The following is a 144,179-nucleotide window of genomic DNA, read 5'->3' as shown; positions in this document are numbered from 1 at the left end:
TTTCCCTCGAAAATGGAAAAAACACTAAGCCTATATACCAGGAAAATATCGTTTTTGAGACGAAAAGTAAAGTGCCTCGAAAGCGCCGGCACTCGACATATATCAGTCCCTGGGCATGCCTACAAGCCGTTTAACGCGATTATTAAACGATCAGGCAAAGAATAATTTTCCCTCGAAAATGGAAAAAACACTAAGCCTATATACCAGGAAAATATCGTTTTTGAGACGAAAAATAAAGTGCCTTAAAAGCGCCGGCACTCGGCATATATCAGTCCCTGCGCATGCCTAGAAGCCGTTTAACGCGATTAGTAAAGGATAAGGCAAAGAATAATTTTCCCCCCAAAATGGAAAAAACACTAAGCCTATAGCCCAGGAAAATATCGGTTTTGAGAGGAAAAATAAAGTGCCTCAAAAGCGCCGGCACTCGACATATATCAGTCCCTGGGCATGCCTAGAAGCCGTTTAACGCGATTAGTAAACGATCAGGCAAAGAATAATTTTCCCTCGAAAATGGAAAAAACACTAAGCCTATAGCCCAGGAAAATATCGTTTTTGAGACGAAAAGTAAAGTGCCTCGAAAGCGCCGGCACTCGACATATATCAGTCCCTGGGCATGCCTACAAGCCGTTTAACGCGATTAGTAAACGATCAGGCAAAGAATAATTTTCCCTCGAAAATGGAAAAAACACTAAGCCTATATACCAGGAAAATATCGTTTTTGAGACGAAAAATAAAGTGCCTTAAAAGCGCCGGCACCCGGCATATATCAGTCCCTGCGCATGCCTAGAAGCCGTTTAACGCGATTAGTAAAGGATAAGGCAAAGAATAATTTTCCCCCCAAAATGGAAAAAACACTAAGCCTATAGCCCAGGAAAATATCGGTTTTGAGACGAAAAATAAAGTGCCCTAAAAGCGCCGGCACTCGGCATATATCAGTCCCTGCGCATGCCTAGAAGCCGTTTAACGCGATTAGTAAACGATCAGGCAAAGAATAATTTTCCCTCGAAAATGGAAAAAACACTAAGCCTATAGCCCAGGAAAATATCGTTTTTGAGACGAAAAATAAAGTGCCTTAAAAGCGCCGGCACTCGGCATATATCAGTCCCTGGGCATGCCTACAAGCCGTTTAACGCGATTAGTAAAGGATAAGGCAAAGAATAATTTTCCCCCGAAAATGGAAAAAACACTAAGCCTATAGCCCAGGAAAATATCGGTTTTGAGACGAAAAATAAAGTGCCCTAAAAGCGCCGGCACTCGGCATATATCAGTCCCTGCGCATGCCTAGAAGCCGTTTAACGCGATTAGTAAACGATCAGGCAAAGAATAATTTTCCCCCGAAAATGGAAAAAACACTAAGCCTATAGCCCAGGAAAATATCGGTTTTGAGACGAAAAATAAAGTGCCCTAAAAGCGCCGGCACTCGGCATATATCAGTCCCTGCGCATGCCTAGAAGCCGTTTAACGCGATTAGTAAACGATCAGGCAAAGAATAATTTTCCCTCGAAAATGGAAAAAACACTAAGCCTATATACCAGGAAAATATCGTTTTTGAGACGAAAAATAAAGTGCCTTAAAAGCGCCGGCACTCGGCATATATCAGTCCCTGCGCATGCCTAGAAGCCGTTTAACGCGATTAGTAAAGGATAAGGCAAAGAATAATTTTCCCCCCAAAATGGAAAAAACACTAAGCCTATAGCCCAGGAAAATATCGGTTTTGAGACGAAAAATAAAGTGCCTTAAAAGCGCCGGCACTCGGCATATATCAGTCCCTGCGCATGCCTACAAGCCGTTTAACGCGATTAGTAAACGATCAGGCAAAGAATAATTTTCCCCCGAAAATGGAAAAAACACTAAGCCTATAGCCCAGGAAAATATCGGTTTTGAGACGAAAAATAAAGTGCCCTAAAAGCGCCGGCACTCGGCATATATCAGTCCCTGCGCATGCCTAGAAGCCGTTTAACGCGATTAGTAAACGATCAGGCAAAGAATAATTTTCCCTCGAAAATGGAAAAAACACTAAGCCTATAGCCCAGGAAAATATCGTTTTTGAGACGAAAAATAAAGTGCCTCGAAAGCGCCGGCACTCGACACATATCAGTCCCTGGGCATGCCTACAAGCCGTTTAACGCGATTAGTAAAGGATAAGGCAAAGAATAATTTTCCCCCGAAAATGGAAAAAACACTAAGCCTATAGCCCAGGAAAATATCGTTTTTGAGACGAAAAATAAAGTGCCTTAAAAGCGCCGGCACTCGGCATATATCAGTCCCTGCGCATGCCTACAAGCCGTTTAACGCGATTAGTAAAGGATAAGGCAAAGAATAATTTTCCCTCGAAAATGGAAAAAACACTAAGCCTATATACCAGGAAAATATCGGTTTTGAGACGAAAAATAAAGTGCCCTAAAAGCGCCGGCACTCGGCATATATCAGTCCCTGCGCATGCCTAGAAGCCGTTTAACGCGATTAGTAAACGATCAGGCAAAGAATAATTTTCCCCCGAAAATGGAAAAAACACTAAGCCTATAGCCCAGGAAAATATAGTTTTTGAGACGAAAAATAAAGTGCCTTAAAAGCGCCGGCACTCGGCATATATCAGTCCCTGCGCATGCCTAGAAGCCGTTTAACGCGATTAGTAAAGGATAAGGCAAAGAATAATTTTCCCCCCAAAATGGAAAAAACACTAAGCCTATAGCCCAGGAAAATATAGTTTTTGAGACGAAAAATAAAGTGCCTTAAAAGCGCCGGCACTCGGCATATATCAGTCCCTGCGCATGCCTAGAAGCCGTTTAACGCGATTAGTAAAGGATAAGGCAAAGAATAATTTTCCCTCGAAAATGGAAAAAAACACTAAGCCTATATACCAGGAAAATATCGGTTTTGAGACGAAAAATAAAGTGCCCTAAAAGCGCCGGCACTCGGCATATATCAGTCCCTGCGCATGCCTACAAGCCGTTTAACGCGATTAGTAAACGATCAGGCAAAGAATAATTTTCCCCCGAAAATGGAAAAAACACTAAGCCTATAGCCCAGGAAAATATAGTTTTTGAGACGAAAAATAAAGTGCCTTAAAAGCGCCGGCACTCGGCATATATCAGTCCCTGCGCATGCCTAGAAGCCGTTTAACGCGATTAGTAAAGGATAAGGCAAAGAATAATTTTCCCCCCAAAATGGAAAAAACACTAAGCCTATAGCCCAGGAAAATATCGGTTTTGAGACGAAAAATAAAGTGCCTTAAAAGCGCCGGCACTCGGCATATATCAGTCCCTGCGCATGCCTAGAAGCCGTTTAACGCGATTAGTAAAGGATAAGGCAAAGAATAATTTTCCCTCGAAAATGGAAAAAACACTAAGCCTATAGCCCAGGAAAATATCGTTTTTGAGACGAAAAATAAAGTGCCTTAAAAGCGCCGGCACTCGGCATATATCAGTCCCTGCGCATGCCTAGAAGCCGTTTAACGCGATTAGTAAAGGATAAGGCAAAGAATAATTTTCCCCCCAAAATGGAAAAAACACTAAGCCTATAGCCCAGGAAAATATCGGTTTTGAGACGAAAAATAAAGTGCCTTAAAAGCGCCGGCACTCGGCATATATCAGTCCCTGCGCATGCCTAGAAGCCGTTTAACGCGATTAGTAAAGGATAAGGCAAAGAATAATTTTCCCTCGAAAATGGAAAAAACACTAAGCCTATAGCCCAGGAAAATATAGTTTTTGAGACGAAAAATAAAGTGCCTTAAAAGCGCCGGCACTCGGCATATATCAGTCCCTGCGCATGCCTAGAAGCCGTTTAACGCGATTAGTAAAGGATAAGGCAAAGAATAATTTTCCCCCCAAAATGGAAAAAACACTAAGCCTATAGCCCAGGAAAATATCGGTTTTGAGACGAAAAATAAAGTGCCTTAAAAGCGCCGGCACTCGGCATATATCAGTCCCTGCGCATGCCTAGAAGCCGTTTAACGCGATTAGTAAACGATCAGGCAAAGAATAATTTTCCCTCGAAAATGGAAAAAACACTAAGCCTATAGCCCAGGAAAATATCGTTTTGGAGACGAAAAAAAAAGTGCCTCGAAAGCGCCGGCACTCGACACATATCAGTCCCTGCGCATGCCTAGAAGCCGTTTAACGCGATTAGTAAACGATCAGGCAAACAATAATTTTCCCCCGAAAATGGAAAAAACACTAAGCCTATAGCCCAGGAAAATATCGTTTTTGAGACGAAAAATAAAGTGCCTTAAAAGCGCCGGCACTCGGCATATATCAGTCCCTGCGCATGCCTAGAAGCCGTTTAACGCGATTAGTAAAGGATAAGGCAAAGAATAATTTTCCCCCCAAAATGGAAAAAACACTAAGCCTATAGCCCAGGAAAATATCGGTTTTGAGACGAAAAATAAAGTGCCTCAAAAGCGCCGGCACTCGACATATATCAGTCCCTGGGCATGCCTAGAAGCCGTTTAACGCGATTAGTAAACGATCAGGCAAACAATAATTTTCCCCCGAAAATGGAAAAAAACACTAAGCCTATAGCCCAGGAAAATATCGTTTTTGAGACGAAAAATAAAGTGCCTTAAAAGCGCCGGCACTCGGCATATATCAGTCCCTGCGCATGCCTAGAAGCCGTTTAACGCGATTAGTAAAGGATAAGGCAAAGAATAATTTTCCCCCCAAAATGGAAAAAACACTAAGCCTATATACCAGGAAAATATCGGTTTTGAGACGAAAAATAAAGTGCCTCAAAAGCGCCGGCACTCGACATATATCAGTCCCTGGGCATGCCTAGAAGCCGTTTAACGCGATTAGTAAACGATCAGGCAAACAATAATTTTCCCCCGAAAATGGAAAAAACACTAAGCCTATAGCCCAGGAAAATATCGTTTTTGAGACGAAAAGTAAAGTGCCTCGAAAGCGCCGGCACTCGACATATATCAGTCCCTGGGCATGCCTAGAAGCCGTTTAACGCGATTAGTAAACGATCAGGCAAACAATAATTTTCCCCCGAAAATGGAAAAAACACTAAGCCTATAGCCCAGGAAAATATCGTTTTTGAGACGAAAAATAAAGTGCCTTAAAAGCGCCGGCACTCGGCATATATCAGTCCCTGCGCATGCCTAGAAGCCGTTTAACGCGATTAGTAAAGGATAAGGCAAAGAATAATTTTCCCCCGAAAATGGAAAAAACACTAAGCCTATAGCCCAGGAAAATATCGTTTTTGAGACGAAAAATAAAGTGCCTCAAAAGCGCCGGCACTCGACATATATCAGTCCCTGGGCATGCCTAGAAGCCGTTTAACGCGATTAGTAAACGATCAGGCAAAGAATAATTTTCCCCCGAAAATGGAAAAAACACCAAGCCTATAGCCCAGGAAAATATCGTTTTTGAGACGAAAAATAAAGTGCCTCAAAAGCGCCGGCACTCGACATATATCAGTCACTGGGCATGCCTAGAAGCCGTTTAACGCCATTAGTAAACGCTCAGGCAAACAATAATTTTCCCCCGAAAATGGAAAAAACACTAAGCCTATAGCCCAGGAAAATATCGTTTTTGAGACGAAAAATAAAGTGCCTCAAAAGCGCCGGCACTCGACATATATCAGTCCCTGGGCATGCCTAGAAGCCGTTTAACGCGATTAGTAAACGATCAGGCAAAGAATAATTTTCCCCCGAAAATGAAAAAAACACTAAGCCTATAGCCCAGGAAAATATCGTTTTTGAGACGAAAAATAAAGTGCCTCGAAAGCGCCGGCACTCGACATATATCAGTCCCTGGGCATGCCTAGAAGCCGTTTAACGCGATTAGGAAACGATCAGGCAAACAATAATTTTCCCCCGAAAATGAAAAAAAACACTAAGCCTATAGCCCAGGAAAATATCGTTTTTGAGACGAAAAATAAAGTGCCTCGAAAGCGCCGGAGCTCGACATATATCAGTCCCTGGGCATGCCTAGAAGCCGTTTAACGCGATTAGTAAACGATCAGGCAAAGAATAATTTTCCCCCGAAAATGGAAAAAACACCAAGCCTATAGCCCAGGAAAATATCGTTTTTGAGACGAAAAATAAAGTGCCTCAAAAGCGCCGGCACTCGACATATATCAGTCCCTGGGCATGCCTAGAAGCCGTTTAACGCGATTAGTAAACGATCAGGCAAACAATAATTTCCCCCCGAAAATGGAAAAAACACTAAGCCTATAGCCCAGGAAAATATCGTTTTTGAGACGAAAAATAAAGTCCCTCGAAAGCGCCGGCACTCGACATATATCAGTCCCTGGGCATGTCTAGAAGCCGTTTAACGCGATTAGTAAACGATAAGGCAAAGAATAATTTTCCCCCCAAAACTGAAAAAACACTAAGCCTATATACCAGGAAAATATCGTTTTTGAGACGAAAAATAAAGTGCCTCAAAAGCGCCGGCACTCGACATTTATCAGTCCCTGGGCATGCCTAGAAGCCGTTTAACGCGATTAGTAAACGATCAGGCAAACAATAATTTTCCCCCGAAAATGGAAAAAAACACTAAGCCTATAGCCCAGGAAAATATCGTTTTTGAGACGAAAAATAAAGTGCCTCGAAAGCGCCGGCACTCGACATATATCAGTCCCTGGGCATGCCTAGAAGACGTTTAACGCGATTAGTAAACGATCAGGCAAAGAATAGTTTTCCCCCGAAAATGGAAAAAACACCAAGCCTATAGCCCAGGAAAATATCGTTTTTGAGACGAAAAATAAAGTGCCTCAAAAGCGCCGGCACTCGACATATATCAGTCCCTGGGCATGCCTAGAAGCCGTTTAACCCGATTAGTAAACGATCAGGCAAACAATAATTTTCCCCCGAAAATGGAAAAACACTAAGCCAGGAAAATATCGGTTTTGAGACGAAAAATAAAGTGCCTCAAAAGCGCCGGCACTCGACATATATCAGTCCCTGGGCATGCCTAGAAGCCGTTTAACGCCATTAGTAAACGATCAGGCAAACAATAATTTTCCCCCGAAAATGGAAAAAACACTAAGCCTATAGCCCAGGAAAATATCGTTTTTGAGACGAAAAATAAAGTGCCTCAAAAGCGCCGGCACTCGACATATATCAGTCCCTGGGCATGCCTAGAAGCCGTTTAACGCGATTAGTAAACGATCAGGCAAAGAATAATTTTCCCCCGAAAATGAAAAAAACACTAAGCCTATAGCCCAGGAAAATATCGTTTTTGAGACGAAAAATAAAGTGCCTCAAAAGCGCCGGCACTCGACATATATCAGTCCCTGGGCATGCCTAGAAGCCGTTTAACGCGATTAGTAAACGATCAGGCAAAGAATAATTTTCCCCCGAAAATGGAAAAAAACACTGAGCCTATAGCCCAGGAAAATATCGTTTTTGAGACGAAAAATAAAGTGCCTCGAAAGCGCCGGCACTCGACATATATCAGTCCCTGGGCATGCCTAGAAGCCGTTTAACGCGATTAGTAAACGATCAGGCAAAGAATAGTTTTCCCCCGAAAATGGAAAAAACACCAAGCCTATAGCTTAGGAAAATATCGTTTTTGAGACGAAAAATAAAGTGCCTCAAAAGCGCCGGCACTCGACATATATCAGTCCCTGGGCATGCCTAGAAGCCGTTTAACGCGATTAGTAAACGATCAGGCAAACAATAATTTTCCCCCGAAAATGGAAAAAACACTAAGCCTATAGCCCAGGAAAATATCGTTTTTGAGACGAAAAATAAAGTGCCTCGAAAGCGCCGGCACTCGACATATATCAGTCCCTGGGCATGCCTAGAAGCCGTTTAACGCGATTAGTAAACGATCAGGCAAAGAATAGTTTACCCCCGAAAATGGAAAAAACACCAAGCCTATAGCCCAGGAAAATATCGTTTTTGAGACGAATAATAAAGTGCCTCAAAAGCGCCGGCACTCGACATATATCAGTCCCTGGGCATGCCTAGAAGCCGTTTAACGCGATTAGTAAAGGACCAGGCAAAGAATAATTTTCCCCCGAAAATGGAAAAAAACACCAAGCCTATAGCCCAGGAAAATATCGTTTTTGAGACGAAAAATAAAGTGCCTCGAAAGCGCCGGCACTCGACATATATCAGTCCCTGGGCATGCCTAGAAGCCGTTTAACGCGATTAGTAAAGGACCAGGCAAAGAATAATTTTCCCCCGAAAATGGAAAAAAACACCAAGCCTATAGCCCAGGAAAATATCGTTTTTGAGACGAAAAATAAAGTGCCTCAAAAGCGCCGGCACTCGACATATATCAGTCCCTGGGCATGCCTAGAAGCCGTTTAACGCGATTAGTAAAGGACCAGGCAAAGAATAATTTTCCCCCGAAAATGGAAAAAAACACCAAGCCTATAGCCCAGGAAAATATCGTTTTTGAGACGAAAAATAAAGTGCCTCGAAAGCGCCGGCACTCGACATATATCAGTCCCTGGGCATGCCTAGAAGCCGTTTAACGCGATTAGTAAACGATCAGGCAAAGAATAATTTTCCCCCGAAAATGAAAAAAACACTAAGCCTATAGCCCAGGAAAATATCGTTTTTGAGACGAAAAATAAAGTGCCTCGAAAGCGCCGGCACTCGACATATATCAGTCCCTGGGCATGCCTAGAAGCCGTTTAACGCGATTAGTAAAGGACCAGGCAAAGAATAATTTTCCCCCGAAAATGGAAAAAACACCAAGCCTATAGCCCAGGAAAATATCGTTTTTGAGACGAAAAATAAAGTGCCTCAAAAGCGCCGGCACTCGACATATATCAGTCCCTGGGCATGCCTAGAAGCCGTTTAACGCGATTAGTAAAGGACCAGGCAAAGAATAATTTTCCCCCGAAAATGGAAAAAACACCAAGCCTATAGCCCAGGAAAATATCGTTTTTGAGACGAAAAATAAAGTGCCTCAAAAGCGCCGGCACTCGACATATATCAGTCCCTGGGCATGCCTAGAAGCCGTTTAACGCGATTAGTAAAGGACCAGGCAAAGAATAATTTTCCCCCGAAAATGGAAAAAACACTAAGCCTATAGCCCAGGGAAATATCGTTTTTGAGACGAAAAATAAAGTGCCTCGAAAGCGCCGGCACTCGACATATATCAGTCCCTGGGCATGCCTAGAAGCCGTTTAACGCGATTAGTAAAGGACCAGGCAAAGAATAATTTTCCCCCGAAAATGGAAAAAACACCAAGCCTATAGCCCAGGAAAATATCGTTTTTGAGACGAAAAATAAAGTGCCTCAAAAGCGCCGGCACTCGACATATATCAGTCCCTGGGCATGCCTAGAAGCCGTTTAACGCGATTAGTAAAGGACCAGGCAAAGAATAATTTTCCCCCGAAAATGGAAAAAACACCAAGCCTATAGCCCAGGAAAATATCGTTTTTGAGACGAAAAATAAAGTGCCTCAAAAGCGCCGGCACTCGACATATATCAGTCCCTGGGCATGCCTAGAAGCCGTTTAACGCGATTAGTAAAGGACCAGGCAAAGAATAATTTTCCCCCGAAAATGGAAAAAACACTAAGCCTATAGCCCAGGGAAATATCGTTTTTGAGACGAAAAATAAAGTGCCTCAAAAGCGCCGGCACTCGACATATATCAGTCCCTGGGCATGCCTAGAAGCCGTTTAACGCGATTAGTAAAGGACCAGGCAAAGAATAATTTTCCCCCGAAAATGGAAAAAACACCAAGCCTATAGCCCAGGAAAATATCGTTTTTGAGACGAAAAATAAAGTGCCTCAAAAGCGCCGGCACTCGACATATATCAGTCCCTGGGCATGCCTAGAAGCCGTTTAACGCGATTAGTAAACGATCAGGCAAACAATAATTTTCCCCCGAAAATGGAAAAAACACTAAGCCTATAGCCCAGGGAAATATCGTTTTTGAGACGAAAAATAAAGTGCCTAGAAAGCGCCGGAACTCGACATATATCAGTCCCTGGGCATGCCTAGAAGCCGTTTAACGCGATTAGTAAACGATCAGGCAAAGAATAGTTTTCCCCCGAAAATGGAAAAAACCCCAAGCCTATAGCCCAGGAAAATATCGTTTTTGAGACGAAAAATAAAGTGCCTCAAAAGAGCCGGCACTCGACATATATCAGTCCCTGGGCATGCCTAGAAGCCGTTTAACGCGATTAGTAAACGATCAGGCAAACAATAATTTTCCCCCGAAAATGGAAAAAACACTAAGCCTATAGCCCAGGAAAATATCGTTTTGGAGACGAAAAATAAAGTGCCTCGAAAGCGCCGGCACTCGACATATATAGGTCCCTGGGCATGCCTAGAAGCCGTTTAACGCGATTAGTAAACGATCAGGCAAAGAATAATTTTCCCCCGAAAATGGAAAAAACACTAAGCCTATAGCCCAGGGAAATATCGTTTTTGAGACGAAAAATAAAGTGCCTCGAAAGCGCCGGCACTCGACATATATCAGTCCCTGGGCATGTCTAGAAGCCGTTTAACGCGATTAGTAAACGATCAGGCAAAGAATAATTTTCCCCCGAAAATGGAAAAAACACTAAGCCTATAGCCCAGGAAAATATCGTTTTTGAGACGAAAAATAAAGTGCCTCGAAAGCGCCGGCACTCGACATATATCAGTCCCTGGGCATGTCTAGAAGCCGTTTAACGCGATTAGTAAACGATCAGGCAAAGAATAATTTTCCCCCGAAAATGGAAAAAACACTAAGCCTATAGCCCAGGGAAATATCGTTTTTGAGACGAAAAATAAAGTGCCTCGAAAGCGCCGGCACTCGACATATATAGGTCCCTGGGCATGCCTAGAAGCCGTTTAACGCGATTAGTAAACGATCAGGCAAAGAATAATTTTCCCCCGAAAATGGAAAAAACACTAAGCCTATAGCCCAGGAAAATATCGTTTTTGAGACGAAAAATAAAGTGCCTCAAAAGAGCCGGCACTCGACATATATCAGTCCCTGGGCATGCCTAGAAGCCGTTTAACGCGATTAGTAAACGATCAGGCAAACAATAATTTTCCCCCGAAAATGGAAAAAACACTAAGCCTATAGCCCAGGAAAATATCGTTTTTGAGACGAAAAATAAAGTGCCTCGAAAGCGCCGGCACTCGACATATATCAGTCCCTGGGCATGTCTAGAAGCCGTTTAACGCGATTAGTAAACGATCAGGCAAAGAATAATTTTCCCCCGAAAATGGAAAAAACACTAAGCCTATAGCCCAGGGAAATATCGTTTTTGAGACGAAAAATAAAGTGCCTCGAAAGCGCCGGCACTCGACATATATCAGTCCCTGGGCATGCCTAGAAGCCGTTTAACGCGATTAGTAAACGATCAGGCAAAGAATAATTTTCCCCCGAAAATGGAAAAAACACCAAGCCTTATAGCCCAGGGAAATATCGTTTTTGAGACGAAAAATAAAGTGCCTCGAAAGCGCCGGAACTCGACATATATCAGTCCCTGGGCATGTCTAGAAGCCGTTTAACGCGATTAGTAAACGATCAGGCAAAGAATAATTTTCCCCCGAAAATGGAAAAAACACCAAGCCTATAGCCCAGGGAAATATCGTTTTTGAGACGAAAAATAAAGTGCCTCGAAAGCGCCGGCACTCGACATATATCAGTCCCTGGGCATGCCTAGAAGCCGTTTAACGCGATTAGTAAACGATCAGGCAAAGAATAATTTTCCCCCGAAAATGGAAAAAACACTAAGCCTATAGCCCAGGAAAATATCGTTTTTGAGACGAAAAATAAAGTGCCTCAAAAGAGCCGGCACTCGACATATATCAGTCCCTGGGCATGCCTAGAAGCCGTTTAACGCGATTAGTAAACGATCAGGCAAACAATAATTTTCCCCCGAAAATGGAAAAAACACTAAGCCTATAGCCCAGGAAAATATCGTTTTTGAGACGAAAAATAAAGTGCCTCGAAAGCGCCGGCACTCGACATATATCAGTCCCTGGGCATGTCTAGAAGCCGTTTAACGCGATTAGTAAACGATCAGGCAAAGAATAATTTTCCCCCGAAAATGGAAAAAACACTAAGCCTATAGCCCAGGGAAATATCGTTTTTGAGACGAAAAATAAAGTGCCTCGAAAGCGCCGGCACTCGACATATATCAGTCCCTGGGCATGCCTAGAAGCCGTTTAACGCGATTAGTAAACGATCAGGCAAAGAATAATTTTCCCCCGAAAATGGAAAAAACACCAAGCCTTATAGCCCAGGGAAATATCGTTTTTGAGACGAAAAATAAAGTGCCTCGAAAGCGCCGGAACTCGACATATATCAGTCCCTGGGCATGTCTAGAAGCCGTTTAACGCGATTAGTAAACGATCAGGCAAAGAATAATTTTCCCCCGAAAATGGAAAAAACACCAAGCCTATAGCCCAGGGAAATATCGTTTTTGAGACGAAAAATAAAGTGCCTCGAAAGCGCCGGCACTCGACATATATCAGTCCCTGGGCATGCCTAGAAGCCGTTTAACGCGATTAGTAAACGATCAGGCAAAGAATAATTTTCCCCCGAAAATGGAAAAAACACCAAGCCTATAGCCCAGGGAAATATCGTTTTTGAGACGAAAAATAAAGTGCCTCGAAAGCGCCGGAACTCGACATATATCAGTCCCTGGGCATGCCTACAAGCCGTTTAACGCGATTAGTAAACGATCAGGCAAAGAATAATTTTCCCCCGAAAATGGAAAAAACACCAAGCCTATAGCCCAGGGAAATATCGTTTTTGAGACGAAAAATAAAGTGCCTCGAAAGCGCCGGCACTCGACATATATCAGTCCCTGGGCATGCCTAGAAGCCGTTTAACGCGATTAGTAAACGATCAGGCAAAGAATAATTTTCCCCCGAAAATGGAAAAAACACCAAGCCTATAGCCCAGGGAAATATCGTTTTTGAGACGAAAAATAAAGTGCCTCGAAAGCGCCGGAACTCGACATATATCAGTCCCTGGGCATGCCTACAAGCCGTTTAACGCGATTAGTAAACGATCAGGCAAAGAATAATTTTCCCCCGAAAATGGAAAAAAACACCAAGCCTTTAGCCCAGGGAAATATCGTTTTTGAGACGAACAATAAAGTGCCTCGAAAGCGCCGGCACTCGACATATATCAGTCCCTGGGCATGCCTAGAAGCCGTTTAACGCGATTAGTAAACGATCAGGCAAAGAATAATTTTCCCCCGAAAATGGAAAAAACACTAAGCCTATAGCCCAGGGAAATATCGTTTTTGAGACGAAAAATAAAGTGCCTCGAAAGCGCCGGAACTCGACATATATCAGTCCCTGGGCATGCCTAGAAGCCGTTTAACGCGATTAGTAAACGATCAGGCAAAGAATAATTTTTCCCCGAAAATGGAAAAAAACACCAAGCCTATAGCCCAGGGAAATATCGTTTTTGAGACGAAAAATAAAGTGCCTCGAAAGCGCCGGAACTCGACATATATCAGTCCCTGGGCATGCCTAGAAGCCGTTTAACGCGATTAGTAAACGATCAGGCAAAGAATAATTTTTCCCCGAAAATGGAAAAAAACACCAAGCCTATAGCCCAGGGAAATATCGTTTTTGAGACGAAAAATATAGTGCCTCGAAAGCGCCGGAACTCGACATATATCAGTCCCTGGGCATGCGTAGAAGCCGTTTAACGCGATTAGTAAACGATCAGGCAAAGAATAATTTTCCCCCGAAAATGGAAAAAACACCAAGCCTATAGCCCAGGGAAATAAAGTTTTTGAGACCAAAAATAAAGTGCCTCGAAAGCGCCGGAACTCGACATATATCAGTCCCTGGGTATATCTAGAAGCCGTTTAACGCGATTAGTAAACGATCAGGCAAAGAATAATTTTCCCCCTAAAATGGAAAAAACACCAAGCCTATAGCCCAGGGAAATATCGTTTTTGAGACGAAAAATAAAGTGCCTCGAAAGCGCCGGAACTCGACATATATCAGTCCCTGGGCATGCCTAGAAGCCGTTTAACGCGATTAGTAAACGACCAGGCAAAGAATAATTTTCCCCCAAAAATAGAAAAAACATAAAGCTATAGCCCAGGGAAATATCGTTTTTGAGACGAACAATAAAGTGCCTCGAAAGCGCCGGCACTCGACATATATCAGTCCCTGGGCATGCCTAGAAGCCGTTTAACGCGATTAGTAAACGATCAGGCAAAGAATAATTTTCCCCCGAAAATGGAAAAAACACTAAGCCTATAGCCCAGGGAAATATCGTTTTTGAGACGAAAAATAAAGTGCCTCGAAAGCGCCGGAACTCGACATATATCCGTCCCTGGGCATGCCTAGAAGCCGTTTAACGCGATTAGTAAACGATCAGGCAAAGAATAATTTTTCCCCGAAAATGGAAAAAACACTAAGCCTATAGCCCAGGAAAATATCGTTTTTGAGACGAAAAATAAAGTGCCTCAAAAGAGCCGGCACTCGACATATATCAGTCCCTGGGCATGCCTAGAAGCCGTTTAACGCGATTAGTAAACGATCAGGCAAACAATAATTTTCCCCCGAAAATGGAAAAAACACTAAGCCTATAGCCCAGGAAAATATCGTTTTTGAGACGAAAAATAAAGTGCCTCGAAAGCGCCGGCACTCGACATATATCAGTCCCTGGGCATGTCTAGAAGCCGTTTAACGCGATTAGTAAACGATCAGGCAAAGAATAATTTTCCCCCGAAAATGGAAAAAACACTAAGCCTATAATAGCCCAGGGAAATATCGTTTTTGAGACGAAAAATAAAGTGCCTCGAAAGCGCCGGCACTCGACATATATCAGTCCCTGGGCATGCCTAGAAGCCGTTTAACGCGATTAGTAAACGATCAGGCAAAGAATAATTTTCCCCCGAAAATGGAAAAAACACCAAGCCTTATAGCCCAGGGAAATATCGTTTTTGAGACGAAAAATAAAGTGCCTCGAAAGCGCCGGAACTCGACATATATCAGTCCCTGGGCATGTCTAGAAGCCGTTTAACGCGATTAGTAAACGATCAGGCAAAGAATAATTTTCCCCCGAAAATGGAAAAAACACCAAGCCTATAGCCCAGGGAAATATCGTTTTTGAGACGAAAAATAAAGTGCCTCGAAAGCGCCGGCACTCGACATATATCAGTCCCTGGGCATGCCTAGAAGCCGTTTAACGCGATTAGTAAACGATCAGGCAAAGAATAATTTTCCCCCGAAAATGGAAAAAACACCAAGCCTATAGCCCAGGGAAATATCGTTTTTGAGACGAAAAATAAAGTGCCTCGAAAGCGCCGGAACTCGACATATATCAGTCCCTGGGCATGCCTACAAGCCGTTTAACGCGATTAGTAAACGATCAGGCAAAGAATAATTTTCCCCCGAAAATGGAAAAAACACCAAGCCTATAGCCCAGGGAAATATCGTTTTTGAGACGAAAAATAAAGTGCCTCGAAAGCGCCGGCACTCGACATATATCAGTCCCTGGGCATGCCTAGAAGCCGTTTAACGCGATTAGTAAACGATCAGGCAAAGAATAATTTTCCCCCGAAAATGGAAAAAACACCAAGCCTATAGCCCAGGGAAATATCGTTTTTGAGACGAAAAATAAAGTGCCTCGAAAGCGCCGGAACTCGACATATATCAGTCCCTGGGCATGCCTACAAGCCGTTTAACGCGATTAGTAAACGATCAGGCAAAGAATAATTTTCCCCCGAAAATGGAAAAAAACACCAAGCCTTTAGCCCAGGGAAATATCGTTTTTGAGACGAACAATAAAGTGCCTCGAAAGCGCCGGCACTCGACATATATCAGTCCCTGGGCATGCCTAGAAGCCGTTTAACGCGATTAGTAAACGATCAGGCAAAGAATAATTTTCCCCCGAAAATGGAAAAAACACTAAGCCTATAGCCCAGGGAAATATCGTTTTTGAGACGAAAAATAAAGTGCCTCGAAAGCGCCGGAACTCGACATATATCAGTCCCTGGGCATGCCTAGAAGCCGTTTAACGCGATTAGTAAACGATCAGGCAAAGAATAATTTTTCCCCGAAAATGGAAAAAAACACCAAGCCTATAGCCCAGGGAAATATCGTTTTTGAGACGAAAAATAAAGTGCCTCGAAAGCGCCGGAACTCGACATATATCAGTCCCTGGGCATGCCTAGAAGCCGTTTAACGCGATTAGTAAACGATCAGGCAAAGAATAATTTTTCCCCGAAAATGGAAAAAAACACCAAGCCTATAGCCCAGGGAAATATCGTTTTTGAGACGAAAAATATAGTGCCTCGAAAGCGCCGGAACTCGACATATATCAGTCCCTGGGCATGCGTAGAAGCCGTTTAACGCGATTAGTAAACGATCAGGCAAAGAATAATTTTCCCCCGAAAATGGAAAAAACACCAAGCCTATAGCCCAGGGAAATAAAGTTTTTGAGACCAAAAATAAAGTGCCTCGAAAGCGCCGGAACTCGACATATATCAGTCCCTGGGTATATCTAGAAGCCGTTTAACGCGATTAGTAAACGATCAGGCAAAGAATAATTTTCCCCCGAAAATGGAAAAAACACCAAGCCTATAGCCCAGGGAAATATCGTTTTTGAGACGAAAAATAAAGTGCCTCGAAAGCGCCGGAACTCGACATATATCAGTCCCTGGGCATGCCTAGAAGCCGTTTAACGCGATTAGTAAACGACCAGGCAAAGAATAATTTTCCCCCAAAAATAGAAAAAACATAAAGCTATAGCCCAGGGAAATATCGTTTTTGAGACGAACAATAAAGTGCCTCGAAAGCGCCGGCACTCGACATATATCAGTCCCTGGGCATGCCTAGAAGCCGTTTAACGCGATTAGTAAACGATCAGGCAAAGAATAATTTTCCCCCGAAAATGGAAAAAACACTAAGCCTATAGCCCAGGGAAATATCGTTTTTGAGACGAAAAATAAAGTGCCTCGAAAGCGCCGGAACTCGACATATATCCGTCCCTGGGCATGCCTAGAAGCCGTTTAACGCGATTAGTAAACGATCAGGCAAAGAATAATTTTTCCCCGAAAATGGAAAAAAACACCAAGCCTATAGCCCAGGGAAATATCGTTTTTGAGACGAAAAATATAGTGCCTCGAAAGCGCCGGAACTCGACATATATCAGTCCCTGGGCATGCGTAGAAGCCGTTTAACGCGATTAGTAAACGATCAGGCAAAGAATAATTTTCCCCCGAAAATGGAAAAAACACCAAGCCTATAGCCCAGGGAAATAAAGTTTTTGAGACGAAAAATAAAGTGCCTCGAAAGCGCCGGAACTCGACATATATCAGTCCCTGGGCATGCCTAGAAGCCGTTTAACGCGATTAGTAAACGATCAGGCAAAGAATAATTTTCCCCCGAAAATGGAAAAAACACCAAGCCTATAGCCCAGGGAAATATCGTTTTTGAGACGAAAAATAAAGTGCCTCGAAAGCGCCGGCACTCGACATATATCAGTCCCTGGGCATGCCTAGAAGCCGTTTAACGCGATTAGTAAACGATCAGGCAAAGAATAATTTTCCCCCGAAAATGGAAAAAACACCAAGCCTATAGCCCAGGGAAATAAAGTTTTTGAGACGAAAAATAAAGTGCCTCGAAAGCGCCGGAACTCGACATATATCAGTCCCTGGGCATGCCTAGAAGCCGTTTAACGCGATTAGTAAACGATCAGGCAAAGAATAATTTTCCCCCGAAAATGGAAAAAACACCAAGCCTATAGCCCAGGGAAATATCGTTTTTGAGACGAAAAATAAAGTGCCTCGAAAGCGCCGGCACTCGACATATATCAGTCCCTGGGCATGCCTAGAAGCCGTTTAACGCGATTAGTAAACGATCAGGCAAAGAATAATTTTCCCCCCAAAATGGAAAAAACACTAAGCCTATAGCCCAGGAAAATATCGTTTTTGAGACGAAAAATAAAGTGCCTTAAAAGCGCCGGCACTCGGCATATATCAGTCCCTGCGCATGCCTAGAAGCCGTTTAACGCGATTAGTAAAGGATAAGGCAAAGAATAATTTTCCCCCCAAAATGGAAAAAACACTAAGCCTATAGCCCAGGAAAATATCGGTTTTGAGACGAAAAATAAAGTGCCTCAAAAGCGCCGGCACTCGACATTTATCAGTCCCTCGGCATGCCTAGAAGCCGTTTAACGCGATTAGTAAACGATCAGGCAAAGAATAATTTTCCCCCGAAAATGGAAAAAACACTAAGCCTATAGCCCAGGAAAATATCGTTTTTGAGACGAAAAATAAAGTGCCTCAAAAGCGCCGGCACTCGACATATATCAGTCCCTGGGCATGCCTAGAAGCCGTTTAACGCGATTAGTAAAGGATAAGGCAAAGAATAATTTTCCCCCCAAAATGGAAAAAACACTAAGCCTATATACCAGGAAAATATCGGTTTTGAGACGAAAAATAAAGTGCCTTAAAAGCGCCGGCACTCGGCATATATCAGTCCCTGCGCATGCCTAGAAGCCGTTTAACGCGATTAGTAAAGGATAAGGCAAAGAATAATTTTCCCCCCAAAATGGAAAAAACACTAAGCCTATATACCAGGAAAATATCGGTTTTGAGACGAAAAATAAAGTGCCTCAAAAGCGCCGGCACTCGACATATATCAGTCCCTGGGCATGCCTAGAAGCCGTTTAACGCGATTAGTAAACGATCAGGCAAACAATAATTTTCCCCCGAAAATGGAAAAAACACTAAGCCTATAGCCCAGGAAAATATCGTTTTTGAGACGAAAAATAAAGTGCCTTAAAAGCGCCGGCACTCGGCATATATCAGTCCCTGCGCATGCCTAGAAGCCGTTTAACGCGATTAGTAAAGGATAAGGCAAAGAATAATTTTCCCCCCAAAATGGAAAAAACACTAAGCCTATATACCAGGAAAATATCGTTTTTGAGACGAAAAATAAAGTGCCTTAAAAGCGCCGGCACTCGGCATATATCAGTCCCTGCGCATGCCTAGAAGCCGTTTAACGCGATTAGTAAAGGATAAGGCAAAGAATAATTTTCCCCCCAAAATGGAAAAAACACTAAGCCTATATACCAGGAAAATATCGTTTTTGAGACGAAAAATAAAGTGCCTCAAAAGCGCCGGCACTCGACATATATCAGTCCCTGGGCATGCCTAGAAGCCGTTTAACGCGATTAGTAAACGATCAGGCAAAGAATAATTTCCCCCGAAAATGGAAAAAACACTAAGCCTATAGCCCAGGAAAATATCGTTTTTGAGACGAAAAATAAAGTGCCTCGAAAGCGCCGGCACTCGACATATATCAGTCCCTGGGCATGCGTAGAAGCCGTTTAACGCGATTAGTAAACGATCAGGCAAAGAATAATTTTCCCCCAAAAATGGAAAAAACACTAAGCCTATAGCCCAGGGAAATATCGTTTTTGAGACGAAAAATAAAGTGCCTCAAAAGCGCCGGCACTCGACATATATCAGTCCCTGGGCATGCGTAGAAGCCGTTTAACGCGATTAGTAAACGATCAGGCAAAGAATAATTTTCCCCCGAAAATGGAACAAACACTAAGCCTATAGCCCAGGGAAATATCGTTTTTGAGACGAAAAATAAAGTGCCTCAAAAGCGCCGGCACTCGACATATATCAGTCCCTGGGCATGCGTAGAAGCCGTTTAACGCGATTAGTAAACGATCAGGCAAAGAATAATTTTCCCCCGAAAATGGAAAAAACACTAAGCCTATAGCCCAGGGAAATATCGTTTTTGAGACGAAAAATAAAGTGCCTCAAAAGCACCGGCACTCGACATATATCAGTCCCTGGGCATGCGTAGAAGCCGTTTAACGCGATTAGTAAACGATCAGGCAAAGAATAATTTTCCCCCGAAAATGGAAAAAACCCTAAGCCTATAGCCCAGGAAAAGGTCGTTTTTGAGACGAAAAATAAAGTGCCTCAAAAGCGCCGGCACTCGACATATATCAGTCCCTGGGCCTGCGTAGAAGCCGTTTAACGCGATTAGTAAACGATCAGGCAAAGAATAATTTTCCCCCGAAAATGGAAAAAACACTAAGCCTATAGCCCAGGGAAATATCGTTTTTGAGACGAAAAATAAAGTGCCTCAAAAGCGCCGGCACTCGACATATATCAGTCCCTGGACATGCCTAGAAGCCGTTTAACGTGATTAGTAAACGATCAGGCAAAGAATAATTTTCCCCCGAAAATGGAAAAAACACCAAGCCTATAGCCCAGGAAAATATCGTTTTTGAGACGAAAAATAAAGTGCCTCAAAAGCGCCGGCACTCGACATATATCAGTCCCTGGGCATGCCTAGAAGCCGTTTAACGCGATTAGTAAACGATCAGGCAAACAATAATTTTCCCCCGAAAATGGAAAAAACCCTAAGCCTATAGCCCAGGGAAATATCGTTTTTGAGACGAAAAATAAAGTGCCTCGTAAGCACCGGCACTGGACATATATCAGTCCCTGGGCATGCCTAGAAACCGTTTAACGCGATTAGTAAACGATCAGGCAAAGAATAATTTTCCCCCCAAAATGGAAAAAACACCAAGCCTATAGCCCAGGGAAATATCGTTTTTGAGACGAAAAATAAAGTGCCTCGAAAGCGCCGGCACTCGACATATATCAGTCCCTGGGCATGCCTAGAAGCCGTTTAACGCGATTAGTAAACGATCAGGCAAAGAATAATTTTCCCCCGAAAATGGAAAAAACACCAAGCCTATAGCCCAGGGAAATATCGTTTTTGAGACGAAAAATAAAGTGCCTCGAAAGCGCCGGAACTCGACATATATCAGTCCCTGGGCATGCCTACAAGCCGTTTAACGCGATTAGTAAACGATCAGGCAAAGAATAATTTTCCCCCGAAAATGGAAAAAACACCAAGCCTATAGCCCAGGGAAATATCGTTTTTGAGACGAAAAATAAAGTGCCTCGAAAGCGCCGGCACTCGACATATATCAGTCCCTGGGCATGCCTAGAAGCCGTTTAACGCGATTAGTAAACGATCAGGCAAAGAATAATTTTCCCCCGAAAATGGAAAAAACACCAAGCCTATAGCCCAGGGAAATATCGTTTTTGAGACGAAAAATAAAGTGCCTCGAAAGCGCCGGAACTCGACATATATCAGTCCCTGGGCATGCCTACAAGCCGTTTAACGCGATTAGTAAACGATCAGGCAAAGAATAATTTTCCCCCGAAAATGGAAAAAAACACCAAGCCTTTAGCCCAGGGAAATATCGTTTTTGAGACGAACAATAAAGTGCCTCGAAAGCGCCGGCACTCGACATATATCAGTCCCTGGGCATGCCTAGAAGCCGTTTAACGCGATTAGTAAACGATCAGGCAAAGAATAATTTTCCCCCGAAAATGGAAAAAACACTAAGCCTATAGCCCAGGGAAATATCGTTTTTGAGACGAAAAATAAAGTGCCTCGAAAGCGCCGGAACTCGACATATATCAGTCCCTGGGCATGCCTAGAAGCCGTTTAACGCGATTAGTAAACGATCAGGCAAAGAATAATTTTTCCCCGAAAATGGAAAAAAACACCAAGCCTATAGCCCAGGGAAATATCGTTTTTGAGACGAAAAATAAAGTGCCTCGAAAGCGCCGGAACTCGACATATATCAGTCCCTGGGCATGCCTAGAAGCCGTTTAACGCGATTAGTAAACGATCAGGCAAAGAATAATTTTTCCCCGAAAATGGAAAAAAACACCAAGCCTATAGCCCAGGGAAATATCGTTTTTGAGACGAAAAATATAGTGCCTCGAAAGCGCCGGAACTCGACATATATCAGTCCCTGGGCATGCGTAGAAGCCGTTTAACGCGATTAGTAAACGATCAGGCAAAGAATAATTTTCCCCCGAAAATGGAAAAAACACCAAGCCTATAGCCCAGGGAAATAAAGTTTTTGAGACCAAAAATAAAGTGCCTCGAAAGCGCCGGAACTCGACATATATCAGTCCCTGGGTATATCTAGAAGCCGTTTAACGCGATTAGTAAACGATCAGGCAAAGAATAATTTTCCCCCGAAAATGGAAAAAACACCAAGCCTATAGCCCAGGGAAATATCGTTTTTGAGACGAAAAATAAAGTGCCTCGAAAGCGCCGGAACTCGACATATATCAGTCCCTGGGCATGCCTAGAAGCCGTTTAACGCGATTAGTAAACGACCAGGCAAAGAATAATTTTCCCCCAAAAATAGAAAAAACATAAAGCTATAGCCCAGGGAAATATCGTTTTTGAGACGAACAATAAAGTGCCTCGAAAGCGCCGGCACTCGACATATATCAGTCCCTGGGCATGCCTAGAAGCCGTTTAACGCGATTAGTAAACGATCAGGCAAAGAATAATTTTCCCCCGAAAATGGAAAAAACACTAAGCCTATAGCCCAGGGAAATATCGTTTTTGAGACGAAAAATAAAGTGCCTCGAAAGCGCCGGAACTCGACATATATCCGTCCCTGGGCATGCCTAGAAGCCGTTTAACGCGATTAGTAAACGATCAGGCAAAGAATAATTTTTCCCCGAAAATGGAAAAAAACACCAAGCCTATAGCCCAGGGAAATATCGTTTTTGAGACGAAAAATATAGTGCCTCGAAAGCGCCGGAACTCGACATATATCAGTCCCTGGGCATGCGTAGAAGCCGTTTAACGCGATTAGTAAACGATCAGGCAAAGAATAATTTTCCCCCGAAAATGGAAAAAACACCAAGCCTATAGCCCAGGGAAATAAAGTTTTTGAGACGAAAAATAAAGTGCCTCGAAAGCGCCGGAACTCGACATATATCAGTCCCTGGGCATGCCTAGAAGCCGTTTAACGCGATTAGTAAACGATCAGGCAAAGAATAATTTTCCCCCGAAAATGGAAAAAACACCAAGCCTATAGCCCAGGGAAATATCGTTTTTGAGACGAAAAATAAAGTGCCTCGAAAGCGCCGGCACTCGACATATATCAGTCCCTGGGCATGCCTAGAAGCCGTTTAACGCGATTAGTAAACGATCAGGCAAAGAATAATTTTCCCCCGAAAATGGAAAAAACACCAAGCCTATAGCCCAGGGAAATAAAGTTTTTGAGACGAAAAATAAAGTGCCTCGAAAGCGCCGGAACTCGACATATATCAGTCCCTGGGCATGCCTAGAAGCCGTTTAACGCGATTAGTAAACGATCAGGCAAAGAATAATTTTCCCCCGAAAATGGAAAAAACACCAAGCCTATAGCCCAGGGAAATATCGTTTTTGAGACGAAAAATAAAGTGCCTCGAAAGCGCCGGCACTCGACATATATCAGTCCCTGGGCATGCCTAGAAGCCGTTTAACGCGATTAGTAAACGATCAGGCAAAGAATAATTTTCCCCCCAAAATGGAAAAAACACTAAGCCTATAGCCCAGGAAAATATCGTTTTTGAGACGAAAAATAAAGTGCCTTAAAAGCGCCGGCACTCGGCATATATCAGTCCCTGCGCATGCCTAGAAGCCGTTTAACGCGATTAGTAAAGGATAAGGCAAAGAATAATTTTCCCCCCAAAATGGAAAAAACACTAAGCCTATAGCCCAGGAAAATATCGGTTTTGAGACGAAAAATAAAGTGCCTCAAAAGCGCCGGCACTCGACATTTATCAGTCCCTCGGCATGCCTAGAAGCCGTTTAACGCGATTAGTAAACGATCAGGCAAAGAATAATTTTCCCCCGAAAATGGAAAAAACACTAAGCCTATAGCCCAGGAAAATATCGTTTTTGAGACGAAAAATAAAGTGCCTCAAAAGCGCCGGCACTCGACATATATCAGTCCCTGGGCATGCCTAGAAGCCGTTTAACGCGATTAGTAAAGGATAAGGCAAAGAATAATTTTCCCCCCAAAATGGAAAAAACACTAAGCCTATATACCAGGAAAATATCGGTTTTGAGACGAAAAATAAAGTGCCTTAAAAGCGCCGGCACTCGGCATATATCAGTCCCTGCGCATGCCTAGAAGCCGTTTAACGCGATTAGTAAAGGATAAGGCAAAGAATAATTTTCCCCCCAAAATGGAAAAAACACTAAGCCTATATACCAGGAAAATATCGGTTTTGAGACGAAAAATAAAGTGCCTCAAAAGCGCCGGCACTCGACATATATCAGTCCCTGGGCATGCCTAGAAGCCGTTTAACGCGATTAGTAAACGATCAGGCAAACAATAATTTTCCCCCGAAAATGGAAAAAACACTAAGCCTATAGCCCAGGAAAATATCGTTTTTGAGACGAAAAATAAAGTGCCTTAAAAGCGCCGGCACTCGGCATATATCAGTCCCTGCGCATGCCTAGAAGCCGTTTAACGCGATTAGTAAAGGATAAGGCAAAGAATAATTTTCCCCCCAAAATGGAAAAAACACTAAGCCTATATACCAGGAAAATATCGTTTTTGAGACGAAAAATAAAGTGCCTTAAAAGCGCCGGCACTCGGCATATATCAGTCCCTGCGCATGCCTAGAAGCCGTTTAACGCGATTAGTAAAGGATAAGGCAAAGAATAATTTTCCCCCCAAAATGGAAAAAACACTAAGCCTATATACCAGGAAAATATCGTTTTTGAGACGAAAAATAAAGTGCCTCAAAAGCGCCGGCACTCGACATATATCAGTCCCTGGGCATGCCTAGAAGCCGTTTAACGCGATTAGTAAACGATCAGGCAAAGAATAATTTCCCCCGAAAATGGAAAAAACACTAAGCCTATAGCCCAGGAAAATATCGTTTTTGAGACGAAAAATAAAGTGCCTCGAAAGCGCCGGCACTCGACATATATCAGTCCCTGGGCATGCGTAGAAGCCGTTTAACGCGATTAGTAAACGATCAGGCAAAGAATAATTTTCCCCCAAAAATGGAAAAAACACTAAGCCTATAGCCCAGGGAAATATCGTTTTTGAGACGAAAAATAAAGTGCCTCAAATGCGCCGGCACTCGACATATATCAGTCCCTGGGCATGCGTAGAAGCCGTTTAACGCGATTAGTAAACGATCAGGCAAAGAATAATTTTCCCCCGAAAATGGAACAAACACTAAGCCTATAGCCCAGGGAAATATCGTTTTTGAGACGAAAAATAAAGTGCCTCAAAAGCGCCGGCACTCGACATATATCAGTCCCTGGGCATGCGTAGAAGCCGTTTAACGCGATTAGTAAACGATCAGGCAAAGAATAATTTTCCCCCGAAAATGGAAAAAACACTAAGCCTATAGCCCAGGGAAATATCGTTTTTGAGACGAAAAATAAAGTGCCTCAAAAGCGCCGGCACTCGACATATATCAGTCCCTGGGCATGCGTAGAAGCCGTTTAACGCGATTAGTAAACGATCAGGCAAAGAATAATTTTCCCCCGAAAATGGAAAAAACCCTAAGCCTATAGCCCAGGAAAAGGTCGTTTTTGAGACGAAAAATAAAGTGCCTCAAAAGCGCCGGCACTCGACATATATCAGTCCCTGGGCCTGCGTAGAAGCCGTTTAACGCGATTAGTAAACGATCAGGCAAAGAATAATTTTCCCCCGAAAATGGAAAAAACACTAAGCCTATAGCCCAGGGAAATATCGTTTTTGAGACGAAAAATAAAGTGCCTCAAAAGCGCCGGCACTCGACATATATCAGTCCCTGGACATGCCTAGAAGCCGTTTAACGTGATTAGTAAACGATCAGGCAAAGAATAATTTTCCCCCGAAAATGGAAAAAACACCAAGCCTATAGCCCAGGAAAATATCGTTTTTGAGACGAAAAATAAAGTGCCTCAAAAGCGCCGGCACTCGACATATATCAGTCCCTGGGCATGCCTAGAAGCCGTTTAACGCGATTAGTAAACGATCAGGCAAACAATAATTTTCCCCCGAAAATGGAAAAAACCCTAAGCCTATAGCCCAGGGAAATATCGTTTTTGAGACGAAAAATAAAGTGCCTCGTAAGCACCGGCACTGGACATATATCAGTCCCTGGGCATGCCTAGAAACCGTTTAACGCGATTAGTAAACGATCAGGCAAAGAATAATTTTCCCCCCAAAATGTAAAAAACACTAAGCCTATAGCCCAGGGAAATATCGTTTTTGAGACGAAAAATAAAGTGCCTCAAAAGCGCCGGCACTCGACATATATCAGTCCCTGGGCATGCCTAGAAGCCGTTTAACGCCATTAGTAAACGATCAGGCAAAGAATAATTTTCCCCCGAAAATGAAAAAAACACTAAGCCTATAGCCCAGGAAAATATCGTTTTTGAGACGAAAAATAAAGTGCCTCGAAAGCGCCGGCACTCGACATATATCAGTCCCTGGGCATGCGTAGAAGCCGTTTAACGCGATTAGTAAACGATCAGGCAAAGAATAATTTTCCCCCAATAATGGAAAAAACACTAAGCCTATAGCCCAGGGAAATATCATTTTTGCGACGAAAAATAAATTTGCTCGGAAATGTGAATTATTCGTAGAGACGACTCCCCGCGCACGCGCTGACTACTATTTAGGCGGTAAATAAGTGAATAGGCCAACAATAATTTTCTCGAAAAAATTGAAAAAACAGTGAGCCTATAGCCCAGTAAAATATCGTTTCGGAGAGGCAATATAAATGTACTCGCAAGTGCCAATTATTCGCACAGAGGACACCCCGCACGGGCTGGCTACTATTGAGGCTGTAAATAAAAGAATAGGCAGGGAATAAGTTTCTCGAAAAACACTGAATTATGTGTTAAGGTTTTGTTAAAAAATAATTTTAAACAGTGGCGGCGGCGGCATGCAAAGCGTTGTATGTCCATATGTGTTCATGCACCGTACATTTTGTGGATGTACCACTATACGATCACGGCTGTCACCGGGGACGATGAACGAGCAGAAGTAGTGTGTTGACAACAAATTTTTGAACCCCACACGCCCCAAAAAACTATAAAAAAACTTGCCGTGACCAGGATTCGAACCTGGGTTACTGCGGCCACAATGCAAGGTACTAACCGCTATACGATCACGGCTGTCACCGGGGACGATGAACGATCGGAAGTAGTCTGTTGACAACAAATTTTTGATCCCCACACGCCAAAAGAAACACAAAAAAACCTGCCGTGGCCAGGATTCGAACCTGGGTTATTGCGGCCACAACGCAAGGTACTAACCACTATACGATCACGGCTGTCACCGGGGACGATGAACGATCGGAAGTAGTGTGTTGACAACAAATTTTTGGTCCCCACACGCCAAAAGAAACACAAAAAAACCTGCCGTGACCAGGATTCGAACCTGGGTTATTGCGGCCACAACGCAAGGTACTAACCACAATACGATCACGGCTGTCCCCGGGGACGTTGAACGATCGGAAGTAGTGTGTTGACAACAAATTTTTGATCCCCACACGCCAAAAGAAACACAAAAAGAAACTTGCCGTGACCAGGATTCGAACCTGGATTATTGCGGCCACAACGCAAGGTACTAACCACTATACGATCACGGCTGTCACCGGGGACGATGAACGATCGGAAGTAGTGTGTTGACAACAAATTTTTGATCCGCACACGCCAAAAGAAACACAAAAAGAAACTTGCCGTGACCAGGATTCGAACCTGGGTTATTGCGGCCACAACGCAAGGTACTAACACTCGATGCAGTTTTTGTACATTCACTCGCGACATGAATAGCACTTGTAGTATGTACCATATTTTTGCAACCAGAAAAATGTTGCACACAGTGGAGCGCGCGAACATTGAGAGATTGCGCCCTTGCCATGCCAGCGCTTGTTCCTTCGCCGTCTGTGTTTCCTGTTCCCAGAACTGCTTACTGTCTTTGTAATGCTCAAGCGGCACGCCAAGATATCTCACAGGCGTGGTCACCCACTGTATCTTTGAGAAACTGCGTGGTTTGCTTTGCCACGCGCCATGCCAAAACCCGATGCACTTATCCCAGTTTATGGCACTACCTGTTTTTTCACAATAAGTTTTCGCCAGAGTTACCACTTCGCTGACACTGTCATAGTCATCGCAAAACACTGCTAGATCGTCTGCATAGGAAAGCACTTTCACTTCACTTTGCTGTAATTTGAAACCTCTTATTTTCTCGTTCTCTTTAATGGCTAAGCAAAAAGGCTCCAGGTATATTGCGAAAAGCAATGACGAAATTGGGCACCCCTGTTTCAGAGATGAGCAGACATTGACGCTTCTCGTGAGACTCTTGTTAATAATTAGCCGTGTGCTGCAATCTGTGTACATCATTTTTAAGCCATCAATAATCACTGATCCTATGTTCGTGTATTCTAAAATCTCGAAGAGAATATCATGAGCCACACGGTCAAATGCCTTCTCCAGGTCTAGCTGCAACATTGCAACTTTACCCTCGAAAGCATCGACGCATTCTAGAATGCTCCTGGCGACGTGTACATTGGTAGTTATTGTGCGCCCTTTAATCCCACACGTTTGGTGGGTTCCAACTAAAATTTTTATTACGCTCTGTAACCTTTTCGCCAGTATTTTCATAAAAATTTTATAGTCAGTGTTCGCAAGGCTAATGGGGCGGTACGATGCAACAGACAAGCGCTTTACAGGATCGTCAGATTTTGGTATCAGGACCATCTGAGCTGTTCGGAATGACGCGGGTATTCGGTTGTTTTTGTAGGACTGCACTAAAAATTCCTTCATAATTGGTGCTATTTCTGCTTTAAATGTTTTGTACAAAGCTGCACTTAATCCATCCGGCCCAGGTGCCTTTCCTGAGCCTAGTTCTTCTATAGCAGCCTCAACTTCACGCACAGTTATAGACGCTTCGAGGCCTTGTTTAACGCTTTCTTCCAATCGTGGCATAAAGTGCAGGAAGTGGCTTATGAAGCCACCCAGATCAGTTTTTCTTTCGCCAAATAGGTCTCTATAGTGTTCAACAAAGGCGCGTTCAATGGTCCTGCGGTCACTCGTTACTTCGTCATTGTAGCTTATCTGTTTTATATCACTGCGGCGAGCGTAAGCTTTCTCGTCACTTAGCGCACGTTTATTCGGTGTTTCCCCTTGCCACAATCTTTCTGCACGGGATCTTATCATGGCACCACGGTACTTCTCTGTATCGATGATTTCTAACTGGCTTTTAACTTTCTTGATTTCCTTCATGACTTGGCCAGGTTCTGTGCTTTCTACATTAAGTAGAAATTCGAGTTTACTCCTCAGGGCTTTTTCTTTCCGTTTCCGTTTCCGTTTTTCTTTTCCTGTGAAACCATCGGTAAAATCATTCTTCTTCAAACTCCACACAAATACCTTGCCTGTAAAGACTTGGCTGGCCGACAAGGGAATATATGTGCCGTGGACCACCGATTGTATAAAGTGTAAAAAACCAGAGACTGTCGATCACGTCTTCATTGATTGTTGGGATCCCTTTTTTCATTGGGACATCTTACAACGAACATTAAAGAAAGCATTACCAATAACCCCACGTGGTATCAGATACTTAGACACAGGCAATAACGATATTCCATATGACCTTATTATGCTGCTGAGCCTCCATAGTATATGGTCCACAAGAATGTCGGTATGTCATGCTGATGTGAATGCCCATTCTGTACGAGAAAACTTTATTGAAAGTGTCGTCTACATGCGTGAAGTGTACAAAGCCCAGAAAGAACCGCCCGATTGGTTGCCGCTGTTCGATGAGTTGGCGAAATTCAAGCGATATTAATTTCAGAGAGTCAGCATAAGCTAAGCTGATTCTCTTTTAACAATGTATTCGCATGGCATTTCTGTGACAAGGAAATAAAGAAAAAAAAAAACGCAAGGTACTAACCACTATACGATCACGGCTGTCACCGGGGACGATGAACGATCGGAAGTAGTGTGTTGACATCAAATTTTTGATCCCCACACGCCAAAACAAACACAAAAAAACCTGCCGTGGCCAGGATTCGAACCTGGGTTATTGCGGCCACAACGCAAGGTACTAACCACTATACGATCACGGCTGTCACCGGGGGCGGTGAACGACCGGAAGTAGTGTGTTGACAACAAATTTTTGATTCCCACACGCCCAAAAAAACAAAAAAAAACTTGCCGTGACCAGGATTCGAACCTGGGTTATTGCGGCCACAACGCAAGGTACTAACCACTATACGATCACGGCTGCCCCTGGGACGAGACGAGGTGAAGTAATGTGTTGATAACAAAATGATCAAACAGTTTTTTTTAATGTTTGTACACAGGAAATGTTGGCGCTCAAATGCGGCTTCAAAAACAGTTCCGCGTTCAAGGGCAGGAACGGGCAGAACCGTGACAACGTACAGTTTAGAGCGGTGGCATGAGGGACGAAGAGACAGCACTGGTGGCGCCATCTCATGCTACCGACATCAACTAGAGCACTGCAAATCATATTGACCGCAAAAAAGACGGGGACATAGGAAGAAAACACATAAACAGCACATGTCCTATGTCCCCGTCTTTTTTGCGGTCAATATGATTTGCAGTAAATACCAACTAGGCCAAACTGAAGTTCTTCTCAACTAGAGCACGTATAACTCTACACAAACAACGTTGTAACCTCTGGCGGTGCCAGAAGGGGAGGGGCGGTTTGGGAGCCTGCCTTCCCCCTCCCCCAGTGGCATAGCAAAGGGGGGGGGGGGGGGGGGAGGCCGATGGCCCTAGGTGCAAGGGGCCATGGGAGGGGGTTGTCGTATACGTCTGAGGACACCCGGAAATTGTCGATATCCTCGCCTTCCTCGACTACAACCGGGGGCGCGGGGCAGGTGTGACAGAAGACCTATGGGCCCCGGGAGCCAGACGACCTAGCTACGCCGCTGCCCTCCCCCTCTAAAATACGGGCATTTAGCAGTCACAGTACAAAGTATGCAGAGTTCGCCTCCGCTTCCGCCTATTTTGATGAGCTCCCCTCCCCCACTCATTGAGGCTGCCATCAATTCTCCTTGCTTGTAACGAAACAAGTTATAAAGAACTAATCGAGATAACGAAATAATCATAATTCCCCTTGATTAAGTATACACATGCATCGAGTGTTTAAAGTCAGGGGGAGACCGGGGGGCCCCCCTCGCCAGGTAAACAGTAGCACTGCGGCATATACATATATATATTTATTATTACGATATCGCGCGATACGCAAAGTGACCGATGTCACCTATGAAATCGCTCTAGCCACGACCACCACGTCCTCCGCTGTAACCGCCAGTGACGTTGTTCACGTTGCCCGACTCAAGCCCTACAACTCTCCATGCACCTTGGATATTTAACAGCACCGTGACTGTGCTATTGCCGCCGGGGAGTAATATTACGATATCATGGAGCGATGCTCAAGAGACGAGCCGCCACGAGAACGACAAAGAAGTTGGCCGGTGCCCTTGGCACGAGCGAGTGTCAGCCTGGCTGCCTGGCTCCAGTGTAAATAGCGTATAAATAGCATCTTTCGTCTGTGTCTTTCCACACGTAACAATATATATATATATATATATATATATATATATATATATATATATATATATATATATATATATATATATATATATATATATATATATATATATATATATATATATATATATATATACATACATACATATGAGCTTGTGTGTGTGCACTCGTGCTACACTGGTCGCCGCCCCACCACCGTCACCCGAAGGCAGACTTATAAGAGGAAGCTTTAGGGGGCTCGGGCCCAACTCCGATGCGACCTATTGAAATAGATGTAAAACGCAAAAACATTTTTCTGAGTTGACCCCTGGGCCGATTTTAATGAAATTTATTGCATTCCAGACAGAAAGTTAAATTCTAGTGACCGTTGGAAGCGGAATTTCGATTTAGGTCCTGTACTTTGTTAAAAAAGTTTTCAAAAATTCGAAAGTTCGAAAAAAATAGAAGTGCGAAGTTTACAAATTCATAGCTCTACATCAAGAACAGATATCGCGGTTCTGTAAACGGCATCCATTAGAACATTGAAAGCGGACAAATTCGGTATATCATTTTATATCTTACGTGAATTGGTTACGTTGTGTACAAGGGTTCTGCAAAAGCTGTATTTACCTAGTACTGAATATTTTTAGATTCGTGTGTAACATAACAATTTTGTCCGCTTTAGATGTACTATTACATGCAATTCACAGAATTGTATTATCGTTTTTCGTTGCTGAGTTACAGAGTTGTAAACTTGATAGTTGTGTTTTTTGAACATTTTCGATATTGCCAATTTTTAATAAGGAATTGACGATTTAAATCGAAAATTCAATACCAGAAGCCGCTAGATTTTAAGTTTTCTTTTAAATGCAGCAAACTTCGTCAAATTTGGTGCACTGGTTGCCGAGAAAAACGAATTCTCCTTTTACATGTATTTAGATATGAGCGCAAGAGCTAAAGCTTCCCTGCATGCATCCCATATGCTCCAGAGTTTTCGACGTCGCGACAATATGGTTTTAACGAAGTGGAAACCTGTAAAACAATATAATGGACCTTTTTTGTTTGTTTGCTTGCTTGCCTCAGAATGATGACTTAAATGATCATTTCGCAGCACAAAGCCATCACGGACTTCTTTGTTGCTAAGATGGCGCTCCGATGAATACTGCCGCCGGCGTCTCTGGCGTTCTGGTATTCCGTAATCTGTATTATTCTCTCTCCACGTTTGCGAACTATGGCCTAAGAATTGGAGCATCCGACTTATGCGCAGAGCATTAGAGTCGAGGGGCCCATGGCTCTAATCTCATCACCGGACACATTTTGTTGGAGAGGTCTCAAATGCGAGGAAGGACATGCCTTACCTAGCGCAAAATGCGCCACAGGCAGAAAAAAGTCTCATTAAGAAACTGCGTGACCGTTTAATGCTTCCTGGGATCATTGCGTTTGAAGAATCACTTCACAACGCGCTCATAGATCATCTACAAGGTGCTCACCACGCGTTGACACCACATTACGGTGTGTAGGCCGAGACACGCTCTTTCAGTGGCAATCCCCCTGACGATATACTTTTTTTTTTCATATATCGCAAATCGGACGAGGAATGTCCCTGGAGAGGTCGCCGTCACGCATATCGCCTGGTGGCCGTCTGGCTTTCCCGAGGAGCCCACGAACTAGGTCGCCACTTTCGCGAATAAACTTCTCTCTCTCTCAAAAATAACGTACAGCGCGAAAGACAAAGGCAGCGACAGACGACATACGTATGCCGTCTACCGCTGTCCTTGTCCTTCGCGCTGTACGTTATTTTTGATCATGAATTACCAACTAGCCCAAGCAACCACCATAGTTCTCTCTCTCTTCCTAATGTAAGACTTTTTCACTGAAACGCCAGGCTCCAGCTCTCTTGAAAGCACGCGCAAGGAGTCGTAGCGTGCTAATCGGCTAATTGAGCTAGCTTGCGCAATGATCGTCGTTACATTGATATCTGGCGGGCCGTCACGCACCAGTATCTCACGAAATGTAATCAATTCAGCATACTCAGTAATAGTTTGCGAGAGAGCATTCCTAACGCAGCTTATGAGCCAACGGTCCATCATCAATTCACTTTGAAAGGCAGGGGTATAGCCACGATAATGATGGCCTGCAGACTTCCGTTTCCCGAATTTCGCGCCAAAAACAGCGCCGTTGGTGAGCCAGGGTGACGTTACGGATTGCAGTGCATTTATTTTGGGCGCATTATGCAGTGTGTGCCAATTATCGTGCGCCAAGATTTTAAAATGTGCAACTGCCACGTAGCTGGAGAGAATAAAGCAAGGTGTTTGCCGTCGCTTGGAGATACTCAAATTATATTTTGCATTCCGCGTAATTAAATCATTAGTATTAATTCATCAATAAACTTCTCAAAGATTAAAATGAGATCAAAAGTGTCAATGATAAAATAGTCAGAGCAACATGAAGAACTGCCGACATAGCTTTCCGTTGCTGAATACATGTTCCATAAAAGTGTTTTTCCGAGCGTGAAAAAAGCCCGCGAATATATACACACAAGGTGCCTAGATCGGCCAGTTGCGTGTCAATAGCCCATGTGTTCACACAGATAGGCTTATCCAATTTTGGTTAGCCTCCTATTTTAGCATGTCCTCACCGATCGCTTGAGAATCGACACACAATCACATTCACACTACGACGATATCGTGGGTGTTATCGTTCCTTAATTCAGACGAATGTGCAGACAATGCAGACAACGCATATAACATTTGATTCAGGGATAATTAGGTTAATTCGCACACTCGCACAAACTCTCACTGTGGCCCCATCAGACTCGAGTCCTCATGTCCGCTGTAACCTGACACTCAGTGAAGCTCGGATTCACCTTGATATCTTTCGATGTTATTCTGCCGACCGACGAACATGCCACGTAGGCGACTTATATTGAGAATGGTTTGTATTATATCTTTCTCGAGTTGCTTTATAAGATACGATAAACAAAACTGTTTAAGAACCGTAGTGAGCAACGAAAAGAGGCGTGAGGGAATTCCGATTTGTACAGAGCCCTCATACAGATTAGCGTTAGCAGCGGTCGCTCGGTAGGCCTAGAAACAACGACGATGCTTAACAAATGCACCAATATACAACATAAACGTGAAAATAGCTACAATGGCGAAAATAAAAAAAAAAGGAAAAAGAAAGCACGCCCCCGGGAGGGCTCGAACCTCCAACCTTTCGGTTAACAGCCGAACGCGCTAGCCGATTGCGCCACGGAGGCGGGACAAGCGTTGCCGTGCTAAAGGTCTGTGTGTATTGTGGTTGCTACTCTGAAGTCGAACTACGTGTTTTTTTTTGCAGATTGCAAAATGCTTTTGCTAAAACTATTTTCTTTATTTTAGACATCATTTTCTACAAATTTAGCATAAAAGGCTGATGCGAGGAACGCTTACAGCTTTCTTTCTTTAATTAATTTGGAAATTATCTTGATCATAGGTAAGAAATCTGTAATAAGTTTTCCAACCAACTTGTACTTTTGATAGGGCCACTATAACTTGGGTGCAATCCTTCCAGTGTGTCGAGTTAAGATCGTGCTTCATAGGATCATTTCTATAGTGCGATCGCCGAGACGCATCCGCGAACTCGGAACACACTCGACCACGATGAGGAGTCGAGGGTCACCGCCTGAGCGTGAAGCCGGCATCGGAACTCAGGGTTCCGACCCGGGTTCCTGCCATTGATGACCGTTCCCTCAGCCTTGATTGGCTGCTGGGAGGGCGGTGACTCAGTCTGAGTGGCCGGGTGTACTTTTTTAAGCAATTTAAAATCAGAACTTGGTAAGTGTTGGGCACGTAAGGTTAGGCGGTACACGTCAGCCGAATGTATGAGGGCCGGTTCACCGGTATTGCTGGATCATGTGTAGCGAGTCATGTTGGGTTGAGCTAGTCGGTACCTATGTGACAACGGCATCGGCATGGTACGTACGATAGGCGATTTGCTGTGTCGATGGTTTCGGTAGCCGAAACCAGGGTAGTGAGGCTGTATTTAAACGGTTCGTGCAAGTCGTTGGTGGGAAGCTTTTCAGGGGTGAAACGCTGTGCACTTCATTCTGTAGCCACACTTTCCGGAACGATCGGCGATTTGCTTGCGGTGGTGTTGGTTGCCAAAACCGGGGGGCTGTATTCTAACGATGAATTTAGTTCTTACGTACTTTCGCCCTTCGTTAACGACTTCAACTTGCCACTTAGATTAAGCCGCCGCGATCCGAGCTAGGCCACATTTTCACGTGAGCAAACTTTTTGCAAATGCGATCGTGTACCGTGCACTGGGGCGGGACGTTAAAGAACCCCTGGAAGCCAAAATAATACAGAGCCCCCCACAACGGCATGACTCATAATCGTATCGTGATTTTCGGCACGTAAAACCCCCACGATTTGATCACTAGAAATGAGCTCATCGTCGTTTTTTGTTTTTTATTGTTTAACGTTTTATTTCAAGACGGATGGTAATCGTAATGAGCACCGCGGTACATAAAATTATAGCCTGATCCCAGCGATGTTTTGAATGGATGTATATCAGTAATAATTACTCATAAATTTTTTGAGAACCCCGGAGGAACCCGAATGAAAGTAATAATTAGCTACATATATAGGCTAAACGAATGGTATATACAAAATATGCACCTGGCTCCTAGTTTGTAACGTTTGTAAGTCAGATTAAAATATTATTATGATTTGTGGGCATCGGTACTAGCCACCGTGATGATGCTCATGCTAAGCGGGAAAGCAGTAATTCACAAATGTGAAAACAGGCAAGTTCCTATTACACAGGAGCATTTGTTTTTACTCACTGCAGCAGGCACCTGGTTCGTTATTTTACTGCATTCTTTAAGGTCAAGAAGCAATGGTTGTCAGGTCAGGGAGCATGCAGAATTTTCTTATTTGATTATTGTGTTCAATCAGCTTTTCTGTGAAAGCAATTAGGCATTGCATGTTCAACTGGTGCTGGAACCTCCATGTGCTTTGTTCAGTTCCTGTACAGGGCTGTACAGCAGTGTGGATTGCTGTGCAATAGTGTATAGTAATGAATTAAGGCACTAGCTGTGTAGAGATTAGACTGCTGCGACAGTCAAGCTTCGGTCAAAGCTCAGTCTGAAATTGACTGCGTGCTTTTTTTGTGTAAGTGAAAACTGCACACGATGGGAAGGATTGCTCATAAGAATTTTTACATACACTGTTGAAATACTGATGGATAAAAGCAACCCACAGTAAAAAAAAATAAGTTGCAATTTATATTAACCGAACATAATTATCAAAATAACACATACTCATGAGCACCTCCTGTTGTTTGAGACATCGTTAAAACAGCCTGGACATCAGATCAGGAAATTACACAGCCCAACACAAGTTTCCGTGCCTTCACTGCTGCTGTGATTAAAAAATTATGTTGCCGAGTCAATCAAAGCACAAATTTATATTGCTTTATTGAGGAAGTGTTAGTAGCCCTGGAGGCTAGTTTCGATGATACCTCCAAATGCAGTTCTGTTCTTTCAGACTCCAATCTGCCAAAAATTGTCAAACCTGATAGTTAAAGTTCAGTCAACATTTCAGACGGTGCAAATAGCATTGTTGGTAGAATCATAAGCCAACAAACACTGACACCAAGGACAACATCGGGGAAATTACATATGCTTAATAACAGAAATAAAGAAACGATGAATGAATGGAAATGAAAGTGTATGAAAAATCAACTTGCCACAGGTAGGGAATGATCCCACAACCAAATAGGGCCCCTCGGTTTATCCCTTTTCTTCTCGTCGTTGTTAGAAGAATTTCAAGGGAAATGTTTAATAATACGAAGAAAAAAATAGATCAAATCAATTTATTTCTGCAGGCACGATAACGAAATAGTTCATTTCCTCCCTAGATCGGCCACTCAAAGCGATGCCTGCATAGTAAGAGTGAAGGAAAATGATATGCAACCTTCTTCAAAGGTGTGAACGCAGGTTGTCTGTTGGGGGATGCATGCTTCAGTATGGCTGTGTTGTGTCATTAGAAGTGGTCAATTATATGGTCCCAAAATAAGCATTGTTCAATCATGGTGCACTCGATTGTGAATGCACGAATAGAGCAGTCATTAACTGAAGTCTTGAAGGCAAGTGGTGTCATCGTATGGCTCTTCAGGTGACCTTCAGGTGACCTGAACTTCAGGTGACCCATGACAACACATGTTGCAGTCTGGCATGCCTTGAATAAGTAGCGAAATTTTCTACTAATGCAGGTTGATTAATCACTGCGAGAAGGTTTATATTATCCTCGAACGAAGATGTAAGTGTCCTGAGCTACAGTTAAAATGAGTCGCTATATGTGTGCTTTGTCGTCCCCTAGTGGATCACGAGTATTGATATTTGAATCTTCGTAAGTTGGGCAGTTCGATCCTTAGCGAATTTAAATGCCACCTTATGCCAGTGTCGCAGCAGGATGCAGTTCACTTTATATCACTCTATATATTCTGCGTTTAGGGCATTTTATAAATGACAGGTGATGCAATTCAGTGCACTTGGAGTAGCTTTGACAATCAGCTTGGTTTTATGCGAAAAGATGAAAAGCAACTTTCTTTCCTGAACACTATTGTGGCAAGGCTAGTAGGCATAATGATATGACCCCAAGCATTTGCATTTACGTTCAATCTCGATCCTCTTATTACTTTTCCTACTACAAAGTTTAAACTAACTAGTGCCACTGCTGGTTAAGACAGAGTAAGAACAAATTTTCATTAAACTGCAGCAGGAACCTACTGCTTAACGTGTGGGAGATATTTAATGCCAGGCCAACTTGCATTTTCCTGTTGAAATACAAATGTAATACGTACAGTAGTGCTCAGCCTAGGCTATTGTGGAATATGATGCATATAGAAAAGTAATTAACTTATATTAATTGTTGTAAGCAGCACTTTGATTCAGGGTCTCACGGCTTAACAAAACTTTCATAGAACTGGTCAAATAAAAGGAAAAAAAAAGAGTGAAGCTTTAAATTTACGCGTAGCTCCATGATGTTATTCACGCCAAATACAGATACATTGTGCAATTCTGTAAAGTTTATTTGATTAGCACCTAAAGTGGACAAATATAATCTACAGCCCATGTGAAATAGTTAACTTATTCAAGGGAAAACACAGGAAAGGCAGGATATGGAAAGTCAAGACGATGAGCGAAACGAGAACAAGGTAAAAGCGGGAACTCCCGCTTTTACCTTGCTCTCGTTTTACTCATCGCCTTAATTTTTTTCAGGTGTTTTGCAATAAACCTTATCCACAAGCCCTCCTTTGACTTAGGCAGCTCACAGTAATGCACAGCTTTCACCGAAAGCTGGATTTTTTTTTTTAAAAAAGCTTCTCAATTCCTGTAGCATTCATAAAACTGAATCAGAGTTCCCACATCTTTATAAAATACAGGGACTTCTGCACACATTTTTGAGAAGAGATCCAACAAAAGGTAAAAAAAAAAAGGCGGAAGTTGTCGTTTGATATAAATTTTTCTTTTCTATGCCTGCTGGCTTATTTACTTGGCCATATCAAATTTTTACCGTGCAATTATAAATTCTCTAACATTACCATTGCATTATTGGTTGCATTACGCTATATGCTAGCACATAGCAACTGTGGGTTCAGCAACACAGTAGCCCATGTTTAAGGAAGGCAATATTCACAGCACATTGCTTAATTAGCAAATCCCCACATTCGAAACAATTATCTCCCCTTCTGCACATGTTCTAAAATTGTAATGAAATGCGAAGGGCCCCCAAAGGCGTGCACTTAGGATTTGCTACTATAAACACTTAGCAATTTGATGGCCACAGGTGCTTGTCGGTTTGAGAATTCTTCCGGGGAAGCTATCAAGATCAGAGACCAAGAACAGCTTGACCTCATCACCTTATATTTCAGTACTCTCTCCTATGCTGGACAGAGGGTAATGAGGAACACTTTAATGGTGGGCACCACGTTAGTTTTGACCACCTGGGAATCTTTTAACCTGCAGCCAATTCCCAACGCAGAGCAATCTTTTTTCATCACCATAGCCATCGAGGTATTAACACTTTGTGGCTGGAGCACCCTACTGTGCAAATGATGAGGCATTTGCCGTACATACACTTCTGAACAAATTACCTAAAAAACTATTATCAAAACAACTGCTCTGTTCACCTGAGGGTGCTATAAAAAAACAGAGTATGTCGCAGCTGCTGCCGATACCTAAAATATCACCAGAAGCACGGGCAAGCGCTTATCCATGCAAAGAGCTTTGTGTTGGCATTTGAGAGCACAACATTGACAACTGAAATTTTCCACAACCAAGCAAGATGCCTAGGCCCCTTGGCTGGAAGCCTGCAGGTTAAACAATAATCCTGTTGCCAATCCAGCTGCCACTGCAGGCCTGGTATTTGGAACACAGCATAATGTGTAAACGCTATCGGGCCACATGTAGTAGTGCAATAGTGACAATGCGGAACATGGTAGCACAGAATCTGCACTGCCTGTTCACCCTTATCCGGCACATTATATGCAAGCTACTACAGTCAGTCAAGTATTCAAACTTTGTGTTCAATGCACTTTTCTTAATAAGGATGTTTACTGCTTAGTAAAATTTGCAGACACTGTTCTGTAGAAATGCTATGTAGAGACACAGACTGCTCCACAGTCACAGCTTCAGTGATCTGTGCCACAGACAAAGGATACTCAGGTTTGTTAGAAAATTTTGATGCGATAGCCAAAATTTCTGCCGCCAATATACATTTACACCAAGTGGGCGGCAGTGCTGTGAATGTCAATAATCAAGCAGTTGAAAAATTCACAGCTCAGCTAATACCGTTGGCAACTGTATTCAAATCTTACGAAATTACTTCCTTTGCGACACAAACACAAATAAACAAAATTATTGCTTTCACCACTATTGTAAACAGGCTCCAGTAATCAGGAACTGTAGAGAGTTTGCAAATATGTCTGTGCCAATCCAGGACATATTGCTTGATGTATTCGCAATCAACACATACATAATGAATTGCGGGATTTGCCGCAAAACTACAATGTGTTACGACTTGACACTGTAGCGGAGGGCTTTGGTTAATTTTTATTGGCTGGGGCTCTCTGATCACCCGATGTATTGGAATGCAGCTGCTGGCGGCGAGGAATGGAACCCCGGACTTTGTGCTCAGTAGCTTAACACTGTAGCCACTGAAACACCGAAGCAGCTACATCGACAACTATATTTCAGCAAAAAATTGTGCTGCTTTAACAAACATGTTGGAATCTTACGTGAAGGTTTCGTAAAGCAAAGCCTTTGCGACGTATTCTCTCGAAGAGCTACTTGACGTCGGCACAAGAGAAATGTGCATGCAACTGTGGCCTAAAGTAATGGTTAGAGCATCAGGGTTGCCGCCCTGGGGTACCCAGGTTCGATCTTACCATTGCACATCCAATTATTTTAGCTTTTTTCTAAGAGCCATTAGGCATGGCAGCAGCACATGGCAACCACGGTCACTAAAGTCTGGGAAGGTTCGCAAAAAAAAAAACAGCTAAATTTGAAAATGGACACAAGACAAAGAAATGCAACAGAGTTTCTTTTAATGTGTCAAAAAAACACAAGACTCAGATACAAAGTGCCCTCTGCAAATTGTACAGAAAAGGTAAACAATAATAATAATAAAAAAAAGAAGAGAAACAAAGACACTTGACATTATATAAGCAAGAGTAGCCTGAAGGGAGCAGTCTGAGGATGTTACATTGTCCCAAGAAACAGGCGATGTTCTCTCGTCACTTCCCATCCTGCAGAAAAGTGGCGAGGTGGTGTTGCTTTTTCCCATCTGCTCGAGGTTGTCTCGTCAACGAATGGCAATGAGTCCGGATTCCAAGAGTTTCTGAATCTTGGCAGCAATGTCGGGATTCTTCAGATGCCTGCGTTTCGAAAGAAAACGAAAGTGCGCGGGCAGTTATTACTACCTGTACCCGCAACGATGATCGAACACACTAGCCGGTTAGCATGTTTAAATTCCGGGGCAGCTGCAACTACCATCCAAAACTACAATCTAATCACGAGGCTTGCGCATTTGCAAGATTACTACAAAAAAGTGATTAAGTTTAAAGGGACACTAAAGTGAAAAATGATTTCTTCTGCATCAGTAAATTACCGTTCTACAACACCAAAGACAACCAAAGACACTCTTACAATGATAAGACATTTGGTAAGCCAGATAAGGTGCAAGAACGAAATACAAGTGGCGACGCCTACATAAGTTCCCCCACCTGGGGGCTGTGATGTCTAAGATTTTGATGGAATCTTCTAGGCCCTACTAATCATATATAGCGGTACAGATTGACTACATTGTGTTCTAAAGGAACCAAATATTAAACATGACAAGTCTCATCAGGAACCTTTATTCAGCCAACGTGGCCCAAATGCGAAAACATACTTCAGAATCCCTGATGTCACGCTGACGCACCGGCGCTGGGTTTTCGGCGCGAAATTCAAATACTGATACTTGGACCTTCATTTTCTCATCTAATAATCAAACTATTTTTGAAATGACTGCCTGCAGGGTTCTCAAACAATACTTCATTAGTCTAAACTGATTTATTGTTTCGCTTTAGTGTCCCTTTAAGTATATATTCTGCTGTTCATGGTAGGTGGCATACTCACTCCTGCAACGCCTTGGGATCACTCTGCATCTGCTCCAGGATGATGCGCATGGCGGGGTCCCCCAGGATCTTCTGCACCTCTGGATCCATCATGGCCCGCTTGCGGACTTCCTCAGGGTCCGCGTCCGACGCCATCAGGCACCGCTTGTATCCATCTAGCGCATCCTGCCAGCCAGAAGACGGCGACACAAGCCAACCGTGAGCCATTGTTGCAATAAAGCCAATTGCAAGAACACGACTCACATTCCCTATGTAGAGCTCTGCATTCACGCGATGGATCTGATCCCACATGAATTCAGTCATGGTGACATATGATGTACAGGCGCCGACAAAAGTGGTATACTCCAAGCAGCGGGAGCCGGAGCAGCAGCACACTGCATTGCGACGCCATCTACATTGACACGAGTCAAGCGACATGCCTGCAGATAATAAAGGGCACCCATTGGCTGTCTCGATCCCAGATGCTGCCTGTAGATGGTGTTGCGATGCAGTTTGCCGTTGCTCCGGCTCCCGCTGCGTGGAGTACACCACTTTTGTCGGTGCCTGTACATTAGTTCACCTGGCATCCAGTGTTCTACAAGACAGCACATAAAAATGCTGTCTACACGTAGGACCTAACCCAACTCTCGCTTCCCAAAGCACGAGCCATGGCACGGGTGCATACTAACAGTGCAAGCCAAGCATTTGTTTCACTAATTGGATCGAAGATGACTTCTGCCAGACTAAAACATTCCGCAAGTATTTCTTGCCCAAAATCCCAACAGAGATTTTGGCCACATTATCTGTTACTTCATGCAGACCACACATGTACAGGTGGAATGGGTGATGCAAAATGCAGTGATGAGCAATGTGCAGCTTCAAATTGACATTTACTCCGTCGTATGAATCCAGGTTTAAAAGCAGTGCAAATTCGACTTTGGCACAGCTAAGTACGATTTCACAATTCTTTCTCTGCCCATTGGTAGATATTTTTCTTTCTTTGACATCGCACCTGAAGTCCTTTTTTCAAGCTCACTGCTCCTAAAATTACGAACTGCAGAACTACTGTACTGCCTCCTGTTGTAAACAATAATAAAAGAAATGCATGCAGTTCAACATCAAGGAAGTGTACAAAGTGCTAAAGAGAGATCTCAAAAGACAGTGATCCCTTTTTATGGACAACTTTCCACCGCATTCTCAGCAGAGCTAGGCCTGCTAGTAACAGCCGTCACCCACCCCATTGCTACACTGGTGCCCCTCAAGCATAGCTCACTGGTTTCTCCTCAAAAATAGGATGCCAGGAACTTCGGCCAACGCTCTCAATGTCGCCAGTGTCCAGTCCTCGAGGAAAAAGCGGCAAGAAAGTGCTGTCTCATGGTGGAGGCCAGTGCCACGATGGCGACTAATTACTGCTGTTGATCAGGCTCTATACTTCCCTAAAACAGAAAGTCGGGCTAATTCGTGCTTAATAATAGGTGAACCACAAGCGCATTAGGCAAAGGAAGACTACATTCATCCCTTGTCACAATCCTGGTCGCCCTCTGTGGTCTAACAATGAGCATAAGGAGATTGCGGTCATCCTTTGTCTGAAGCGACGTTCATCCACTCGGCAGAGCACTGCAGCCTTACCTGATTGTTCGGGTCAATTTCCAGGGCTTTCTGGAATGCAGTGAGTGCCTTGGAGTGCTCCTTCATTGCCATGAGAGCCATCCCTTTCCTAACGTACCCCTTCACTGCAACAAAGGAAGCGGAGGAGCAATCAACACAGCCACTTTACGACCAGAGCACACAGAAAGCTAAATTCTGAATTTTCACCCAAAGCAACACAACAGTCACCAGGGAACATAGGAATCAACACAACTGCTTTCCGGCACAGCACACGAACACAAAAGTCTGACAGGGGCTGACGTGTGGCTTTGCGACCTGAAAATTCAATGTCCCTTTTCAGATCTTAAAAATTCTTTAATGTCCCAATAGCAGTGGATCCCAGTAGCACAGTGGATTATGAGGGCCGCTGTACTGGAGGGCTCCGAATAAATTTGTGCCACACGGGGCTCTCTACCTTTAATGTGCACTCGAAGCATGGTAAACAGGCATTCCTGCGCTCCAACCGTACCCCAATGCAACCGCTGTGATCGAAAATTGAACGTCGACCTCGTTCTCAGCAGTGCAGGGCCGCAGACACCGAGTCACCGTGGCGGGTAACATCTATTTAAAGTGAAACATTCCCTGCCTCTTCCCCTTACATTGCAGGTGCATGTTTCTGGCTGTTGTTTTGTAGGGCTGCAGAGGACAGCGCCAACCTTTCCCCTTTCTTATTCAGAATCACTTCTCATGTTGGGTATACAACTAAGGCCGCTGGGTATAGGTGAACATTCTTGGCCAATCGCCCAGAATGGGTATGTACCGCCGGGTAGGTGCCCAAATAGACAAGCAGGACAAGAGGCAGGAAGTGAGGAAGTCGCAAAGCTGACAACAGAAGCAGCCGAACGTGGAGAAAGGTGCAGACAAAATGTGACCAGAGCATGCATTCGACCAGGAGCACTGGCCTACGTATGAGGAGGAGAGGAAGACATTTTAGCAAACACCGAACGAAGCTTCGCTTATCACTGATTCACAGGCATGCGTGGAATTCGCTGTTTTTTTTTTTATTTTCTTCTTAGTGGCAGTTGACGTGGAGCTGCAGTTTGTGCCAACAAGCTCAGAAAAAAAGCAAGCATCTTGAGCTTTCCAAGCCAGACCACCGTGCCATATCTGTGTTCCCCGAGAACCGAGAAACGCCAGAGAACAAGGTGGACCCGGCATCCGGAGAGCCAGTCAGATGACGCGCATGGTTTTCATCACAGCTTTTGGCCACGCAGCTTCAGATGGAAGTGGCATGGGCTGGAACAACTGCACGCCCTTCAGAATGACACAGTTAGCCAGTTGGTGGGATTAGAAAAAGGCATTCAGACATCGACACAAGGAGAGGGAAACGGAAAACGCCGATCAGAAGAGTGCAGATTGGTGAACTTGAACATGGAGGTGTCCATAAGAGTGATGGAGGAAGAACATGTTTGACAGAGTGCCATCGTCAGTTTGTACATGTGCTAAGGCAGAGGTATGCCACACACATCGAACTCCGTTTAGTTTTCAGGTATTACAACGGCTCGGTTACTGCCTGCTGCTATGGTGCTTGTTCCAGTAGCCAGCTCCACCCCTCTGGCTTGGTGAAAAAACGCAGCACCCCCCCCCCCCCCCCATTAGCTGTCAGCACTTCAACATACCCTCAACAGGTATGGATATTGCAAATAGACACGTGCATTGTTTAGACAACATGAAACAAAATGCTGCACAGTGTGAAGACAGCTGAAATTTCAAACTAGAATCCTTGCGCCCTTTTTCCATTATTGCGGAGAATCAAGGCTATTTGTGTGAACGCCTTAAACGTAGTCACACTTCCTGTAATGTGACCAATTATGGTGAAAACCGAATTGTTACAAGACTACGGCCTCTGGTTCTGGAATACGCCCCAATGAACCCTGCCCAACAATAACCGTACTACAAGAAGGAAAGATTTTCAAAACATACGAAATTCGGGGTCCAGGCGTATGCACTCCTCGCAGTCCTTGAGGGCCAGGTGGAACTCAGCCAGCTTCTGATAACAGGCGGCCCGGTTGCTGTACAGCCGGGCATCGTCTGGGTTGCGCTTGATCGCCTCTGTGTAGTGACGCACCGCCGAGGGGTAGTCGCCTGCATGCAAGCACATTTAAAGGATAACTAAAGAGAAATGATGAAGGGCCAACCGCAACGATACTTCACTATGGCTAGATTGGTTGTGCAAGCAGACACCCCGTTTGTGTCCACTGCAAGACAAAGGCCCCTCTCCCAGTGATCGCCAATTACCCCGTGCTGCACCAGCTGGCCTCACTTTATGCCCATTCTAGTCATTTATTTCATTTGAGTCGACAACAAATTGGTGGTTAGCAGATGCGACAGCTCCCAGAATACGGCCTCCGAGATCCCCCAGTGCACTGGGGGCCACACACCCAATTTCCAAGGTCATGCGCGGGTGCTGCCACGCCCTCTTTCACTGTTCTCAGTTGTATGTCGTTTCCAATGAGTGGTAATGGCAATAAAAAAAAAAAAAAGCCTACTTTTGCAAGGTTCTCGTGATGCATCGACTCACATTTCAGACAAAATTTTGCAAGGAGGCTACTCCATAGTTACACTATCTGGAACTAGGCTCTCTATGTAATGTAAAATTTCGTTGCAGTTGGTCATGGCTGTGACTTGGCTGCCCACCTGGTATACACGTGCATACCAGGTCCTTTATTAGACTATACAGCACTTGAACAAATTGTGCGTGGCAGATATACCACTATTCCTTGAACTTAACTGCTCGAAGAGGCGGACTTGCACATTAAATTTCAATGCGCAATTAAATCACAGACAAGATCTCACTGATTACTGCGCAGCACAAATTGCAGTTTACAAACTGTAGCCAGTGAGGCTGCAAGGAATATCCACTGGGAATAATTCCGAGGATGGCACTGGTTTTCATATACGCGATGTCGGACTAGCAGTAAGAATACCGTGCTCCTCCATTTATTTTAATGACGCGGCATTTTATGCACTGAAGCGCAAGAATAACTGATGCCAATGTATTCAGATGCATAATTTAAAAAGGTATGTCGAAATTTGCGCCATCCTGAGAATTCATTCCAAGTAGGCAACTCACCAGCTACAATTAAAATATTGCAACATGTGTCGTAATCAGTTAAATGTTCAATGAAATTTTCTTGTATAATTATACATTTTAATTTTTGGTGCAAGTAATATCGCTTCTTTGAGTAATCAAGCTAAAAGACTAGAATTGTGCTACTTGCCAACAGCGATTATTAAAGAGACAAACATATCAGTTTAAGACTGCTAAAATATTTAAGAACTTAATTTTCATTAATTTTGTGCTAACACATTGATTATTAAAAGAATAAGACGAAGGTCATGGACTTCAAACCACTATATTGTAATGGGGCCCTTGATGCTCACCAAGGTTCTTGAAACTCGCTACATTCAAGTTTTTGACTCCCTTAGAACAGAATGCAACCCATCACTACCGATAAACAGGGCTCGTACTGAACGTTTGACACCAAGTTCAACGGCATCTCAAGGATACCACTTTTCCAAGTTTACGTCCCCATTGTAATGATTTCAATGCATTCTGGCATGATGGTTTGTTGTGTACAACTTCAGCTCGTCTTGTCAAAGCCAAGTGGCTTGAAAATGGACTCATAATGGAGTTGATGTGAGCAATCAATTTTTCGTTTGTAACGAAATAACAAATCAGTAGCACGGCTTGGTCACTTTGATCTAGCTTTGTCTAGCTCCACAATGGCAATGGTGATGCAAACAAGCATGTCGTTAGTGGCTTTGGACATGCCACATTGCAATCGTGTGCTAACAATCTCAAAAGAAAATATCAAGGATTGCCTTCCAATAGACAGTGTCTATGTCATAGCTTTGATGCGGTTTGTCAGTTTAATGTTCAAAAAGTCACAACCCAACCCCAGTTTTCAAAGAATTCAAGCACATTTATTTTCAAGTTCTCGGTGCCCTTGAATTTTTTTTCCCCCAAAATAAAAAGTAGTTTAAGGACTTCAATGAGGTTGACGAACCCTGAAAAAAATTAACTGGGCTTGCTGCAAATACCGTCAAATCCACAATGCCACGGCAAACTGGTGCAGTAACTTCAAGGCAGCGTCGCCACCAGTCTTGTTTTTGCGTCTTTTACGACTTACCGGGTCATTTATCATGGCTAGAGTGGCTTTATTGGCATTGTAGAACGGTAATTTGATAATGAAAGTTGAATTACCTTTTCTCGTCTGTATAATCCAAGAAAAAACACCTGGTATAACAATAACTGTTAATGCCTTTCTAGTTTAGACCAATGTTTTTGCCAAGACGCTCAGAAATAAGCCAGCATCTCGAGCTTTCCAAAACCAGACCTTTCCGCTATGTATCTCTGCCCTCGAGAACCGAAAGGCACAGAAAAGCGAGGATGGGACGGCAGATGGAAAAGCCAGTCAGATGACGCGCATGGTTTTCATCACGGCTATGCTTGGCAAGTTTGTAGGCTATTAAAATTCAAGTGTAAATGGGTCAGTACAGTTGAACCCATTTAACAATATTCATTGTAATAACCTGGTTTCACGGGAAAAAACAGTCGAACTCACTTAAGCGCTATTGGTTTTAACCCTTCCCCCAAGTGGTGTGGACAATTACTCAGTTAAAATAATTTTTAAAGTTTGATAATTTTTAAAGTTTAATAAGTTTTAAAAGTAATGCAGAGGACAGCTCTGTCTCGTCCATGTGTCTGGGCACTCAAGAGTTGCCATGCCAGTCGCAAAAGCGCGGTTTTCATTTCATCAAGCCATCAAGCCATCAAGCCCCCTCGATGATCTGCTTTTGCATGAAAGCACTGACGGTGGTGGAACTGCTTTCTGTGCTTTAGACGCATCCAGTGACTGATGCCGCCGATTACGACGACAGTTCCGTTATGGCAAGGCAAGGAACGAAGTTAGATGGGCAGAACCTTCCGCCAGAGCCCAAATTTGTGTACTTCAAGACACGGCCTTGTGAATTTACTACCCCCATTTTTATTTCGAATTTGCAAAAGACGCTATCCAAATGTGCGATAAAAATTATTTTCTGGACGCATTTCTGGAATTTTGGCCAGCACTTCGAGCGTTACCAATACTTTGCAGGGTTCCTGAAACTTGCCAAGTTCAGTCTTGGCTCAGTCAGAATACAATGCAGTTCATTTTAACATTACAAGATCAATTAGGCCCAAGCAGGTGCTGTCAAAATTCGCAACGTTGCGGCAAACTGGTGCGACAACTTCAAGGTGGCGTCTCCATCCTGTCTTTCGTTTTTTTTGTCATTGTAGAAGGGCTATTTACAGTGGAATCTCGATGATACGAATCTCACGGGGTCACGAAAAATATTCGTATTAGCCAAAATTCGTATCATCCAATAATTGAAATCTAGCTAAGTTAAAGAGTGAGAGGTGAATTCACTCAGGCACACGTACGTAAAAATCATTTATTTCTTGGAGGAAAAGTCTCCGATGTCCTTCTGCTTCTTTTTCTTTGTCAGGTCAATTAGCAGACTTTGTTCAAATCCATAAAAACGCGTGCACGTGTCGTCGCTGATTTCATCCGTGCCTCAGAACTTCGAGCGCATGCAGCGTTTCAGCCGCCGGTGGTGGTCCTTCGCCGTCGCCCACGTCAAAGACAACAACGCGGCTAGAAGCACAGCATCCACTCCGTCCGATGGCACGCGGAAAAGGAGGAAAAGCAACAAAAGTGCTACCGCTTCAAACTCTTCGCGACCAGTCGCGGCTTCCGCGCTGTCCGGCACCACGTCCGCGACTCCGCACCGAAAGAGAGAGGGAGAAATCGCGTAGCTGCGCGCTGTTCTCTTTCACTGCCGTCGGTGGAGCTCGCGGTCGCGTCCGTCCGTGCGCTGGAATGGTGCCAACTGTGGCCTCTTCTCCGCGCAGCGGCGCAACCTCCTCCCCTCCTTAGCAACCGGAGCGCCGGTCGGGGGCGCAGCTGCGCATAGCAACTGTGACGTCACACAGTAGCGGTAGAACAAGCGCGCGGGCGTCGGCGGTGGCAGCTGCACCGGCGCTCCTTCGTCAGACGTCTCGTTGCAGTCGAGTGAGACCCGTAGCTCCGAAGCGGCCCAGTTATTGCGCGCAAAGCGTTTCTAGAAGCGGCAGCGGACGCCGGATTCCCCCAACATCAAACACCAGAAGAACAAGGAGCGAATGCGCGTGCGACGAATGAACATGTCACCAGATGCGAAGGCAAGGGAGGCAGAACGGAAACGCCAACATCGACTGATTAGATCGCCGGGTACTAAAGGCAGGGAAGCAGAACGCAAGCGGCAGCAGCGACAGGCGATATCGCCGAACACCAAAGCGAATGAATTGGAGCGCAGACGGCAGCGGCGACCGGCCATTTCACCGAGCAGTAAAGCCAGAGAAGCGGAGCGCAGACGGCAGCAGCGTCTGGCCTTCGCCAAGCACTTTCAAATTTCCAAAGTGTCTTCGGTAATATTCGTATCAACCGATGCGGGTCGAAAATTGATTCGTAACAACCGTTGTCTAGCACGTCGGAAAGTAATGGGACTCGACCGGGACCACAGAAAAATTCGTATCATCCAGAAATTCGTATTAGCCGTGATCGTATCATCGAGATTCCACTGTATTAATACTGTTCAAATTATTTTTTTTCTCTTTAGTGTCTCCTTTAACCCACTACAACGAACTGAGAGAAGTGGGCTTGCCTTTCTGGAAGAACGTGTTGCCCTGGTTCTTTTCTTCTAGCGATATCTCTGGGTTAATATACGCTTTTCTCTCCTGCTCCTTGATGATTTTCTCGACCTGTGAAGAAAAATGCAGGCTCATCAGCTCAAAGCAGGTATTACACTCTTCCAGCCCACCATGACAGTGACTAAATCGTCTAGCAACTGGTCGCAATTTAATAACCAATGTTTCATAGATACCCAAGTCAAAAACCACACTTCTTAATTTTTACAAACTACCTGTTGCACAGAAAAATCCTCTGGACAATTGTATTCAGCATGTCAAAGAGCATGAGTGATGAAGTTTTAACAAGATGTGAAGTAAAAAATCCCCACTTAGAAAAAAAGAATCGGAGATAGAAGTGGTTCGATAAAAAGTGGTTCAGGGCCCCTTTAATCCTTTCTGGCCCAATGATTCCTGTAGGAAATATCCAACAGAGAAAGAATGCCAAACTAGGGTGCGATCTTGAACGCGTTCCAAAATCGGACGGAGGCAGTCCATTATTTATGTCACGAAATGGGCAGTCCGTTCCATTGCCTTCATCCGATAGCAGACGACCCGGAATGATTGACAGCAGATATCGCGTCACAATTCACATCACGGCATTCGTCACGGTTCAAATTTACCAATCGTGTGTGGCTCGGTGGAACAGACCGCCTCTGTTCTATTTTGGAATGCGTACAAGATCGCACCCCTAATCTTGGAAATCAGAATTGGCAACTTCAATGGCATCGCTTGCCAATTCGATGCCACAGATGTGGTTCTCCTCTATGTTTTGCAAATGTCCGCACGTCACATCCCACCGACGCTAGGCCTCTGAACAGTAATTTTGGAGCGTGCTGCATGTTCTAATCACTTGCTATACGCTCCGATCATGCTGTACCACTCGCCTGGGGCAGCATGAAAATGGTCTTCGAATATATTGAGGCTGCACTCCACACTGCTACGACCGAATTAAGGAGTTCAAGGAACCACACGCTGCCTCGAATGCCTTGATTTGTTGGCAATTCATGCGAAAAGTGTTTCATATGCTGCCGAAAACTGCAGTGAACTTACAAAAATTTATCTGTGCCCACCGACTGTCATTTAGATGCACAAAATAAATTTCTCACTTCAGTAATAAAATACGCACCGGGAAAAAAAGTTGACAGTCATTGCCTAGCACAACCACTAACACGGAAACAACAATGTTCAATATTTTAACTACAAATTTGTAACATCCTTTCTACTAGGTCATGCTTTTTTTTTCACAGGTACACTAAAAAGACACACTGCACTAGACTGATAACATATTATTGAACAGCTCTACTTTCGCAGATTTTATGGTGACAGGTTTATTTAGAAGAGAAAATTATGTTTCTGGTTTCACAATTGCACACCTCACTGAGCTTGGTCAACGTGTCTGGTATCCGGTGCTCGGTCAGGGACTTTTGGTAGTAGGTCCTAGCATTGGGGTAGTCCTCTAACTTGACGTATGCTCCAGCCATTCGAGCGTAGGCCCTGTGGAAGAGTGGGATATTGCAAGCTATCAGAACACGGTGAAGGAATCAAATATTTCAACAGAACTTTTTTTTAAAAAACAAAACACGGCAGTGATTTCAATAAAAGATGGAGATTTTGCAATGGATTAATAAAAGGATTTATCCGGGTAATAGCAATGCAACGTGAAGTCTCTAGAATTTCACCGATCGCATTGAACATTTTTGCAGGGATGACAGCAGCTTTACAGAATGGGCAAAAAAGAACCAGCTTGAACACAAAAGGTTTTCTCCACACAACATTTGTTGCAAACAGGTATATACTGTTTGTTGTTAGTACAGGTATAACCCACAGATTGTACCCTTTTCTTTTTAAAGATTGTGGCAAGCTACCAGTTACGACATGGCAATGCCTGCTGTAACCACACCCAACCACTTTATCTGTAGATTTCCTTCTCGTGATCAGAGACGCTAAGACTAACCGGCTTGCATAAACCTACTCTGCATATCCTTGAGGTTGACTGAAAAATCACAAATTCTTGTGATTGGAAGCCTTGTGACACACACACACACACTTGGCGAGCAAACCAACACCCACTGCCAAAAGTATGTTGGCTTCATTGCACAAAGCTGCTGACCAGACTCAACCAGTATGCGCTAGCGTTGGGTCTACGTGTTTCAATAGAAAATATAAACATGCGCACGCAAGGGCACAAGGTCCACATTTGCCGGTTTTTCTCCTCAATAACAGCTCACGCTGTGTTCCACGTTTTTGTATGCATACTTTCTTGCACTCTAGTGGGGGCTGATCTGCATGAAGATGTAGTTTGTGCCCTGCAAGCTCAGAAAAAGCCAGCATCTTGAGCTTTCCATACCAGACATCCTCGCTAATGTCTTTTGTCACCCGAGAACCGAGGGACACAAAGAAGCAAGGATGACCTGACAGCTGGAATGCCAGTCAGATGACGCGCATGGTTTTCATCATGGCCGAGGGCAACCCCTTCATCAACTCCAAGGAGAAACGATCCAGTCATGTGACAGAGAATAAGACAAACTTGAGCATTCTAGCTAAACAGATGTTCTACTAGCTTCTTTGTTCTGGTTGAGGCTGGAAAATTGATAACAATAAAAAGAAAAGCTACTCAATCTCAAGTTTGTCCCGTTAGTCTGGCTACTGACAGTACTGCTCTTGTAGACCCCATTCCTAGCCATGGCACTTGTTACAACTACTGCAATTTAATAAATTTTTGAAATTTATTGCAAGGAGCCCACATTTCAGAAAGTGTTGCTCTTGCAAACAATTTCCTTTAGTCACAATACACAGCAGGTCCTCAAATTTCAAGAAGCCAAGAGCCCGAGAAAGCCAGAGAAGAAGGCTTCACAAGCAAACCCATGCCAAACTTCGAAGATACAAGAAAGCTAGTTCCCTTGGACAAAGTTGCCATCTAGACTGGATGGTTTGCATCAAATCTGGATCCACGTGTCCATATAAAGAACACCTTATACAGTGGAACCCCACTGATATGTTCCTCGCTGTTGCAATTTCCCGGCTGCTATTTGTGTTTTAGTGGTCCCTATCTGAATCCTATGTATTATGTTCCTATATGATTTCGCCATGGTCCAATGTACCCGCTTCGTAGGTTGCATTTGAACACGGCGGCCAAGTAAATTTAGCGGAGCAATGCAAATTTGCTTTCAGATGTTTTACTAAGCTGATAAATGCGAACACTGAAACATTCAAGCGATCAGTACATTGCAACAGTTAACCAAAGTTGGCGAAGCACTCGAAGAAGTGTGCATCAGCTAAAATCTATTGGCAACAATGCATGCTGGGCCAAGTCCGCCAACCGCATCGCAACACTTATTTTGGGTTTTGCAAGTATCTTATATGCATTGCATAATTACTGGTTCTCTTAAGTCAGCTTCGCCACGATAAAGCTGTGTTACGCGGTGAAGCATATCAAGAGTGAAAAGGAGGCCACTGTCACGGAACAACGCCCCTGGTCCCAGTGAGAATGCCAAGGCGTCGAATAGTAACTGCACTGGCAGCCATTCAGAGCTGTCACCGATGCTGCTGTAGCAATCTGCAGCTTTCACCACTTATTTTTTCCCAGCCATTACAATTCCCCCCCCCCCCCCCGAAATCCCTTGAAAAAAACATATTGATGCTATGCTGTACACAAGTGTGCAACACACACATTCACTATAAACAAACATACACAAAAGCAGTTTTCCCAATTTTACTGGCTTTCCTCCTCAATGATAGCTCATGCCACGTTCAGTGTCTGTGCACGTGCACCTTTTGCACTACAGCAGGAATGCTTTGTACAAAGATTTCGACTGTGCCCTGTAAGCTCAGAAAAAGCCAGCATCTCGAGCCTTCCATGCCGGACCTCCTCGCAGAATCTTTCGTCACCCTGAGAACCAAGGGACGCAAGGAAGCAGGGATGATCCGACAGTTGGAAGGCCAGTCAGATGACGCGCATGGTTTTCATCATGGCTGCAGGCAATCCCTTCAACTCAACAAGGAGGGAATGCAGTCCTATCTACCGGCTGTGTAACAATACGTGTTGAACATCGTAAGGATGTTGGGTGCACTGACAAAAAGCCAGTGAGAAGGCTTGATATATCAATGCTATGCTGTACACAAGTGTACAACCCACACATTCACTATAAACAAACCTACACAAAAGCAGTTTTCCTAATTTTACTGGCTTTCCTCCTCAATGATAGCTCATGCCACGTTCAGTGTTTGTGCACAAGCACCTTGTGCGCTACAGCGGGAATGCTTTGTACAAAGATTTCGATTGTGCCCTGTAAGCTCAGAAAAAGCCAGCATCTCGAGCTTTCCATGCCGGACCTCCTTGTAGAATCTTTCGTCACCCTGAGAACCAAGGGACGCAAGGAAGCAAGGATAACCCGACAGTTGGAAGGCCAGTCAGATGACGCGCATGGTTTTCATCATGGCTGCGGGCAACCACTCCAACTCAACAAGGATGGAATGCAGTCCTATCTACCGGCCCTATAACAATACGCGTTGCACATCGCAAGGATGTTGTGTGCACCGACAAAAAGCCAGTGAGAGGGCTTGATATACCTATGCTATGCTGTACAGAAGTGTACAACACACACATTCACTATAAACAAACATACCAAAAGAGCATTTTTAACGCGATAGCGTTAAGGAGCTCGTGTCGCAGAAAAGCCGGTGTCGTCGGCATCGGTGTCCGCGGCGTTGACCGTGAGCGATAAATCACGGCAGGCACTTCATAAATAAAAAGCAACTTCCAAGATGGGCTGTGTGGGAATCGAACCAGGGTCTCCGGAGTGTGAGACGGAGACGCTACCACTCAGCCACGAGTTCGATGCTTGAAAGCGGTACAAACGCGCATCTAGTGAACGCGGTGTTGCCTTAAAAACGTGCCGAGAAAGTTATACTGCGGTGTATATCGGTAATTATGAGCCTGTAACTTACATCGGTAATTATGAGCCTGTAACTTACAGAAGTCGCATTTACACGATAACGAAGTACGTTTCCGCTACATTTCTTCTGCGCTTACTGCACACGCAGAGCCATCTTGCGGCAAACACAGAAGACCCCCTCCTCTCAATGTACGGCGCTGCCCCGACAGGTGGCGCGTCATACGCGCATTGGGGCTGTGCGCGGTTCGGTTCCCTCTCCCCCGACTCCCTCTCCCCTGACGACGCTTCGCCATGCTCCCACACGGGTTGCAGAATCAAGCACCGTTCCTTTCTTTAGATTACTATCTATCTATCTCCCTGCCCGTGCCGATCACGACGTTTGGCTGGCGTAGATCGTTTCCCCCTCCGAGACACCGAGTTCTTTGGTTCGTTCCGTTTGCTCAGGCGCACGTTTCGTTGCCGCGCCGAACGCTGCGTTGCTCGACGCTCTCCGTGTGATAGGTGGGCGCAAAGTCCGATGCGGGGCGCCTCGTAAGTGATCCCTGCGCCATAGCGCATTGTCTTACACCCCTTGGCCGGTCGATGGGAACGCTGTCGCGTTCCACTCTTGAAGGCGAAGCTTAAGCGTCCTCCAATTTTTTCTCATTTTACTGGCTTTCCTCCTCAATGATAGCTCATGCCACATTCAGTGTCTGCGCAAATGCACCTTTTGCACTACAGCGGGAATGCTTTGTACAAAGATTTCGATCGTGCCCTGTAAGCTCAGAAAAAGCCAGCATCTTGAACTTTCCATGCCGGACCTCCTCGCAGAATCTTTCGTCACCCTGAGAACCAAGGGACGCAAGGAAGCAAGGATGATCCGACAGTTGGAAGGCCAGTCAGATGACGCGCATGGTTTTCATCATGGCTGCGGGCAACCAATTCAACTCAACAAAGGTGGAATGCAGTCCAATCTACCGGCCATGTAACAATACGTGTTGGACATCGTAAGGATGTTGGGTGCGCCGACAAAATGCCAGTGAGAAGGCTTGGCGAGGCCAATTGCATCCTACAGCTGCTTGGCAGTGGTACACGAGAAGACATAATTGTGGGCGATTTAGCTTTTCATTCATTTGTCCGAATAGAGAGAGAGAGAGAATAAAATACATTCAGTGAACATCATAATGGACATTCACTGAAGTTTACAGAACAGCTACAATTTATTCTTCATTCCTGTTTGCATTACAAACATGGAATTAATATGAGGTGTAACACCCCAAAACTGAGCAGCGGGATGCCATAGTGGAGGGTAGCATTCACATAAATCAAAGTACCTGTACAGTTTTGGATTCTATCACCATGTGGCAGCATTGGGTGAGAGCCGAACCCAGGACCTTACGCTCAGCGGCAGGTCACAGCCACCAAAATGTTGCCAAAGGTGATTGGGAAATTGATAATAATCAACGACTTGTACGGAAGTCAAATGCAGCCAAATCTAGAGACGGTACAAGAGGTAAACTTGAGCATTATAGTTTAACATACAGAAAGAGGTTGCTTGACACAGAAGACTAAAGCCTGCATCAGTCGACCACATCCTATGCCTCGAAATTCACCCCCCCCCACACACACACACGAAATTTAATTCCAGGGTTTTATTTACAAAAACCATGATCTGATTATGAAGCATGCTGTAGTGGGGGACTCTTCCACCAGCTCGGGTTCCTTAATGTGTAGCAAATGCATGGTAGAAGGGCACTCTTGCATTTCGCCCCCCATCGAAATGCGGTCGCCACGGCCAAGATTCAATCCCACGACCTCGCAAAATTTCAAAATTTCCCAGCACCACCAAATTGTCTGCTGTCCCTGACAGCGCTTCCCTCCTCTTGGCATCTATTCTGAAACTCTTAACTGACCACCGGTTATCTGCCCTATGCTTTACATGTCCGACCCAACGCTTTCTTCCTCCTCATGTCAATATATTGGCAACACCTGCTTACTACTTCCTAGTCTACCCCAATTTGCTGCAGTCTCTCAACATTACGCCTATTATTTTTCACTCGACCTCTCATTGCACATTCCCCAGCTTCTCCCAGACCCAGATGGCCTGGGAGTGGCAAAATGGTAAATTACCTCTTTTCATGACCATGGGAATACGTCTGAGACTTGCAGAGGTCACGTATAAGCTTCAGATAGACATATGCTATATTTCAAATGATATATATATCAAACTATTTCGCTGTCCTCTTCAAGTTCAATATATCAGGGATCGACTGTATGAACATCCCCCCCCCCAAATTTCCTCCTTGTGATGCAACACCACCCCCCCTCCCTCCAAGACTAATTCACCTGGATAAACATACACTTGCAAAGGTCCTCGAGGCTGACTGACAATCAAGAACTTTCATTATTGGACGCATTTAAGCAAGCAAACCAACACGAACTGTAAAAAGTAAGGTAGCTTCCTTGCACAAAACTGCTGATCAGACTCGAGTGGTATATATCAATTGTAGGTCCACATGCCCATACAGAATGCACGTGCGCAAGGAAAAGTACTCTGCCTAATTTGCTTGTCTTTTCTACTCAATAATGGCTGGTTCTACGTTCTATGTTAGTGCTCATGCACTTTTCACAACACAGTGGGGACACTCTGCTTGAAGGTGGAGTGTGTGCCCTACGAGCTCAGAAAAAGCCAGCATCTTGAGCTTTCCATGACAGATCTCCTCGCAGAGTCTTTAGTCCCCAGAGAACCGAGGGACGCAGGGAAGCAAGGAGGACCTGACAGCTGAAAAGCCAGTCAGATGACCCGCATGGTTTTCATCATGGCTGAGGGCAACCCCTTCATCAACTCCAAGGAGGAACGGTCCAGTCATGTGACAGAGAATTCTACTTTAACAGATATTTGGTGCGAAGTTTTTGGAGGCAGCTAACAACTTATGGCGAGCTATCAGCGTCTCGACAATGATGGCGGCGACAAGTTGTGGCTCCACATCTCCATGCGCTCGAACCAGAGCAGTAGAGAACAACGTCCAGGCAAGATCAAAGGGTCCCGTGGCTGTCTGCATTTTAAGCGAAGACAAATAAAATCTGGGACAAGAAACTCCACACGTCTCCCCAGAAGTGGTGACCCGGACGGCAACGCGCCACCTGCTCATTCCTTCTCCATCGCTTTCCGGGTCATGACAGCAAACGCCTGGAGTACAGTCCATCACAGCAGATCATGGACACATCACCCCTCAATGACGCGACGCCAAATGCCACGGCAACTGACCCAGAACTTTGGTTTCTGAGCGTCGAGCCACTTTTCTGACGACACCACAGGACGCCACAAATTGCGAGGTATGACTATGTCATAAGTGTGCTACTGCCTGCTGTCACTGCCATCGTCAGGGACATTCAGTGCTCTCCGCCTCCTGAAAACTCGTACTACATTCCAAACCCGGAACTTATACGGCAAACCACTGAGTCAGAACAGCGTAGGCTGCAGCGCTGCTCACCACAGAGGAATGTGACCAAAAGCCCATGGAGCTTCTGCATGGCATGCGGCATCTCATCGTCGATCGCTCTGCTGCGCAGGATGCATCGATTCTACGCGAACTCTTCCTGCAGACTGTCTCAGCAGGCGTGCATGATTTTGAGTGTGTCCTCCTCTGAATCCCTCAACTCACTGGCACAGACAGCCGACAAGATAATGGATGTCGGTGCCCCCATAATAGCTGCCATCGAGAGATCACGCACTTCATACAAAGCGCCAGCCCGCGATGACTGCTTGGACCGCCTTCTTAATGCTAACGAGCAACTCAACCGCAAAGTAGGCCAGCCTGCCGGCAAGCTCAACTTTCTCAAACTAGACTGACGCTGCAGTGCGTCACCACACCAATGCCACAGTCGCGACATTCCCAGTTTCAGTTTGCCTTGTACAATTGGTGATCAAAAACAACTTAAGCTCGGCTGGTTAAGGTGTTTACTACTTTCACTCTTCGGGAATTGTCTGCACGAAACAGAACACATTGACATGTGGCAGCTATGAGAGTAAAAGTTTGTCTCCTAGCATAGCTATGACAGGGCTGCTTCTGTAGGCTCATCATTCACAGTCGTGACTCTCATTACCATTACAGTCACCGACCAATATTTTGGATATGCTCAATTGCATGGAAAACTTACCAGCACTGTCACTCGCTCCATAGACAATGTATAAAAGGACGGCCAAAATTTTGTACGCCTTACGTAGCACTATTCAATACTTTTTACTTGGCCTGCATGACTGCCAACTAAATGGGCCACCGAAATTAACTGAAAGCATGACTTTTATGTTCTATCACCAGTGCTTCGTCACAAGCAGAAGTCTAGCCGATCCAGCAGTCGTTACAAGCCGTGGGATGAGCCAAGCTATGCTGCCATGTCATTGAGGCTGAATTTGAGGGGTTTTTTTTGTGCATGCTCCCCACGTCCAGTAATTAATGGCTTATGTTGTTAAAAATTTTTGAGGCTCAGAATCGTGAAGCAGCTTCAAATGGCACCAATTTTCCTACAAGACGCCTGCACCCACAAAGGTAGTAATGAGGGGTGGTAAGAGTCGCATGATTACTGTGGAAAAAAAAAAAAACTTGCTCATTTGGCATAGATACAGAGTTGAGCTCTGTGCCAAGTTGACAGGGAATGGAGATTTGGTGCATGCAATGACTGCACTTTTGTCTGTCAGTTGCTACAGCCAAACACACCAGTCCTGCAAACAATTTATGCTTGTCCTGCATTCCTGATGTAAGGCATGTTTAAAGAAACAGGTAAATAAATGAAGATGTTTGTGCCCAGCAAGCTCAGAAAAAGCCAGCATCTTGAGCTTTCCATGCCAGACCTCCTTGTATAATCTTTCATCACCCCGAGAACCGAGGGACGCAAAGAAACAAAGATGATCCAACAGTTGGAAGGCCAGTCAGATGACGCGCATGGTTTTCATCATGGCTGCGGGCAACAGCTTAAGGGGGGATGAGGGGATCGGAACAAACTTTTTCATTTTTTATCTTAGAGTGATGAAATTTGGCATACAGGTTCGAAATAGCATCAAACAGACAGCTGCAAAGTTTCACAATAATATCTTCAGTAGTTTTTATTTTATCATTATTTATATATTGCTCACATGTTGCTTGCTCGTGGAAAGCCTAGCGTGACAGCAAAATGGGTTATGGGTCTGTAAATGTTTTTAATAGTTACTAAGAAGTATAGTCTAAGTCAAGATTCTCTTAATTTCTTTTTAAATTTCTCTGCTCTTCTTCTAAACGATATAGTATGCACCTTCTCTTTATGTTTAGAATGTATCATGCTCCAATTATTGTGTAATAAAAAAATGGTGAGGCTAAATGGTAAATCTGAGACTGTCTTGACATAAGGCACACTTCAGCAATTGCAGCAAAACAAACAGGATTAAAATCCGTGCTCCCATTGCCGTTCTATGCTTTCCACGAGCGTGGTGATAAGCCCAAAACAAACTTTTGAGAAAACAAGCCTCAAAGTTCCATACTGGCACACACTGTCTAGAATGCTCCTGCATTGTAAAACTTGGTGTCCTTGGCAGCAGGTGACTTCTTAGCCCTCTGTCCTTTCAGGAGATGGACTTTGCGTGCCTTCTTCATTCGCTGGGAGTCTTTCTCGACAGCCCGCTGAAGAGAGAGGGCACCGGGGCGCAGGCCCAATGTTGTGCACAGGTCTGAATAAGCTTTCAGACTGCCCCAGTTGTACTTTGAAATTGCCTCGTGCACTGCTGTTTCCACGGCAAACAGTGAGGCATGCTGGTCTTTTGATACTAGTGACCATATCACTGAATGGAGACTCTCAGCCGCGTTTTGAGTTTTGCCTCCTCTGCACCGGGCCAGCAACTGAGGGTCTGAGAGGCGCTGGTACACAGGCAGGAGTGCTTCAGCAACTTTAGCTGAAAGCTTGTACTTGTGAGCTGGTGCTGGCTGCCCTTCTGCCTCAGCTGATCGGTGGTTGCACCAGCTAAGGGGGCCAGGGGGACACAGCTCATGATGGGGCTCATCATCTGTTGATGTGATGTGGTAGTACGTCGCCATTACTGCCCTTTGCATTTCCTCGACTTCTGAGTGGTTCCGCAGAGCAAGGCCATAGTAGTTCGTCAGTTTTTTGATGAGCTGCTGTGTCAGGCCCCCCTTTCCACCTAGTGGCTCTCCTTTCTTTGCCTTGGCCACCAAAGAGCGAAGTGCAGCCCCCATTCGTTTTTTAACATGATTTATGCAGTCCTCTTTAGATAGCTGCACAAAACCATAAACTTCTTCATCACATAGGGTGCGAAACATGCGGCTGTCCCCATCACAAACTATATTTGTGTACCGTAAATCATTTCTGCTCAAGGAGCGCCTGAAGAGCTGTAGTGCAGCCTCAACCTCCATTCTTCCAGAATTCACATCAGTGTTTTTCTGGCACTGGTGTTGCTGCTTCCATTCAGCATAGTTGGGGTCACTTTCTGCTGGCTGTCGGCTGCACCCAAGGCAGAAGTTGGACAGAACTATGCAGTCCAACACAAGCCCTGTATGGAAATCAATTATACAGCCTACGCCGGTATGGGAGCTGTGGCCGCGTGTCAACCATGTGCCATCATACACTACTGTTATGTTCTTTGAAAATGTTGTCTCCATTTCAGTGTACACCTTTTTCACTGCCTCTACAGCCTCTGTGAAGATGTTGTGTGCAGCTGCCGCTGCGGCAGGCTTGAAAGTCTTTTTGAGGTGCCCATCATATGTTTTGTGGTGTAACCCACGATGCGAGACATTCATGGTGGCCCAGAAGTCATTAAGAGCAGTTGGTCCTTTCCCAATGCTCTTTATTGCTTGCATAGCTCTGATGTTGACCTCGAAAGCTCTAGAGCCGCTCTTCCTTTGTGAGGACCACTCAGACTGTAGGGTACTACCACAGGAAATGCATGAAAGTACCATCTTCACAGCTAGTCCCAGTTCAGTCTCGCGGTGCACTGCTAGGCCGGGCTGCTGACAAGTTGGGCAAAGCAGGGAACCAATCAGCGAGTTCAAAGCAGCAACTTGAACAAGCATAAACTCCTCTTCTGGAGGTGCGGGAATGGCATTTTCCTGTGAGCCAGTCAGCCCGAACTTGCGCTCCGTTGCTGAAACCGCGCGAAGCGATTCGCGAACTCTCGACGCTTGCAGTTCTGCAGTTTCCGCGGACACAAATCGTGTTTCCAGGTGAGCTTGAATAGTGCGACGTTCACTGGGCGAACAGTCAACACTGCGATGAGCGGCAAGGTCGGCCGCCGGCGCATCCGCGGCAGCGAGCGTGCGCCCGCGTTGCAGCTCCGTCGAAGCGCCGGAACTCGTCGATGGCATGGGACTGCCTTCACTGGCGGTTGTTGGCTGCGGAGACATCTCGGCGTTGAACGACTCACCGCGGAAGCGCGTCTCCGATGCTCTGCAGTCGGGCGGCGATGACCGCTGCAAGCTCACTCCGTGATCTGTGATGGACGAACTTGCGACGGGACGCTCGCGTACGGCGAGACTCGCTGGCATGTCGATCGTCACCGGTGAAGTAACACTGCGCCCGCGCTTCGACGGCAAAAGGTCATGGTTCGTCTCACTATCGCTGGCTGGTGCTCGACCCGGCGCAAGATCCCGCAGCACGTTGGGCGAGAGATCGCACAGCACGTTGGGCGCGTACTCCGCCGATTCTGAACGGACGCTCGGCTCGGCCGAACCACCTGCTGACAATCGCAGCTTCTTCCTTGCTGTGACGGGCTTGCGTTTCCGCTTCCCGTAGGCATGCTTCGTCCGGTACTTCTTTTCGAACGTGCGCGGATCCATTGCACGTGGTCGACGTCCTCGATACACAAGAGAAGGAAAGTCCAGAAAGCCTTCCCAGCAGCGGACAAAAGCAGACGCTCCTTGCGCTCCTTGCCTCGGCCGCCATTAGGGCGCGGCGTCGACCAATGAGGAGGCGCCTTACAACGAGCCGCGGCGCAGAGCCAATCGGGGCGCGGCAGCCATTGGCTGCTCCGTGCTGCCACTCTCCTGTTTTTCTTTTTTTGTGCGCTTGCTGGCTGGCAGGGGAGGAAGGGAAGGGCTGGGACAAAGAGTCAATGAGTCGGGCTTTCCAACGATACCAAAATGGCGGCGCTCCGTGGCGGGAAAGCCGAGCAGTCGCGCGTTGAACTTCGCGGCTTTTTCGCGATTTCGGGCGGATTCGTGGACGCCGGCACCGACAAATATATTTATTTTAAGTGCTTAGAGTTTGTTTTTCGGTGAAATATTTCAGTACAAGATAGAAATGATGCTGTAGATTCTGAAAAGCGTACTTTTCAAAAATCGATTTTTTTCGCGAAAATCGCGATCTGATCCCCGCTTCCCCCCTTAAACTTTGTGAACGAAAGTCTACCTTGGTCCGTTCTAGCTACCGCACGATTAGACGTAATCTGAGTACTCTAGCTTGATAGACATTCATTAAAGTTTTCAGAATAGCTGCAACTCACTCTCCATTCCAATTGCAGCTGGGGAAGTGGAAATAGCCCCTTCAGGCTACAAGTGCACAATTGTGCATGCCAGGTTGTTGCATCAAAGCAAACGCACTGATAAAAATAAAATGTATCGCATTAATCTTAAACCACTTCTGATTGGACCTGTGCTGCAAACTTGAATATGTGCAAAGTGTTTCAGTGGAGGGAGTTGGGAGGTAGATGGCCAAGTATTTGCTCTTGGTGCCACCGTGCGACGGCCTGAAATGGGTTTGCTTCGCTGTTTTCCACACCGTTTCACTTCAGGCATCTCTTTCAAGTGGCTGGTTCTTAAGGAGTTCTCTCGCATAGAGCTCGCTATGCTGCAAACATGACAAAACTCACTGAATAACTGACAACTCTTTGTCCATTCTGAAGCAGTGCACTGTTCATGATCCCAAAGACGCAAGAAATGTGGCGAAACGAAAATTTTCACTGGATAGAATTGGTGCCTGATGGGACAGTCGGCTACGTAGCACGCTATGGCGGTGGGTAACATTCACCTAAATCAAAGTACATGAGTACTTTTGCATTCTGCACATCACCACAAGACGCCAGTGGTTGACAGTCGAACCCACGACGTAGTGCTAAACAGCAGAAGGCCATAACAACTGAGGCATTGCAGGGGGTAATTAGGAAATTGGTAATAATCAAAACTTGAACAAAGGTCAAATGCAGTTCGATCCAGAGACTGTATAAGACAAACTTGAACATTCTAACTCAACAGAGGAAGAGGGACTGCTTGACAGAGAAGCCTGCCGACTGCAACAAAGCTACCTAGTATGCTGATGGCACATGAACATCAGTCAGCTGCAATGGGAAGGAGCAGAAGATAGTGCTCTGAGCTGGCAGCTCTGCTAGTGTAAGCTGCTTTGCAAACACCTAACAAGCTCAGCAGAAATGTGGGAACTAAGGAATGCCATTGTACTCGCTACTTTTCAGGTGCGAATCCCACTACCTTGCGTAAATAAGGCACGCCATCAATCCTACCCAATCAATGCAGATGGTCAGGCTACAATGTGCCTTATCTCCCACTCGGATAGATCCATGTGGTGAGAGAGGCATTTCACATTATAAATTATGGAGTTTTAAGTGCCAAAACAACTTTCTGATTATGAGGCACGCCGTAGTGGAGGGCTCCGGAAATTTCGACCACCTGGGGTTCTTTAACGTGCACCTAAATCTAAGTACACGGGTGTTTTCGCATTTCGCCCCCATCGAAATGCGGCCGCCTTGGCATTTCACATTGTCAACAGAAAGGCCAAGAGCGCAGCACGTATGAAGCAGTGCTTGACCGCTGCGGTGCAGCGTAGCAGCATATGTTCAAGTGTCTTTGTTTACGCAACTTACATTTTAGGAAACAGCTACAGCTTTTCTGTTCATTTTGGCAGCATGAAGAAAATCGGTAAACCTGAAACTTATTCAATTTTAAAGGGGCCTTGAAACACTTTCTAACTAGTCATAGAATGACCTCTTTATTAAAGTATGTTGCCTCACAAACCTCTTGCCACAACTTTCTCGAATCCTTCAAGCATAAGTGAAGATGCATGTAGCTGTCACGACAAGAAAGCTGGTCAGGGCACCTGTGGAAGCCTCGACAGACTAGACTACGCAGGTACACGCAACCATCATACGTAGACCGGCAGTGCCAAGATGAAATGATTTTTTTTTTCTTTTTGAGATTCAAAGGCATATATAGTTTATTTACTCAAAATTAGCGTAATGGTATTACTGAGAATGTTCTCACGATCACGAAATCAGCCAACAGCTACTGGCAGGCATTACTGCTTGCGATCACGCTGCATGATGACATTGCAGAGGTAGGAGCAACTGATTTTTCTACATTTTTGACCCGAGGCTGTAAATTTTCCTTGCTGCGAGCTGGGCTACAATACTTGCCTCATGTGTTCACAGGAGCATCTACACATTGGCAACAATTTCTCAGTATATTCAAAAAGTGTTTCAGGGCCCCTTAAGTTTGTCTTACATGCACTGTTAATAACAGTATCTCTCCTGCAGACCTAGCAGTTGTAACTCGCATTACAAATACTGCAAGCTACATGATTTGAGATTTTTGCAAATAACCTACACTTCACAAGATATCGGTTCCGAAAGAAAATGTACACTTGTGTCACAATACACACCTTGGGTCGGCTAATTTCCTAAAGTCAAGCACTCGCAATTTATTGCGAACAAAAAGGACAGTCTGAAAATGTAAAATATTAAAGTCGTAGAAATGAAGTTCTCAAGCGCATACCATGCAAAATGGTTAACACTAAAAGACTATTAGAGAAAACACAACAGAAGTTCCACGCAACACTCACTTTGCCATGAGCTTGAAGTCTGCCCTGTTTTCACGGCCAACTTCAATGGCTTGATTGCACTCTGCGATGCACTTCTGGTAATCCTTCTGCTCGAAATAGACGGCTGTCGAACAAGACAAGCGACAACAATCAGCATCCTAACAACATTAACCAGCAGCATATGCAGCCTGCAAAAGAAATTAAGTCCTTGGCCATTCCACAGTTATCACAGCCATCATTCACAGATTCGCTAGCTTGGAGAATCGGTATGTTGTACAACTGTGGTGAATGGAAGAAGCTGGTTTGCGAATTTTCAGAAATAACTGACCTTTTTTATCAACTCCCACTGGTGCCAATTTCGCCTTTTACTATTTAGGCATAAACTTGGTTGAAGCAAGTACTCTTATGACACCTTGCGGCCACATGAGGGTGGCGTAGGTACAATCGCTTCTTTACGATATTTTTGCAAACAGAATCTATTTTTCGTAAAGCTTAACGCAACATTCATAAATGAACAGAACGAGCCCAAAAATTCATAAGCTTTACGAGAAATTTGGGAGACTAAGCAGGTATGGGATAACGACAAATTTTCTCTTGTCCACAGGCGTGAACAATGTACCCCTGTTTTCGAGGTCTGCTATACACAGGTTACACAATGTGACAAGTGTTCAATCTGTAAGTAGCACAAAAGTAGCTACATTTCAGCAATTACTGCATTCAAAAAGGAGTACTGCCATGACTTTTTCAACTGTCATTTTTTGTTTGCATTTACTCAAGGTTAATGCCCTGTACACGCTAGAAAAAAAAAAAAAACTACCAGCAATCATTAGAGCGCCCTATATATTTTCTACATACTTATTTCTACAAACCAGTTTTCGTTTTGTTATATAGGAAGGCGGTAGATGCGTCCTAATGTCACAATGTCACACTATTCTGGCTCACTTTGTTCCCATCACTTAACTGTCACACAAGTGCAGCCAGAAAAAAAAAAACACACATTTCACCATGCCTCTTTATGTCTATCAGCAACAACATCACGCCTAGCCTTACAGAAACTAATTGCCCCAATGTTCATACTTGCCAGGTGCAATTCCTTTAGATGCAAAAAGCACAGGGTAGTTTTTGTACCTCGCAACTAAATGTCAGTACTCATTCAGCTGACAATTACTACCACTCATAAACTGAAACAGTTGGTACAAACAGTGCTCGGCACAACCATCACTGCCTGGCAGCTAAAGCAAGCGCTACGTACAAACTAGCCCACACAAACATCGGTAAATTCCAACAATAACTGCACTGAGCGGCCGCATCACATGACCTCTTGGCTGCTTGCGATAAATTTGTACGCCTTGGAAGGCAGACAATGAGAATGGCACATCTATGCGAAAAAAATTGTGCAGCATCGTTTTTTTTTTTTGGCAAGACAGATCCAACAACGCACCTGCTTTGTTGGTCCTAAATGACATGTCCGTCGGGTCCAGCTCGATGGCCTTGTCATAATGCTGGTGTGCGGCCTCGAAGTTTCGCTTGCGGTATGCCGCATTTCCGGCTTCTTTGGCTGCGAGCGCCTGAAGAAAAAATAATGAAAGCATTTGTTTGCTTTAGGATGATAGTAAAGAGAAACACAAAATTAGTTTTAGATGGCTAAAGCGGTCTTTGAAAAAAAATTTTTGGGGGGGTAATTTCACAGTAATCGGTTGGCTGCTGGAAGAGAAAATGAAGGCTACTGTTCTATTTAAATATTTTTTTTTTTTCAAGACTGTCTTACTCGGCGAGTTAGCACCTCTTTTATGTATGGGGTGTGCCTGTTTTCTCATTTCTAGCCTCCAATCCTGAGCCGACGATAGCGCAGTTTAAAAATGTAGGCCACTCCCGAAAGAGATGCTATCTAAAGTTCCGATGATTTTCCTATGCCCTTCACACGAGAGGCGACACGATAAAAGTGACCAGTGCAGTGATTCAGTCTCCAGCATGTGTATTTTGATACATGCCTACGTCGGTGCAGCATACTGAACATTTATGTGTCCCCTCGCAGCCTGTTACGCCATGCTTGGTAGTTTCTTCTGCAGTAGTGACCTTTGCTAAACCAAGGGCTGCTTCTACGCACCATTTCACACTTAGCAGGAGGCACTGCGGAAGCTATGCAACTAGTGCGGTCATAGAATTCTCACTTTGTGCAATTTGCAGTGTGGTTGTTTTTAACCCGAGATGCTTTCTATGGAACTATCACTTCATATATACAACTTGTCAAAGTAAGGTTACATTAAATTGTGTACTATTTGCACACCACTGTGCTTCCAGTACACACCATGCCATGTTTTATTCACAAGTGCGAGCCATGCACTGTGGCCTCTAGCTGCAGAAACATGTCACTCTGCCCATTCAGTGGCAAATAGGTTTAGATCTGTCACGTCTTTTATGCAGTAATTATGTCAAAGTTTGAGATGTAAGAGTACGAGGCTTAACCTGGGATCAAATTACAGCAGTCTCTAGCCTTCGTGCCATTGCCTGCTATGCATTAAACAGCGCATGGGCGTCTCATCAGAACCTGTCTGGCGTGCTAGAGTATGTAATTCTATTGGTTCGTTAGGATTCTTGATTTTATTGCGAGTAATTCATTCCTGGGTTGGAGCACGGCCTTAGATGCGTGGCCAAGTGATCTAGGAAGCCCAGTAATCGTTTCCTCGCACCGGCAGGTAATCGGACGGAAGCGCTCGCAAGCCGGCCCACGCAAATTCCACTAGTCTAACGGCTAGCACGCATCACTCGAATGGAACGTGTAAATGACAGTGCCTTTCAACGTACAACCGACGCCAAGCACTATCTCCAGCACAAAGCAAACTCGGAAACCTCAGAACACGAAGGCGAAACCCGTGTCTGATCAAAGAACGATAACTACGGGAAGTTGTGGGAGTTTCAAAACGCGATACCTCGGGGTTAGCACGTAAACACGCCCCAGCCGACAGCATGCTAACACCGCATTCAGCAGTTTTTCGAGTAGGAGTCTAAAAGGGAGACGCTGCACGCGTTGAAGAGACGTTCGGCAAACCACACCTCTTCTGGTACCTGGGTGGTACAGAAGCGGAGCTTGAAACCTCAGTGTTCGCCAATCTTCATTAGGTCAACTATGAATCACGCGGGCGACCTTGAAACGTTTAGACTCCCCAACCACAAACAAGCACTCAACAAGGCCGACCAGGCGACGCCACTTAACAACTCCAACGAGCTCAGACCCAGGTGAAGCACTGTTTTTACAAGCTTCCCCAAGCGAGATGTCGGCTTATGCAAATGGACTGGCGTAGGCGACATAATCCGCGGGACAGCGCACGACAGTGACGAAGACTCGTTACCAATGGCAACAAATTAAATACGAACAGCGCCAGGATAAACGCGTCGGAGCCGTGCACACAACTATAAGCCTAACGGGAGAAGCATCCCAAGACACCTCGTGCAAGTGATTTCAGCTTGTTTAGGGGGGAAAAGACACTTTGTGATTTGTAGACGTCGATTCCAGTCAACCTCAATAATCTGAGAGGCTAACGCCTGGACAAAGTGACCAAGCGCAACGGTGCCTAGATTATTATTAACTACGTGATGAAAAAAAATACCGACGCCGGCACTCGTGCTAGAGCGTCCCACGATATCGCTGTTTCGAAGAAGTTACGTAACTCGTGCCCTTCAAACGTTTACCACTTTCTCCTATACGATATGCAGGAAAACAACGGCGGCTTTGGAGTACGTCGTCGTGCTTACCTCTTCACGCCTGTCACCAGCCATGCCCGCAGAACTGCAGAACTCTCTGGAAGCGCCGGTCGCTGACTTCACGCTGCGTGCTTCGGCCGGCTTTCAACTAGTTATCTAACGTGCTCCTGTCGGCTTGAACAATCGCGCTGGCGCCGCTGGCTCGAAGGAAAATTCGAGAAAGACGATCGAGCGCTGCGCCACCTACTCTCAACATAAATGGCCTCCGAGATTGGATGTCAAGACCCCGTCCTCTACTTTCTGGCTCCCGCAATTGCTTCTGCTGCATTAAATTAGCAAAAGCAAAGCCTTTAAAATGTGCAGTTTAAATCCTTGGGACATGGATTTGGACACCACCTAAGGAATAAAAACCTTGTTCATGTTTGATGAGTTCCGGCAGAACTGAAATTTACCCGAAACGAACATTGGTTCTATAAACCACCGTTGCTATAAACGTCCCCTGGAATTGTACTAGAACATCCAGTGAAACTCAAAGACGTTGCAAAGACTTAGGAAAAGTGCAAACACGGGGACCATGGGCGTGTCAATTGAAAACAGCGCAGAGTGCGAATAATTGTGCTCTCTAACTCTCTGTAGACATATTAGTGGCACGGCTACAAATAGGTGACGTAGTAATCGATTTTTCCCAAGCGATGAGTCTCTGTGGGTAGTAAAAGTAAAAATTACGTAACAAACACCATGTTTTGCACGCTTTGAGCAAATCTGACATAACGTACATGTGTCTATAATGCTGCAAACTCAAAAAGAAAAATGAAAAGAACTGGCTGTAATCTTATTTTTGTAAGCCTGCAGTAGAGGGGCCTCCGAGACTTTCCAATAAAGTCGTCGTTACGGGATGCGATTTGGACATAAACAGTGCCAAAATTTATCGGTATTAATGTCGAGCGAGTTGCCAAGGAAAACCCGCACGAAGTGTAAAGAGAACGCTTTCGGTTTATCGCTGAACGTTACGTTTCTTTTCGTGCTCTAACCAAGATGGCGTTGGCCCGGCTTCATTACCGGAACGAATTCTTCACTCCAGGATGCTAGGAAGCCATGCAAAGTGTAGTGTAGCTTTTGCTATACTGTTACTAGGTTGCGCAAATTCCCCAACCAATTCGAACTTGACATTTTGAAAGACAGTTTTTGAAAGACAATTTTCTAGTTGTGAGCGGGAAAGGAGTAGCGCTTGTCTTTGTCAACTCACACAGGAAGAAACGAAAAAACCAATTAATTCCTCTAGTTTGTTCACTTGCCAGATATTGGTGGAGGTGTTACTAAAGCAGCAAAATGTTTTACCGCTACTGCAATTCTTTTAACAGAACTAGAGCCGCAATATGCACATACTGCACGAAATTGAACAACGTTCCAACGTGAATACGTCGTTCAGTAAATGCACATCTGTACTATTTTGCAGCACGACACGCACCAACATTCTCAGTTACTGTTTTTAATAAAGAATGAAGACGTCTTTTGAAGGACTACGGGAAACGTTGGTCGATGACAGAAGCATTCATTTCGCTATCTCTGTTAATGTGAACAAATGACATTGCTCGCCTGCAGCACTCATACGTGGCCAAACGCACGCACTCACGCACAGGCATACAGGCTCTTGAAGTGTCAAATAACTACTCTTCAGGAGTGGGACCACCGGTACACTCTTAAAGCATTTGGGGTGTATACGGGTATATTTGTCCCACAACAATCGTCACCTGCCTTGCTCGCGTTTATTGCTCTGTTTCTCTGGTTCCGCATTTCCAGGGGACCATGTTGGCGTCAATTAAGGAGCCTCGTTGAAGAGCGCCACATAGGTACGCAATGTCCAACTTGGACATACCCAATGGCTCCGTTGGTCCGACGGCTCGTCTCGAACTCTAGTTCCATCCGCACAGCAACCTGACGCGATGTCCATTCGACCATGGACTGCCCAGAGACCAACGTTCGTGGGTAAACGGTTAGAGACATAGATAGATAGATAGATAGATAGATAGATAGATAGATAGATAGATAGATAGATAGATAGATAGATAGATAGATAGATAGATAGATAGATAGATAGATAGACAGACAGACAGACAGACAGACAGACAGACAGACAGACAGACAGATAGATAGATAGATAGATAGATAGATAGATAGATAGATAGATAGATAGATAGATAGATAGATAGATAGATAGATAGATAGATAGATAGATAGATAGATAGATAGATAGATAGATAGATAGATGCCGGAAAGTAGGTGAAACCCTAAGAAGATAATCGCTACGCTAATCCGACCCTGGACCCTGTCAAGTTGCGCCATGCCTTTAGATTGCGCCATGGATGCTGTCAGAATCTGCAATACTGGGATTTTGAGCCAATGAAAGAGGGAGTGTCCGCCCTGTGAGCCGATATCACAGCTTACAAGCTGGCGAATAGCGGAATTTTAACTCTCGGCAGGATTTATGAAAAGCTGATTGTGTGCCAACACCCTAGACCCACCAGCCGATATTGGGGTCCGCAAACCGACGAAGAAGAAGAGGACGAAGGGGGAAGGAGCCATTCCGATAACTCGGTCCCTCCGAAGCCGTGGATTAACTTTCGTGAATTTTCTTTTCTTTTTCCCCTCCCGATATGACAAAGCGCCTCTCCACCCCGAGGCTTCGCCGATACGGCTTCGTGGCGTGCGCCGACGCCGTGGGACGAAGAAGAAGAGGAAGACGACGACGACCGCGGACGACACGGCGCCGACGTCCGGGAGCCCACGTCGCTCCAAGCTCCGCGCGAAGCGGACGACGCGGGCGTGCTCGCCAGGCCACCATGCGTCGCGGTACCGCCCCCTGCACGCCGTCGTCGAGGTACGCCCGGAGAAGAACAGTGTCGACGCCTCCACAGGCTGGGATTAACAGCGGCCTCGGAGCGGCGTTGATCCTGCTGTCCTGGGCGCTGGCTCTTCCAGCTGCCGGCGAACCGCAGGGCAGCTTCGAGCGCCTGATGGAGGCCGCCGGGAAGTCGTCCCACAGGCGTCGCGACCCGGCCGACCTGGACGACGGCAGCTACCGGTATCCGCGGAGCAGCTTCGACCGTTCGGACGACCTGGACGACGCGGGCTTCCAGGAGCCCCCGCGCAGCTTCGAGCGACTGATGGCCCATGGTGCCGGGGAGTCCTCGTCACCCATCAAGCGCACCAAGCCTGCCGACATGGACGGTAGCTACCGGGCGTGTGAGTATATACATGTATATCGATGCGCCCGTACCGTGATGTGTATACTGCATGACGTTTTCTACACAACTTTACAACAGACGCACTGTAGTATCCAGCGGAGCTGTAAGTACGGAGGTTCAGAGAGGTGTGAGAATTTAGGGTATAGCAGCTGGAGGCGATGGGCGGCAAGAGGGCGGCGGGCACAGCAGGAACGTGACCACCCTTCGCCCCGTTAAGATTTCTTTGCAGCATACAGTGAAGGTATACACGCGCCTGGTCTTACGCGCAGACTACATGAACGACTACTGCAACGCGGGCCAGAAGGCGCTGCCCGTGCACCTGCAGCTGAACAGCGACCAGGCGGGCGTCGTGCTCTACTCGCACCGGCGCAATTCGACGCCCCGCTCGAGCGTCTGTCAGCTGCCCTTCCAGGTGGAGAACGCCGCCAAGTTCACGCTCTCCTTCCGGTTCTTCGACACCGTCTCCGAGTCCTTCATCTGCTTCATGTACCTGGAGGCGAGTTCTCCCGCGCGAACTGAAATGCGTAATGGACACGAGCAATATGAGAAGGAATTCAGGGCCAAATTCGTTTTTATGCGAAGCATATTACGAGAGCTCAACCCAGCTCCTCAGGCGCGGCGGTGTCGCCTTGAAACCACGTGACACCGTGACGTCACGACAGAGGAGAAGTGGCTTTGGCTCAACTCTTGCAAGACGGGCTGGGTGGGAATCGAACCAGGGTCTCCGGAGTGTGGGACGGAGACGCTACCACTGAGCCACGAGTACAACGCTTCAAAGCGGTACAAAAGCGCCTCTAGTGAATGCGGTGTTGCCTTAGAAACGAGCTGTTTCTAAGGCGTGCGTCTCTTGCTCAGGCGCACATTTCGTTGCCGCGCCGAACGCTGCTTTGCTCGACGCTCACCGCGTCCAATGCGGGGCGCGTAGTCGCTGCCCTGTAGCCCATTGTCTTACACCCCTTGGCGGGTCGACGGGAACGCTGTCGCGTTCCACTCTTGAAGGCGAAGCAGTAATGCATGAGTTGTTTCTTCGTCTAGCCGAACCAAATATAGCCAAGCAACAGCAGTTCACCAGGCTAAACAGTGGTTCAACAACTAAAATAAAGGCTAGTATGCTTCGCATCCTGGGCTTAACCTTACCTAAGCCACAGCCATTTTTTCAACAACTATATACACTCGCGATGTATGAATTCAAATCTGACACGCTTATCGGGACACTATAGGGAGATAGAAAAAAAGATGACAGTCACTTTAGCATACACTAATGAGGATGAAGGCGAAATCCTGCGCGTTCACGAGACATTACTTGGCATTCTCATTCGAATGAGTTGTCATAATACTTCTTATTACTTTTCTCCCACCAAAGTTCGTAGGTTCGAGTGCCTTAATTAACCATATCTTAACTACACGAACGTTTATTAACACAGCCCTAATTAACGCCATCAGTCGTGGTTTCGAGTGCCTTAATTAACTCTAGTTTAACTGTGCCTTAATTCGCCTTAGTTAATATCAAAGGTTATGGGTATGAGTGCTAAATTGACTCTATCCTAATTAGCTGCGCATTGACTTCACCTTAACAACAATGTTCGTGGGTTAGAGTGTATTAAATCTACCTTAATTAAGGTAGAGTTAATTAAAGCACTCGAACCCACAAGCTTTGTTGGTGACACCACGTGGCATGGTGACACCACGAATTTTGTTGCCATAACGCCGTACATCAGATTTTTCGACCCATGAGCCACCTAAGACTTTCACCTTAATAATTTCAGCTGCAATACTAAATTTCTTTTACACTATATCAGCAAAGCAACTCATACCTTCTGAAGAGGATTCGCAAAAGCTGAATGCGGGTGGCGACGCCGCCTTGAAGTCCCCGCACCAGCTCGACGTGACGTCACAGGTTTAGACGGCGTCTGCGAGAGCTCAGTTGATTTTTTTATCGGTAAAGATCGACTACACTGTGTTCTCGATAAGCCAAAGACTAACCTCATCAAGTTTGAATAACATTTATTGAGCTACAACGCCGCAGATACGATTTATATTTCAAATCCGTGACGTCACACATACTGGTGCAGTGGTTTCGGCGTGAATGCCAAGAAATTGAACTTTGGCCTACATTTTATCTTCTTTTAATCAATTTAGCACAGTGAAACTGACGAAACTAGAACTTGGAAAAATACTTTATCAGTATATGCTTATTGGGCCTTTAATATGCGTGAACTAGCTCTCCCATTGAACGTTAATTGAGACTCACGCAGCACTTTTAGGCGGGGCACGCGTATTCAGCCAACTAAGCCATCTTGAAATCAATTTGAGTGCTCCCTTACGTATTGCTCGAGGGGTACCTTCGTTGCCACCACTACGAAAAATTCAAAGTGAGAAGAAAATACAACCGACAATTGTTTTGAAGTAAACTGCGTCTCGACTTTGTGAAACGAATGTTTTATGGGCGCCGCCTCGGAAAGAAATGAACGGCTTTACTAAGTTGTTTCATGCACCTCTCGCTGTAGACGTTTTCTAAACGTAACTCGAAGACATTTTGAATATTTCTTGCGCAGCTGCCGACGTTGCGGCTCATTTTACTGGTGTGTGAAACCTTATTTGATAGGTAGGTGGAGGAGACGGCACTAGACGTGGGCCTGTGAAAATGCGGCAAAACAAAAGCGAAAACATCGACGTTCTGACAAGCGTGTATAACTTGACGTGTAGGATGGTGTCGGCTAGCAGAAGACAGTGATTAGGAGGTCGGTGCAAGAGCCTGCTTCATAGTCCAATTATTATGATTATGTAGCTTGAATACTCACGATTATATCTTAGCAGCTAAGTATGAACTAGTATTCTACATCGAAATGTTAGCATTCGTATTATTATTGTTGATTAATTATTAATATTACATTATATTAATTAATGATTACATTATTATTATTATTATTATTATTATTATTATTATTATTATTATTATTATTATTATTATTAACATTAAGCATTAAATATTAGCATTACTGCATGCTAATATGGGGAAACACGACAGCATCAAACTTGCAGAAACTCTTCCTTATTCAGAAAAAAGCACTTAGATCAATAGAAAATTCCTCGTTCTTAGAACACACAGAACCACTCTTTCACAAACATAAAATTCTAAGAAATCCACAATATATACAAATACAAATTATTAAGAACCTATAATAACTCCACATTAGGTAGGGCGGAATTATTTGAAGAATTATAAAATCTCAGGAAAAGTACAATTTCCTACCCTTTCCGATATCAACCGCCATACTACGTTCCCTTCTCGCGCACCCATTATGGGAAAGAAAAACTTGACTACACTCTATATAGCAACTACACTAAATGAGCTAGACCGGAAAAATGTGGACGTTCTGGCCCTTACTAACAAAACCTTATTTGACCTGTTTGTTTGACTGTATTAAAACTGCTTATGCTTCTAATTGTTCATTGAAATATGTATGCTGTGTAATTGTTCTTGTAAGTTGCCATTTGTGATGGAAGTGTCTGATCATTTATTTATTTGCTGATGGTTACATAACTGAATCCTTATACCAAATCGTCGTGTCACTGCTGCTGTACGGTTGGCTAGGGCTTAGTCAAGCTGCACAGATGCAGCTTTTTTTTTTCTGGCCCCCTATTTTCGCAGTAACAATGTACTGTCTGCGGCAAAAATAAAACTTGATTGATTGAATCTTATATGTGACACGCAGTGAAAGCGAGGGGAAATGTCGCTGTTGCCCACAGCCCCGGGCTCGCAACACTCTCTCGAAACCGTACACATTAACCATCCGCGCTACTTATAGCACGTACGGATCTGTGGTGCAGTTGGTGTCCAGCACCGAGACGACAGACCTGCTCTGCGGCAAGGACTACACGGGCACCAAGAGCATGGTCAAGGCTAGCTCGTCTCTGACGCTACGCTGGACGGTGTCCGCCCGGGAGGTGCTCAAGCGGCTCGGAGGCTTCGAGATCGTGATCACCGGATTCCAGCAGCCCGGTGAGATACACGATCGCGCGCTGTGTATGGAGACCCTTTGCGGGGGATACCAATGCCAGCTTTACTACACAGCAAGTACACTCTGAAAAAAGTTTACGCTCTTTGGGGCTTGTCCCCAAACAATAGACAGTTTTAGCAGTCCTTCCATGTTTTTTCATGGAAGGACTCTGCACGTACGTAGAGGCTTTGCGTACGTAGATCTTCTACGTGTCAGCAGTGCGCATGCGTAGAACGTAGCGCGCGCGCGCACGTCTCACGGATGTACGTGAGATTCAATTGTGCGTGCGTTTCTTGCGCACGTAGACAGCTTCGCGCGGGAGTTCCGCGAGATCACGAACAAGCGATAGCGGGCCGCGCGCGCAGACGGCTTGCATCGAAACACGGCGACAGGATTGAATTGGCTACCGCCGTGTTCACATTTCCCGACAGATGGAGCTACGGGGTCCCTCTTGGTAGAGTTACTGTATATGCTACCGTAGCACATACAGGAACTCTACCTCTTGGCGTGCGTTGCGTACGTGTAGCTAAAAGTGTTTCAGATGGCGTGCACGTAAGGTACGTAGGCTTTTCACGTTTGCGTACGTGAAACATCTACGTACGTGTAACTAAAACTGTCTAATAATCGCCATCTGCCTTGCTTGCGCTTCCTCTCTTGAAAACTAGGCACTCGCTACTTTCCTGTCGATAATGCTGTGTCAAGCTGATAACACACAAGTCGTTCGTGACTAGGAAGTACCGGGCTCGCAGCGTTAAACAAAGGAAATGCCGGCATACATACGACGATTATCGTTTGGGGACAAAATACAACCAAAAGGGTGTAAACTTTTTTTAGAGCGTAGTTATTCTGCAGCTTAATCGATTGGCTGGCTAGTCGACTGGTTGGGTTGAAATAAAAGGCGCTGCAGAACAATAATGAAATAGCCTAGATTTCACGCATTTCACACCTAAATAATGTTGGTAACTCCTCTCCAGTACCACCGGCCACTGAATTTACCTATTTCTGGCGCTTTATTTTACCCTCGTATTGAAATTCATGTACAATTTTACCAAAAACGGAACAAGGTAAGGCTGTGATCATCATCACCATCAACCTGTTTTATCGCCGACCGTCCATCGAGCCTGTTGCTTATCAAGGACGACGGTGCTTCCTTTCCGTGTGCCAACGCCAAAGATGCTGACGCACGGTGAAGCCTCTCATTTCGCCATGGTCCACGCGTATAAGGTTCTTTCGCACGAAGCGCGGTAGAGGGCGCTGCAATACGATAGCACATGAGCGCAGTCACGTGACTATTTTACATTTCGCGGGCTTTCTTTTAAACACCGAAAAAAAGAAATCACGCAACATGTACGTTGCAACAAAAAATTGGATCGGTCATTTCTGAAGCCCGTCTACAGCGCAACGAAACGCACTTGGCCTTAAAGTGAATATTACAAATTTCGCATAATTAATCTTAGTTAATTAACTAATTAAGCGGAATATAAGAACATGCTCTAAGGAGTGCCACATGACGGCAAACCATATGCCGTTGGTTTCATTCAGCTGCGGTGAACCATTTTTTAAAAAAAGATCCTTGATTGAAAACGTGAACCACCCTGATAAGTACTTTAGTTATTGTACTTACCACCACATGTATTATTAGTCTTGTAGCCCCCTTTACACAATGCTCCAACGAGGAGCCTGTGAGGCGCGATAAATAAATAAATAAATAAATAAATAAATAAATTAATTAATTAATTAAAAAGTAAATAATAAGTAAATGACTAAATAACTAAATAAATAAATCTGTGAGAGATTACACCAAAATTATATTTCCGTTCACTTGACACGGAAAATGATAATTATTGCCGAACAAAATGATTGGCCCCCCAACTTTCCTTCTCTTTCTTTTTTCCATTTCGCGCCAAAACCCAATTGCCTTACATCAATCACTATTTATGATTGATTCTGAGTAGTTTTCTAAAATTTAATTGGGTCGTTTTAAGCAGGAAGTGTTTTCTGAAAATTGCAGGGTAGCGGTACAAGTCAGTGGTATTAAGAATGCGATGTAGTCCTGCAATGCAGTTTGCCGATAAGCAATTTTAGACTCGAGTCAAGGCGGTTAACTTTGCCAACTACATCAGGGTGGCGTGCCCAGCCACCTTGAGGGTTTTGCAATTTCAAAAACGGAATCTACTAACACAGTTTATAACACTTACTATTAGACGTACGTAAAACGTAACATTCACACAGAGAGACGCATAGAAGGCCGGTGAAGTACTCTAGGTGAAAGTCTTTGACGAACAGCTTGAATGTGCCTTAAAGGCTTAAAATACTAATGCAGTCGTTACTGAATATTGTACCGCATTTTGTACTTCACGAGACAGTTTTTATTTCATATGAAGCAATAAATAAAATGAGATCGAAGCAGCGCATTTTCAACTGGTGGCATGCAACATTGGATGACCTCCCGTACAGCATCGAAGCTGTCACCAGTCCATCAACCGCCATGCACAGACGCCGTCACGACGTTTTCTACAACGTTGTCGGCCCCATGAATTGTATTTTTGCCTTACTCCAACCTCTTCTGCAATACCCCCAGTATGAGACCCTTAAGGAAACAAAGTGAAAGTGAAGACGCACAGCCCATATGACCCACGGTATATATTGGGCGTGTTCAGACAACGCCGCTATCGCTGGAACCGCGACTCCATCATTCACTGTTATGAAAGTCAACGGTTACCGTTTCTCCGCGCGACGCAGAGTCCAGCGGCTGTGCCAAGGGCATGACCCGCTGCACCAACGACCGCTGCGTCTGGAGCGGCTTTAAGTGCGACGGCAAGGACAACTGCGGCGACTTCAGCGACGAACGACTCTGCTGTGAGTGCGAACGCTTGCTACTCGGATTGTCGAGTCGAGTCGATTCTGCTGTGAGTGCGGACGCTTGCTACTCGGATTGTCGAGTCGGTCGAGTCGACTGTGCTGTGAGTGCGGACGCTTGCTACTCGGATTGTCGAGTCGAGTCGGTCGAGTCGACTCTGCTGTGAGTGCGGACGCTTGCTACTCGGATTGTCGAGTCGGTCGAGTCGACTCTGCTGTGAGTGCGGACGCTTGCTACTCGGATTGTCGAGTCGGTCGAGTCGACTGTGCTGTGAGTGCGGACGCTTGCTACTCGGAATGTCGAGTCGGTCGAGTCGACTGTGCTGTGAGTGCGGACGCTTGCTACTCGGAATGTCGAGTCGGTCGAGTCGACTCTGCTGTGAGTGCGGACGCTTGCTACTCGGATTGTCGAGTCGGTCGAGTCGACTGTGCTGTGAGTGCGGACGCTTGCTACTCGGAATGTCGAGTCGGTCGAGTCGACTCTGCTGTGAGTGCGGACGCTTGCTACTCGGATTGTCGAGTCGGTCGAGTCGACTCTGCTGTGAGTGCGGACGCTTGCTACTCGGATTGTCGAGTCGAGTCGGTCGAGTCGGCATGACTCGACCGACTCGACTCGACAATCCGAGTTTTTAATTTTGCACGGGATTCATGTTACAAAAAGTTAGGTGTGCAGATGGCGGACGCAAGAAGAGGGAAATGAACAGCACGAACACCGACTATGATATGAAAAGATCGCACAGTGGCGGTATACGATGAATACTAACATAAATTACTACTAACTATAGCTCAACTTTCAGTTATTCTAAGCTTCCACATAAGGATTAGCGCCACCACTTCCGAAAACGGACTCAGAATCGCTTGCGCAAACTGCGTGTGATGTTTGCTGCTCGATGCTTGCACACAACCTCCCCTTTTATCTCAATAAATACGAAGATGTCGATCACCGCAGTCGAAAGCTGCTACGGTCAGACTTCGTTCATTCGTGATGCCTTCCGCTCTTCTTGTGCTGACTGCTAATGTATGCTCATAGCCAATTTCATTATAATTATCAATTACGTTCCTCTATGACGTTGTCAAGCTGTCCAACATGTCGAACCTACGTCTACTGTTGCAAGATGTTCCAACTATTTACAACTCTCTTTTGCGTTCTTGCTCTCTATTGTGGAGAACAATGCTGAACTATCTTACTCGTATTCTTTTCTTCAAGTGTCGCACTTTCAGCAATTCCAGCGTTCGTTTGCTTTTAGTTATTACCTGTACGGTTAACTCTGCACACAATGTTTCCCCTGCTGTCGTCATGTAATATCTTTCGAGACACGTCAAGCCACTTATGTAGCTTTCAGCCTAGAATCAACATTCAATATCTTTGAAAAATAACAGTTTTTATTTAATTTGCTTTCACATAACACCGTGTTTTTTGTTTACAATTGTTATTGCTTTTAATGGTTATCTGTTATTTGATCTTTTTGAAATAGTTTGTATATTTAGTTATCACAGTTTTCTTTTGTCGCCAACCCGATAGAAAAGGTATGCGTGCAATTAGTAATAATCATCGTCATCATTATTATCGTTTTTCAGATTACACTGCAATAAACAAAGTAAAACCTTATTACAGTTATTTGTCGCCCACCCGGTTCTCTTGGTATTCCCTTAGCAACCACGATCATAATCGTCGTCATCGGGTCCCAGCAAGTTTTCAAATATAGAGATTACATCTATAACGCAGCTTTTAACCCTGACGATGACTAAGCATGTTGTTTACGTGGCTGACATCAGCGCTCAGCCTCAAGCATTCTCTTCCTCGCAGTCGCCGGCAAGCAAGACTTCACGCTGTACCTGATCGCGCTGTTCGTCATCACGCTCATGCTTCTGGCCATCGGCGTCGTTTTCAAGATCATGTACAACAAGTACCCCGTAGTGGTGAGTCGAACCCGAATACTATAGCGAACACGGATAACGCGAATTACCCTCTCAATCGAACACGCGGAACTCGCTGTCCAATACTAATGTAAAATATAACTCGCTCATAGAGAGTGGGGCATGTTTGTTATATCGAACTCTCGCGTTTGCTGCCATCACATTCGGATTCAGCGTAGCAGAGGGCGGCAGAAAGTTAGGTGGGCGGATGAGATTAAGAGGTTTGCAGGGACAATATGGCCACAATTAACCCATGACCGGGCTAGTTGGAGAAGTATAGGAGATGCCTTTGCCCTGCAGTGGGCGTAGCCAGGCTGCTGCTGATGATGATGAGTTGTACATACTGGCCTGGCGTGGTCATACTTGGCCCTTGCGCCACAAAACACCATAAATTCATCAGTTGTACATACTTGGATGGGTGTCATATACAGGAAGGGGTCCCATAGCCGGATGCTGTACGAGGTCCTCCCATCATGATAAAATTAATTCGCAGATAGCAATGACAAAATTCTGGGGTTTTACGTGCCAGAACCATGATTTGATTGTGACTGTGAGGCACGTCGTAGTGAGAGACTCCGAATTAATTTCGACCACCTGGTTGTGGAAACCTACGCTGCGGAAATCGTCGGTTGTTTAGCGTGCACCCAGTGCACGATACACGGGCATTTTGCCCCCATCGGATTGCGGCAGCCGCAGCCGGGGTATATGATCCCGCGACCTCGTGCTTGGCAGCGGAACGCGAAAGCTACTGAGCAGCTACGTTCACTCGAAAGAATAAGTTGGAATGACAAAACAAATTATCCAGTTTTGACGCATACCCCAGCCCATCCAATCAAACATTCAGCAGCAGCCGAAATGGACATGTCCACATGGACACTTGCAGAATAGCCCCCCTCAACATTTTAGGGTATCAGACTCACCCTATAGCATATACGATTACGTTGGCCATTACATGACTTCTTTAAAAGGCGAAAGCCTTAGATCTCCGTTTCAAGGTCGCGTTGTGAGGTACAGAAAATCGGAGCGCTCGTGCCATTGCGCGCCTTCGTCGTCGTCGTCTTCCACATCGATGCCACTAATCATGCCAAAAAGAAATGCACGGCTAATTAATATAGAGTTAACTAAGCTACTAGAACCCACGACCTTCGGTGTTAATTAGGACGAAGTTGATTAAGCCTCCGTCAAGGCGGCTTTAATTAAGGCACTGGTAACCACGACCTTCAGTGGGAAAAAACAAATAATAAGAAGTTCGAAAAGTGACCACGCATTCGAATGAACATAAATTATGGGGTTTTACGTGCCGAAACCACTTTCTGATTATAAGGCACGCCGTAGTGGGGGACTCAGGAAATGTAGACCACCTGGAGTTCTTTAACGTGCACTCAAGTCCAAGTACACTGGTGTTTTCGCATTTCGCCCCCATCGGAATGCGGCCGCCCTGGCCGGGATTCGATCCCGCTACCTCCGTACCTAGCAGCCCAACACCACAGCCACTAAGCAACCATGGCGGGTGCGCATTCGAATGAGAATGTCGAGCAATTTAGCGGATGCCTCTCGAGCGCGCAAGCTTTCTCCTTCACCCTCTTCGGCGTGTGCTAAGGTGAACGTCAATATTGATTTTTATTGCGAAAGCAATACTGCTCGCACTTTCGGCCCATCTGTGGTCGTGGCGCCTCCTTACACAGCTGCGCGTCACGTGACCGTCTGACGTCACGCCAGACCGAGAGACGGGGCCCCAGCTCGCGGCATCGATGGTGGAGGCGAAGCCTTGCGCGCCGCTGCTGCGGCGCTACCCAGAGAGGGCGCTCGCTGGTGTGACGTCACGCTAGGAGGATAAATGGGGCTACAGCTCGGCTCCTCGCAGTGGTCGGCGCGCTGCCTTGCGCCATGTCGGATGATGTGTAGCCATAAGTTTAACAAAGGGCAACCATGTCCACACCATCAGCCGAACCAAGGCGCAGCCAAGGGTATTGCTTTCGCAATCTTCCAGGCTTAACCAAGCTAAGCCTTCAGCCAATTTTTTTACGCATTCCGAAACCGACGCGACGGTTTTGCGCGCGCAGATCGCCGGAGGTCCGGAGCCCGTGGACGCGAACCGCGAAGGGATGGTGCAGACCGTGCTGTTGCCGGGGCCCCCGCCCGCCATGGTCGTGCGTCGGAAGGGCTCGGTGCAAGACTCCACGGGCCGTCCCAGGGCCGGGAGCGTCGTCAGATGAGGCTCGCCACGTGTGGCGCCTATATAACGTATCGCCGCACCGCGCACAACGAAATAAAAATTTACGGAAACGAGCCGCGTCCGCAGCGTCTCGCTATACCCTCGCAGGTTTGAGCGAATCTGTTCGCCGCCACGGTTTCGGACATGCATGCCCTTCCTGGGACAAGGGCTTTCATAATGGCGATCGGCGCTCTACGCGAAACAACGGACAGACAACAAAATTCGGGGAGATACGTAAGTACTTCTTGCGAGTCGTGAAAGCGAAAGCATTAATGTGCAATTGAACGCCGATGGGCGGTCCTTCGAGTAATGAACTCCTCGCGGGCAAGCGGGCGCGTTTTGATTTGGCCGTTAGATAGCAGGCGAGAGCTAGCGCGGAAAAGAAGGCGAGGATGACACAGACTCGCGAAATCGAGATTGAACTGTCGTCGCTCTGACGCCTCTCTCCCCTCGAGCAACACCTGGCGCGCTACTGGTGCAGCACGTGACCCCGCCACTGGGGCAGCACGTGACCCCGCTACTGGTCCAGCACGTGACACAGCTACTGGTCCAGCACGTGACCCCTAGCTTTCAACCACTCTGCTCCATCGAGGCACGCTCGTGACGTCACGTCGCCGCCAATGTGCAGCACGTGACCCCCATACTGGTGCAACACGTGACCCCTTTCGTCGGCTCTGATCCATCGAGGCGCGCTCGTGTCTTGGCGTCGCTAAAGCCCCTTAAACTTCGTAAAGTAGTGCCACGCTTTGAAGAATGCCGCCGCCTCCTCGCGCGCTCTGGCCGAGGCCGACGCCGCGTCGCTATTGGCCTAATAGCATCACGTGGGCCCTGGCGCCGTGCATCAGCGCCATTTTTGGTCGAGGCGCGTCTACGGAGTGGCGAGGAGGGCACGTTGACGCCGTTCCTGCGCTCGAGCAGTGTAGGCGGCGCCACGGTCGAGGAGGGAGTGGGACGGAGAGGAGAAACGAGGCGGAGTGAAGGCGGAGGAGGAGAGTGTCGCAACTTTACGAAGTTTAAGGGGTTTTAGGCGTCGCCGACAATGGGAATTTTATAGGTGCCGTTTTGCCGATACACACGCAGGACACCGGCATTTACGCTCATTGAGCCATTTCACGCTTTCACATAAAATAAAAGCACAGAATGCAAGAACGTAACGAGTACGCAACAGTGTCTTCCAACTAAAGTTTATTGGACAACCGCATACGCTTATAACCGCATAGACCTACTTTTTCTCGATTTCCCCGTATATTTTCACCGTCTTCTAGTTTTCACCATCTGATGCCAGTTTCTACATCAGAGCGACAAAAATTTGGAGGACGCTTAAGCTGAGTGGAACGCGATGGCGTTCAAAGACCCCTTACTGCTTTTCATGCTTCCAGGCCACTGCAGCTTGTGTAACCGTAACGTTTACCGGGAAACGCTGGCTGTGAACGCTATGCACGAAGGCGACCTTTCCGGTAGAAACGCGGCCCTTTGCGTGGGTCGACCTCCTGTTATTGTATCGCACATTTAATATTTCAGTCTGAGAAGAGCTAACATAAAGGACATGCGCTGTCGGTGTTCTTTTTTCATTAGATTTGCTTGTCGGCTGCCGTTCTCAAAATTCCGAGGAATAACTTTGTAAAGAATCAAAGACAAGGTATGAGCAACTTTGACGGTAGAGACGTGGTTGGGTATGTGTGCGTGGTTAGCGACGTGCGCGGTTCAGAATTCCTTGTTTAGAGTTCGGGTTGTCTGCGGCATGGGCTCCTTAACGCTGTCGCGTATATTGGCGAATTATTGCCGCCGAATGTCTCAGCAACGGGTGGCGCGTTTTTAAAGCCACGTACATTTATATTGCCTCCTGCAGCGCCCTTCTCCAATGATGTCATTGCAACGTTGCAGTAAGAACACCCCAGTATTTAAAAAGTTCATTAGCCAATCTTAGTTAATTAGCGAACGGACTGCGGCGGTTACTCGACAATCTAGAGCAGAAATTAATAGTGAACAGCGCATCATCGCATCGGTTAAATCACATTTAAATAAGGTATTTTTTCAAAATAGATCGCACGGTATAGTACCGATTTTGGCTGAACCGTCACCCTTGCAACTCCCGTAGACGGTAACGCCAGGTTTCTTTTTTTACTAAAGCATTGAAAGAAACACCACAACCGGAACGAGGCAGAGGAGGACGCACTGAATTTGTGACATATTCTCTTCGGTCTTTGTAGTCGTGCGTTGAGATTGTAAAGTTAAGCAACCTGCAAAGCCCCCAAAGCTGTTTAGGATACGTTCATTTTGACGCTTAGAATGATGCGATAGTTCCACATACCGTGACAAACACGCTCGCGGTTTAGAAAAAGCTTGATATTAATCAGACCATGACTACAGCCATACCAGCGCCTTATATCCGCAAACAGTCGGATATACTTTCTGATACGTGCACAGCCAGGAAAATATGCGTAGATGCACTGCACTTGCCTTGTTTGTCCCCACTTTACAAAACCGCTACAGTTCCAGAGACACGTCTATATTGAAAGAAGCTTGCTTTCATCGTCATGTTATGGAAATGAGTAACCTAATTAACTAGTGCACTTATACAAATTGTCTTAGAGGTGGGCAGTGGTGTATTTTCCACTTAACTCTAAGGTTGTTGCAGGCAGTCTTGAGAGAAGTTCAGTAAACTTTATGCAAACTACCAAAACAACAGATGTGATTAGAAAAAAAAAAGTTTATTTCAGGAGGAGACGATACCAACACCGACTCAAAGTCAAGGCACAGTTTTACCACGACGCTAACCAAATTCAGTCTTTGCTTCTAATCATTTTCGGTGCAATCTTTCTTGCTCCCGGCTATCTTGCACAGCCACCGTTCATGATCGAGTGCTCGAAGAGGTTTTTGCTTACCCTTTCCTGGAAACTTCGTGCAAACCGTACATACGAAGGCCAAACCGCAATGCAAGTTACCACTCGTTGTTGTCTTTTAATTGACATTTCAATTTTTAGACAATCCAAAGGGTCATTTGGCGCGTTTACGTCGTCAGAATGCTTGGGCGTGGAGGCACAGCTAGTGCGCAAACGAATGGGACGGTGCATGCAGGCTGCTTAGCTCACAAACAGCGACAAGCGTGCGTGCGTGTGTCTGTCTGTCGTTGAAGAAGACAAGCATGCGAACACAAACACAACTCTACTAACGCTTCGGGTGGTGGTCGTTCGTTAAGAGGAGGCTTTAGCTCGGGTAGGTGGCTTTGGCTCGGGCCCAACTCCGACGCGGCCTATTCAAATACGTGTAAAATGCAAAAAAAACGTTTTTCTGAGATAACTACTGGACCGATTTTAATGAAATTTGTTGCATTTGAGAGAGAAAGTTAAATACTAGTGACTGCTGGAAGCGGAATTTCAATTTCGGGCCTAAATGTTGTTAAAACGATTTTCGAATATTCAAGAGCTTGAAAAGAAAAAGAAGCACGAAGCTTACAATGTCATAGCTCTTCATTTTACCTCTAGCTCATCATTTCTATGCTTGAATCAAAGCTGCAAATAATTTCGCCTATGCTTTCCATGCTTTTGTTATCTGTTGGTTTCATAAGGCTGTGAATAAGTAAAAAAAAAAATCCGGTCCCTCGCTTACCCTCCACATTCATCACACGGCGAGTGTCCCGATTCCGACCTGTTTGATGCCTTCAGGTAGCGTATGCGCGGGTTTGGTGCTCAGCTGCCTGCTCCTAAGCACACGTACTACGTGATACGTTCGATGAAAAAGATGTTCCACATCCTCCGCGGTGACCCCAAGTGGCGCTGGCTAACACTCCCAGGGTTACATCTTGTACGCGTACATAAAGACACCCAAGGCTATGGACGTGCGAACAGCCGCTGACGTATAGCACAATTGGTTGTGGGTTCGCTTCCCACCGACGGCCAAGTTGTTGTTTTCTTTTCTCTCGCTAACTATAGCTCCACTTTCTAGATTAGGTATAGTACGCCTTAATATGCCCTACGAAACACATTAGCGTTCCAGTTGACAGTTCCCCAAAAGGGTGCTTGTAACACACCGAGAAGGCCTTAGCTGTAACACCCGATGCGTATATAAAACATATCACCAACGCACAACCCATGAACTATAAGATCTATAATTCTTCTAGCATTAAATTCACCAATAATCTTTGAAAAATCGGCATTTCATTTTTTTCCCCACATTTGTGACATATACCAATCAGTAATAAGAACCGACTCGAATGAAAACCGAATATTTGTGTAATTGTTTTAATTATATATATATATATATATATATATATATATATATATATATATATATATATATATATATATATATATATATATATATATATATATATATTGTATCGGTAGGCACTGAAGGCTCAAGTCACACAAGAGCGTTGTCAAACCATCGTCATATATGTGGAATGCCAACTAAAATACCGAGAGTAACTCCACACACGCGGGAATACGTCGAGCCCGTAGACACGATGGCCTGTCGTCCCCTCGAAATCCGGCACGTTCCCACCGCTACGTAAACCGAAGAGAATGCGCGGATCCGAGAACAAGCGGGAAAAAACGGTTGGAGGGGGAAACGGAACCAACCACGGGCACCCCACATCCGCTTTAAATACCCCCCCCCCCCCCGCCCCCATCGCCCCGCCCTCCTCTTATTTACCGATGTATATGCGCACGGCGCAAACGAATAGAATAAAGAAAACGGATAAGAGAATCGAAAGCTGGACGTAAAAAAAAATTGCAGGTACGGGAATGGAAACGGATGGACAACTCTGCCCCCCCCCCCCCCCGCGCACGAAGTGAAATTATGATTAAGCATTAGGCAGTAGTAGTAGTAGTAGTAGTAGTAGTAGTAGTAGTAGTAGTAGTAGTGTTTATTGTGGCAGTACGAAAATGTGCAACATGAATGCACGCACGTTCGGTATGCCGTTTGTCCCAGCTAACGTTAGCCGAGCAGTTGAACGAAAAATAAAGATTTTAAAAAGGCGGTGCAAAATGCAAATATAGAACCTATTATGTTCGGTTGTCAAAGGTCTGACGACTGAACGCAGTAGATCTTAAGATCCTATCTTGTACCCTGTTTTCTTAATATTTTTTTCTAACGTTAGCTGGGACACCCTATATATACAAACAGGGTGTCCCAGTTAACTTTAGCCAGAGTTTAAAAATATGAAAATGCCGCGTAGCTGAACAGAACCAAGGTAATGTCGTTTGCCCGTCGCTTGGAGATACTCAGATAATTTTTTTCAGTCTATCTAATTACATAATTACAAAGTGCCTCGAGCGGTCAGTCGCGAGGCAATTTTGCGTGTATTCGCGGGCTTCTTTCACGCTCGAAAAAAAGAAAACATTTATGTAGCATCTATTGAACAATAGAAAACTGTTTTGGGAGTTTTTCATGTCGCTCTACAATTTTCTGATTGACGCTTTCTATCTAATTATAATACTTGAGAAGTTGATAAATTAATTAAGATTAATTATCTAATTAGGCTGAATGAAAAAAAAATAGTTTGAGTATTTCCAGGCGACGGAAAACAACATTATATTTGTTCTGTCCGGCTACGTAGCATTCGTATATTGTTAAACTCTGGCTAAAGTTAGCTGGGACACCCTGTATAGTCATACGTACATATACGCACATACATCTCTGCCAAGGTAGGCGAGGCAAAAGGCGTTAATGTAACACCCGACGTGGCCTGTGATTCTGTCACGTTGCAATATTAGCGGAACAGCAATGAAAGTATCGCGATTACAACCACATATTTAGTTTCGTAAATGATGTGTGCAGCAATGTAAAAAAGGCACTCCGTGTACCTATGACGCGTACCTGTGAAGATAAAGATCGAAATGTAGATTACACGTCCGGCAGTAATACATACTTTATTGTAATGAGAGCAATGTCTGTACGAGACTATAAATTTGTAATCAAATATTAGACTCACGGAAGGGGGAGCTTATCTACAGAAAAGGCAGGGAGGTTGACCTGAGCTGGTGCGTTATAGTCTGCTAAACTCTGCATGCACTTTTGGAAGAGAGAAGGGGAGCGAAAGTATCAGGCTCGATCATTATATGAATGTATTCGAACGCTCACAATTACAGCACACGTATAAATTATACTAAGGCAGCCAAAATTTTCTCACGCGAGATTTCAATGAATTAATTGTGTTGGAGTTTTTTCTACACGGTCAACTATACCTTTTCAGTGGGCGTTAAACAGTCACTCCGGAATTCGATAATTCGGGAATCACACACCGTACGACGTGCGTGCTTTCATGTGACAATAATCACAAGTGCAATAACTTACACGAACGCAGAACACACCCGCCGTGGTACGTGGCGTAGCGTTTTTTTTTCCTTTTTTTCTGGCGTTCCACTGCTAAGCGCGGCGAGGTCGCGGGATCGAGTCCCGGCCGCGGCGGCCTCATTTCGATGGGGGCGAAATGCAAAAAGCGGCCGCGCAATAAATTAATCCGGAGGCCCCCACATAGCTCATAATCATATCGTGGCTTTGGAACGTAAAACCCTAGAATTGAATTGGATTGAACAAGGAATTGTCCACAAGGAAGGTAGACGACAAAGTGAAAATCGATTGAAACTACGTTACAATTCAACACATTTTTAGATCTTATACATATTTGTCGCTCCTAGCGGTGCCCCCAGCCACGTATATACACGATCCAGCAGCTGACGGGTGTTGGCTACCTTTAATTTCTACGCTGCGAGTAGTTGTTAAGTGCTTGTCATTTCCGGGTCCTCCGTGCCTGCGTTACTAACATCGCCGAGTTCATGTCGACCTGGGGCGCGATCGGATTTCGCTGTTTGAAACGCACGTTCAGTTTGCGTTCAGTTTCGCCTCATGCCATTGGCCTAGGCCAATCACGTGCGGTGCAACCGAACGCGCGCTCCGAACAACGACCCCCGATCGCGCCCCCTGGTGGCAGTGAACATGATTACTATATACTGGGCTTCATTGTTGCTTCAATATATCTGATGTGAACAGTGTCTAGAAGAACGAGGACGAAAAGAAAAGACACACAAAAGAGCTTCTTCCTCACTGTTACATTGAACTACCCGGTTCTTGGCCAATCCCCCAGAGTGGGTATGTGCGACTAGCACCTAGGCTCTACATCTACGTCTGGATCTGAATCCAACAGCTATCTTATTTGAAAACGAATTATTTACAACAATTAAATGTTCAATTCAACGAACGCAGATATACGGTGTCCCAACTAACGTTAACCAAGCTGTTCAAATAAAAATAAACAGAAGGCTTAAAAACACAGTGCCAAATATGGTGTTTGGTCGCCAGACCTCTGAAAACCCAACATCGTAGGTCGTTTAACCGAATCTTGCCCTGTGCGCCTTTTTTCTCAATCTTCTTTTTTCTTCTTTGAACAGATTGGCTAGCGTACGTTGGATGGGACAAACGGTATATCAGTTCATTTTTTTTCAGCTCTAACAGAACGCTTTTAATTCGCTCGAGGCATATTATACACTGAGGTATAGATTACTATGGGGGGGGGTAGACGTTAAGTGGATGAGAATGCATAACAAAATAGGTGTTTCGCAAAATAGCGAAATTTGACTATTTTCGGTTTTAGCTGGTCCCCTTAGGGCGCACACGTATTGCAAGTTGGTGAAACAGAAGCAGGCGAGTTCGCAATGCACGTGCACTTGAATTTTGAACCTGGGGCCCGTATTACGTAACGAGTCATTTCATTTTGCATTCTTTTAGCCTCTTCTTATTGGCTCGCATGTAGCCCTGCCCGCACTATTGCCGAAATCGCGGCCACTCATCGGTACGGATGATGCGAAATTGAATCGAATGAAAAGAATATTTACATAATACGGCCCTGTACCAGAATTCTGATAGAGCCCGTCAAACGTATGGCAAAATCCGCTGATGTCGCACCTATGTTTCTATCACCGACATAATTTCGACGCTTTACTTTCTTTTCTCATTAAGAGAAGGTCCGGGACCTCGAAACCCTAAAAGATATACTGCCAAGCCTCAGAGCGCCGTAAATAAATGGCGACGTTACTTTATCTACAGCCAGTTTCGGTTTCGTTTGCCATGAGGTGGCTGTGTCACGACGCAGAAGGTGGTCACGTAGTAGCAGGACATTGCGACGGTGAACTGCTCTAGGTGAGCAGACTCACCGGCGCGAACTGCTATGTGCGCCATGAAGTTATCATAAAAAGTGAATCTTTTCGTTAGTTAGTCAGTTATTCATTCAGATTTCTCGAGTAATCCAGCTCAAACAGTAGAATGATAATTTGCCACAGGCGAATAAAGAAAGGTCTCTGACGTGAACATAAAAAAAGAAACTGGGTTAAGGAAAACACACACAAAGCACAGATTAGGTAAGTTTGGCACAGGATTCGCCATAATTGCACGGGATTGTGCAGGAATGGGCGGCAATACCATTATGTGCTGCGTATGACTCTGCAGGCACCAAGATGTGCATATATATGTTTCATTTTTCTCATTTAAAACTGGCACAACGCATCGTCGATGGCTTCAAGTGAAGCGTCGACGCTGTGAGCAGACGACCGTCTGCTCGTCGCTCGCACCAGCGGAGGAATAAAACGGTGCAGCGGTGCTACCTCAACACCAGCTTGGCTTCCGCCGGCTTCATAGCTTTTCGCAACGCTGCACGGTTTAATAGAAACGCAGGTGCAGGATCCGCGATGACCGAGTGCATTAGCGCGGAGCGCCGCTCTCGGTACAAACCTAAACCTGTCACCGTGTCCGATGAGCGCCGGAATGTGATCCGGGTTGCCATGGCTGCTTCCCGCTGAATAATTGAGCGCGCTGCGTCGACGGCTATAGACATAGGTGCGAAAAGAGGCGGACGTACGAAGCCATGATCTGAGGACACTAGCAATTGCGAGAATCGAACCGCTTGAACGGTTAAATGGCGGAGCGAGTTTTTCTTTTTTTTTTGTCGCAAATTGGGTAACTGCGTATTTGTCCCGTGGAGAAGGCATACACGCTTCTCTATATGGGGTCGTGGGAGCGCAAATGTGCATAGTAATAAAAACTTCGCCTGACGTGGCATATAGTTGGTGGCATGTGCTGTATCATCTGGTTTCAATGAAATAATATACCACATAATATATTCTTTTCTACGACATCACTGTACCCTGTTAGAAGATCTATATGTTACGACGGTGCGAAAGGCTATTAAACCTAAGTATAAGTTCGTAAACTTGCAAAAGCGCGTTATAGAACAGACCACATAGACAAAGAAACTAGTAGATCTATAACATTCTGCTTGCGCTTGTTTTACCTGGCGTTTCTGTTTTGCCTATTTCCTGTGTGCAACTGCACTTTGGCAAGTTTGCTACGAGTAAGAGCACGCCCAAGTTCGCTACCAGTTAGGTATAACCTTTTGAATTCATGCACAGCAAAGGCCTTACAACCCCGTGCCACACTATGACAAATATAAAACATTATACTTTGAGAAAATACCCATAAAAATGAATCCGTCGGAGTGCGTGGAATCTGACATCATACGAGCAGTGTACACTATGTCAGGAACACAGACAAAAAAGCCTTGAAAATTGGCTGGAATAGGTCAGTGCCTTGCCAGAATTTATATACACGGTTTTAGATAAACAATGCACTATACTATACAAATACAAACTAAATATAGACCATTGTGATATTCCGCGGAGAACGACAAATTTAGGCCACTTCATGAACTGAAAATGAATGAACGTGAAGCGATGTCACTTCTTTGCACTCATGACGTCACCGGCCCCGCCTCCCCGCATCCGCCAATAGGAGAACCGGTAGCGAGAGGCGAGCCGGTAGAGGCCGCAGGTGAGTAGACACTTTCGTTTCAGTTTCGGAAGCGCTCTGCCCTTTTATTGCGCGTGGCTGGTTTTGAGTTGTTTCGCGCCTTTTGTTTCATTTATTCCTTTTCGCATCGGCCCGCTACGCTTCGGAGGAGGTGCGGCGGTCGCGGACCGGGCCGAATGAATGTGCGCTCCCGTTTATTCAACGGACAGGTGCAGGAGGAGACGATGTCGATGTCGCACGCTCGCAACGTACCGGCAGACTGGAGTCCGGGATACGGGGCACCGTAGAGTGGCATACAGGCGCTCAGGTGAGCCGCTTTCTATGCAATTCCTATCGGTTTCTCGTTTGGTTTGATTATGATTTATTTGTGTGTTCTTGGCACACTTGAAGCTTATGTACAGGAGCTAATGGCACACAGTACCCGACACGGGATTCTGTACGTACTGCGTATGATTGCGTACATCACCTATAGCACCATTAACATTTACTAAAGTTCTCAGCACAGCGCAATGGAAATTTTTTAAGAATGCCATTGTCGTAGTAAATATGTTCGCATCGTATTGTAATAATAAAGACATCAAAACACTAAAGATAATCGCTACAAAATTGCAGTTTTCACATATTAAGAACTAAAACGCATCAAAGATAAAAATTTTCAGTGTACAATAAAGGGAAAGTGAGACATACAACCAATCGTAGCAATTGCAACAAAGGAAACCCATAGGGGTTCCTCAAAAGAAAAGCCTCGCAGGTGTACGTAGGGATACACTCCAGAAGGACTGTCTTGTTGGGGTAGTTGGTCTAACATTGTAAATTCTAATTACAGCGCAGAAGATACACATACACATAAAGAATACACGAAAGATGCGGAAAAGCGCTACATCCAAACGTTTATTCCAATCGACGTACCCTCCGATATTATAAAGTGTGCCACGCACAAGTGTCACGCCCCTTATCCCATGCGAAGGTGATAGACATAACTAAAAACTAAAAAGGTGAACAATACTGCTGCCTGCTTTAGATAGCAGAATTCAACAAGTCCAGTTCGGCACTGTGCAAAAGAACAGACGCTTCGCTTACACAGATAGGTGAATTTTTGTGGATATAGAATGCTTATAAAGCCACTCAAACCGTTTGGTATATGTGGACTTGTCTAAGATAGTAACATCAGAAAAAAGTGCCTCGCAACCACTCGCGATGATATGGGAAACCAAATGTGCATATTTGTCCTTTTTTTCTTAACTTTTAGCGCATGCTTTCTGAGGCGGTGGTTGATGCATCGTTCGGTTTGGCCGATGTACACTTTTCCACACTCCAAGGGAACCGAACACACTACTCTTGTCGCACATCCTACGTGGGGGGGGGGGGGTGTTCATGTCTGGTTTTGCGATCTCGCTTGCTGTCAACGCAAATCCTATAGGGCAAGGCCTGGAAAACTTATTAGGAGCCGTAAAGACCACAGGAATACTATGCCTGTTCGGATTGTTTGCTTCTCATAATAAGTACGAACCTTTGGTTAAAAAAAAAGGTTATTTTTTGATGGCAAAAATAATGTAGTCGTTATCGTCAGCCTATGCATGGATATATACTGCAGGACAAAGGCCTCTATTAGCGATCTCCAATTGCCCCTGTCTGGTTCAGTCTTATGCCTACAGTCCAATCTAAATCTAATCTAAAATCTAACTCCGTATTCAGAAATGCAACTTGAAGCTCATGCGTGACTTGATATAAACGACGCCTGGTGCGAACGAGCCGGAGACGCTGATTGCGTTTCTTTCCGTGCGTTGACGACAGGCGTCGTTTAAATCAAGTCAAGCATGGGCTTCAATTAAGATGCATTTCTGAATACGGGGGTTACCTCTAAAGCATGTCTTGCTTGAGCGCCTACAGATACGAGCGACATCGATATAAAATGAACGTGGAAAAGCTCGACCAAGGTCACTTGACACTGGACACGGATGCTGGGTCCCTGGCCTTCCACATGAAAACATGCGCAACGAGATTTCTTGTTTTAGAGCCCAGCACTTAGGCAAAAGGATAGAAAGTTGCGGTAACAAGGTACGGTAACATGATCTTGAATCGTAGCGCGAAGTGACACAGACAGAGACTAGAAGCAGTCTCGGTCTATTAGTTGATAGCGCTCATCCTGTCTCCTTCTAGTCTCTGTCTATGAACGAGAAGAAAGGGGGTTAACCGAGGGGCCCGAATTTTATTAGTCATGTCACAAGAAGCCAACGAGGTCTCTGTCTATGTCACTTCACGCTACAATTCAAGCTCTTAGGCGCCCGTTCCTGGGTCGAGCATCGGCGTCCCTCGGCGTAACCGCGTGAACGCGCTCCTGCCACTGCTCGCGCGTTCGTCGTCGTACTCTTCCACGGCTGGCTCCGATGCCTCCCATCATGCCAGCGTTCCCGTGCTGCCCCTATACCTCCGTGAAGACGCTGACGGCACTGGCCCACTGCCACTCGGTTCGGTGATTACGGCCTCATACTCCTTGCCTCAATGTATCGCGAAATGAAAGCACGTATTCAGCTGCGCTCAAATTTCGCATTAGGGAGTATCGTAATCATCGGACACTTTTTTACGCATTTTTCTTTTCTTTTGCATTAACTGTCAGGTTTGAATAAGATTTCCTACATTCATCGGCTTGGACATTTATTCTGCTGCCGTTGAAATGACAAGACCTGCACTTTTTCTTTCCCTCATTTTTTTTTCTTCTGCCCACCTTCTTCTAGGCCCGTTGTTCTGCTTAGTTGGAGTAAACACTCCGGATAACCACTCTACTGTTCAATAAAGATCTTTCCCTCTCTTCTAAGTTTAAAACTAATCTGGCAACTCGGCACCTGACTCGTTTTTTTTTTACACAGCATGGACGACGAGGCGTCACCGTGCCCCGTCGCGAGCAAGTTGTCGACAAGCGGCAGCGAGTACGCCACCCTGACCCCGGTGGCACCGATGTCCTACACCGGGGCACACCACGTGCACCAACACGTGGAGCTGCAGCCGACGCTGTACCACCCGCACCACCAGCAGCCGCCGACGGTGGCCGTGTTCCCGACCTTCTTCTGCGGCGGCGCTGTCCCGGAGATGATGACGACCACGTCGACGACGTCGATCGAGCTACAGGACCTGCCGCCCGCGGTGGGCGGCGTTCCGTCTCCCGACTTCTCGGTCAACTCGGACTCGGACGACTCTTCGTCGGAGAAGGTAACCCCGTCTCCCAGCGTTCCTTGGCGTGTCAGGAATGGCGAACATAAAAAATTGGAGGACGCTTAAGCTTCGCCTTCAAGAGTGGAACGCGACAGCGTTCCCGTCGACCCGCCAAGGGGTGTAAGAGAATGGGCTACGGCGCAGCGACTACGCGCCCCGCATCGGACGCGGTGAGCGTCGAGCAACGCAGCGTTCGGCGCGGCAACGAAATGTGCGCCTGAGCAAGCAACGCACGCCTGAGCCTTAGAAACAGCTCGTTTCTAAGGCAACACCGCATTCACTAGAGGCGCTTTTGTACCGCTTTGAAGCATCGTACTCGTGGCTGAGTGGTAGCGCCTCCGTCTCACACTCCGGAGACCCTGGTTCGATTCCCACCCAGCCCATCTTGCAAGTTGCTTTTTATTCATGAAGTGCCTGCTGGGATTTATCGCTCACGGCCAACGCCGCCGACACCGACGCCGATGACACCGGCTTTTCTGCGACACGATTAACGCTGTCGCGTTAAAATGTATAAAGGACCGCAGAAGAAGGAGGTCGGAGCCATCGTTAGCTAAAGAGAAACACTGTCACTTTAGATCGAGAGTATTCTTGGAATTTTAGGGTTTTACGTGCCGAAACCCCAATATTGTTACGTGTGGAAAGACACAGACGGAGGAGGCTATTTGCAGGCTATTTACACTGGAGCCAGGCAGCCAGGCCGACACTCGCTCGCGCCAAGGGCACCGACCAACTACATCGTCGTTCTCGCCTCGTCTTGTCTCTTGATCATCGTTCGATGATATCATTATCTAATTATTTGACAATGTATACGGGCGAAAAAATAACACTAAGTCCGAGCAGACGCCGTCAAAAATTTAAGACGTCATAGCAAGCTGGTACGGGAATTGCACGGTGTTGTCGCCCCTGTTCTATCCGTTTTTGCGTCTTTTCTAATGTTCCTGTCGATAAGGCATTTTTGGAACTGTAGAAGGACATAATTAATGAATAGTCATATTTATGTATATTTAGTATGCCTTCACATACCCGGCAGTACCACATTCATTCCGATATTCAAACGTTTACACTAGACAATAACCTAACAATGCATTACCATATACACAGTTGTGCAACACCACGACAATTCGCGTAGATGGGCTAGCAAATTACGGTAGCTCATTTCCGCAGCGCGCCACGTCGGAGGCGAACTTTTTTTCCGATATCCACTGAGAACGACAGTGGATCCTCGTTATAATAACACCGTTTTATTCGAATTATCGCCTTGATCGGCATCTTCCGTGGTCCCGATAGAAGCGCGCTTGATAATTCAAAGTGCACTGGCAGGGACCCCGCTTACTACGAACCGGCCGAAACTCGCTGGGCCATATTTTGCACACAAAGGAACGTTCTCTCTTTCCAGCTCTGCAACACGCTCAATCCTTCGCGCTTTGCCATCGAAAGCAGTGTCCTCACTGTGTGTCACGCAGGGGTGACTGAAATTAGCGTTTAGCGCCACCCGAGCGACGTCGCGTGGTGCATTAGGCTACGCGGGGAACTATCAGCTCGCGTTAATTCTTACCGTGATATTTCTGAACGTGCTAAATCTCACCGTGTTAATTCTCGCTTATTCACATTCTGCAAACGAGACCTGCAGCGCTTTTAAAGCGAACACATTATTGGCCGCGAACTTGCGATTTCGCCATGGCGGTGCTCCGAGGAGGCACATGACGTCACAACGCGCGCCTCGCCGCGTATATTTATCTCTCTCTCTCTCGCTCCCTAGTCACTACTGCGCATGCGCCACTAGTAGCACCGAGCCACAGGTGTTCCGCCGCTGCGCAGCGCCGCCGAAGTTTGGTATGACGTCACACGCGTTCCTCATCGTTGCGCTCGCCTCCGCTCGCCTCGCCAAGTGCGTCGCATGCCTGATAACATGTCGGAGGATTGAAAAGAAGAGCTCGCGTGCGCCGCAACCACAGTTGAGGCGGCAGTATGGACGGCGACAATTCTGATAAGCAGGAGGAGGCCTGGAATCGACATCGGAGCGAGGTGAAGAGGAAGCGAATCGCCCAGGAAACAGACGAACGGCGCGCCGAACGACTGGCTAAACGCCGCAACATAGCTAGACAACCAGACTAACCTGGACTTGCGGTCAAGATTAACCAAGGCTAACCATGCTATGCCTTAGCTTTTGATACGTATATCCTGGAATAGCCGAGCTAAGCCACTGCCAATTTTTTTCCTTGGCGCTTCTTCGTCTATCCGAGGAGTATCACGTTTTGTACAACTGCGCCTGTAAAAGTTCGTTATAACGAACGTTCACTGCGTTTCTTTTGGAACTAACCACGACTTCTCGAGGGTCTAACAGCATGGTGGTACCGGTGGTAAATGGAGCGCTTTCTCACATTCTTACCTCGTGACAGCTAGCGTTTTGAAACGCTTGCTCCTTAAATATGTATTTGCCTGGGTACTACGGGGCCAGCTTTCTCTGCTTGTTTTGTACACGTTTGTCCCTAGGTGTGCCGGCATTGCGGAGTGGGGTCGAGTTTGTTTTTTACGCTCCGACGCTGGCTGCCGGCGCGGTGAAGCAGTGGGCACGGACGCCACATTTGGCGATCGCTGTCTAAAGCTACGTCGGACGTAGGCGACTCCCAGAAGCTAAAGGTAAATCTACAAGGCACAGCGCCTTAGAAACCGCGGTTGAACGCGATTGGCTGAAACGCCGCATTCGACGACTTAAAGGGAAGCTGAAAGGTTTTCCAGAAAAAATGAGTGAACATGTGTACATAGTGGTTTTCAACCCTCCGAATTCGAATATCATATCGAAATTGAGCGAAAGAAAGCGCAAATATATTTTATTTCGACGAAAAGTGCAGCAGCGGACACGCCCAGCTCGCGCGTCTCGTTTCCGCCTGTGATTGGTCGGGCGACCCGTGACGTCAACTTTAGCGACCGGCCGCTGCCGCTCCACATGAAGCGCGGTGCCAGGTAGTTTGGTGCCGTAATGGAAAATTAAGAGGTAATAGAAAATTTAGAGAGACTGCGTTTTTCTGAAGAGTTCGGCGTTGCTCCCTACATGTACTAGCCGATTGCAAAGAGCCGGCCTCTCGAAGAAGCAAACGATGCTGGTGCGAGCAGTGCCGAGCAGTGCTTTCGACGAGAACTAAAGCGAAGTCTTGGGATCTCCTCGTGTTGGAAATGCTCTTTGGTGAGCATGTTTTTTGCAAAGCGATCTAGTGATCTCGCCGATCTTTCGCCGATCTAGTGAGCTCGTTTCCGGTCAAACAACTGCAGTGTTGTGTTCCTGCATGCCTCCTCGTGGAACGTAAACGGGGATGCGATCGTCGGCATTTGTGCGCTGTCCAAAGCTGTCGGCAACCTACAAAGACGGTTCAAACGCGTGAAAAGCTTCCCGGTTCATGCAGTACATGTAGTGACCTTCATATGTGCGCCATCCGCACACTACTCGTAACCGAAGTCGTAAAGGCGGCGAATTCCGTCGGCTACGTGAGACGGTCGGTTTCTCGCTGTGCGCGAGAGACGGGGGGAGCTTAGCGTCCTGGCGTGCGCCGGCTTTCCAGCACATGCAAACTCTACATTTGCACTGCGTTATGGTAGCTGCGTGCAGGCTGTTTTACAACACACGTGCAAATAGAAAATTCGCGGCGCTTTGCGACGAAACCTGCGTCGAGGGCGGGAAATAAACATGCACCTTCCGTACAGCGTGCTAACATGAAGGAGCTCGCAGTAAATCAAAATCCAGGTTTGGGCGAATTCGTGTATTCATAAGGACTTCCAACACCAGTTATCATCAGTCAGTCCGCACTCGTGCCGTCTTTGTTTTCGTTGCCCCGATCTTTTCGCGCTGCGTTTAGAAAGCCTGCTAGTGGAAATTCTGGTGATAATCGTCGTCACGGAAGTGGTTGGAGCACAGCAGTGTTGTTCTTGAGGGCTTGAAATTCTTTCGCTTTACAGCAGCCTCCCACTTCCTTAAAAGCTTCTTGTCTTGTGGGAAACAATGGAAGACACCATCGTCGCGGCCGCTGGTGTTCGTGCAACCGTAGGCTGCACAGAAAGACGGCATGATCGGCCCACCACATCAGTTGATGCTGCGCACCTTGACCACCACCCTACATACACACAGACGCACCAACAAAGAAATGCAGGGTCGATCGAAGCAGATTACGACGGCACGCACGCAGAAACAAGCACGGTCAGGCACGGTCGCGCAGGCTGCGAAGGAGCAAAACACTAAAGTTGACGTCACAACACCGCGGTTTCCGGTCTCCGCTCGCATCGTCAGCGTCAGCAGCAGCGCGCGGCATTCGACGGGGGGCGGAGCTACAGCGCAATTTCAACCGACGATTACGTCGCTCCTATTTGAAAAAAAAAAAACAAATTTGACCTACATGGTTTATAAGGTTCCCGCATCCGTATATGAGCGTCTTATTGAATTCGACAGACTCTTCAGCTTCCCTTTAATGTCACGCCGTGAAGATCATTGCATTTGCGTCTCGCGCACGTTATGTTAGGTTGGCGCAAAAGGCGTTAAGATGGCGCGGCGTACTCTTTCAGCGTTTGCAAAGGCGTTGAGCGTCACAGACGGCCTTTCAGCCGGTCGCGTTAAACCGCAGTTACTAGCGCGCTGTACCTTCCAGATTTTCATTATATGCGGCCCGGCCTCTACGGTCCCTACTGCTCCCCCGGGAAAATCAGTGATGTTATTTTGAAAGTAGAGCGGTGTAAGGCGCGAGAAAGGCATAATCCGGCACTACTGATTCAGCACGAGTGCCGCAGGTGCGAGAGAGCCTGTCCGACACAACGATCACCAAATGTTGTGTCAGTGCCCACTGCTTCACCTGTTGCGCCGCGCCGGCAGCCAGCGTCCGAGATGACTTGACCCCACTCCGCAATGCTGGCACAACTAGGGACAAACACAACTTCTCCTCCGTAATGCCTAGGCAGAGTCAGATATTCAAGGAGCAAAAGACCCCACATTTTCTCTCTCGCACCCACTTTTACTCGCGCATGCGCAGAAACGTCCGGCGCCTCCGGAAATGACACGCCTCGCTGTACTTACTAGCAATTGCAACTCGCATCCCGGAGAGTGTGTAATGGAGTCAGATGGTGAGGATCTCCTCATCTTGCTTGCAGGCACGTGATCGCTATTGCGCAAAACGCTGCGCAGAACATAATTGTATAGTATTTAATTCACCACCTCTTGAATGCTTTTTTCATTTCACATATCGATACCAACTTATGTGGGTTAGATCTGCATAATTTTCCCCTCCAAAATATGCAAAAAATGTCTTGAAAGTACAACCACACAGACGCATGTACATGGCAAGCGAGAACCACACATTCACTCGTGCAGACTAGCGCTTTGGAACTCTTGGGTGTGCACGTTTCACATCATATGGCAACAATTTACTTATATAAGAGAGAGAGAGCGTCCACTATCCCTCCCTGCGGTAGCTAGCAATTTGATACGCTATGTGACACCGCACAACACCTTCGGGATTGGCTCAGGTCGGCGGTAGAAAGAAGGCGCTCAGCACTGCATTTTATGCAATTGACACTCTAGCATGACATAAATGATACAAACATTTGCGACGAAGTTCATGCACAGCCGCACCTCTAGCTCTCATACCCGCGCTATACTGCGACATGCAGTCATGATATAGCTGCACAGACGATGCTTAAACTATATAAGGAAAAATAAAAGTAAAAGCGGGTACATTCCCAGCATGGTACAACATAGTATAAGCTTTGCTTTGATAGTTTTCTTCTATAGTTACTACACAATTTTTTACGTGTTTCTGGCGCATCCAAATTTCTAAAAAAATATTATGCACCGTTTCACTCAGTAATGCTCCTCGGACACCAGAAACACCAGTCTTATCACATGCGTTGAAAGGTTGAACAAAACACGGGTGGCGACACCACTATGGCGATCCCGCAATATCTGCCCGCAATGTCTCATATATGGACAGCATCTGCATGCTCACAACTAATTAACATTTTGTCACTAAAGAAAAGTAGTTACATTGCATGAAAATGATAGACAAAACCTAGCGAAGCTAGAGAACTTCCTCAGCACACAAACAGCCCAACCACATGGAAAACACATTCAGATAAGTGACGTACCAGTGAGAGAGTTTGTGTGCGAAATTCAATAGTGGAAAAGTTAGCCTTTCTGAGCTAGTAGCACTTTTAGGGCCAAGTAAATGAGAACAAACGCTAAAGAATACTTCCCAATTACCAATCAATTTATTGTTATTCTTTAGCGTCCTTTCAAATTCATGTTTTATCTTGGTGCTCACTTATCTTAAATGTTCTTTCGGAGTTCCATGTGTGCCGCTGCAGTATGGCGACCGGTGTGCATCCATCTGCAGGGAGGCTCGGCTGACCCGTTCGCCCCCGAGTGCAAGATCCCGCTACCGGTTCCATACTCCCCGTATGACTACTGGCTCGAGCCCACCTTCATTCGGCGCCGGAATGAGCGGGAGCGACAGAGGGTAAGAACTTGAACAGAGACTCTCGGATGGGAAGAAGGATAGCCAGCTCAAGTACGCCCAGTTGCCACGGGTGCTGTTCTGGACCACTGGTGTTAAGTGCATGGACGGTGACACCCGGTTTATAATGAACTGGATAGACTAATCAAACCATATTTTAATGAATTGCCTCATGTGCTAAAAATAATTCAACACAAATGATTCCTATATGAGAACAGGGGAAATACGGGGAAGGCGGGAGATGGAAATTCAAGACGATGAGCAAACGAGAACAAGGTGAAAGCCGAAGCTAACATTTTGACAAGTGGACTTGGCTTTTTCAAGTAGACTTGTCTTTTTAAAGGCCTTGAATACAAGTCCACTCTGTAATGTTGGCTCTGGCTTTCACCTTGTTCTCGTTTGCTCATTGTCTTATATTAGAGCAATACACTATTTCATGATGCTTTCACTATACAGAAGCTTGTTACCTGCTCTTGGGACCAATTAAACGTGTTTGCGCAGTTGTGGTTATGACTGGGTGACTGCACTACAGAACTCCATGACCATGCCTCGAGGCAACCTAGCCATTGGCATAAGCACAGCAAGGTGGCAATATCTGCAAGTGGGTGCCGGACATGCTCAATGGGTCATCAGTGATTTCTGTTGTCTTCATGAGCTGACATTCATACAATTCTGGCAGTTTGGCATAAGTCACGATTGGCCGTATCTAAGCTCTTTTTAGCCATTTTCACTCTACACTTTTCTGACAGCGCATATAATTTCAGGTTCGGCACGTGAACGATGGCTTCGAGCGACTGCGTAGCCGACTGCCTCTTCCTCCACGAGACAAGGACCGTCGGCTGAGCAAAGTAGAGACTCTGCGCTATGCCATCAGCTACATCAGGCACTTGCAAAGGCTGCTGGGACTACTTGACGATGACGAGGATGAAGATGGGGAGAACAACCGATGCCGCTGATAGCAGAGGCCACGAAAGAAGCATGTTCGGACGGTTGAGCACGATAACAGCTTAAAGAGAAATAGTGTGTGTGCGTGCCCAAGTGAACTTCTCAAGTCACATGTGTTTCCTACCTCATAATCAGCAATACGTCCTTTCAATGCACAGAAATAATAAAAAAAAACTTGTCAGTTTTTCAGCAGCTATTGCTAATGAATATGGCCCAACTTGGTGTGTGAATAAAGATTAAGACTTGCAATGTCTGCAGAAGCCTTTAGCTATGTGCGCCACCCACATACCCGCCTAAAAATGTGCAATGCTTTGTGCCCTGCACCATGTACGTGATGCGAGCAGCTCGCAGATCAACCACTACGTTATCAGCGTCATCAGGCCCGGGCAGAAGCTACTAAGACTGCTAATGGTGATGACTATGAGGCAAAACAAGGAGCAGGCACATCTGACAGTCTCGACCATGCAAATGTGGGAAAAAACACCGTTTCCAACTGTGTGGACGGTTGGGTGAAGCAAAATATAAACTGTGCACACCCGTAATCAACTCCAATAGCATTGCACATCCTATTTAGAACAGTGTAAATGAAAGATATGACGAGATGTTTGTATTGCGTGTGGATATGGATATTAGGGGAGTTGAGCGACTACGATATACAGCACAGTAGAGACTGCGACACAGCATTTTTTTGGCAACAGCATTTGTGGAGCCGACATCAAGGCACATATAATAACTGCAATTGATGAAATAAGTAACGTAATGAACCCTAGGGGCACATAGTAATGAAAAAATTGAACCTAACCAGTGTACATGCATTACTCGTTTATAGATTTCCTGTGTCTAGCCCCAGTTTTGAGAAAGGTGTGCCAAAAATAAGTGGAAAGAAGCACTGTTGTTCCGGTCGACAAATTTAAATAAAACTGGTATTGTATGTTCCAAAACTGAGCACTATGATGGAGTGCTCCAGATTATTTTTCAACATAATGCAGAACTCCAGATATTTTTGACCACTTGGCATACGTCAATGCAAGTCATGGTACACGAGCGTTCTTGCTTTCCACCAACATCGACATGCCGTCATAACTGAACACGCAACCTCATGCTCACCAGTGCATTTCTACAGCCACTGGGGCATCACGGCGGGTAAGCTAACAAATTTCCAAACTGCATTTTTCACTATGTTCGCTAATAATTGCCAAGTAGCTGTGCTGCCAAGGAAACTGTTTCTATGCATTTATGAAATTTCCAGTAAAAAATGAAGGCGCGTTAGTGTTTAATGCATATATAAAGTGTTGCTTTTCATATTGGCTGACCCTTCCCCTCTGCACAGGATGTGCTCGACTGATAAGAAAATGCCCAATTAGTATTTGATCACTGATTGTGTCTAAGATACCGACACCTGGAAAATATACTTTGATAGGAGACTCTAGACTTGCAATACCGGCCACCTTTCTTTTTGTCTAAACAAATCAGGTGAAATGTGGAGTCAGTCTTACTGAAAGGTTAGCTTTATGTCCACCACAGGTTCGGCGCATAGTGTACAGGTTTTGCTAAAAGTTGTATATAAGGCCTTCAATATATATGTTGTATTCATATATAATCAAGTTGTACACATGACTTCAATATTTTTCGTTCGCAGTGCTGCCAAACATCCAAAGCTAGCTTTCCCTTAAATTGAATAAAGAAATACCGTAGATTTTTGTAAGATACAGCTGTTCAGTTTGACAATATGATCATTTTTTCAACATAAGCTTTTTTCGTTATGCAAATACACAGAAAATTTATCCTTTAAATTTATTTCCTAGCTTGCTTTTATAAATTTAAATCACGAGGTCACTGGACTCAAACTGACAACTTTGCTGTGAAAGTTGTGCTAACACAGCATCCTGCTTGAAACTGTATTCACACAAGACAATGTCAGCATGTTTATACTTTGATCTAGGTGGAAAACAAATTAGGGCAACAGCAAAGTGACAAGATTGACACGGTACCTTATTCAAATTGTAAGGAAGCTTGAACCGGGCGACCATTGCACAATGTAGCAGTGTCAAAACAGTGCGAGGCTTCACAACACCAATATAATGCACGTGCAATAAATTTTTGTTGCATGCCGTGATGTACAGACACTGCACCACCACGCTCCCATAATTACAAGTCACTTGCAGTGAAGCTTGCAGACAGGAGTCGTTTTTTATTGCGCTAGGAATTATATGGACACTCAAAGTGAATTTTTGCTGGCGTCGGTGCCATGAGGTACCATATATATTTAGGTATATGTATGCTATATGCCACCGCATGCTATATGACATGTGGTATATGCAGGTTATATTGCCACACCATTCTACCACCAAAGTTGCTCATACCAAGTCTTGCATTCTTGACAAAATTATTCTTCAGAATTTTGAGAATGGCAGCCCTTAAGCAAATGCCATGAAACAAAACAGCGACAGTGCATGCCTTTTATCTTTAATGTTCTCAGATCTAAATATTAGAAGTGCAAAACAATAAGAGCTTATCGGCACAATTGTGCAATACGTCTGAGATCAGCCCAGGAAAGAGGCTTAAAACACACCTGACACGAAAGAGTGGTTGTAAAGTCGCCAAGAAAAACGTTGGCTTTAAATAATAAACATAAATGAAATTGTCCGATGGCAGGAATCAAACAAAGCGCCCCTAGCACAACAGATTGTTTTTACTTAGTCAGCTTACGTTTACTTCAATTCATACTGCTGCTATAGCTACCAGTCTTGCACTTCATGTCATATTCTAACATGTTGCTATTGCATTCATTGCTTCGCCCTTATGGTGAAACAGGATTTTCTTTTCTTTTCCTTCATGCAAAAATTCACCCATACATGCGACCACGAGGATTCTACAATGCGACTCTGTAGAAAGTTTCTGTGCCTATGGACAGTTCCTAGTAAATCTGTGTGCATAGATTTTCCAAAATACTCTTCTGTGTTCAGAGGTAAATCTGTGTGCACAAGTCCTCGACGCAGCTTTCAAAACGCCTTGTGCTCGGCGGTAGATATGTGTCCACCTATCCAGAGATTTACATCCAATGCTTTGTTTGGTACTACAGCGTATGTTTGTTTTGCCGGTTACACAAATATTTGATTCAAAGGGCGCATAAATCAGCGGCATGGCTGTGCTTCATTAACAAGCCCGGCACATCCACATGTTGTCGTTTACTTGGCGAGAGGCATTGCTGAACTGCCATGTGACCACAAGTCGTACTTCGCATGCTAATGCGAAGATTATTTGAACCACTTCAAATCAAAATGTCGTCACACCAAGAGCTCCATGTAATGACCAATTTTTCTTCCCTCCACTTGTTAGCACAAATTTTCCCTAGATATGGAAAATATTTCCTAAACCAGGCCCCAAATCCACAGATCTAGGGAAGTTTCCCTAGGTTTGGTAGCCCTGGTCGTATTGCCGTGTGGTGTGGTTCATGTGGTGTTTTTGACACTTGAGATCTCTGGATGGCATTTGCACAAGTTCTTTTCCCTCTCCAGGATGCTGTGACTTCTGCCTTATCAAAGGAGCCCCCTAATGCAGCCTGCAGTCAGCCTAGTCGACCCTTATGACAAACAGTAAATAAAGTACTTTTCTGCGTATAACTGGCGAGCACATATAACCCACACCCTCAATTACAACACGGCAAAGAAAAAAAAGGACTCTGCACATATAACCCGCAAAAAGAACTGCATACAATGCTAGAACCTTTGCAAAACATCTGCATTTACATTTGGATGACTCGTACACATTGTATCTTTAGCCAGCGGCTCGTTAACCCCCCTCCCCCCCCCCAACTTTTGGTGATTCTAAGTCGGATTCACACGACACAGGATGACAGTGCAGATGGAGCAGCCCTCGCATGGGCAATGAGCGAATGCGACTGAGCCGAAAATCCCGACAATGAAATGGCTCTCCGCCATTTCACAGAGCAGTTCGTATGGACTGAGGAAGTGCAACGGGAAAAATTATGCACGAGTTTGCTAGCGCCGCATGCACTATTTGCTTGCTAAATGCAAAATCTAACCCGTAAAGGGGAGAATGTGCAACCATGAAAAGGGGAGGAAGGAGCTTCAACACGCAGGGGTGGGGAGGTGATAACTCCCTAGGCGATAACTAAACTTCGAATGGTGAAGCACCTTGCCTTGTGATGTGGCCTCGCAGCTCAAGGCTAAATTTGCACATAACTAGCACTTCGACACTACTGTTACACTTTCTTGAATTTTTGGTGCGGGCTGTACGTGCAAAAATGTCCACGTAGTCGAGCGAAGAACCCAAATCAAACATCTGCGAAGTATACATATTTCTTTTAATTAAACAGAGCGCTTAAATAAGCGTAACAGCAAAACAAACCAGAAGAACAAATTGACTCTGAAATGTGTCCACAAAAGCTCCTTGTAGAAATCACAGCAGGTTTCTCACAGTAATCACCGGGCGAATCACCAGGGAGAAACCCGCCTCTAGTACGCTGACAATGCTGAGTGTTATCGGGCACAAGTAGCGTGCCGCCCGCCGTCCACTGGTAGCGTGACTCCTGTGATGAACGAAGCGGCGTCCGAGGCCAGAAATGCAATGGCTTTGGCCACCTCATCCGGGTTCCCAACTCGGCCCAGGGGATGAGTTGTCTTTGAGTGTTCCAGGAACTAAGAACGAAGAAAAAGCAAATGCGCTTTAGTTCCTGCACTTGCACAGCTGCAGTGTAGGTGGTGATGATAATGATAAAGGCAATGAAAAGGATATCATTTAGTGAGATGTGTTGTCGGTCCTGTTTTAGACTTAACAATATAATCATCACCAGCATCATCAGCTTATTTTTGGCCTACTCCAGGACGAAGGTCTCTCAAAAGACACTCCAATTCTAGTTGTTGCATCAACCACATGCAAATTTTCACATATCATCACTCCGTCTAATCTGCTAGATTCCATGGTTGCATGCATTCCATAGTACATTCCACAGTACAGCAACTTGATCTCGATCTTCAACTCACTGTTGCATAGGACTCGTCTGACATGCCTCCACGCTTCTGCAACTCTGTGACCACTACGCCGGGGCTGGAATAAAGAGCACACAAAGCAAAGTTAGGCTTGGCTGCGAGTGTCACAGGAATGAGTTGTTTGCATCTGCTGACATTATTAGACTGTATGACAACCATGCACACAAGCACATGTATGCATGCATGCACACACACCTTTCATGGCAATACCAAAGCCACGTGCAACAACATAAAATGCAACAATGACTGAAGTGCAGGAAAACTTACTTGACGGCGTTGACCCTCACTTGCTTGCTTGCAAGCTCTGTTGAAAGAGGAAGGCCATTGTTAAATGTATGCATATTGCAGCACCAAATCCTAATGTTACTAGGCATTTAGTGTGGAATAGAAGGGTGGAACACCTAACTTTTAAATCTGATCTATGCTGGCCCTTCCAAAAGGTCCAAGGGAAATTCTATTTTATTTTGTTGAAGTTGAAGTTTATTCATATGCAAAACATAGGTACATACATTTTTGTCTGCTTTCTGCACAGGAATTCAAGCAAAGACTTGAGATGTTCCACTGCATTTTATATTCTGTGTTCACCTTCGTTAAAAAAAATCACGTCTGACTTCAGTGACCGATTCCCTCAATTTAATTACTATGCACCCGACTCCATGATACATTCAGGACACACATGATCTTAAGAATAACGCCGAATGCAATTTCTGACCTATAATTTGGACTCGCCGAGGACCGCCTGAAAGTACGAATAACCGGGAGCCAGAAAATACCAGATTTGCTAAAAAAATAAGCATCTATTTCAACATTTGCGGCAAAAGTCGGTCCCATGCAAACTGGTCAGTCTATTTCTACCATTGCCATCCTGCCGCAACAGCTTGTTGATGTATGCACCAAATCTGCATTCCCTGGTAACATTACAGAAGTTGACCCCACTTTGAAAGCCAAATGATTGTATGTCCCTTCGAAAAAGTCACTGTCCGGTACTTCCCTGTCTTTATTGCTGCCCTCACCGGCAACAAAGCAAGAATGAAATTAGTGCCATTTGAACCTGTTTGACGATTTTGAGACAAAAATTCATAACAACCAAGGACAAGGTCGCCAGAGACAGCGTTTTTGTTTAACATGTAGAGGAACGAACAAGGGTGGAGCAGGAGTGGGACCAAGCTGACCATGCACTGGCAAATGCAACGTTGAAAAATTAACAGATTGGCTAGACTTGTCCCATGGTTTGGACATGGCTGTCTACTATATGACTGACTAGACTTCACTACTTTCGGTTTCGAGGAGGTGCTGGTGACATATCAAAAGAAAAACGCAGCTCTTCGCAAAGTCCCAATTACCAAACAGTGCGCTGAACAGAGCCCAAAATTTTGGTTGTACGGATACATTGTGTATATTATGTCTGTGGCAATGCTATGAAGCTGTCTGAATACTCAAGCATGTTTAAATAATTGTTGAGTGACTGTAGACCTGGAAAGCTTTGAGAAGATTTCAGTGCAACTAAAACCTGCTGTAAGAAAGGCAAAACTGCTCTACATTACATTTTATACACAGCGAATTTTTTTCCCTTTTAAATCAGGTGGCCAGCCCTATTTTGATTGACTAAAATTAAATTTAAATTAAATGGCATAAGACTAGATGGAGTGACGAAATTAGGAAATTTGCTGGTGCTATTTGGATTCGGTTGGTGCAGGACAGGGGTAATTGGAGATCGCAGGGCGAGGCCTTCGTCCTGCAGTGGACATGAATAGGCTGACGATGATGATGATGATGAAAATTTAATTGTGAAGCATTACGCACCAATACCACAATATGATTATGAGGCACACCGTATTTGGGGACTACGGATTAATTTTGACAACCTGATTTTTTTTTTAACATGCAACCAATGCACGGCACGTAGGCATTCTTGCATTTCGCCCCCAGTGAAATGTGGCCGCCATGGCCGGGATTGGATCCCATGCCCTCGGGCTTAGCAGCAATTATGATGAATGATAACATTACTTTTGTTTGTCTGGCATCATCCCAAGTAACATGCAGCATTTTTAATTTCTTCTAGACAAAACAGGCAAGTATACTGCATGCAAACAGTGTTTGATGCAATGCACTAAGACATACAGGGAGGTTTAAAGGTAACCATAAAAAGTGAAAATTTAATCATTCAAACGGTACGGTGACTCGAGTTTTTATCTCAAATATTAAAGATTTTGCTCTTGCTGCTGCTTCAAGTTTTCTCAAATTCCACAGCAAGATTGCATTTTGTGGTCCCGGTTTTCACGGCAACACTTGGAGCTGTCACTTGCATGGTTAGCAAAAAAAAAAAAAAGAAAATGTACTAATGTGAATTTGCCTACGCTGCCAAGTCTTTGCATAAGTGATGTGAGCTTCAGCGATTACCACGTTGTGTACCGTCTACCAGGTTGTACCGAATGTAGTACACATGCACATCGGCAACGGGCCTGGTCGCATAAGTGACCAGGCCCGTGCCTATGGCAACATAGTGCCTATGGCAACACCTGGTCGATTACAGCTTCTGCACTACAGCAAAGCATGGCATTCGAAAGCGGTTTCAATTACTCACTGGGTAGAAAGGAGAGGGGGGTGCATGATGTGGTAACCATGAAGGGCACAGACGAAGGCAAATTCACACTTATTTTTCTTGGTAAACCAAGCAGCCTACAAGTAGAGTAGTCTGTGCCTCTCGGCAGGAGCGCTGTCCGAAATGTAGTGGCTGCAGCATGCGACTGCTAGTTTTTTTGTTATTTAAGGAATCCCCATGTTTTTCCATACATTTCTGAGAAAGCAGCATCCTGCTTCAGTCTAATGATTTAATTTTAACTTTGTACACTGCCTCTGAACTACCCTGTACACAACCTGAGAAAAAGTGGGCTATCAGCTTGACTGGGAGAGCCAGTAACAGTGGGCTTTTGTACTGACGTAACATTCAGCATGACAGGCAGTACAAGTGAGGTGAAGAGATCACGTGATAATATGGCTGAATGCTCAACCTAGTAAGAAAAGCAATGTGACCTTACCTAAGGCCGAACAGTGGGTCAGCTGATCAACAGCACTTTTGGACATGCAGTAGGCCAACACGTTTTGAAACTGGAAAAAAGAAAACCAAGCATACAGTAAAAGACATGTAACGAGTATTTGTGGGTGTTCGATAAAGAACTTCATTTGTACTCAATGTTGCACTCAAATTTTGGACAGAAACTCCTCTGCATACTTTGAATGTTTATGGGGCCACCCCTCTGTGAAAGTCCACAAGTTTAGTGAACCTGCAATAAGCAGGCTCAGGCTCAATTTCTATCCCATTGAAGCAAGCACTGACATGCCCCTCATAACAGCAAGCTTCTATGTATTGCATACTTATGCAGATACAGCATAAGAATACTGCTAGTATCTGTCTTATGTGCAATCCACAACAAAGATGGCACATGCACATGACCATACACCTAAGTCTCTCAAAACCAGTAGCTACATGCCTGTCATAACAATAGCCAAGAGTGACTTCGTGCATCAGAAAACAAAGAAAAAGATATAAAAATGCACAGATGAAAGTCCTAATATCAGAGACTGCACTGGAACATTGCGCACGTCAATCTACCCATGTCGGATATCGGCACACACGTTGAGGCGACTGGCTGTGTGCCCCAACAGGCAGAGGTTCATGGATCAAGGGTAGCCGAAACTGGTACATGCAAATTCCCTGTTAAAGTGTATGCAACGCTGTGGCGCATTCAAACTGTACTTGATGGCGATCACACGAGCGTAGCCTTTTCAACTGTGGCTGGACCGCAGGCCATGGCGTTACATGGAAGAAGCGTACATTTGTGTGCACCTTGTAAGGCCAGTCGCCCGTTCTGCCCTTAGGTGCATACAGATTTTGAAACACAAGCTGACACAGACGAGTAGCCAGACACATATGCACCAGGGTCTGTTTGGGCTTTAGTCAATGCATAATTTACTGTAACACAAAGTTTGTCGCAGATATATACAATTGAACCAGAATATCACAAAACTCTAATAAAGTGAACTATCCTCTACATCAAAGGTACAAAATTTGTTAATTGATTCTGACGTAAAATAATTCCCTCATAACAAAGTGGACATAAGATATATAGAAACTGGGGCATCGGCTGCCATAGCAGCAAAGCCGTTTTCACGTTGTGAAAGCTGTGTTCAGGGTATACTTCCTTTTCGGAGTGGACTGGGGCAGGCTTACACAATTTTGCGCATCTAGAACTATTTTTTTAATGATGCTGAGAAAAAAGTTCACGGCACTGTTAGAAATTACTGCCTACTAGGCGTAGTTTTGTTTTCAATAAACGAATTCCATCTTGGCTTTTTTTCTACGTAGGAGAAGATATTGTCGTCCAGTTTTTCGGACTTTTTGCCATAGCAGCAAGTCTGAAACTGCATTTATTGAAGTCACCACCGCCGCCATTTATTCACTGGCATGCTGATTCACTGGCAGCCACAGTCGTCGTTTTGCGCTGTCTAAATTAGACCTACTACTTCGACATTTGATATCGAGCTTCCTGCTGTACACTGCCATGTTTCTCATTTAAAGAAATTACTCTGCCATTACCTCATTACACAATTACCCTCATTACCCTGTTGTTAATGGTGCACACTCAGCCTTTGTCATTCTCTGTCAATGGTGTCAAAGTGCGGAAAGAAGTACAAGGGCCTAAAGCGTTGCATAATGCTGGTTCCCAAAAGTCAGCTTTGCTGCAATACAGCAGCATTATAGGGTCAACAATACCCAATGTAAAACGTTAATTATACGTGCATGCACCCCCGTCTCCTGTGGCAGTCAAAGCACTGAGGCGCCTAATAATTGTACTAGCAGGCCTTTAAAGCTATTAGGGACGTGGCTGTGGCAATTTGAGCCGTTGAGGGCAATTAAAGGCACACATTCGTTTTCTTTTTCTCAGAATGCCCAGCTTTTCGGATGCTTTTGGGGTCCGCAGCGAGCCCTAAGAAATCTGACGCTGACTGTAATTAATGCATCACAAATGTTCCTTCAGTTCACAAGAGGCAACACTGCGTACATCAAATTACAAGATATATTGCTACGGGGTATGCTCCCACTGACGAAGAGCTGAGCAGGAAGAAGACGAAGACGACGATTTAGAAGCTAGCGCGGGCTGTTGCCTCTTGGCCAAGCGCAGCGTATTTTCCTTGTAAATATATTTGTACATAGCTTGTCGTCTGCGTCTTTCTACGTAACATATTTGGTGGAGGTGGACGTTCCCTGTACCTCGTCACGGAGCTTCGCAGTGGCCGGTACGTCGAGCCTACCTTCATGGCTCCCGGCGACGCCAACCCGACTCCACCGGCTCCGACACCTGCTGCCACTTCGACGACCTACATCACCCTCTCCGCTCCCCGTGATCCTGGCGTATTCTCGGCAAAAGATGGGGAAGACGTCGAGGACTGGCTCAGCCTTTACGAACACGTCAGCCGCAATAACCGGTGGGACCCCACTATCATGCTCGCCAACGTAGTCTTTTACCTCGGTGGCACACCTCGAGTTTGGTTTCGGACGCACGAAGAGGAGCTCACCAGTTGGGATTCGTTCAAGCAAAAGCTCCGAGACTTGTTCGGCAACCCCTACGGTCACAAACTTGCCGCGCAGAAGGCGCTTTCCGGCCGTGTGCAGACGTCAACAGAGCCCTATGTCACGTACATTCAGGACGTCCTGGCTCTGTGCCGCAAAGTTGATGCACACATGCCTGAGTCGGACAAGGTATCCCACATCCTCAAAGGCATTGCCGATGACGCCTTCAATTTGCTCGTATTCAACAACGTCGCGACGGTGGATGCTGTTCTCAAAGAGTGCCGCCGCCTGGAACTCGCTAAAAGCAGACGTATCGATCAGCAGTTTGCCCGTCTGCCCAGCACCCCAGCGACTTCTTCCTGTGCCGACGCTCCTCGTCCCAACACCACCGGCGATATTACCAAGATCGTTCGGCGTGAGATTGAGGCCGCCTATCCGGCTGCCTTCGACTCCAGCCCCACCAACGCACCGGCAGTCACGGTTTCCCTGATCCAGGCAGTTGTCCGCCAGGAGTTCGAAAACATGGGCCTTCACACCATCTGCTCGGCCCATCACCCTGATACCCATCCGGCTTCTTCGATTCCGCCCCGTCCCGCATCGTCTTACCCACCACGTTTCCGCAACCCAGCTGAATGGCGCACTGCTGACGACAAGCCCATTTGTTTTCACTGCCGTCGCATCGGGCACATTTCTCGGCACTGTCGAAGTCGCTGGACTTCCCCGACCCGGTCTGCTTATACTGCCTATTCCCGCCCCTCGGGTGGCCCTTCTCGTCCTTATGCCGCACGCTCCGATAATGCCGCCACTGACTCTCCTGCGCCGAACCGCCCCTATTCTCGTTCACCTTCGCCCCAAGGACGACAATCTCGCTCTCCCCAGCCCCGTCGCTCCTTTTCGCCGACTCCCTTCGGACGCCGCTCCCAGCCGGAAAACTGAATGATGCAGCGCCTCGAGGTGACGCTGCATTGCTCCCTACGCCGCCAAATCCTCCACTGACGTTGCCCACTCATCTGAACCTTCTTGACGTGCAAGTCGACGGTGTTCCTGTATCTGCTCTTATAGACACTGGGGCGCATTTGTCGGTAATGAGCGCGGACTTTCGTACCCGCTTGAAAAAAATAATCACGCCCGCCACGACGCTTGCTGTCCGTGTCGCCGATGGCGGAACAGCCCCCGTAATTGGTATGTGTGCCGCCCGCGTCTCCTTCGCCGATCGCTCAACAGTCGTGCTATTCACAGTCATCGCCCACTGTCCCCACGACATCATCCTCGGCTTAGACTTCCTCTCCGCACATTCTGCTCTCATTGATTGTTCCGCCAGTACTCTCCGCCTTGACCTGCCTGTTCTGGATCCCGCTGAACCACACCCCAGTCGCCTCAGTTCCGTCGACTTTGTTCGCTTGCCACCTACGGCACTGACTTACGTTGACCTAGTGTCATCCCCACCAGTGCCCGACGGTCACTATATCGCGGCTCCTCTACAAGACGTCCTCCTTACACACGGGATCACGGTACCTCATACCGTTTTATCTATTACGGCTAATTGCGTCTGCCTGCCCGTGGTCAATTTTGGCTTGACGACACAAGTGCTGCCACGCGGGATGTCTCTGGCCCAACTTTGCTCATTCGAAGATCACTCAATAGCATCTATTGAGGTAGACAGCAATTCAGCCGATCCTCCTCTACCATCTCAGTCGACAACTTGCACCATCGCCGACTTACAGAAAATGATTGCGCCCGACATGCCGTCCGAGCACGCTCGTGAGCTCTACCGCGTTCTGCTTTCCTACAACGATATTTTTGACTTTAACGATCGTCCTTTGGCCCAAACTACAACTGTTAAACATCGCATTAATACCGGCGATGCCCCTCCTATTCATCGCCGCCCGTATCGAGTGTCACCGGTTGAGCGTCAAGTTATTCACGCTGAAGTTCGCAAAATGCTTGCCAATAACATCATAGAACCGTCATGTAGTCCATGGGCGTCACCGGTTGTACTGGTAAAAAAGAAGGATGGTTCATGGCGCTTTTGCGTGGATTATCGGCACCTTAACAGGGTTACCAAAAAGGACGTGTATCCCCTTCCTCGGATCGATGACGCCCTTGACTGCCTCCATGGTGCTCGCTACTTCTGTTCTATTGACCTCCGCTCCGGCTACTGGCAAATTGCTGTGGACGATCTCGACCGCGAGAAGACTGCTTTTGTAACTCCGGACGGTCTTTATCAATTCAAAGTAATGCCGTTTGGTCTATGTAACGCTCCTGCCACTTTTGAACGCATGATGGACTCGCTTCTTCACGGTTTCAAATGGTCCACATGCGTGTGCTACTTGGACGACGTCATAGTATTCTCCCCAACGTTCGCTACGCACCTCGAGCGCCTCTCGGCAGTCCTGGACGTTTTTCGTCGCGCCGGTCTGCAACTGAACGCATCGAAGTGCCAATTCGGCCGTCGCCAGATTACCGTCCTTGGGCATCTCGTTGACGCGAACGGAGTGCAACCGGACCCAGGCAAGATCCATGCTGTTACGCACTTTCCTGTTCCGAAGTGTGTCAAGGATGTGCGCAGCTTCATCGGCCTTTGTTCCTACTTCCGCCGTTTCGTGAAAAATTTCGCGGCCATAGCACGACCACTAACCGAGCTTTTGAAAAAAGACGCCCCTTTCCAGTGGGGCGTTAACGAGGCCTCTGCATTCTCGCATCTAATCGACGTTCTCACAACGCCTCCCGTTCTGGCCCATTTCGATCCGTCTGCGCCTACCGAAGTTCGTACTGATGCCAGCGGTCACGGAATTGGCGCAGTACTGGCACAACGCCAGCGCGGCAACGACCGTGTTATCGCTTACGCCAGCAGGCTCCTCTCACCCAGGGAGCGCAACTATTCCATCACTGAGCGTGAGTGTCTGGCCCTAGTTTGGGCGGTTGCGAAGTTCCGCCCATACTTATATGGCCGACCCTTTTCCGTTATCACAGACCATCACGCGCTTTGTTGGTTATGCTCATTGAAAGACCCTTCAGGAAGACTTGGTCGTTGGGCCCTACGCCTCCAAGAATATTCGTTCTCTGTCACCTACAAATCTGGCCGACTACACAAGGACGCTGACTGCCTGTCTCGCTACCCGGTAGACGAGCCTGACGACGCCGACAGTAGTACTGCCGACGGCATTTTCTCTGTGTCTGCCTTCGTTAACATCGCCGATGAGCAGTACAGAGACCTATCGCTGCGAGTACTCATCGAGCGTCTGCGCTCTACACCTACCGACGCATCCGTTCGCCGATATGTCCTCCAGGGCGGCATTCTGTACCGAAGGAACTTCCTCCCTGACGGATCTGATCTTCTTCTTGTCGTGCCAAAACATCTACGACAGACTGTGCTCTTTGAGATGCACGACGCACCTACTGCAGGACATCTTGGCGTAACCCGCACGTACGACCGCGTCCGCCGCCGCTTCTATTGGCCTGGTCTCGCTCGCTCTGTCCGACACTATGTTGCTGCCTGTGATACCTGCCAGCGTCGGAAAACACCTCAGGTGCTACCTGCCGGTCATCTCCAGCCGATCACTGTCCCTGTGGAACCGTTCTTTCGTGTTGGATTAGACCTCCTCGTTCCCTTTCCCACGTCATCCTCTGGGAACAAATGGGTAGCCGTCGCAACTGATTACGCCACCCGATACGCTATCACGCGGGCTCTCCCTACCAGTTGCGCCACTGACGTCGCGGACTTTCTCTTGCGGGACATTATCTTACTTCATGGCGCCCCGCGACAGCTGCTCACTGACCGTGGTCGTAACTTCCTCTCGAAAGTTATCGCCGACATTGTACGTTCCTGCTCCACTCAACACAAGCTGACTACCTCATACCATCCTCAAACCAATGGCCTGACAGAGCGGTTAAACCGTACTCTTACCGATATGCTGTCAAAGTATGTTTCCAAGGACCACCGCGACTGGGACATTGCGCTTCCTTACGTCACATTCGCTTATAATTCTTCCCGGCACGACACCGCCGGATTTTCTCCCTTTTATCTGCTCTACGGTCGCGAACCGACCTTGCCCCTTGACACGGCACTTCCTCCTGCTTCGATCTCAACAAGCGAGTATGCGCGCAACGCCATCGCTCTCGCCGACCATGCACGCCAGCTTGCCCGTGCTCGACTGACGGACTCGCAAACCACTCAGCAGCGTCAGTACAACGCCCGCCACCGTGACGTGCAGTTTTCGCCTGGTGCGCTCGTGCTCTTGTGGTCGCCCTCTCGTCACGTCGGACTTTCACAAAAGCTCCTTTCGCGATACACAGGACCCTACCGCGTGCTGCGCCAGGTGACGCCTGTGACTTATGAAATTGCTCCTGTGAGCTCAACCTCGTCATCTACTCTGGCGTCTAGTGATGTCGTGCACGTCAGTAGGCTCAAGAGCTACTACACTGCTTCAGAGTCCAGCCTTTAGTCGCTCCGGGACGGCGCTTTTGCCGCCGGGGGTAGTGCTACGGGGTATGTTCCCACTGACGAAGAGCTGAGCAGGAAGAAGACGAAGACGACGATTTAGAAGCTAGCGCGGGCTGTTGCCTCTTGGCCAAGCGCAGCGTATTTTCCTTGTAAATATATTTGTACATAGCTTGTCGTCTGCGTCTTTCTATGTAACAATATAAAGAAGAAAGAGGGTTAACCAAGGGGCCTGATATCAAACTGTTTTTACTGCATAAGTCAATTCATTATAACTGGGTCTGACTGCATATACTTCATTTATTGCAGGACAAGTATGATTGTGCATCAAGAGAAGTGATCCTGAAGAAAAATTAAACTCAGGAGGAAAGATGGATGGTGCTCATCTTGTGTTCTAATCTCAGTCTATGTATTTCCATGCTGCAATAAAGTAGTATGTTAGGAGGCAAGTTCCGCTTATTATAAGCTGACATTTGTGGTACTCTCTAATCACGTGACAGATTGTTTTGGCTTCGCATAGTCAGTGTTTTTTATGCCCTTAAAAATGGTAAAAATGCACACCATTCACATGAGAGTATGACAAAATTAAGGTTGCTGTGGATGAGCACAAATGATTATAATCCTTATCAGGATTGGCAAAAGTGACTGTCCACTGAGCAATGATAGTACCCGTGGCTGCTGAACAATAATGCTGGCCAATTCTTTATGGAACTTACTTTGGTATTGTCTCCTCAGTGCTTACACTGAAGCACTAGAAGAGGAACGAGCATAATCTGCAATACTGCAGAGGCAGATTACCATTCTGACAAACCGCCCTACATGCCAAGGGTGATTAGAAGTGCACAATCACATGGCCTTTCCAGCTGCAATATTTTCTGCAAGTCATCTCATGGCATGAAACAAACATTTGAATTCTGCACAAGGTTATACAAAGTTATAGATTAACTCAATGTGTGCCTCTAGAATCCCTTTAGAAATCTCTACATCCATAGATTATTGAATGATCTTTGTAACATTGACATTAAAGTTTCTGTATTATAATGGAGGAAGGAGCTGAGGCATACCGATCTGATACCAGTGACACTAGACACGTTGACAATGCTTCCTTTGCTGAAGATCAGATGTGGCACGGCCAGAGACATTAGGTGCAAGACAGTCCTGCACAGATGGGAACAACGAATATTGAGACAGTGATAAATGCGTTGCCATCAGAGGGATGTTGACTTTTTCATATCAACGAGACATGCAGCTGATAGACTGGCTGTGTTGTGTTCCTGTTTGTTCCAGCAAGCAAAGCTGCTTAACTTGATAACAAGGTGGACAGCTTGCTTTGCCAGCTGCACATCAGAAGAATGCAATTGACATTGTTCGGCCAATGGCCTTGAAAATTGTTCACTCTTAAGATAACCTGAAAAGTTATTGTGGGTAGTGTTTTTTTTTTATCTGAACACTCACAGATATAAAATGTACCTAATGCAGACTTGCGAACCTTAGAATTCAAAAATCCCTATAGTGGTATGTAAAAAATACTAAAGAATTATTTGAGTGCTCAATATGCTTACTCTTTATCAAAGATTCACAGATTGTTCTGTAGGGATTCCATGAACAGGCACTTTGCTCTATATAGTCACAGCAACAATGATCTGTGCCGCAGACAAGCATCTCTGTTTATGAAGTTTATTAATGCAACGTTCACGTAACAGCCGCCAAAGATTTGGTTGCTGTTGTACATTGGTTCTATCAGTTGATGTCACTGCTGTGCAGGTATGCGCATATAATGAATAGCCCCAAATATTGGGCCATCAAAAATCCTTTAGTGACAGTACATTTTTTTTTTCAAAGTTGTTTCTGCCTTAAGCTATATGCACATGAAAAACCGTAAAATATTTGTGTCAATATGACAATCATAAACGACAGCTAGAAATGGGCTTTTGCCGACAAAACTGAAAATTGGCAGGCATGCTAATGTCTCTCGCATTTTTATTTTAGGCAATGCTCACTCTTAATTTCTTTCACAGCAGATGAGTGGCAACAGACTAGTGCAGTTTGACAGTATGCGCACACTGCTTTAGTTAAAGGAGGCTTCAAAAAATTTAATGCTGCGGTTTTACACACCAAAACCACGACCCGATAATGAGGCATGCCGTAGTGGGCGACTAAAGATTAATTTTGACCACCTGGGGTCCTTTCATGTGCCCCCAATACATGTGGCACAGGTGCTTTTTGCATTTTGCCGGGGCGAAATGTGGCTGCTGCGGATGGGATTGGCAACCTAGATAGATTCCCTAGATATATTGCAAAATGTTGTTCAGGCTGTCAATACAATTTCAGTAATAAAGCTTTACGCTATGAAATAGACTGGAAAGTTTTATTTATTTCAAAGCTCATTTTAAAAAAAAATCTGAGGACACTTATTAAGCACTTTTTATGAGTTGTGAATGTGAAAGCACTAATGGCCAATTGAATGATGCTGAGCGGTCCTTTGAGTTATGAACTCCTCGCGGGCAAGCGAGCACGTTTTGATCTTGCTTTACCAAGGTGCAGTGAGAACGCAGGCGAGAGTTTGCGCGGACAAGGAACATGGCTTCCGAGAGTGAGATCGCGGGAGACATGGTGTCATGCCAATGTCCTCTCCCTCACGCAATACTGCGGCAGATGGTGTTCCCTTTCACCCGTGCTGCTCCATCGAGGCCTGAGCGTGCAAGCATAACCCAGTGTCATGAGCGATGAGGTGTGCTCCTGATGTAGCGTTGCAGCCAGAGGGAAGTTACTCCGCTATGGATGCTGCCGGTTATTTTTGCTCAATGGACCATTTGGTGCTTTGGTATCAATATATTTAAATAATAAAGTCGTAGGAGTCAGGCTAAAATGATGCCGCAGTGCAAGTTGTTATGCTAACAACACAGCTTCCTGCTCAAAGCCATATTCACAGAAGACAACGTCAACATGTATACACAGTGTTGTTGCCTTAAGTTTTTTTTGCATCTAGACCAAAGTGTCGAGATTATACAGAAGCTTAACTGAATTGTATGGAGGATGGGCACCAGACCTCCATTACAGAATGTAGCAGTGTCAAAACAGTGCACCGCTTATGACCCCAATGTACACATAGATTTCGACCCCACATTTTTTAATGCTGTGTGCTGATGTAGCACCACCACACGGTGCATTATTTTGCAACAAAGCACGAAGATGGGTGGCTAATTTGTATGTTTCCTTCAAAGCAAAACTCGCCCACACACATGACTAATACGATTCTGTTGAAGGTTGCTCAAGGTACATGTGCCTGCTCACACACAGATTTGCCTGTGCTGCTTTGTTTGACATTCCAGCAAACGTTTGTTTTGGCAGTAATTAAATATTTCACTCAGACTGTATGGACATCGACGGCCCAGTTAGAGGAATGATAGGCAAAATCACAGTAGCAATACTTTGTTAACAAGCCCTACACACCGCCTTTTACTGGACTAGATGTTTTCACTGTGCTGCTGTAGAATCAAAAGTCACAGTTTGTATTTTAATACGAAGGTAATTTGCAAGTGGCAGATCAAAACACCCCATCACATCAGCAGTTTTGAAGCTTCAATGTCATAGCACAACATTTTTTTTTACATTTGAACAAATGTCACTATTTCCATAAATTGGCCACAGAATAACTAGATCTAGGGAAATTTCCCTAAAGTTGACAGCACTGTCAATATGATTTGATGATACACAGAGAACCATTTTCAAATTCCCTTGGAAAGCTACAAATCCAAGTTATACCGTCCAGTAAGCTGCAGGGATTTTTTTGCTTCATTCATATTAGTTGCAAGACCTGTTCATTACGACGTACTTGTACAGGGCAAAAGTACGTAAAAATGAAGTTTTTGAGTCTATCGTCTTTCACAAAAAAAGAAAGACCTAAAAAAAAAAGAATTGAGCACGGGATCAGCAGATTATACTTAAAAAGACACTGCAAATTGTTTAGAGGGAAAGTGCTAGTACTAGCCACACTTAAAGGGTCAGTGCTTCTGATCCGCTCAAAAATCAGTACGCAAGAAAATGAAATACAGTAGGCCCCAAAGTACTAATAGTACTTTGGATAATACATACCTAACGTTAATGGCAAACATTTCGTCGTACTGTTCGAGAGACGTGTTCTCAATACTCCCATTTGCAATTATGCCTGCACAGTTGACCTGCACGGATAAAAGAACAGCAGGCTAGTTGACAGCACCAGAATCTCGCAATAGTTTCCAGTAAACATGACCAATCAGTTCTAAAAGATTCAGTTGACCCTAACTACACCGAAGTCCTATATGACAAAATACAGTGAAACCTCTTTGATACATCTTGAAAAAAAATGTGTGAAGAAAACATACTAACAATGGGAATTAACGATCTCAAGTCACTAAATTATTTGGCAGACTGAACTGTAGCCAACATTTACGTAATGTGAAGTGCTGCACAAATTGTTAAAGCATGAGACGCGAACGCATGCATACCTGGTGGGGCCATTTCCTATTGCATAGTATTTTAAGATAGCAAAGGGAAACCGAAACAAAATTGAGTTGGTGAGCAATGCCAGAATACATTGCTGCCAGACTGAAACACGACGATCACTTCCCACCGACACCATCAGGGAACGGCAATGCGTTTGGGTTACCGCCTACAAAAAGCACGCAGTGCACTTTCCGAGGCTCTATGCCACACATACCGTGGAACAGGTGATGTTAATAGAAGTAGAGTTGGCAGCCATAACTGTGAATATGACATGCGGTGACACGTGAGGAGATTTGCAGGTACGGGACTAGGAAACCGAGTACGCCCTGGCATTTTCACGTGACGTGGCAGGGCTAGTACTGCGGGTAACCTGCTGCAATGGGCACCTACCGCTCCCGATCGCGCGTGCCTCACGCCTTTGCATGTTCGTGTTGGAAGCAGCTGCTGGAAAACATATTACACGATCGCAGTTTGGCGATGCACTGAACGTTGTCCCCAAAGATAGCATTTTTCGGGAATGTATTTACCGGTAAGGAAGAAGCCTAACTGTATGGGGCCATTTTTTGTGTTCTTGATCGCAAAAGTTGGTGCTAGGAAATCGTACGAAATGGGAACATATCAACGAGGTTCTACTCTAACTTTGTTATGTCCAATATTGGTTATAAGCATAAATTTTTCACATGCTGATATCAGACAGACATTTTAGGTTTACTTCCTTGTATCTGACAATTCATTATATTGAGGTTTAATGCATGTCTCAGGGAGAAAATGATTATAAAGTAAGGACGCACCAGAATGTCAATTTTACCAAACTTTTTACTCGTTGATTCTATGAGGGTTTCTGCCAACTGGGTGTCCCTTAGGTCGCCTGGAGTTTGGAGAATCTGAAAAGGAAAGATATTTTTTGCACATGGCATTCAACAATTTTATGCACAGATTCACACCTTATAACGGCTGTCCGGACTAAATGTCATCAAGATAAAAAAAAAATCATGGGCATTTTTTTTCATGAGCGATGTCAAGCTAGCTTGGAGATTTACAGAGTTTTGCATGCCAGAACGACAATCTGATTACGAGGCAAACTATAATTGGAGAATTACGATTAATTTTTACCATTTGAGGTACTTTAATGAGCAGCTAAATCTAGGTACACAAGTGTTTTTGCATTTGTTACCCATCGAAATGTGGCTTCTGCGGCAAGGATTGAACCCATGACGTCGAGCTCAGAAGTGCAACGCCATAGCCACAGAGTACGCCGTTAGTTTAATTCGCTAACTCCTATCAACATGCCTATAGAATACGGTGCGAATCCAAAAGTCATGGAGGTTGTTGAGAAATTACTGATAATAGCAACAGCCTATGTTTTGTCTAACAAAACGGACTTCAACAAAACGTCAACAAATGGTTTTGTGTGAACCTTTCTTTGACAAAAAATAAAAAATAAAGAAGCAGAAAACAAGTGCCTGTGAAATTAAAAACAATTGCAACAATGCACTCGCATGCCAGCCATAGCAGTGATCTCAAACACAAGCCTCATCATTAGGTATGCTGTGAGCCTTACATTCAAGGCTTTGTCTTTGATACGGAGTAAGGATGCGCACTGAAAGCAGCTGATGCAGCTGGGAAGAAGCGGAGCTGTTTGTTTAAGCGTGATGAACTATGCTCACATTTGATGAGCTTTACGCTTGAGAGAATTTTAATCCATGACAAGCAGACATGTTTCCACATGTTCTTTTAACATTTGATGGGCTAGCTTTTTTTCATCAGCAAAAGCGGACTGCATGAAAGTTAGGTTTCTTTAAAGGGTGTTATCGGTCATATCGTCTACGTCCTTCCCAACTTTTGCACTGAAACTTTATCAATTAAGTAAGGTTATTAAAAGTCAAAAATAAGACATTCACGACTAGTACGAACACACATCAACATACAGGGAGCACCATTAGCATTCAATGCAGCAGTTAGTTGAGATAGCTGATATACCTCTAACTACCGAAGTTTTCAGATGAAGCTGTGAAGAAAAGTTTAAAGGACTGCAAAGAAAAACATAAGGACTAAAGCTATGTTTAATGCGGATTAGGTGTAGGTAAGGCACCAACTAATAAATAAGTGATAAAGTGGTGGCTTAAAAGGGCACTAAGTAGCAATACTAAATTAGTTTAGACTGAAAAGGAGTTCTTTGAAAACTCTCTTCATTCCATCACTGCAAAAAGTGTTATTAGGAGAAAAAAAGATTAAGGTTGGAATTCACCCCTCCCCCCCCCGTTTTTCTCAAATAACTTTATTTAAAGTATCAAAGTCAAGGTTATAGTATCCCAATGTGATGACAAATTTCAAAGTATTTTCTCATACTCAAGGTTTTGTGCAGAAAAAGTTTTGATTGGATTCTAGGCAAGGCAATTGGTTTGGCTGGAATGCAAATGCATTTTTTATTTGTCGATAAAGAATTCACCAAAAATCAAGGCAACCTGTCACAGTCCCACGGGGAGCTGGTATAGGAGCATCAGAGGGGCACTGCAACCCATCTTTCATTTTTGCTTACTTTCTGGCTTAAATTAGATTAATTCTCAGGTTTTACATGCCAAAACCACGATCTGATTATGAAGCATGCCGTAGTGGGGGACTACAGATTCCCTTTGACAAACTGGGGATCTCTAACATGCATCGAATGCACGGGACACGGGTGTTCCTGCTTTTCACCCCCGTCAATATGATGCCACCGCGGCCGGGATTTGGTCCAACGACCTCATGTTCAGCAGCGTAATGCCAAAGCTACTAAGCAACTATGGCAGGTTATTTTCTGGTTTGCCAAGCCTCAGGTAATGATAGGAGGGGACCTTGACAGTATTTTGAACATATTTTACTAACACAATTTTGGCATTGCTCATGATTGCATTTTTAGAATATTTGCTTAAAGTACACTGAAGTGTTTTACAAATTTGTGTTTCGAAATAAAAATGACTAATTGCTGGCTAAAAGAACTGTGAAAAGAAGCTGATGTCTACTCGAGTGACAAATATGCGAGGCTACTTTTATGATCATTGATAATTATGCTTCAAAGCAAAAATTGGGGAGTCCAACGCAGGGGTTGTGTTGCTGGCCCTGATTTGATACCGAGCACGCCACCGCATGCTGCTGCCACATGAAAAAGGTTGTGGATGTCCCGCTAATATATTTACTGTAAAAGCTTTTAGAACATTAACATTCAAGAAATGAGGCAAAGGTGTGAACTGCGTACTTTTGCGTCTTGCGGCATGTACTGCTGGCATGCTTCTGCCACTTCCTTTAGCTTGTCCTCTTTCCGGCCGTTGAGAGATAACCTGGCTCCGAGCCTTGCAAACAGCTTGGCTGTGCTCCAGCCAATACCCGAAGATGCACCTGTAGCAATACTATGCATTAGCGCACCCTTCGCATTCTGATTGTTTCGCAGATAAGATACAGAAAAGCATTGCACAGATGTATCGAAGCGAATCAGCACGGCCTCGAACTTTTAGAAAGACGTGATTGATGAAAGATGTACAATTATTTTAAATGCAAGATGCAATGACTGACACTAAGGCATCATCTGCTGGTTCAAGATGACTGATTATTCCTTTGATATGAACGTATGAATGATATGATATGAATGATATTAATGTATGTGATGTGCGGGTGCAACACTGCACAAACTTGTCAGCACTCATTGGGCGAAGTACTAGTGAACACTTTTATGGCGTGAAACTCATGCAACTTTCATTGTGCAAGCATTTAATGAAAAGTACTGTCATTACGTTTTTCCTGGCAGCACTCCATGCAGCATTCGGAGGGGCATTTTCAATGAATATCAGTGTAGCGTCATCTTTAAGGCCTGAGCTCGGCTCGCAACTCGGGCTCAGCAATAAATGTCACAATTCTGTAAATCCGTGACTTTAGTTGCTGTCAGTAGAATGGGACAACTAAGGGTATTAAAAATTATTACAATTTAAATGAAACACAAGTGTTTCATTATATGCGGGCTTTAATATCAAATGAATAAACAGGCGGTACAATATTTTGCTCCCTTCAGTACTAGAAATAACATTTGGAAGTGCACTCAATGGGGCAGTGCCAAAATGATTAAAATGCAAAATGCTGCCATACTTCATGGTCAGTTTACGATGCACAATAACTTGGAATGGCTGGTCTATGCATATACCCTTTATTTTCACAGTAGGCTAGCTCTGACAAAGGTATCAAGTGCTAATGTTTGGTCAAGGTGTCGAATATCCAGAGAAATTGAAACGAAAATTTTCAATTGACCGATTCGATACAGAACAGAAGCATTTCATTTGTGTTTTAAATTTTAAACCTTCGCACACTGCCCACCAGTCATAGGCACCGGGCCACTGTGGCAGACTTGAGTATGTGGTCGTCCCTTACCTGTTATGATGGCCACCTTGCCCGACAGGTTGATAATCGCTTCGGGAGGCATTTCTCGTCACAGGTGCAGCTGCAGTTCGAAGAAAAACTGCAGCAGAGGTCGTAAGCAGGCAATGTAGCACAAGCAGACCGTTTCTGAGCCTTTAAGCAGGCATGCACAGGAGGTAATAAAGTCACTCCCTGAAATGCTGGTTGTAAAATCACGAGCAATGCCCTCTCAAGTTCCATCTTCGCTTAATCACTGCCGGGAGAATTTTGCAACATGCAACATCCTGTAGTGCTACACTAGGAACTGAGAAATTATAGGATTAGGAAGTTAAAAAAAAGCATAAGAGAAATTAACTTTCGTTTTCTTGAACTGAAACACAGAATTACGAATGAGGATTATATATAGGTTTAGCACATGTACACGAATACCAAAGGAAGTCAATTGGGAGACAGCCACTGTCCAAGCTCAATTTAAAAAATGAGCGTCATGTGAAGGCAGGACTTTAACCAAGTGGAGGTTTAGAGAGTCCCAACAGCCCCATGATCACTGCGGTGATGTATTGCTCAGCCCAACTTACATTCGTATCATTATATTACATGTACATGTCAATATATGCATTATATGTAGGGTCCTTCATTTTTGGGTTTCGTATTTTTTTTTAATTCAAGGGGGCGGGGGTAAAAGTCCGGTGTTAATATTAAAGAGGAAAGCTGGGGAGAAATTCAGGTTTTCGTTGTCTGATAGTCCGTTTGTGATTTTCCACATTTATAAATGATTGGCACAAGCAATGGTTTCCTTTTGGACATGGACATTATTTAAACAAGTGAAATTACTTACAGGATAACCTAATGGCAAATAGAGCTGCTTGCAAATCACATGGAGAACCCATATCTACAAACACTCATTGCCAGGCATTATTAAAAGAAACCACATTAACAAAACAACAAATAGAGATGGGTTTGCCAATCCATTCTTGACTTTCGTCTCTGCATATTTTTTTAATAAAGAAAGAGTGCGTAAAAAACAGTGTACATGGGCATGCTGCACAGAAGGTGTCGTGCTTTTCCTTATTTTGCAAGCCCTTGTTGACATACCTTATCATATGCATTGCAAGCATTTCTGCGTTCATGCTAGACCTGTCAGGCTTTTCGCCCTAGCTTGTTGCCGTCCTGCTTTACCATTTCCCAATGTACGCTCTTGCAACAAAATGAACTGAATTACCCGTCTTTGAACATAAAGTAGTTAGGTAAACATCTCGACGTTATAGCTACTGTTCACAATGCAAAGCACCATCAGTGCTGCATTGTTTCACTTCCTAGCGCATTACTGCCTTTTAGATGTATGTAATGATAGGGAAGTAATACAGTACGCCACTGTCGCGTTCAATTAAATGGCGCTAATAAAGCAACAAGCTTTTGTTCACACGTCAGTAGGCAAGAAATATATTTTTATATGCCAGTTATTGTTGGTGTTAAGCGAAAAAGAGGTCCATATACGTTACACCATATAATTATTACAGTACATCTTGACAAAAGGTCAGCAGTGTTCATTAGTTTTGTCACACCAGCATTTATTATTATTGTTTAAGAAAAACTTCAGGGAGATGTTAGGTTTAACCCGATAAATTTTGTTCTAAGTGCAAAAATCTGGCATTATCGGGTTTTATCCGAAAGCAAAGAACCTAGTTATATGTTTTTACATGTCAATGATGTGATTTATTAACACGAAAAGATTCCTGTGTACAGCCTTGTGTGGAGGTCATGGATTTAGCTCCCGCAAGCAGGAAGTTGTCTTTTCTTCTGCTTCCATTTCTTTTATTAAGAACATGAAGCTCGATCCCAAAATGACTTTGTCCCAACCTCAAAAGCACTTTGCAGGAAAGAGTGCACAGTAAAACATAGAAATAGGTTCGTCAACTGCACTGGAGGTGTAGTTTATGCTGTTGCCCTGACCTGGCAGCAGGAAGTATGCCCTATAGAGGACACTGCCCTAATGAAAGATTTTCACGAGCACGTTTATGATGAGTACAGTTGTGTTTAGATCACTTGGGTATTCACGTACATCATCATAGCTGCAGACCACTGTTCCGGGAATGTATCATATCAGGTGGGCAAAAAATGTCAATGAGGCTATTCATGTCATTTCAGAGGCTACAGAGATAACACGGCTGGATGACTTGCATGTTATCAGTACGCCTTTATGAAAAAGCAATTCTCACTCCTGTTTTGATTATGAAAGCGCGATGGAGTTATGTGCGTCATGTTCCATTGACATGTGCTGGTGCATACCTTGTTTTCTTGAGCAGCGTCGATACAAAGCCAGCCCACCTCTGGCACATGACTAATGGTATTTTAATGTGTAAGGACATCCATAGCCAGATAGTGCCAGAACTAGCAATGTTCTAAAAACTAGCAGTGCAAGTATGTTAGGAACAAATGGTACTCGGTGGTGAATGCGGTATATAGCCATAAAGATGTACAGGTAAAGGGATAAATGACCTAGCTAAAAACGATGGTGCTTAATTATGAAAGTTTGAAATGCGTATAATAAATACAAGCTGTGTATAAGTTTCAAGAAAGCACATTTTAGACAGCGGTATGAATACTTTCTTGTCCTGTACTCTCACAGAGGCAGGGAAAGGGCCCGATCCCAGCTGCGGCGGCTGCATTTTCGATGGGGGCAAAATGCGAAAACACCTGTGTACTTAGATTTAGGTGCACGTTAACCCTTTAACTGGCAAGATAAGAAACACCTGACCTTGAATGTTCTTATTGCTTTATTTCTTCTTGATATTGTTCAAATACACACCAACTTAAATATGAAAGGGTTTCTCTGAAAACTAAGTGGGATACAGCGAGTCAAAAATATTGTTGACCAGCTGGTTAGAGGAAAATGTATGGTCCAAAACTTGTGTTTGGCACTTGGTTTGGCAACGTAAACGTGTGTTCTTAAGATGCGCCTCAATGGAGAAAAAAGAAATACTAGCTTTCTTAAACAAAGGAAAAAAATTTCGCATTAGCGATAATATGACCACCACGTCCACTAAGATGATACTGATGAGGTCTTAGAGTTTTGTTACCAAAATATCTGCTACTGCTTACAGTTGACATTTTTGTGACTACCACTGTTGAGCAGGTACATAAATTAAGGTAAATTGAAAGGCACAGACTAATATTTGGTTTTGTATGATACTTCCAGATATTTCTGTAAAGTCAACAATATTGTTGAGCTGCCAGTTAAAGAACCCCAGAAGGCCCAAATTTCTGAATTCCCCCACTACGGCATGTCTTATAATCAGATTATGGCTTTGGCATGTAAAACCCCATAATTAACTCTTCAAAAATCTGCAGTACAGTTCATTTCACTGCTGAGCTCGTTTTACTCATGAAACTTCACTGTCAACTGAAGTGACACTTGAAAATAAAGAGTTGCAACGAAGCAAGCATTTTATTTCAGTTCAATAAAGAATTGGGCTTTCGCCATTCCACTATAATAGGCGAGGGAAAACGTATAAAATTATGTGCTAACTTTATCTTTGTGGTTACCGCCTTATTTGGGTAACAGGAAAAGTTTGAAGTACGAATTATTTGCAGCCTCGCAGAGTAGCAGCGACTGGCAGTTATGAGGGCATGGGCGGGGCTTCACTGCAGACTTAAGTTATATCCAACTATAGTGCATCTACCAAGAATTGTTTCTTGTCACTCTTGCAGAGGCTGAAAAGTAACAGAGCTACAGAGAGGAATGCCACAGGTGATATTTATTATGTGGCATCCCATGCATTCTGTGGCTATGCTTTTGCCTGTATTAAAGCAATGCCACCGACTAGGATTTCAAACTGGACTGCATGTCTATAAAGCTTTAAAGATGACTTTCAGTCACAATTTTGACATCAGTCCTACATGCCGTAGTACAGTATGCGTCTCAGCAAAGATTGTCACGTATGCTAGCAACCCTCGTCTCATACAGAAGTACTTCTATAGATGCATAAACAATGTGGCCTTTGTGTTTGAAAAGAGTGGCTACATTTCAGTGCATCTGCTTGCAATGCCACCAGGGTCACCAGTTTAAGGAGTTCAATAGACAGATGTTTACCCACACAATGCAAAGAATGGAGCAAATCAATATGGATGACCACAGCCCTTCTTGAACGCAAAAGACCAGCTTCTTCATGATTGCGGGAAAGCACCTTTACTTAACGACAAGTAGTATATGGTTGCAAGCTACACACAAATCAATTTAAAGAGAAATAAAGTAGTCTTGCAAGTTATGTTTAGTTTGACACGTTAATAACATCAAGGCCTTGATTAGTAATTTATTAGAAGTAATGTAAATTAGCAACTACTATTAGTAACAGTACCGAGTCTGCCGTAACCAGTTGAATTAACACAATATAAGCAAGCTTCTTTCATAAAATGAAATTCCCTGCCGAGTCTCTGCTAGTTTTGTCCGTCAGTTAACTCCCATTTCAATATCACACAGTATTAATAAAGACCTCATGAACTGTCTATAGTGGGACATATTCTCGGACGATCACTTTAAGAGATCTCACTTTCAGTGCGCGCTGACTGGCTGGTTGAGCCAAACTGGTTGAATCGATTTTGTTGAACAAAACGGATGGAATCATGCAACGCACCGTGTACTGTCACGCGAAAGTGATAGCATCGCGAAGTCTGATCGTCCGCGAACACCGCCCCAGTGAAAGACAGGCAGCAACGGTACAGGAAATGTGCAGATGAAGTCTAACACAGTACTGTTTTAATACAAGCGAATAAATAGCGGCACAGAACGTAAACTAATACTAGGCACAACAGTAACAAGGCTACATTAGTGTTCTTGCATACTCATCCGTAAATTTGTCAGCACTGCCTCACGGCAGAGAGAACAGGGCGTGCAGTGCTTGCAATTTAGGTAACAAAGCAATAACACTTTTCTGCACTCGCCACAACTCTTCTCACCATTTTACTCTCAAATAATTCCTGGCCTTGCAAAAATAACTGCGACAGGTACGCACACCAGATCGACAAACCTTGAGGGTTCACGAAACGAGTAGACTGCGGATCACGATGGGATATGTTTGGAAGCTTTCACTTTACAGCCGTGAGTGGGCGTTCCGTGACACAGTGGAACGACATAAGATCAATGCCACCGTTTGAGCAACCCTTGCATAACTAAGTGCTAGTAACAGGCAATTACCGCAAGATTTCCAATAGTGAACTCGCACTACTAGATGACGGGTTAGCTGCCGACCTTCGCCGAATTCAAGGAATGGAGATATCCGCGACAAGCGAGAAAGTAAAATCAGTGCACTCGCACCCATGCTTGCACCGCACTAGCCCGATAAAACCGGCGCCGCACTTTTTTTCTCTATTTTTGCGTCGCTTGCAATGTCAGACGCGAGGGCCGTCGCCCTCTGCATAGGAGACGTTATCGCTCGTTCGCGAAGAAAAAACAGCGAAATGCAAGCGCTTGCCGGCAGCAAACCTGGCAAGAGTTAAAAGAAATATACAAACGAAACACTCACTCAATGGACCCACGAGAGCCGGCGCCAGAAAAGCTCGAACGCACAATCTACATGTGCTCAACTGCTGGCATAAAAAAGCAAAACGAGAAAAGTAAGGATCGCTGGATGAATGCTATGAGTGTTTTCTTTGAAACTGGGTGGTGGGTTGCGCCACCAAGCCCTTTTGCATGTTTCGCCGAATGTCTCCCCTATCTGTCTACCTAATATCTTTGAAGTAGTTTTATTATGTGGTTTGCAGGGACGGCATGGCCACAATTAGTACATGACCGGGCTTGTTGGAGAAATATGGGAGAGGCCTTTGCCCTGCAGTGGGCGTAACCAGGCTGATGATGATGATGATGATGATGATGATATGTGGTTCACTCTTTTCACATTGCCCGCAATGCCTTTAAACGTTTAAACGTTAATCTATTCGTCGTGGTTTGGCGCGGTAAAGGTTTGTCCAGCAAAGCAGAATGGTGGACTAGTTGGTATCGTTAATAGTTTTTAGCGCGAAGTAACGCAATACAATACAAGAAACGCATATTAAAATAAAGCATCAGTGGTTAGTAGCCCTGTGTCCTGTGTGCCTTCTCTCGTGCCATGCGTTTTTTTGCGGTAAAACCTATTAAAACTAAAAGGTTATTTATTCATTGGATTTGTCGTTTCAAAACGATTGATATATTCATGCGGGCAGCGGACTTTAACTTTATTTTGGCCACGGGTTTATTAGAAAGAAATTATTATTACGAGAGAAAACCTAAAAAAAGGTGCCCAAGCCCAAGTATACACGAGTGTTCATCGCTTTCTGCTTCCTTCAGAAGCGGCAGCTGCAGCCGGGATTCAAACGAGGAACATCGGACTATTGCCTCCGAGATCGGGTGGCGCGCGCTGTGCGCGCCGCAATATTTCGGAGGCTATGCTCGAGCCACCGTGGTGGCCCCGCGGCTGGGACTCGGAAGAAACCTGCGCTGTCTTCAGAACGTTAAAACAGAAAGGTAAAAAAAAAACAAGAAACAATCGCAGTTGTGTTGACGCCATATGATGGACGTTCTCATTAAGCGCCCGTCGAGCGGAAAGCGGTGGCAAGGTAAATACACCTGGTAGCGAAGCTTCCATAGGAGCCCATACGTTCAAAACATGGCGGTCCATCGCCGGTTCATGGGGCTTAGCGCCATCTGTATGTGGTGGGAACACTTCCGGCGGAAGAAAAAATAACGTGACGCCATGTCCGTTAAAAGCAGAAGTGACGTCATTTTGTTTTCGAAGGCGCGAAATTTGTTTTGTTGTTCTCCCCCCGCCATTCATCTTGATGGGCGTTTCGAGCTTTCAGCGTGGAAAGCGGCGCAGGAAAAGCCCAGCCGTACGGTTGTCGAAGTCGCATCTCTGCACAGAACATACTTTCTTTGGAGGCCGACGAAAGCTCTAGGTGTCATCATCATCATAAAAACTTTATTGTGAGACTGAGGAGTTTGGAGCACGCAGGCCCCTGGGCCCCCGCACGACCCCACTGCACTCAAGCGTTTATGTTGCTTCGCTCCATAACGCTGGCAGCCCGATCAGTAGCCATGGTCTGCACGACCGGGTCTCCAGAGCGCAGCAGGGTCTCCCAGTCCTCCCAGGTCTTCAGGTGCTCGAGGCCCCTCGGGGGAGGATCCGCCGGGCAATGGGAAAGGAGGTGGAGAGCAGAAGCGCGAGGTGCTGATCCTATTGTCGGATGCCAAGCCCGTCGGCCAGCGCAGTCGCACGAAAACAACTACACAATTATCTGGCGGTCGTAACTCACTACTTTTGACTGAACAGATTAAGAAGCGAGGAAGCTACCCGTGTCACCAAATCCAGGCAAACTTCGATAAGCAAGAAAGCACAAATTGTGAGGGGGGCGTATTTCAACAGGTGAACTTTACGAATGCGCCTTTCTGCCCGTTTCAAGACGTGCATTGCACTGCGAGTGGTAGTGGCGTCAACGCCCCCTGTAGCGATGGGTGCTGAAAAGAAATGCATTTATTGATAATAATAAAATTAAACGTATTTTCTTAACTCATCACGAATATATAAAATTGACTAGGAATCTTATTTTCGTTGAATGAATCTAACTGTGTCTCGTTTGAATAAAAAACCGTGTTTTTCTTTCCCAACGTTTGTTCCCTCCAAACATAGTCGCGCTTCAATCGCTGCTCCCATAACCCCCCATGCTGATGTCGGTGACAATCTGTACTGAACCGCTTTTCGCCCGAAGCTTCGCGACCTATTTGAATCGACCGTGGCGGTGGCGTAAGGTCGAGAACTCCAGATCTGCCGAGCTCATTCCATCTTGGCTGACACGATAGCGGGTCGAGCATTGTTCGACTAGGTCGACGTTGTCGGTCGACAGCTTCGGTGTCGAGGAGGCTGCCTGCCGGGTCTGAAAGGACGGGTCCCCTTGCTCTGCATGAGCACTTATACTGCTGCCACGAAGCTACACAAAGCTTTCTCAGAAGAGCCAGAAGGTTTACAAAAGGTAATTCTCGCTGCTGCATGAATCAACCCGCACGGTTCAGAAGAAACTAAAATACATAAACGCGGTAAAAATTATACATCTGTCAGAAAAATTTCTTTTAAGATGAAATCTTCAGCTGGGGGCTCTTGTTTAAATCCATGTAAAGGAGAAATCGTTAATTTTTTTGGCGATCCTGAACGGCACCGAATTTGACGAGGTTTGTTAAACTTGCGAAAGTTGAACTACAGTGAATTTTGAAAACAGTTTTTTATATAGGCAGTCGATATTTTTGTAGAAATTGTTGCAACTTAAACATATTCAGAAGGCGAAACTATCAAGTTAATAACTTTCTGACACAGTAATGAAAAACGACAGAACAATTTTGTAAATTTCGCCCAATAATGCATCTAAAGCAGACAAAATTCATGTGATGTACACCACTCTGTAATTGTCACCGGTTCCGGCTGACAGAAAGGGACAATTATTACGCGCACAACACGAACTACAGGCTTCGAAAGTCTTCTTCAAGGAGGGGGGAAGGGGGGGTCAAAACATCTGGGAAGTCTCAAAGGTTCGCTCTGGCTTCGTTCCATGCACACCAAATAATGGTCAGCACATATAAAAAACAGGTAGTTACGTTAGTTTTCTCAAACAAGACGGCACGGCGAGTTTTCTGTCACCCAGACTCAAACCAGAGCAGAACCAGAGGAAAATTATGGGGTTTTACTTGATAAAACCAATTTCTCATTATGAGGCACGCCGTAGTGGAGGACTCCGGAAATTTTGACCACCTGGGGTTCTTTAACGTGCACTTAAATCTAAGTACACGGATGTTTTCGCATTTCGCCCCCATCGAAGTGCGACCGCCGTGGCCGGGATTCGATCCCGCGACCTCGTGCTCAGCAGCCCAACACCGTGTCCACTGACCAACCACGGCAGGTAGAGAACCAGAGGAACAAAATCAGAGGAACAAAACCAGAGCGAACCAGAGAGCGTAGAGCTCTGTTATCGGCATGTTCAAGAAAGCGTATGAAGGTCTAGAATTCCTGCACGAAACTTCTACCGAAGGGCGATTGGAGTACCTCGACATAAGTACAAGGCTCAGCGGCTCCCCCACGTGCTTCAAAACTAGAGGAGATGAAAATGTCTTACGGCATGTCTTGCCATTGTAATAAAGAGGCATCTCCAAGGCGTGCATCAGTCAAGCATTTGAAAAATCATGCCGGCATGCTGTGGGGTAGAGCATTAGTTTGCAAGTGAGTCGCTTAAAAAACAGTGGGTACCACAATAACACGGTGCTTCAAATCTTGGAAAACATGTTGCAGGAAATCAGGGCGAACAGAAAAAGACATAAAACATATGAAATAGAAAAAAAAAACGTGTGGTGTTGCCTTGCATGCAGGGACTGCCACACAGAATAAAAAAAGACAGCGCCCAACGCCATGAAGTACTGCTCTCCGCTCCTCAAAAGCTAAAAGGCATGCGCAAGAGGGTGAACGCTGGAACCCCCCCCCCCCCCCCCAAAAAAAAAGTGCAACATTCTGTCAGACTAAGCACGTGAAAAAGTACGTGGAATGCGCTAGTTGTGTAGTTTACCACATCCTACTAGATTTCAGGAAAGTGTAAACTGGGCAAACCGGGCGCTGCATCGAAACGACAAATTAAGGGAGCACAAATACACGAGCCAGCTCCTGGCAGCACCATAGCCACTTGGGTGCGCAATGCAAACAGTGCAAATATGCTCTCCCCAAGTAGAAAGCACCAAAGTCACTGGCGCAGCAAAAGCGAAAAGAGAGCGGTAAATATGGGAAGCACTTGCGATAAGAAAAGAAAAACTGCGCAAGCACTCCATTTATCATGATCATCGACGCTCAGGTCGAGTTTGCCAGGGCCCACGGGTGCAAGTGAACGCTGCTGTTCCGGTCCACCTCACCATAACATGTTGTCACCTTGTCATACCTTATATTCTGCCCCCTCACTTTGTATATAAGCGTGTTTTCTAACTGTATTAAATGAGTTGGCAGTTTGCGCCACGTACGTCCACGTTTAAATTTGTTCCGTTATGTTCACCCATTATTTCTTTCGTCAGTGTAGCGCAATACAATCATGAACATGCACCTACTAGCCGCGTTCATGGCTTTACTGACCATACAATTCGCGTTTCTCTCACTTACGCTCGCCGACTATAATCGAATACAACTCAAGTCTGCAGTGAAGCCCCGGCCACGTCCTTATAACCGCCAGCTACTGTTCCTCCGCGAAGTTGCAAATAGATCGTACTTCAAACTTTTCCTGTTATCTAAATAAGGCGGTAACTACAATAATAAAATTACAAGCGCGTAATTTATTACGCTTTCACTCGTCTTTAATAGCGGAACGGCGAAAGCCTAATTCTTCATTGAACTGAAGAAAAACGTTTGCTTCGCTGCAACTATTTATTGCCAAGTTTCACTTCAGTTGGCTTTGAGTTTCATCAGTAAAACGGTGTCAGCAGTGAAATGAACCGTATTGCGGACTTTTGAAGAGTGAGATATATGCTCAGACGCCATACACTTTGTCCATGCCTGTTGCACACGCCATCACTTCCGCCGGTGAAGACTCTTCAAGAACAGCAACCGCACCGGAGGTATCAAGGACGACGCCATTTTGAAAGGGTCATATGACGACGATGTCGTTTGCTTCTGTGATTGGCAGGCGGAGTAACACGGGCGGAGTAACACAACTCCGTGTGCCTTGGTTGCCAACTGCTGTATTTTTTTAGTTTTATCCTACGGTACATATGTAGAACCCAACGATCACCATGTCGTAAGCTGACGTCGAATGGCCGGTGCAGAATTCATGCCGTGGCCGTCGTACGATCGCCTTCCGTGCGTTCGTCATCGAGCTGCCGTTTAAAGCCCCTTTAACTTCGCAAAGTAGCGACACTCTCCTCCTCCGCCTTCACTCCTCCTCGTTTCTCCTCTCTTTCACTCTCCCTCCTCGACCGTGACGCCGCCTACATTGCTCGAGCATAGCAGCTGCGCCAACATCCGCTCCTCGCCACTCCGTAGACGCTTCTCGAGCAAAAATGGCGCTGATGCACGGCGCGAGGGCCCACGTGATGCTATTAGGCCAATAGCGACGCGGCGTCGGCCTCGGCCAGAGCGCGCGAGAAGGAGGCGGCATTCTTCAAAGCGTGGCACTACTTTACGAAGTTTAGGGGGTTTTACTGCCGTCGCAGCAGTAGCGCACCCTCGCGACCCACACGCAACTATTCAATTTGCGCAAACACGCTGGCCTACCACGGATATCAATTTGCGGAACCCTAAACAATGCTTCATAGCCAGGTACATGCAAAAAGGCTTCTCGTAACATCGATTCCCACAGTGCGTGGAACCTGAAAAATGTTTTCGGCTCTTTTTTTTTTGCCAGCCGGCGTCGCGATCTTCCCACCCGCACGCACGTGGCATGCCTGTCAGTCACGACAGAAATATATCGCTAATTTGTGAGCAGGACTTTTGAAAAACCTTTCTAAATGCTGTAGCAAATTCACGTATGCTGTGAATTCACCTATCAAGTTTGTCCGACTTAGGCGCTAGGTGCTCTAAAGGACGCAGTTCACAAAACTGCGAAATATGTTTTTAGGTGCAGAACCAGAGATTTGTAAACTTCGTGCTTCTGTTTTATTCGAATATATTGCCGATCTCTTACAGTTGAGAAAATGCATTCCAGGCATTAAATTAAAATTCTGCTCCCTGCAGTCGCTACAATCTAACTTTCACTCTCAAATGCTAAACAGAAATCATTCAAATCGGCCCAGCATTTGTATGGGCGTAGCGACAGTGCAATTTCAACCGACGATTACGTCGCTCCTAAGTGAAAAATCCCCCCCCCCCCAAATTTTACCTGCATGATTTATAAGGTTCCCACATCCGTATATGAGCGTCTTATTGAATTCTACAGACTCTTCAGCTTCCCTTTAAGGCCCTTATGGCGCTTATCTCGAAAACAGTTATTCACAGAATTCTTTCAAAAACTACGTGCATGCAGTCTCATGGGCTGCAATTTATAAATCACAATATGTGCCTTAAGCCAGTTCAAAACCTAAGAACTGCATTTTAGTAATTAGTCAATTACGTATTTAAATATTTATGCATGTAATGTCGAGTAATCTAGCTCAAGGACTGGAATTGTGCGAGAAACACCCAGTACATCACACACGTTAATGTGACTGGTCTATATAAGCAGTCGATGTACGACGGCTTATTTCCACTTGCCACGTTACTTGTCTACGAAATTTATTCTCCCTGTCTACCACAACAGGAGTGTGTTCCTCGCATAGTTCGAGCTAGCACTGGCGAACCGTTGCAGACAGTATATTCGCCCAGATCTTCTATCTGCACTATCACCAGCTGGCCCGATCTTCCTATCTCAGTGATATCACTTCTAATACAATCAATCAATTACTTATTTTGATCTCTGCTATCACTATATGTCCATATTTAGGCTACTCCCCAGCAACGTCTTTTATTCCCTTCCCATGTGCCGCTAATTCATAAATACTGCTTACACGTCCCACCTTTGTAACTTGGGCGCCTCCAATTCTAAAGCCCCTTAAACTTCGTAAAGTAGCGACACGCTTTGAAAAATGCCGCCTCCTCCTCGGACGAGGCCAACGCCGCGTCGCTATTGGCCTAATAGCATCACGTGGGCCCTCGCGCCATGCATCAGCGCCATTTTTGCTCGAGAAGCGTCTACGGAGTGGCGAGGAGCGCATCTTGCCGCCGTTGCTACGCTCGAGCAGTGTAGGCGGCGCCACGGTCAAGGAGGGATCGTGAAAGAGAAGAGAAACGAGGGGGAGTGAAGGCGGAGGAGGAGAGTGTCTCTACTTCACGAAGTTTAAGGGGTTTTATCCAACTCTGGGAAGTGGCGCCATCTAATGTCGCGCAGGGCTTTTTCCTCATGTGCGGCTGGTTGCGGCGGCGCTTGGTTGTGCGAGAAGAGCCCTCTGCCAGCTGCGACCATTTTATTTAGTTTTGGTTGGTTAGCGAGCGCGAGCTAACTGAACAATAACCATTTATTTTAAGCCCGAATGTGCCCCTTCGAGTTATATGCCGCTTAAAGAGTTTAGTCCGGAAAATACGGCACTTACAGATCGGCAGAGAGGTGGTAGAAGACACGGACACAAACGAAAACGAGAAGAACGACCCAAACGCCTTTAGATATTGGGTTCTGGCGGTTTTCTTTTCCAGCCAAAACCATGATCTGTTTATGAGGCGCGCATTCTGCGGGACATAGTTCAGGACAACATTCATTTGGGCTAGATGGTGCATACTTGAATTAGGAAGGAACAGCGCCAGCGAAGACGATCACAAGTGGGGAGAACGACACAGGACAAGCGCCTGACAGGCGCTTGTCCTGTGTCGTTCTCCCCACTTGTGATCGTCTTCGTTGGCGCTGTTCCTTCCTAATTCTGCGGGACCTTCCCAATTTTAGTGGGACTTGCATGCAAGGAGGGGCGGGGGAGTATTCTGTAAGAAACTATAAGAGTCCGCCCAGCGGACTATCCATTTCGTCCATCTCTGATTGGCTGGGCAGGGATACCAGTCAGAAGAAAATTGGTCGGGAGGCAGGCGCCTTCGACCAGTCTCCTTCTCGCTGGTAGCCCAGCCCAGCCAATCAGCATTTCAGTGACGGCCGAAATTAACAATGCACTGGGTGGACCAACATTAATTATGGGGTTTTACGTGCCAAAACCATGACCTGATTAAGAGGCACGCCCCTAGGTGGACTGCTGATATGCAATGCCCCTAGTGGATCAATAACCTGGACACATGCTACACATGCGACCCTTTCTTTCCTATTTTATGCTCTTTCGTGTGACACGGGATAATAAGCTTGGTTCTCTGCAGCCGCTTCTGTGAGAACGTGCAATTCCGTTCTCACCTTGTCTTGCCTGTTGTACTGGAGTTGGAGGGGGGGGTGGTATTCCGCAAGTGCCCACCAAGAAATATATAATCATATGCCTAGTGGACTGTCCGCTTCAGCCGCCGCTGATTGGCTGGGACTGTAGCAGCGATCAGCGGGAAAGCAAGCGCGAAAGAATGAGCTCAGCAGGTTAACGTCTAAAACCTTTTCTTAGCTACAGTGGCCTAAATACGCAAAAACTTGAAATCTGTGACGTCACACTGACCTACAGGCACTGGAAAACACCGCGCGAAGTTCAATAGCGCTACTTCGATCTTTATTTTTACCTTTAATATAACTAGAGACCGTGTGTTCAGGAACTGAAAACCTGTTTTAGGCGCCTATAAGAGGAACTAAAGCAGTCATCTAGGGTTTATATATGATCCGAGTATTGTCCTTTAGGTATGCACAGGCTCAATTAATAAGAGAGAGAAAGCAAGGGTAGGGAAGGCAGGGAGGTCAACCAGAACAGCATCCGGTTTGCTACCCTACACTGGGGGTGGGGGAAAGGGGAATAGAAAGAGGAAGAAAGGGAGAGAGTCAGCACTGAGTACATGTGGGAGGGACACCTTACACAATGACACTATAAGCGGTCTCTTAAGCCCGTGCACTTTAAGTACCGCACTAGTGCACGAATCGCTTTTCGAGCCAGTGACGGTTGTGGCCACGGTCCGAGTATCTTTGACTCGGTGAATGGTCTCGAGTCTAGTCTGTGTAAAGTTGCCCGCAGAGGGAGGCGGTGGACATCGTAGCGAGGGCAGGTACACAATACGTGCTCGATGGACTCCTCGCACCCACAGGAGTCGCACATCGGGCTCTCGGCCATTCCCATACGGTAGGAGTATGCGTTCGTGAACGCCACTCCCAACCACAAGCGACACAACAAGGTTGCTTCGCCGCGGGAAAGGCTAGGTGGCAGTTGTAGCCGTAGCGTGGGGTCCAGTTGACGTAATCTGCAATTGAAGCCACTTGATGTCCAGAGATCTTGGGACTTCTTGCGCGCAAGTAGGCGAAGTTCTCTGGCAGCGTCCGACCTCGCCAAAGGTGTTGGACGCGTCTTTGTATCTTCGTGGGCACACCGGGCAGCCTTGTCAGCTAGGTTGTTGCCGACGATGCCACAGTGAGCAGGAATCCACTGAAATACAATGTGGTGTCCTCTTTCCAGAGCATGGTGGTGCAGTTCCCTGATTTCAGATGTCATTTGCTCGTAAGTTCTGTGACGTAACGCGGACTTGATGCTATGAAGGGCTGCCTTGGAATCACAAAATACGACCCACTTCTCTGTTGGCTCTTCGGTGATGTACATCATAGCGGCATGGAGAGCTGCAAGTTCTGCCGATGTAGATGTAGTCGTGTGCGACAGTTTGAATTTAACTGTAACGTTCTTGGCTGGAACGACGAATGCGGCAGTTGAGCTGGTAGGTGAGGTTGAACCATCGGTATATATGTGTATGCGGTCATGATACGTCTGGTGCAGTAATAGGAGTGTAAGTTGCTTCAGAGCCGGCGATGGATGATTGGACTTTTTTGTAATTCCAGGAATATCAAAATTCACTTGAGGCTGTCGCAGGCACCACAGGGGGGAGGAAGGCTTCGCCGCCGGTGTAAAACTTGCTGGTATGTACTCTTGATGAGCGTTAATCATTCGTGAAAAGGTCGCTTGAGGTCTCTCGGCTGGTAGGGAGGCCAAATGGTGGTCGGGGATCCTTGACAGATGGCGAATGTGCGCTCTGAGAGAGTCGACAGCTACATGTGTCTGGATTGTATGGTCTCCTGCGATGGCAATTGTTGCTGCTGTTGACGTGCACCGAGGCAGCCCCAAACACGTGCGTAGGGCTTGACCTTGTATGCTCTCCAAGGTGCGAAAGTTCGTCTTGCATGCATTGGACAACACTGGTAGGCTGTAACGTAGGAGTCCGAGAAACAGAACCCTGTACAGCTGCAACATAGAATGGACTGGTGTACCCCAGTTTTTCCCGCATAGAAATTTGAAGACTTGAGCAATGGCGACTAGCTTCTTCTTCAGATAG

General features: G+C 45.4%; 5 protein-coding genes and 4 non-coding genes across 14 annotated transcripts; 3 read left to right on the top strand and 6 right to left on the bottom strand.

Moving 5' to 3' along the window:
* Positions 1-27,276: 27,276 nt before the first annotated feature.
* On the bottom strand, positions 27,277-27,348 carry TRNAH-GUG (transfer RNA histidin (anticodon GUG)). Its single transcript has one exon. It is a non-coding gene; the product is annotated as a tRNA-His (tRNA).
* A 2,564-nt stretch (positions 27,349-29,912) lies between these two features.
* TRNAH-GUG (transfer RNA histidin (anticodon GUG)) lies at positions 29,913-29,984 on the bottom strand. The gene has a single exon. It is a non-coding gene; the product is annotated as a tRNA-His (tRNA).
* Positions 29,985-34,443: 4,459 nt separating this feature from the next.
* TRNAN-GUU (transfer RNA asparagine (anticodon GUU)) lies at positions 34,444-34,517 on the bottom strand. The gene has a single exon. It is a non-coding gene; the product is annotated as a tRNA-Asn (tRNA).
* Positions 34,518-34,821: 304 nt separating this feature from the next.
* On the top strand, positions 34,822-35,035 carry LOC135921713 (small nucleolar RNA U3). Its single transcript, XR_010570588.1, has one exon. It is a non-coding gene; the product is annotated as a small nucleolar RNA U3 (small nucleolar RNA).
* Positions 35,036-40,835: 5,800 nt separating this feature from the next.
* Positions 40,836-69,855, bottom strand: Stip1 (Stress-induced phosphoprotein 1). The gene is made up of 9 exons (XM_065455996.1): positions 69,698-69,855; positions 67,386-67,512; positions 65,966-66,068; positions 51,635-51,755; positions 50,237-50,333; positions 45,473-45,634; positions 43,532-43,635; positions 41,925-42,088; positions 40,836-41,182 (listed from the first exon to the last, which is right to left on the bottom strand). The coding sequence occupies exons 1-9, from the start codon at positions 69,719-69,721 to the stop codon at positions 41,110-41,112; spliced, it is 975 nt and encodes a 324-aa protein (XP_065312068.1). The 5' UTR covers positions 69,722-69,855; the 3' UTR covers positions 40,836-41,109.
* Positions 60,572-62,563, bottom strand: LOC139050718 (uncharacterized). Its single transcript, XM_070527389.1, has one exon. The coding sequence runs from the start codon at positions 62,521-62,523 to the stop codon at positions 60,664-60,666; it is 1,860 nt and encodes a 619-aa protein (XP_070383490.1). The 5' UTR covers positions 62,524-62,563; the 3' UTR covers positions 60,572-60,663.
* Positions 69,856-72,216: 2,361 nt separating the features above from the next.
* LOC135921695 (uncharacterized) lies at positions 72,217-83,957 on the top strand. The gene is made up of 6 exons (XM_065455999.1): positions 72,217-72,889; positions 73,161-73,387; positions 76,723-76,894; positions 79,635-79,751; positions 81,559-81,671; positions 83,732-83,957. The coding sequence occupies exons 1-6, from the start codon at positions 72,301-72,303 to the stop codon at positions 83,882-83,884; spliced, it is 1,371 nt and encodes a 456-aa protein (XP_065312071.1). The 5' UTR covers positions 72,217-72,300; the 3' UTR covers positions 83,885-83,957.
* A 9,877-nt stretch (positions 83,958-93,834) lies between these two features.
* LOC135921712 (helix-loop-helix protein 6-like) lies at positions 93,835-104,643 on the top strand. 3 transcript variants are annotated; one of them, XM_065456018.1, is made up of 4 exons: positions 93,835-93,991; positions 96,552-96,891; positions 103,266-103,388; positions 104,150-104,643. In XM_065456018.1, exons 2-4 carry the CDS (start codon positions 96,553-96,555, stop codon positions 104,339-104,341), a joined length of 654 nt encoding a protein of 217 aa, XP_065312090.1. In that variant the 5' UTR covers positions 93,835-93,991; position 96,552; the 3' UTR covers positions 104,342-104,643. The 3 variants fall into 3 exon arrangements, with proteins under 3 accessions (XP_065312090.1, XP_065312089.1, XP_070383313.1); XM_065456017.1 differs by lacking the exon at positions 93,835-93,991 and adding an exon at positions 96,067-96,157; XM_070527212.1 differs by lacking the exon at positions 93,835-93,991 and adding an exon at positions 96,103-96,152.
* Positions 104,644-108,636: 3,993 nt separating this feature from the next.
* Positions 108,637-133,896, bottom strand: LOC135921692 (3-oxoacyl-[acyl-carrier-protein] reductase FabG-like). Of its 4 annotated transcripts, none has more exons than XM_065455992.1 (10): positions 133,746-133,896; positions 128,236-128,323; positions 127,076-127,215; positions 124,632-124,724; positions 123,451-123,536; positions 120,420-120,513; positions 112,381-112,450; positions 109,610-109,646; positions 109,337-109,400; positions 108,637-108,991 (listed from the first exon to the last, which is right to left on the bottom strand). In XM_065455992.1, the coding sequence occupies exons 2-10, from the start codon at positions 128,285-128,287 to the stop codon at positions 108,833-108,835; spliced, it is 795 nt and encodes a 264-aa protein (XP_065312064.1). In that variant the 5' UTR covers positions 128,288-128,323; positions 133,746-133,896; the 3' UTR covers positions 108,637-108,832. The 4 variants fall into 4 exon arrangements, with proteins under 4 accessions (XP_065312064.1, XP_065312067.1, XP_065312066.1 ...); XM_065455995.2 differs by having other exon boundaries at positions 128,236-128,305; positions 133,746-133,822; XM_065455994.1 differs by lacking the exon at positions 133,746-133,896 and adding an exon at positions 133,418-133,465.
* Between the last annotated feature and the right edge of the window lie 10,283 nt (positions 133,897-144,179).

This window comes from Dermacentor albipictus, chromosome 10 (genome assembly GCF_038994185.2).
Source record: "Dermacentor albipictus isolate Rhodes 1998 colony chromosome 10, USDA_Dalb.pri_finalv2, whole genome shotgun sequence".
Taxonomy (NCBI): domain Eukaryota; kingdom Metazoa; phylum Arthropoda; class Arachnida; order Ixodida; family Ixodidae; genus Dermacentor; species Dermacentor albipictus.
Note: the sequence above shows the minus strand (reverse complement) of the source record. Positions and strands in the feature narration are given on the sequence as shown.

Excerpts from the sequence above, each read along its gene's own strand:
- LOC139050718 (XM_070527389.1), bottom strand. The coding sequence starts at position 62,523 with ATGTCTCCGCAGCCAACAACCGCCAGTGAAGGCAGTCCCATGCCATCG.
- Stip1 (XM_065455996.1), bottom strand. The coding sequence starts at position 69,721 with ATGGCTGGTGACAGGCGTGAAGAG. Across the intron at positions 51,756-65,965 it reads GACTTCAAGCTCATGGCAAA|GGCCTACGCTCGAATGGCTG; the intron begins GTGAGTGTTGCG and ends ACTCTTCCACAG. Across the intron at positions 43,636-45,472 it reads ACGCCTGGACCCCGAATTTC|TGAAGGGGTACGTTAGGAAA; the intron begins GTATGTTTTGAA and ends CCTTTGTTGCAG.
- LOC135921695 (XM_065455999.1), top strand. The coding sequence starts at position 72,301 with ATGACAAAGCGCCTCTCCACCCCGAGGCTTCGCCGATACGGCTTCGTG. Across the intron at positions 72,890-73,160 it reads GGACGGTAGCTACCGGGCGT|ACTACATGAACGACTACTGC; the intron begins GTGAGTATATAC and ends TCTTACGCGCAG. Across the intron at positions 81,672-83,731 it reads ACAACAAGTACCCCGTAGTG|ATCGCCGGAGGTCCGGAGCC; the intron begins GTGAGTCGAACC and ends TTGCGCGCGCAG.
- LOC135921712 (XM_065456017.1), top strand. The coding sequence starts at position 96,072 with ATGCCTCCCATCATGCCAGCGTTCCCGTGCTGCCCCTATACCTCCGTG. Across the intron at positions 96,158-96,551 it reads GCCCACTGCCACTCGGTTCG|CATGGACGACGAGGCGTCAC; the intron begins GTGATTACGGCC and ends TTTTTTACACAG. Across the intron at positions 103,389-104,149 it reads ATGAGCGGGAGCGACAGAGG|GTTCGGCACGTGAACGATGG; the intron begins GTAAGAACTTGA and ends ATATAATTTCAG.
- LOC135921692 (XM_065455992.1), bottom strand. The coding sequence starts at position 128,287 with ATGCCTCCCGAAGCGATTATCAACCTGTCGGGCAAGGTGGCCATCATA. Across the intron at positions 109,401-109,609 it reads GTGAGGGTCAACGCCGTCAA|CCCCGGCGTAGTGGTCACAG; the intron begins GTAAGTTTTCCT and ends TCTTTATTCCAG. Across the intron at positions 108,992-109,336 it reads CAGACGAGTCCTATGCAACA|TTCCTGGAACACTCAAAGAC; the intron begins GTGAGTTGAAGA and ends CTTCGTTCTTAG.